At 51.0% G+C, this 103844-nt stretch overlaps 3 protein-coding genes across 4 annotated transcripts; all 3 read right to left on the reverse strand.

The window, feature by feature from the left end:
* Positions 1–3021: 3021 nt before the first annotated feature.
* Positions 3022–17540, reverse strand: RBM38 (RNA binding motif protein 38). The gene is made up of 4 exons (XM_026015063.2): positions 17162–17540; positions 16313–16436; positions 15757–15811; positions 3022–4628 (listed from the first exon to the last, which is right to left on the reverse strand). The coding sequence occupies exons 1-4, from the start codon at positions 17396–17398 to the stop codon at positions 4325–4327; spliced, it is 720 nt and encodes a 239-aa protein (XP_025870848.1). The 5' UTR covers positions 17399–17540; the 3' UTR covers positions 3022–4324.
* Positions 17541–28356: 10816 nt separating this feature from the next.
* RAE1 (ribonucleic acid export 1) lies at positions 28357–49117 on the reverse strand. The gene is made up of 12 exons (XM_026015061.2): positions 48353–49117; positions 45991–46087; positions 45368–45472; positions 43252–43344; positions 39386–39472; positions 38329–38415; positions 38133–38204; positions 36875–36982; positions 33760–33866; positions 33603–33678; positions 32851–33045; positions 28357–29499 (listed from the first exon to the last, which is right to left on the reverse strand). Exons 2-12 carry the CDS (start codon positions 46078–46080, stop codon positions 29413–29415), a joined length of 1107 nt encoding a protein of 368 aa, XP_025870846.1. The 5' UTR covers positions 46081–46087; positions 48353–49117; the 3' UTR covers positions 28357–29412.
* Positions 49118–54986: 5869 nt separating this feature from the next.
* Positions 54987–68170, reverse strand: SPO11 (SPO11 initiator of meiotic double strand breaks). 2 transcript variants are annotated; one of them, XM_026014979.2, is made up of 13 exons: positions 67934–68170; positions 65619–65732; positions 64264–64352; positions 63793–63859; positions 63462–63570; positions 62935–63021; positions 62215–62251; positions 61780–61889; positions 60317–60416; positions 59962–59999; positions 58764–58840; positions 56154–56265; positions 54987–55614 (listed from the first exon to the last, which is right to left on the reverse strand). In XM_026014979.2, exons 1-13 carry the CDS (start codon positions 68062–68064, stop codon positions 55495–55497), a joined length of 1191 nt encoding a protein of 396 aa, XP_025870764.2. In that variant the 5' UTR covers positions 68065–68170; the 3' UTR covers positions 54987–55494. The 2 variants fall into 2 exon arrangements, with proteins under 2 accessions (XP_025870764.2, XP_025870765.2); XM_026014980.2 differs by lacking the exon at positions 65619–65732 and having other exon boundaries at positions 67934–68133.
* Between the last annotated feature and the right edge of the window lie 35674 nt (positions 68171–103844).

A 103844-nucleotide genomic window follows, 5' to 3' on the forward strand; every position in this document is an offset into this window, starting at 1 on the left:
GCCTGTGTACACGTGCACGGGGGCCTGTTCCTGTAAATACAGGTGTGAGTGTCCGTGTGTAGCATAGAGATGCAGGGGTGAGTGTGTGACTTGTGTGGTGCATCTGTGTGTGTGCATCTCTGAGCATGTATGTGTCTGTATGTGTCTGTGTGGGGATTGGGGAGAAAAGGAGAAAGTGTGAGTGTGTGTGTGTGTGTACACCTGGCCCTCTGGGTGCCTGGTCCTCTAGCACCCGGGATGACTGCACAGGTGCAGCTGAGGAAGGAGCTGGGGCCCCCTGGGCCCCGTACACTGCCTGCTAGGGACACAGGCCAAGAAGGGACAAGGGGTGCCACCCCTGCAGGACGGTCACTGCGCGTCCTCGGAGAGGCAGAGGCGGGTGGAGGCAGCCGCGCTCTCCCTGGCGGCCTGGGTGGGGCCGGGGTCCCTCACCCTCGGGGCAGCCCCCCTCCAGGGCAACGCGGATGTTCCGAATGTTCCCTGCGAGGGTAACGGAGACCATCCGTGAAGAGCTCCCAGCGCGGTGCCCGGCCCGGGGCAGCCCCCTGAGGTCGGCGGCTGTGCCCATCGTCATTATTTACGGTCCCTGCGGTCCCCGCCACCCCGGCTCAGCCGCGGCCCCCCTGCCCTCCCCTTGGAGCCGGTGACTTTGGAAACTCTTCTGTGTGCCACCCCCTGGAGTCCTCGGGCCTGGGACCCAGGCGGGTGTTTTCAAGGCCCCAAGGCCTGTCCCCGAGGCTGCCACACGTCGATAGCGACAGGAAGTGGGCTGGCAGCGTGTGGCCCCGCAGATAACCCTGGCAGCGCCCGCAGCCCCTGCCCAGCCCCCAAGCCCTTATCAGCCACAGCAAATGTGTCCCCGAGCTGGGAGCCCCACGCTGACCTCCCTGACCCCTGGCCGGTGCGGGCAGGGGGGCGGGGGGGGATGACGGGGACAGAGCCAGGTCCCTGGTGAGAAAAGCCACCCTGCCTGGCCAGCCTCACCTGACCTGACCCTGGGAGCCCCGACTCCTCCTGGGCAGAGGCCAGGGGTTCTGAACCACAGAAAAGAGGGAATCAGTAGACCTCAAAGTGGAAGAGGCCTGAGGAGGTCACTGGGGGGTCCCAGGGAGGCCCCCTCCCCGCCCCAGTGAGACCCCATCTCACTCCCCGGCCCAGAGCCAACCACAGGCAGTGACGGCCGCCGGGTTCCAGGGTCGGGCTCACCACGCTTCCTTCTGCCCCATTCCAGCAGACACCGCTGTGACGTTCTCCGTGCCTCCCTCTGTCCCCTGGCCCAGCCTCTCTGGGCTCAGGTCGGCCCCACCACACACTCTACCCGGAATGGGTGGTCCTGAAGCCCCTGCCACAAATCTCTGACACCCACTCATCGCCGCCTGAATCAGATTCAGAACGCTGGCAGGCTCCAGGGTCCCCGAACTCAGACTTTTGGGCTGAGAGCTGAAGGAGGGACTCAGCTGGTGGAGGCTAGAGGACTCCGTAGCACGTGCAAAGGGCCTGTGGTGAGCTGGGACTGGTGATTCCAGCCGACAAGGAGGAGGTGAGCGTGGGTCCCAGTCCACAGTGATGGCACTGGCTGTTCCTTCAAGGCCCACGGGGAGCCACAGGGGGCTCTGAGCTGACAGGCGTGATCTCTCTTAGGCCGAACAGAATCCTTCTGTCTGCGCGTGGAGCACGGACTGCAGGACGAGGACAGCAGCCGGGCAGGGGCCATAGCCAGGGGCAGGAGAGAAGAGGCGGTGCCTGGCAAGGGGTGGGGGGCAGGTTCCGCATAGGCTTAGCCGGCAGAAACTTCCAGGCCCAGCAGCGGGTCAGATGTGAAGGTGAGGGAGAGAACGGAGGTGAGAGCAACTCGAATCTCTGGCTCAGCCAGTGAGGGAGGTGACACCTGGGGTTGGCGACGGAAGGACAAGGGGACAGATGGCATGGGAGGAGGCCCAGCTCTGCTCTGCAGGGTCGACTGTCTCCTGCCACTTTCTCTAGCCACACTGGCCTCCTTGTTCCGTGCACCCTACCCCAGGGCCTTTGCACTTGCTGCTGTCGGCCCACAACTGTCATTCTCCATCCCCCGTGATACCTGCTTCATAGGGCCCATCAGTCTCCGAGATCACCCCATACACATTTGTCACGGTCCCCTGCTACACCGTAAGCCCCAGTGGGCAGCATCGTGTCTGTTAGGACTTTCCCCAGTGCTCTGCTTCTCTACCAGTCCGTGTTTCTTGGAGTGAACGTATCTCCAGCCTTAACACCTCCTCTGTGAGTCCCCAGTGATTTCTCCAGTACGTCGTGTCTCCAACCAAGTTCTGCGAAACACCGGGACTATCCCCGGGCTGGACCCTCAGCCCTAGACCATGATCGCCCTTCCTGGGACCTTGCACCCTGCCTCAGTACCCCTCGGGCAGCTACCCAGGTTCTTGTAAACACCCTCCCTTCTCTTGGGGAACTGCCCCTCATCCCATGGGATTCTGGGGAGCCGCCCATCACACAACACCCACCCCTGCCCCCAGCCGCCACTCCCAGGACACCGAGTTGGTCAGTCCTCCTCTGGACATGCAGCAGGGTTGCAGGTGAGCAGCACCCAGGGTAGAGGGTGGGGGGGCGTCCAGTCCTCCCCTGGACGTGCAGCGGGTGAGCAGCACCCGGGGTGGGTTGGGAGGTGTCCAGTCCACCCCCCGACATGCAGCGGGGCCACAGGTGAGCAGCACCCGGGGCGGGGGTGGGGGTGTGTCCAGTCCTCCCCCAGATGTGCAGCGCCCGGGGTCGGGGGAGCATCCATCCCCTGCCAGCTTCAGCGATGAGGTGGGTGGTGATGAGGGCCCCGTCTGTCCCTTCCCTCTGGAGGCCCTTAGGCCCATGCGGGGCGGGGGCAGGGGGGGCTCAAGGAACTGATCGAATCCCCCCACCCCCAAGCTGTGACACCAGGTGTGACCTTGCCCCAGAGCAACACCCCCGTGATCACCGTGGCAGAGGGCGGGGACAGTGTTAAAGGCTCCCACTTGGAGAGAAAAACCAGAGACCAACTTTTTCTTTAAAGAAAACAAGTTTTATTTTTATAATCAGAACGTTCTAATAAAAATATTATTATAATATTAGCTACCTTTAACTTCTGGGCCTTGACTCTGTACCAGGCGTGCCGCGAAGTGCTTGCCCACGTCAGTCAGCCCCTGAGACCCCCCACTTCCCTGAGGTAGGTCCAAAGGAATACCCCCAGTGCCCCCACTCTGCGGCCCGCCCCTCCCGAATCCCTCTGCCAGTCTGGCCCTTGGCTCGCTCCCCTCCTCCGCTGAGCGGGGCCCCCCGATGGCCCCCGGAACATCTCACCTCCACCCAGGACTGAGCCCCCAGGGGAGGGGGGGGGTGTCTCAGCTCAGCCCCACCGCCCAGGCTGGTATACAGCAGGGGACACCACACGGGGGCAGGGCAGGTGCGGCTGTGTGGTTCTGCACTCGGGGACCCCGTCGCTGGCCAGGATGCTGCCTTCCGGCCCCTCAGCCGGCACCACCTCGGGCCCGGCTCCCCCTGCCCTTTGTGAACAAGGCGGGGACCAAGCTCTGAGACGACTTGCTGTCGCCTGCAGACGCCCGCCCCCCAGCTGGCAGAGGCTTTATCCCACGGAAACACTGTCACCGGGTTCCTCGGGCGGAGCCATCGACAAAGGTGTCTCTCCGAGTCAAAAATAGGTTCTGGATTCTTGGTGGTGGGAGTTCCGGTTGAAAAAATAGACTAGACATTCTGAAATCATCTTAGTAGCAAAACAACGACGGTAAGAAAAAGAGTTGCAGCTTTGACAGGAAAGGACGTCGCCAGCGGCCCTGCTGTGCCCGGGAGCCCCGGGCGGGGTGGGGTGCGGGCTGCGGTCTAGAAGATGCGGATTCCGGAGGCAGGTGCCCCCCGACACCTCCCACGGCGGCGGCTCGTGGATGCACCTGCGGCGCACGGCCTGCCCCCCGTGGTGCTCTCGGGCGGCCCCGGGCTAAGGCATCTCTGAGCAGGACGCGGTGTCTCCGCAGCCCAGCGGGCAGCCAGTCTGTGGAGGGTGAGAGGGCCCGGCCGGGTGCTGGGGGGACAGGCCTGGGGGCGCGGGGGGAGCGGGGACGGGCGAGAGGTGCAGGAAGAAGGCTGGCGGTGTGCGCGAGGTCTGGGTTGCATCTTCGAAGACCTTCCAGGCGTTCTTCCTCCCTAAGGCCGCCCTGGAGACACGGCGGGGCCTGGATTTATAAAGAAGCGGTCTCCAGTCCGTCCGGGGTCCCGCGGGGTCCCCGGAGACACACGTGGGGCCGCGCAGCCCGCAGCTGGCCAGCCGCCCGGCCGGCGTGTGGGTCCCTCACTGCATCCTGTCGGGCTGCAGCTGCGGAGGCTGGTACTGCACGAAGGCGGTGCCCGCGGGGGCCGCGGCCGACAGCGCCTGGGGCAGGGCGGCCGGGTAGCCGTAGCCCACGAAGCCGGCGGCTGTGGCGGGCGAGGCGGCGTAGGGGTACTGGTCAAAGGCGGCCGGCGGGTACTGGGCGTAGGCCGGGCTGGCCGGCGTGTACTCGATGTAGGGCGAGGACAGCGACGGGACCGGGGCAGCCGGGATCACCACACTGGGCTGGACGATGGCTTGCGGATAGATGTAGTGGGGGGTCAGCCTGTGGGCCAAACACAGAGGGTCAGGTGGCAGAGCTGGGGACAGCGGGCTCCGGCGGGGAGTGAGGGAGCGGAGTGAGGCTCCGTTCCCCTGCCCGGTCTATTCCTCATCTGTAAAATGCGGACAGCAACAACACACCAGATGTGCTCCTACCCCAGGGCCTTTGCACTGGCTGTTCCCACTGCCTGCCACCCACTTTCCCCGGCTGTCCAGAGCTCCCCTTCTCAAAAAGCCCTTCCCAGGCACCCCCAGCCCAACCCGACGCTCCACACTCCCGCCATCCCCCACAGGGTCAGCTATGTGATTTTGATGGGGCCCAGGTTTAAAAAGGACTTCTGATTTTCAGATGGTGTCAGCAAACAAGTCCGGCACGGGCTTCTGAGCATGGGTCCGTGGGACCCCACCCCTCCATGTCCCCGATTGACTCCCCAGTGTCTGCCACCTGCCAGGCGACACCCGCAGGATGTGCGGCCTAGCACGCCTTGCCCCGCACCCGGGAGCCTCACCGGGTCATTGACAGCAGGGCCCAGCCCAGGGCACGGCGAACATGGCTGAGTGAGCACCACGTGAGGGCGACGCACCAAGGGCGTCGACGAAGACAAAGAGGATGGGAGGGACCCTAGAAGCAAGGCCCAGGCAGCCCTGGGCCCCAAACACCCTCAACACACTGAGTGGTGGGACCTGCGGTCAGGCTGCCCCTCGGGTCCTCGTCCTGTCTCACAACAGACGGGGCTCAGGGGCTCGGGGGCTCCCAAGGCCACACAGCATCCCACACAGGGGACCTCTGAACCCGTGCACACCAGCCTTCCAGGCAGGGACGGGGTCCCACGTGTCGCCAGTGGGGAGAGGCTCAGGAAGGCAGGATCGGCGCGGCGCGGGCCTGCTGTGCCAACCAGCGCTGGGCGTCCCTGGGCGGGTGGCAGGGCCTCCCTGGGCGTCCCGGCCTGTCAGGTCCCAGCAGCCTCATCGGGCGGGATGGACCGGCTGTCGGCATCGGCCTCTCCTCACCCGCACGAGGGGCACAGGACAGGGGCAACAGGGAACCCCAACTCCTCCTCCCGGCACCTATCAGCCCCCACCCCCGGCAGGAGGAGCAGTTTTGAAAGACCAGGCTCCCGCCATTCCCTCCCACTCGACACTCAGCAGGGGTGGACCCTGGGGCGGCCTTGGGAGCAGGTGGACAGGAGGCAGGCGCCCCCCTTGCCCTCGCTCCGGCACCAAGTACGGAGCGGGCCATGGCAGCGTCCACGGGACCGGCGACCAAGCAGAGAAAGCCGAGCGTCCCCCCAGGGGACCGAGCAACACCCCACGTCCCTCCAGGGCCCGGCGCACACGGTGGTGGAGGCGACCAGGCGGCCTGCGCTCGGCCCACGCCTCCGCCCTCCACGTCGTCGGGAGAGCGAACCAGCAGCGGAACAGACGTGCTGCCTCTGCAAAACCTCGACGTGCGTGCTCCATGTGCCACCGTGGACGCTAAAACCGCCGGATGTGTATCTGCGACCACGTGAGGAGACGGAGGCTGACCCGGATGAAACCCCTGCTTTTACAGGTCCGAGAGGTGATGGAACGTTCTTGGCCCCATGTTCCGGGCGCTCAGGGGGATCTGGAGGCCGCCGGAGGGTGCTGCAGGGCCCTGCGGCTGCTACCGGGCGCACCGCTTCCCGGGCATAAGCAGGAATAGGGGCCGTGAAGCAGAAGGCACCCCCCACAGCGGGACAGACCCACCAACGGGGTGTGCCCAGGCCGCGACGAGCAGGGCCGCTGCCGCACGCCAGTGCGGTGAACCAGGCCGCACGCACTACAAACCCGAGGCAAGAGTGGTTTGTCAACCGCCAGGGGCTCCGCGAGGGGGCCAGGACGGAGAACAAGGGCCATCGGGGCTTCTCCTGGGGAGACGACAAGGCCCGGAGGAAGACGTGCCAGCGTCCACCCGCGTCTGCGAGCGCGCCTTGTGCCTGGAGGTGGTGGATGTTCGGGGACCATCCTTCCCCCCAAGGGCAGATCCAGAGGAACGAATCCTGCACCCGTGAGCCCCCCAGCGAGGCCAGAGCGCCCACAGGGCCTGGTGTGGGCAGGGCCGCAGCCCCGGGGCCCTGGGGGGAGGGAGGGGCAGGCCGGGGCACACCCACTCGACCCTGTCACCCTCACCACTGCCCTTTGCCCTCCTAGGTGGGGCAGCAACACCCCTGCTGACCACAGGCTGTGCCCCCCCCCCACACCCCACCCTCTGCTGTGCTTGTCAGGAGGCCTGGGGGACGGACACACCAATCATCCGACCCATGAACCAGAGGAGACCCATGAACCAGAGGTGAGACTGCAGGGAGTGGTCAGGGAAGGCCTCTCGGAGGAGGGAGCATCTGCAAGGAGCCCGGAAGACAAGACGGAGCTGGCTGCGGGGAACAGCATTCCCAGAAGGGGAAGAGCATGGAAGAGGCAGGTGCGTGCACTGCAGGAGCAGGCCAAGGTGCCTGCCTGTCCTCTGAGGCAGGCCTGTCCCGCCCCAGCAGCACGCACCCTGCATGCTCACGGCCCCCCTACCTGGGTCTGTACGTGCCACTGCCTCCCTGGAGCCCCCACCCCCAGGCGTCCTCCTGACCCCACCTGAGGCCGGCCCACGCCCCTGTCAGGAAAAGAGCAGAACGGAGCCACGACGGAGCGGATCTTGGTACAGCGCCCGCCAGGACGCCCCCGGCATCGTCAGGGCCCCTGCTTGGCTCCTGGAGCCTCATGAACATTCCTGAGTTTGAGGCCACGGAAGCCTAAAGCCCAGAACTTCTCCAAACATGGGCAGGGACACCCCTGCCGGAGACACCCCCAAGCGTTTGCTAAAAATGTGTCTCCCCTGCAGACGGAGGAGTCAGAGTCAGATGGCATCTGGGCATCTGCAGTTGGCGGCACCTGGGGACTCTGATGCCCACCCTCACGCCAGCAGCGCTGCCCAGACCCACGCCTCACGCCGCCACCCACTCCGAAGGACCAGGTCTCTGGCCACATGACCCCAAGGTCAGCCGGGGGGGCCGTGGTCACACGATGCAGACCTCTGTCCCGGCCAGCACAGGGACACTGCCACGTGGTGTGAGCAAATACTGTTTAGGTCGGGGAGGGAGGGAGCCCCTGTTGGCGGACGCACCAGGACAGTGCACATTGGCATCTGTTCACCCCCTTCCCTGGAGGGCTCTGCCCCCACCGCCCCTGCCCTCTGCATAAAGCCCAAGATAACTTAGATTTCACGCCACGAGAGGTGCCGTGTTACCCCATTTCGCAGAGATGGAAGCTGAGGCTCAGAGAGGCCCGGGTGACGTGCACGATCACACGCCGGGGAGTGGCAAAGCTGCCTGGGCCCTGTGCCCCCAGGGACGGGCTGCTGGCTGGAGCCTCGGGGGCCAGCCCAGGTCTCCGGGAGGCCACCCAGAGGGCAGAGCGGCGCCCGTCCTCAACCTGGCAGCCCCCAGTGCCTCTCCCCTGGAGAGAGGAGCTCAGCATCTCCAGAGACTGGGCCCAAGACAGGTGCGTGCGCCCAGACCGGGGTCCAAAGGAAAAGGAGGATTGGCAGGTCCTGCCACACAGCGAGGCCGGGACAGGTGAGTGGGGGGAGGAAGCCACAAGCCCCCCAGGAGGGGACAGGCCCTCAGCTCTGTGCGCTGGGAGGCCGGGGACGTCCACCCCAAGAGCGGGCTCCTCTCCGCCTGGGCAAGTGTGGCCCCTCCAGGACACCAGGCCATGCCTGGAACATTCCTGGTTGTCGCTTTCGTGACCAGATGCCCTGGCCCGGGTGGAGACGGAGGGGCGGAGCTGCAGGGGTGCAGGTGAGCTGCACACAGCCCACGGGGAACCCTCCGAGCTCCCGGTGGCCCCTCCCCAGGCCCGCACACGAGGTCCTGGCCACCGGGCACCCGGGGGGACAGGGCAGGAGTGTCCAGCCAGCTCCTCGCTGCCCAGAAAACTCGGGGTGCTGCCAGTCTCCACACGCCTCATCTTCAGGCCCCTGGAAAGGGCCCGGGCCTCATGACACCCTGTGCTGACCAAGGCTGGCCTGCCGGCCCTGCCCACACTCCCTCCGCCAGGCGCTCCTCACTCCCACCCTGGCCCCCCGAGTCTCCCCACCATCTCTCCAGGTCAAGCCTCCACCCACAACACATCATAGCAGGTCCACTGTCCCCACCTCTGTCCCCATCTGGTGGCCAGAGGATCATCTTAAGAGCATGAAGGAGAGCAGGTCCCCCCCAGGACCAAGCTGTTCGCCCCACGGCTTCCCACAGCACCAGGCCTCAACTTCCCCCAATTATTCTCACTCAGTGTCCTCACTCCCGCCACCTCCGGCTCCCTTCTGTTCCCCAGACTCAACGAGCGCCTCTACCCCAGGACCTTTGCACCTGCTATTCTCTCTCCTTGTTTGCTTCTTCCCACTTCCCTCAAACCTCACCTTCTCAGAGGCCTTCCCTGACCAAACCCCAGGCCAACACCAGCACACCCCATGCACCACCAGCTCTACTGCCTTCTTACGACCTGAAATCTGGTTATTTACTGTCTTGTTCTGCTGTTTCCTCCATGAAAACATAAGCCCTATGAGGAAAGGGACTGGGTCCCAAGCACTTAGCACATCACCTGTCGAGTGCAGGGGGCCCCTCCTGGTACTGCTGGCACCCAGGTGGCAAAGGAGCCTCCCCCAGGATTGCCGACCGTCTCCTGGGCCCTCCGAAGGCAACAGAGGCAGCCCTGCCTGGCACAGCCGGGGGACTCTGGGGAGGCGAGACCTGTCGGCTCAGTTCACGGCTGGCCTTGGGGCTTGCTCTGTGCCTGGCGGCCTCAGCTCTGCCTCTGTGGGTGGGATCCCCCCAAGGGGCTGCCCTGAGGATTTAAGGCTCTGCGTGCCCCAGAGCCGTCCAGGGGCCTGAGGGAGGGTGAGGACCAGCCCCTAGGAGAGCAGCTGGGAGCCCTGGAGCGACAACCGCACTGGCCGGGGGGACAGTCAGGCCCAGGGTCAGAAGCTAAAGGTCAGGTCACCAACGCCCACCAGGGCCACTCCTGCCCCGTGCGACCTGGGGTCTCGGGGCCTCACTCCCATCCCCCGGGGGCCGTGATGTCCGCTGGCGCCTGCAGCACCCCAATTAAAGACGCTGCTGACTTGGCCCCCAGGAGGCCCTGGGGTAGAGGCGAGAACCCTGAGTCTGAGGCCTGGTGTCTGGCCTGTTTCCCCCTCTGCAAGCCGAGGCTGCACTGAGCCCGACAGAGCGGCCCTGGGTCCCCGGAGCCCCCACAGAAGGCAGGGGTCTCAGGGCTCCGAGCAGCAGGGGCCGGGAAGGCCCGGGCACACGGGGTCAGCACCCGACCGCAGCCAAGGGCAGCAGCAGCAGGGACAACGGCCGGGGACAACGGCCACACGCCACACACTCAGAGCAAGACTCGGGAGGGAATCGCCAGGGCCCCGGAGGGACCCGTTTCTGAACACAAAGCCACCCCCAAAAATAAAAGCAAGAAAGGCAAATGAGCCCGTTTCACTTTTTCTGCCGTCTGGAGGTTTTCGCCCGCCGTGCTGGACGCGCAGGCAGCGCTGGGGGCGCGGGGAGGGGCCCCGAGAGGCCGCCAGCGCAGGCAGGAAACCGGGCCGTGTGGGAACCCCCACAGGGGACGCGAATGCTTCCCGGGGCCACCAGACAGCAGGCCCATGTGGGGGCGGTGGGCGCAGGACAGCGCCAGGCCCTGGCTCGCATCCCCACCCAACTTGTCCTAACCTGAAATCCTCCCGTTCCCCCAAACCTTCAGCCTCACCTGCCCCCCTTCCCCAAGGCCGAGCCACCCCTCCATGTGCTCAGCCCGGAGCTCTGAAAGCTTCCCGGCTCCTCTTCCACACATTCTTTAAAATGTACTCGGAATCCTGCAGCTGCTCACCCTGGCGTCGGAGCCAGCAGCACCACGGCCTTGCATGGGGACTGCGGGGGGGCTGCGGGGGACCTGCCTAGGAGGGCGCTTTCAGGACACAAGGGACCCAGCCCTCCTCCGCTCAGGGGCCCCCTCAGGCCCGCAGCCCTCAGAACAATCTAAAGGCACCCCTGGGCCCCCACTGCCCACTTCCTCCCGCTGCTCACGCTGGTGCTGCAGCCCAGTCGCCGCCCCCGCCTGCTGCCACCTGGTCCCCCTGCACACACCCCTCTGCTACAGGCCCCTCCGCACCCCCAACCTGGCTCTGCTCCCCGTCATCCCCACAGCACCCTCGGCCCTGCGACGGAGCATCTGCTGACCACACTGGCTGAATGCACCCCCGGCCTCCTCCTCCCACCACGTGGGGGTGGGGCATGAAGGCAGAGACCCCCACAACCCTCCAGGGCCCTCATCACGTCCATACGGACAACAGGGAAGCTGGGGCTCCCTGAGAAGTCACGGCAACGAGGCATCGCACACGCCGGTTGTGAAGAAGGCCCCCCAGGAAGCCCTCCTCCCCCCAGGGGGGCACACCCATGGGGGGGCTCAGACACCCCTCGGCCTCCTCTGTCTGTGCTCAGGCCCCGTGCCTCGGCCCGAGCCTGCTGGTCGGGGCTCTCCGGGCCTCAGCAGAAGGCCCTTCCTGCCAGGGCAGTGGGTCGGAGCGAGGGCTCATCCTCCAGGAGCCCCAGAGCCGCCCCGAGGGGCTGGTTTCTGTTCCAGCCACGGGGCAAACAACAGGTGCGCGCGGGCCGCCCCCGGGGGAGGGCCACACGCCAGCCCACGCCTCGCTCCAGTGGCTGCCAAACAGGAAGCTACAGTGTGGGGAGCAGGGCCACCCCAGGCACCCTGAAAGTAAAAACAAGCCAGGTGACGCCACAGCAGGCACCAGCTTCCTCCCAGCCCCCACGGCCTCCGGCTCTGACCTCACTTCCTGCCGCACCCCCAAGATGCTGACACCCCCCCAGCCTCTCCCACTCCCTCCCCACCCAACCCTTTATTTCCTCCTGATTATGAAATAATGGTACAAGCCCCAGAAGTCGCAAGGACGGCGCTGGGAGGTCCCGTGTACCTCCTGCACTGTCCCCCGGGTGGTGACATCACCCCGCGCGTTACCAAAACCAGGAACCCGATGCTGGCACGCCGTTAGCTAGGCTGCGGGCCCTGGGCAGGTGTTTTCTTGGTGTGTCCTGGTGTCAGCCCAGGACACTCTATCACATGTGCAGACGGCCCGCCCACCACGACACGCACCACACAGAACCGCTCCCCGACGGGGAACCGCCCCCGGCCAGCCACCCCAGCCCGCAACACTGGGCACCGCCTCGGGACCCTCGTGGGGCACAGAAGAGTTTTTAATAGTCTGACGTCCCCGCTGGAAAGGGAGCACCCACAGGTGGGGAACCGACTCTGTGTCTCTCTTACATAAAGCATCCTGGACACGCCTCCTGGCGTACAACACACCCAACATGAGGAGTGAATGAATGAATAAATGAATGACCCTTTACTCACACTGGTACCTTCCCGTCACTCCCCAGCCCCTCTCCTATCCCAGTAACCCAGGGATGGGCCCAGACCCCTGCCTCAGCGTGCACATATCCGTGGCCCCGTGATGGCAAGGGCAGTCACAAGGGGCACAGGGGTCCCAGAAAGTCAGGGCATGTGCCGCCCCCAAGAGGATTCCGGGGCAGTGGTCTGTCCTGGGGCGCCTGGCTCCGATTTGTTCGGAGCTGGCCAGGGGGAGGCAGCTGTTCACCGCCACCCCCCCCCCACTCCGACGTCGTGTGAGCTCGGGCCGGTTCCTCACCCAGCGCCGTCACAGGCCTTGTCAGGGCGCTGCGGGAGACGGTCACTGACAAACCCTGAGTCGTCCTGGGAAGGCCAGGCCCCAACCGGCTCTGCCCACGGGGGCCGCTCAGTGCTCAAGGCCGCCCTGTGTGGCTGCAGCATCCTGGTCCCCACCCCGCAGACGGGGAGATGAGCCCAGGCAGGCCCCGGGATCCTTGCTCCAGCACCCAGCGACGCTGCTATCTGGGACCCGGGGCCCGGCCGCATGCCTGGCACAGAGCGGGGCTTGTGGTCAACTGGCACGAAGGTCTCAGCAAGGCCCCCTTAAGAACGGGGGTGGGGGCTGTGCCCAGAGAAGCAGCTGGCCCTTCAAAAATAACCCAAGGAGAGGCTCCAAGTACAGCCAGGCCCAGGACAAACCTCAGATCCTGGCAGGCCTCGGGCCCAGGCCTGGACACACAGCCTCTGACACCAGGAGGTCCCTTCCAGGCCAGACCCAAGCTCTGCCTACACATGCGCCCTCTCCCAACAGCCCGGAACCTGCCTACCTGCAGGCTGCGGACGGTCCCACCGGGGCAGCTGAGACGTTCGCTGGACGGCCTATATGGAGGCCGGAGTCCTGTCATTAAATCCCTTGTCACCTGCCAAGGAAGGACCCTGCAAGCCTCAGGCCTTGGACCCCCCACGTATAATTCCGTGACACAGAGCCCACGGCAGGTCCCAAAAGACCCCGACCCACTTGGAAAAACCGAGGGCAGGGGCATCCCAGCAAGAGGCCTAACGTGTAAAACGTCTCGGGCGAACCTTCCGCACCGATGTGTCCGGCCCAGCGGGCGAGGCCTCGGCCATGGCCCTGCCCCAAAGTGGGGCCGTGGACTCTTTGGAGCCACCCAAGGCAGGGGATGGGAGCCAGGAAGGCTGTGGGGAAGTCCAGGCGGGCAGGAGAGGGGTTAACGGGCGCCAGCTCCCACCGTGCCCCCGGGTCCCACGGCGCCCTGGCCAGCGACAGGCCTGCCCCGCCACCAGCCCGCAGCGCACCACGCCGACTGCTGAGTCAGGCCGGCCGCGCTCCCGCCCGATTGTTCTTGTTCCGCAAAGACAAAAGACAAAAGGGACGCTGACGGCCCAACTCTCCCAGCTGAGGGGCGCTGCGGGGAGGACAGCTGACCCCGGGCCGCCCGGCCCCAACCCCCGGGCCAGCACCCCCGGGGCCCCACCCGCCACCCTGCGGCCCAGAGCAAGGCCTGGTGGGAGGCGGCGTGACCCGGAGAGGCTTCGGTCCGCTGGCCGCTGGCAACGAGGAGCTGGACGGTCCCTCTGACCCCTTGTGCCCGTTGGGTCCCCGCCCCTTGGCAACCAGCAAACAGAACTGGCCGCCTCCTCATTGTCACGGGTATCCGGTGCCAGCCAGAGATCTAGTTACAAAACACCGTCACCTGAAGTCGGGAAGACGCCGCGGCAAAAGCCGGGTTGACCCCCGCCCCAACCTCACGTGGGTGGCACTGGGGGTGCCATGAGGGCAAGGCCGGGGCACCCTTCCTACCCGCCCACCCCAGAGAGCGGCGGTGCAGTGTGGCCTCGGAGCCAGCCAGCCCGGTTTCAGATCGCGCCACTCAGGGCGCCCTGGCGGTCTGCGAACCTGTCTCAGCTTCCTCATCTACGGAGTGAGGAGCACGTCAGTCCTGACCTCAGAAGGCTGCTGTGAGGACAGGAGGAAAGGGGAGCAGGGGCACGGAGCCCCACGCTCGCACCATGGAAAGCGCTTGGTTTCGGTCGGGGGAACAACAGCCGAGGCACCTGGAGGCTCCAGAAGAGGCCGCTGGCCGAACAGGCCCAGAGGGAACCGGGATTTGAACCCAGGTCTGCAGGCTCCAGAGGCCGCGTCCTGACAGTTACTGGAGCCTTAGAGACAGGCTCAGAGGACCAGTGAAGACCTAGAACTTGGGAGGGGAAGGCACTGCTGCATTTGAAGCAACAAGAGCTGCAGGTGCTCCAGGCCTGTGCCCCAGCTCTGCGGGGCCAGCACCCGCCCCACCCCACCCCAGGCGCCGGGGATGGACCTGGGGAACAGAGCCAAGGCTACAGAAAATGAGGAACGCCCTCCCCCTGTGACCTAAACTCCAAAGAGGAAGGACCTAGGGTGATGGCAGGTGTCCCCAAATAGCTTCCAAGACGGCTCCAGACACTGATGAAGCTGATCCCGGGGCCAGAAGGAAACCCAGAACCACCTGCTCCCAGCCGCCCCCGGGCTCCGTCTCCGGAGAACAGACCAAGCAAGAGCTGAGCTCCCACACACGCCAATCCACGCCAAGGCCACCACGCAGACACAGATGCTGCCTGTCTGGGCCAGCACCCCCAAATCAGAGGCATGCAGCAACTCCCCGGCCATCTGTCTGACCCGCTCCGTGTCCCCACCCACCCCAGCCCAGCTCCCACCCCTGCCAGCGAGCCAGGTTGCTCCTCTTTCCAGGGCAGACACACACTCACACAACTTGAAGCACACGACCTAGAGCCTGGGATGTGGTCTCTGACAGCTCAAGTGCTAGTGTCCTAACAGCGACCACCTGTTTTATAACTGCCCTCATCACTCCCCCCCTCCCAGCCCCCAACAATCAACCTGCTCCCGGCACTGGGGCACACAGCCGACATCAATCATGGTGCCGGGAAGTCACACCGCATGGCAGGCTCCTTTGTGCCCCTGAAGTGTGTGTGTCTTTCCACGAGCAGCTGCCAAGACTTATTAGAAGTTTAAAAAAAAAAAAAAAAAAAAAAACAGCGAAGGGAGGATGGGATGAGCACGCCTGACAAAAGGCCCACAGGCCCGGCCACTCAGGCTGGACAGCTGGCCCCGGTGCGGTCTCACCTGCTGCAGCTCTCATAAACACCAGACCCTGGATGGCAGTGACCTGCCGCCACCATCTGTCACCCACCAGAGCGGGTCACCAGGCACCCTGACAAGAGCCCAGCCGCCGGTTCCACGGAATGTGGGGCACACTCCCAGAGCTCATGTGCCCCCAGTAGGCCCATCCTAAGCGCTCCACCCACACAACTCCCAGATGCCATCACCACCCCCGTTTCCCAGGGAAGAACACTGAGGCACACACGGAACCGTGCCACCACGTAAGCTACCAGAGGTCACACAACTCATCAAAGGGAAGCCAGGATCTGAGACCAGGCTGTCAGGCTGTCAGGAGTGGAGAAGTGCCCCCCGCCCTCCCAACCCCTAGAACGCAATCACATTTCTGGAAGATCAGAGAAAGTGATGGTTCTCAGACACGGGAAGGTGGATTCGAACATGACAACCAAAGCTGTGGGGCTGGCGGTCCTGGGGTGAGACTCCCTGGGACCAAGGGGCGCCTGTGGCCTGCCCCGGCTGTCCTGCCACCCCTCCTCCAGCCCTGCCCCCAGCAGCCACATCCACTCACCCATAAGTCCGCTGGATCAAGGTGGGGTGCAGCTGCTGCACGCCGATGGCAAAGCCTAAAACCAGACACCAGTTAGAGGCTCGGCCTCACCAGGGGAGCAGAAACACACAGCCCTACCCATCCACCCCCCCACCCCCCAACAAAAGTTGGAGATAGATAACGGGCTTCCCCTACACTCCCAGGCCACCCTCCTCCCACCCACCGGAAAGCTCCCTGCCGAAGCCAGCCCAGGGAGAGCCCAGGGGGCAGGGCAGCAGCACCCTCTGGGTGTGGGTCCTCATCTCCAGCCCCGAGGACCAACTTCCTCCTTCCCTCGGGGACACCCAATGCGCCGTCCTCCCCTTGCCCCACTGGAACATGTGCCCAGACGCAGGGGTCCAGCTCCCAAGCTAGAGGATGACGGCCCTGTGACGGCTCTGCGAGCACATGATAGCTGACAGCCACTCCTGGGGCCGGGCCGGGGCGGGGTAGGGGGGGGCCTCTTCCACGGCACAGATACCAGCACTGAATATAGCAATCGAGGCGAGCCAGGGAAGGAGATCACGGGCTCTCTCACCCGTCTGGAGGCTCCTCGGCTTGGCGCCCAGATACGCCAGGTTCACATTGGCCTTGCGGCCGTCGATGTTGGGGTTCGGGTCTTTGCAAGCTCTCTCAGCCGCCGCCCGGTCGGCCATGGTCACCTGCATGAGCACAGGGGCATCAGGGCTTTCCCTTAGGCGCTGGGAGGAGCACAGGGCTGCCGGCTCTGGCTAGGGGCGCCCACTTCCCCCTTCCCCCTTCCCCCTCCAGGTGGTGGGGGGCCCTCCCCCTCCCACTAAGGTGCCCCTGGTGAATCTCTGCTCCCTCCGAGCTCCCGCGCTGGGAAACCTGCCTTCAAGGACAGAGCTCCCCGGGGGACACAGGGCACCCTCCCCCCTCCCCCTCCCTCTCCCCCGGGGGGGGGAGGGGCAGCCCTCCTGCCTGCCTGTGGGGGGGGGCTGGGGGGCACTGCTTAGAAGGGAAACAGGACACAAGTCTCCAAGTCGTCTCCGACTGGAGCTGATGTTTATTGGGGCCCTGAGCGGGACTCCCAGGACGCCGTGAGGGAGGGGGTGCCCGCGGCCTCCAGGGCGCCCCGGGGGGAGCCTGAGCTCGCGCCTGCTTGTTGCTCCAGGAAGTCCTGGCAGCGGCCGACCGTCCCCAAAACCTCCCCGCAAACTCCCAAGTGCTAATTGGCCGCAGCGGCTCCGCCTCTGAAGCCGGGAGCGGGGTGGGGTGGGGGCAGGGCGGCGGGCGGCGGGCGGCGGAGCGCGCACCTCGGCGCGGAGCCCGGGCGGGGGCGGCAGGTGCGGGGCGCGCGGGGCGGGGGGGGGGCGCGGGGCGGGGCGGGGCGGGGGGCGCGCGGGGCGGGGCGGGGGCCACTTACGAAGCCGTAGCCGCGGGACTTGCCCGTCTGGCGGTCGGTGATGACCACGGCCTCCTCGATGTCCCCGAAGCCCTCGAAGTACTTCCTGAGCGAGGCGTCGGTGGTGTGGTAGGGCAGGCCGCCCACGAAGATCTTGGTGAACGTGGTGTCCTTCTGCGAGCCGTGCATGGCGCCGGGGGCGGCCGGGGGCCGCGGGAAGCCCGCGCTCGGGGCGCACGGCGCGGGCTGCAGCAGCATGGGGGGGCCCCACCGCCTACGGCCCCGGGCCGCGCGGCGCCGCGCTCATGGGCGGGGCGGGCAGCGAGCAGGGCAGCGGCGGCGCCGCTCCGGCCCCCGGGCCCGTCCGCTCGCGGGGCCGCTCCCGCCTGCGCCCTGGATGCGCTGCGCTGCGCTCCGGCCGGCGCTGCGGACACTCTGCGCCGCGCCGCCCGCCCCCGGGCTTTGTAGGCGGCCCCGCCCCCCGCCGCCGCGCCCCGCCCCCGCCGCCGCTCGCCCCGCCCCGGGCGCGCAGGGGCCGCCGGGAATCGTAGTCCGGGCCGGGCCCAGGGAGCCCGCCGCGGGGGGGGGGGGGGCGGGGGCTGCCCCGTGCGCGCCCCCCGGAGTCCAGCCCCGCCCTCGTGGCGCGCACAGCCTGGTGCACGAGAGGGGAGCGGTGACCGGCATCAGGTGTCCCGAGCCAGCGCTTGCCACGGGGCACGCAGGCTACGGCAACCATCGCGTATAACAGGTGAGATGACCCTGGATTCATCTACAAGTGACATTCACTCGCCGAAAGCCTCCCAGGGCCCCTCGTGCGGCAGGCACGGCAGGATGGGGCCGCCCGATGCCCGGCACCGACACCCTCGCTCCGCGGACAAGGCAGCGTCGAGCCCACAGTGCACAACCGGGAGGGATGCAAGCCAGGGACCTGCCATCCGGGAGGGTCCCCGGAGGAGGCGGCTCTGGCCCCTGCAGCCCGGCCCGGCCGTCTGCGCGGAGGTGGACGACCCTGCCGCGCGGCAGCCCGGCCCCTCTGTCCCGTCCCCAGCCGCGGAAGCGGCCCATGCCGGGGCCTCCGTGAGCTCCACACCAGGCAGGACCCGCCACGGAACTTGTTCCAAGTCTTTAGAAATTTCATAGCAAACCCAGCGTGGGGCCCTTCTGAGCTCGGGGCCCCAGCACCTGCGCTCTCCGCTGGGGGGTGGGGGGGTCCCACCTCCACGCGGTGCAGAGCGTGGCTCTGGGCGCCCCAAACTCTCCGCACGTCCGTCCGGGCACAGCTGTGCACCCACTTGTACGGTGGAGACCCGCGGCGCTAAGTGGGGTCCCTTCGGGCCGACTCTGTGACCCTTGAGCCTCCTCTGGGGCCGAGGGATACAGGCCGGGGCCTGCGGGACTGGGGGTGGCGCGGCGGGGAGGCGAACCACGTCCCCTAGTCTTTCGGGCGGTTACCGGCACCTGCTGAGTCCAGGCCCTGGGCCCCTGGGCCCTCCTCGCCCGCCTTCTGCCCGCCCCGTCCCATCTAACTCCTGCCTCGGCCCTGCGGCTCCTGCTCCTCCCACACCCCAGGCACAGTCCTGCCTCCTCCAGGGCCTGGGCCTCATTCTGGGGCTCTTCATCCTGCCTTCTCACCCCCTTCGCTGTACTTCTTTCCCGAAGCCCTGGTTGCCTGCACCTGCCTGTACGGCCTCCCTCTTCTGCTCGGAGGGACCTTGGACGTCTTGCTCGAGCGGCAAGGCCTGGGAGGCAGGGGGCCCTCGGCAAGTGTTTGCTGAGTGAATGCACGATGGAACGGGGGTGAGGCAAGCTCTGCACGGGGTTTTCCAGAGCGCCCCCTGGAAACTTTTAGGTGAGGCCCAGACTTCTTTCCGAGAGGCCAGGGAGGGCGCCAGCAGCCGGCCGCGTGATCTGGGGCGCGCTGAGCGCCTTCGCCGGCCTCAACCTCCCCTGGCGCGGCGGACGGGGCCTCTCAGAGGCCACCCAGCCTCGGCCGGACAGACCCGGGCGGGGCGGGCGGCGCCTTGGCCCCGCGGCGCCCTCCGCCGAGACTCTCCGCCTACAAGTCCCAGAGCCGCCCGCGCCCGGCCCCGCCCCCCGCCCCGGCCCCGCCCCCGCGCCCCGGGCCCCTCCCGGCGAAAGCCCCGCGCGGCAGGAGCGCCGGCCTGGAGCGCGGCTGCACGCGGGGCGGCGGCGGCTGCGGAGCACGTGCTGGCGCCGCGGGGTCCGGGGCTCCCCAGCCGGGGGGGGCCGCCCGGGGCGGGAACACGGGCTCGGGCGGGGCGGGGCGGCCGCGTGCACCTCGCGCCCCTGCCCGGCCCGGGCCCGCGTGCGCCCGAGCGCGCTGGTGCCTGGAGTGCGTGGGGCGGGAGGGGGCCTCACCGGTTCAGCCTGCGGCCCCTAGTAGGGTCCTGCATTCCCCACCTCTCCTCGCGCCAGGTGGCCCCACGGGCCCCCGCTTCGCCTTGGGAATCAGCCCTTCCCCCAGCACATCCTTAATGGCCCATCAGGTGTCAGGCCAGGGCTCCAGGCCTCAGGACAGGGCGGGCAGGAAACAAGCAGACACCCCCCCCACCACCACCACCACCTCCAGGGCTTACATTTCATTTCCGGGGAGTGGAGAGACCATGAATGAATAGAATGGTGAATAGTAGGTGTAGGTTTAGGTTTAGGTAGGTTTTTCTAGTCCAGGGGTGGAAGGGGGACACCGAAGAGGAGCAGACAGTGATACCTGTTCTCGAGAGTCAGGGAAGGCCTGTGGGATTGGTGACAGCCAGGGCCCCTGGAGGACAGGGGACGGCAGAGAGAAGGGAATGCAAAGGCTCAGAACACTTTTTGAGTGTTGGGCACACACACCGCCAATGATGATGAAGTTCCTTTGTTTGGAGCTGGGTCCTTGACTAGGTGACTTACACAGATTAGATGATTTAAGCTCAAAATAATCATTATCATCAGTGGGTACTACTAGCCCAGTTTTAAGAGGGAGGGCGGCGAGGCTCAGAGTGGCTTCCCCAAGGCCACGGAGGGCAGCAAATGGTGGCCAGTCCACTGTCCCATTTATTCTTCGCACAGCCTTTAATGGAAGACTTGTCTGCTCTGGTTGAAGGCTGCGCAGGTGGGACCTCAGAGATGTCAAGCGAAGCGAGAGAGAATGAAACAGAAGTCGGGGAAGGACCAGACTCAGGACCCTACTCTGCAAATGCCAGCCCTTGTCTGAGAGCATGCCTGGGTGAGGGCCCTTGTTGTGGTCGAATTGTGTCCCCCCCAAAATGAGTTCACATCCTAATCTCTGGTCCCCATGAATGTGACCTTACTTGGATGTAGGGGCTTCTTTAATAATCTAATCAATTTAAGAGAAAGTCATATTGGATTAGTATGGGGCCTAACACCATGACTGTTGTCCTCACAAGAAGCCCACGTGAAGATGCACACACCAGTGACAACAGAGCAGAGGCTGGAGAGATACACGGGCCAGAGAGCACCGGCTGCAGAGTACAGCCCCACAGACGCCCTGACTTTGCACTCGTGGCCTCTAGGGCTGCGTTGGGGCAGCCCCACGAGACTCCGGCGCTGGAGGGACAGGCAGGGCAGAGCCCGAGCTGATGGAATCCCACAGCCTGTCACTCTTGGGATGGGGAAGCGCCGTCAGGGCCATAGGGGGAGGGGTGGGCCCCCCAGTGTCCTCCCAGGACTCAGGCTTGGGAGGCAGCTCTGCTCCCCGCCTTCCTGCTCAGCTGGGGAAGGTGGGGATCCAAGGGTGCCAGGCGCGAGGAAAACACTCAGGAGAGGTGTGCGGAGGGGGGCACGGAGCACAGCCAGAAGGCGGGGAGCGGGGGGCACGCGGAGGGATCCCCAAAGCCTGCACGGAGGCCCGAGTGACTTGGGGTTTCTGTGGATTCAGGCCGGGGGTGCATTCACCTCAAAGCCAGGCTGCAAGGTGGAAGCGTGCGGGCACCCTGCTGCCACCTCGGCCCCAACTGGAGGCTTGGGGGACCCCAAAATAAAACATCAACATGACAAACAAAAGAGGAAGCGAGGGGGACCTCCGCTGGCCAGCGACTTTCACACATCCCTTAAGCCCGATTGGCCTGTTTCGGGGGGCCCCCCTCGACAGGTGGTGAAAGCCACTTTCTTTGCAGGCTGTGGGGGGCCAGGCGGGGAGAGAGAGGGCAGGCCAAACCCAGACAGCCCTACGTTCGTGTCCTGCACACATCACACGTCTGCTGGTGACAACCACGTCCCCAGGCCTCAGTCTCTTCAGCTCTAAAATGGGTGTAATGGTAGCAGCTTCGTCACAGGGGCCCATGGGAAGCTGCAGGAGGAAAACACAGAAAGTGCTGAGGTCATCCTCACACTGAGTGGGAACTCAGTAAATGCAGACTCCTGCAATTTTCGTTTTTTTTCCAGCACGCCTCGGCTCCAGCCTACACAGCAGCCTGGGGCCAGGTGGGGAGGTGGGGCCGCGCCAGCCCCTCCCACGCAGGCTCCTTCAGGCCTTCCCAATGCCTGGGGGCCGCAGTCCCAAATCCCGCTGTTGGAGATGGCCTCCGGCCCCCAGCCAGCTAGAAAGGCCCAGCCTGCCCCTGCAGGCCGAGTCCCCTCTCGGGGGCCCTGGGCAGTCTGCAGAGGCCTAAGGCCCCTCCTCCGAAGATGGTGTCAAACAGCGAAGTGGCTAGAGATGCAAAGGAAAATAATCACATTAAAATGCAGCTATTAGGGACGCCTGGGTGGCTCAGCGGTTGAGCATCTCCTTTGGCTCAGGGAGTGATCCTGGAGTCCTGGGATCGAGTCCCCCATTGGGCTCCCTGCAAGGAGCCTGCTTCTCCCTTTGCCTGTGTCTCTGCCTCGCTCTCTGTGTCTCTCATGAATAAACAAATAAAATCTTTTAAAAAAAATAAATAATAAAATGCAGCTATTAAAATATTTTTTAAAAAAACCATAAGCGTGTGAGATAGGAAGGCGTGTGCTCTTTTGCTGATGCATTAAGCCGCAAGAGCCGATGGTGGCTGTGAGGAGGCTGCGGTCGTGGAAGGGCCACGAGCGAGATGTCCTCGAGCACACGCCTCCCGTGGCAGAGCTGCTGGGTTTCGGGGGTTGGGGTCACCACACCCGCTCCCGGGGGTCACCTGGGTCAGTCCGACCCCAGGAAGAAGAATTTTTTTTTTTTTTTTTTTTTGCCATCGAGTTCACAGAGCTTGAATTCTGGCCCTGGGCTGGGTGGACCTGGGGGCCCCCTCCTACAGCTGCTCTAACAAGTTACCCACATTTTATGGCTTAAAGCAACATGGATTTACTCTCTCGTTCTCCTTACTCTGGAGGTCAGAGCCCAAAGGGGGTCTCACCGGATAGAGTCAAGGTGTTGGCAGGGCTGGCTCCTTCTGGAGGCTCTGGGGGGCAATCCGAGCCCTGCCCCGTCTCAGCTTCTGGAGGCTGCTGGGTTCGTGGCTTGGGGCCCCTGCCCCCAACTTCAGGGCCAGCTGCCCGGGGTCTGTCTCAGGCCACACCACCCGGACGCTCTCTCCCTCTGCCTCCTGCTTCCCCTGCTAAGTGGAAGGTGATCTCCCTGTCTCAAGGTCCGGAGCCTTACTCACCTCTGCGACGACCCTTTGCCACGTGGGCAGCACGGAGAGCAGTGGCCCCCTTTGGAGCTAACGGTGGGGTTTCCTCAGTGGACATCCCAGGGCAGGGCACCGCCTCGGTGAACCTTAGAAAGGTGGCCAGTGCTGATCTGAAAACGTGGATCCACTCCCCGGCGATTCCCCTGCTGAAGGCCGCACGCTTTCTGGCACTGCACAGGTTAGCGGGTGTGCCGGGAAGCCCCTTGGCCCGGCGTGCGTGAGGCTTCAAGAACTCCGTGACAGCCAAGGCCAGGCAGAGGCCGAGCCTGTCTGTGCCATGGGAGTGAGGGTGCCGGCCTGGTCCCCAGGGAGCCCAGGAGTGTGCTGGTGAAAGTGCCTGCAGGTACGGCGTGGACCCGGGGTCCGTGTTAGGGTGGGGGACACCATGTCACACAGTTGAGAAGCGAATGGCTACCTGGGAACACTGTCCTGGTCAGCTTGGGCTGCTGTGAAGACCACATGCTGCGGGGGTTAAAGACAGAAATTACTTCCTCACAGGTCAGAAGTCAAGATGAAGGTATTGGCAGGGTTGGTTTTTTATGAGGCCCCTGTCCTTGGCTTGCAGGTGACTGTCTCCTCCCGGTGTCCTCACGTGGTCTTTCCTGTGTGTCTGTGTCCTGATCTCTTCTTAGAAGCCATAGTGATGACCTCACTGAATTTAATCACCCCTGTACCGACCCCAACTCCCAGCGTGGTCACACTCTGATGCATTGGGGGTTGGGACTCACCACAGGAATTTTGGCGGAGGGGACACAATCCAGTCCATACTGTATACCTACCTCGCTTTTGCAGGCAACTCAGAATTGTGCTTGGGGCCTCCCATGCTGGTCAAGGGGCCCCTCCTGCAAAGTCCCCCGAGGCGGCCAAGGACTGGGGTCATGTTGCACGAGGTCCCACATGAGATGGAGACCTCCGGCATCATGGGACATGCCTTGAACCTAAAGACAGTGGGGAACACGTGCCTCAAATAATTCCCTCACTAAAACTCAGCATCTACTGCACTTTTGCTTTAAAGGTCAAGCCCAGTGTTGGAAAGATCCAGAATGGAAATGATGGCCTACCTGGAGCTGGAGGAGGCCCAAGGTCAGGAAGGGTGGGGCTCAGCCCTGCTGAGGAAGGCCCCGGGGTGCAGAGAGTCCCAGCCAGCCCCTTCAGGCCTTGGGGTGATGGTGACACTGCCCACCCCGCTACCAGGGGCCGAAGGGCCCCAAGTTTCCGACCTGTCCTGCAGGAAGCAGCATTGCCAGTGCCTGGATGACCCGAAGGGCAGTGTGGGTTTGGCACGCGGGGTGCTGGTGGCTGAGCTGCTTCTCAGCACTTCCATCCGCCCCCCTCCTCACCCCCCACCCCAGGGGGAAACTCCAAGGATAAGCTCGCCTGCCAGCTCTCTTTAGGGGCTGACTCACGTTTTAAGCAAGTAAGCAACAGGCTTTTATTTGCTTTGGAAACAGCCCTCACCTTAGTAGTTCTCTGAATATTGATGCAAAATTCACGACAGACTTAGTTACAATAGGCTCTAAGATGAGTTGCTCGGCGTCTACGGGCCTTATGGTGACCTCATGCCTGTTGTGATAAAAACCCAAAAACAAAAACAAAAAGAAAAACCACCTCTCAAAACTACAGCCACATGGTTCTCCTGCCTCCTCCCACCTGGTGCTCGAGCTCTAGGCCATCAGGGTCCCTGCACATGCCTCAGGGTGCAGGGTGTCCCGCCGCTGAGCGGTGCAACGCTGGCCGCCTCTGGGCCTCGACCCGGCCTCCATCAAGGGAACAGGATGCTCACGCTGAAACCGCCTCCTCCACCCTGCAGCCAGGATGGATTTCCCACCGACTAGCACGCGTAGGTCTAGAGCGTTCAGAGTTACTAAGATTAGTCTCAAGGCGGGCCTGTTGGCCACCAGCACCCATCTGGGATGGAGATTTGCATTTCCTACTCTTTCCTCCCCAAAGCAGGGCAGAGATAATGCCAGAGGGTGAGTGGGCACTCAGAGTTGCCCACACCACGGGCAACAAAACTTCAATGTCCCATAAGGACACTGCGGGGTGGGGGTGGGGGTGGGGGTGGGGGGAGGATTAAATTTTAAGTAGAAAAATCGGGAACCTGACCTCTGAAAAATGATTTGACTTCAGTATTTCCTAAGGAGGCCATCAATCCTCGTAAAGATAAAAGTGTATGATGTCAGAGGATATTCCTCCAGCAGGATGAATAATCCCGACTACCTTACAAGCTTAGTAACACCACCAGGTGGAGAGCCCGCACTCCTTTGAACAAGCGCAAATCCACGGAGTAGCACCTAGAACACGTCCCGGGCCTGGCACTGGGGGCGCGGGCGCCATCTGCTGGCGGCCTGGAAACTGCCTCAGGGCTCCGGGAAGCCTCCTACAGACCCCCAGGGGCTGGGGACAGCCCAGTATGGGGACATTTTGGCCACTTCCCACGGATGTCATCCCACCTGGAAGTAGCACTAGGAGCTAGAACAGCATCCTGTTGCCTTGACGGAGGCCGGGTCGAGGCCCAGAGGTGGCCAGCGTTGCACCACTCAGCGGCGGGACACCCTGCACCCTGAGGCATGTGCAGGGACCCTGATGGCCTAGAGCTCGAGCAGCAGGTGGGAGGAGGCAGGAGAACCATGTGGCTGTAGTTTTGAGAGGTGGTTTTTGTTTTTGAGTTTTTATCACAACAGGTGTGAGGTCACCACCAGGCCATAGAGCTAGCACTTACTATGGGCCAGCCACGGAAGCACTCTGCAGGCTTTAACTCTGAATACTCCCACCAATCCTTTGGGAATGCTGGTTGTGTGTGTGTGTGTGTGTGTGTTTGTGTTAAGATTTTATTTATTTATTCATGAGAGACACAGGCAGAGGGAGAAGCAGGCTCCCTGCAGGGAGCCCAATGTGGGACTCGATCCCAGGACCCTGGGATCATGCCCTGAGCCAAAGGCAGACAGACACTCAACTGCTGAGCATCCCAGGCGTCCCGGGAATGCTGTTTTTAATGTCTCCCGTTACACAGATGAGGTCCCTGGGGCTGAGAAGTACCAATCACATGCTCAAGGCCCCAGAGCAGGGATTCGGAGGCAGGCAGTCCATGTTCTTAAGTGCGTACGATGTTGGGACGCCTGGGTGGCTCGGCGGTTGAGTGCCTGCCTTCGGTCCAGGGCGTGATCCTGGGGTTCTGGGATCGAGTCCCACATCGGGATCCCCGCAGGGAGCCTGCTTCTCCCTCTGCCTGTGTCTCTGGCTCTCTCTCTCTCTCATGAATAAATAAATAAAATCTTAAAACAAATAAAGTACGTTCAATGTGATGCGGGTATTTCAAACGTCCTGTAATAGTCAGTATCCCTCTCTCATTTGGGGGCAGATGCAAGGGAACACTTATGACTGGTACTCATGGCAGCGCTACTTGTCCTCGATTACGTAGGAGGTAACGGAGAAAAATCCCAGTCCAGGACGTGATTAACATTGATGACATGGATACGTGTAGACACATACACACACGCACACATCATGGTAGCACGATTACTCCGTGTGAGGCAGTGCAGTACAGAAGACACATTTTAATGCAGTCTTGCAATTCCATTACAAAAACACAAGCAGCAACAACCCATGGTCATGTCACAACCATCGAAGGGACTGTGATATAATCTGGAAAATGCCAACTTCTGTGTTCCTGACGCGTTTGGCTCATTTCTCACGGAGCACCGCCTTCAAGGGAAAATCACATTTTGGTTGAATGAAAAAAACTGACTTCCCAAGTGACTCCAAAAATGGCTGGGAGGTTCCTGTATGTGAACATACGGGATAAGGTCCCGTTTGCAGAATTTTCCGGGGAGGTATTTTGTCCCTCGAAGATGCCAATTAGGTGGTACAGTTTTAACTTCTGCTGTTTTATTTAGGAGCTTGTTTCTATGGCCTCATTTTCAGTGTGTTAATGTTTACGGTTACTTTCTAACTTTGGACAAAAGAGTTTTCCATATATGCAATTTCCTCCCTTAAATTTACGGCAGTGGCTCATTTTGTGAGGCAACCATGCTTTTTAAAAAGTTGATCGATTAAAAAAAGAAGTCGATCAATTTAAAGAAAAATAAGGAAATCACGGTCGAAATGGAGACCAGATGCATGTGTTTGGGAAGCTGCATGCAGCAAGCCCTGTAACACACGACCAAGTGTCTGAGAAGCTGGTCACTCGCCAGACTCCTGCTCCTCGGGAAGGGCAAGGACGTACGTGACATGCCGGCCGCTCGCCCTGTGCTACTACATCCCACCCACGGCACCTCGCGGCCAGGCCCTCGCTCGGATTAGGTGAGAAGGGCTCAGTAGGCCCCGCCGACCGCAGAGGGCTCTGGGAAAGCTCGCAGGTGCGTACACCAAGCACCGTGGGGTCTGCCCAAACGTGGCAGGAGCAGAGCTGTGCCTTCCTGCATATGCTCCCCCCTGCACAGTCCTGCCTTGACCCCTGACTCCTTTCACGCGAGTTCTCGCCGCCGGGCCACGTCCACGGTCACTACCGACTGTGCTGTCACAGGCACGGCGGGGCAGAGGCCTAGCGAAACCAGTTGGGAGACATCACGTGAAAGCAACTTGCCGACTTTAAGACCTGGGTGGTAGTGTTCACCGGGAAGCTCTTCCAACTCCCCTACACGTTTGGGAATTCTCACGACAAAATATCAGAAAACGTAAGCGGACAAGACCACCTGCCTTCTCCATGAGGCTTACAGGCCCCCTTTCCATGCAAGCAGGACCTCTACCTCTGGTTCTAACTGGGTGCAAATCTCCGGTGGCACAGAGGCTTGTCGTTTATCCAAGCTATCCGGATTACGTCTGTAGCTTTCTGAACTAGGAGATGCCAGCAGCATACGGTATGGGCACCTGCAGGGGTGATGCACCTGCAGAGTCTTTGAGGGGCTCCTCAAAGACTCCAGATCCCTTTAGGAAACATGTAAACAGGTATCTTAAGGAGTTCAGTGATTTTTAACAAGTATTTCCCAGCTCATCACTAGCAAACCCATCGCAGGTTTTCATGCTCTGGGTTCTGGGCGAGTGAGAAATGAGCCCCGGCCCCCCGTTCCAGGGGCTCCCTTGCTCCTGGTTTCCGGGACCCCAACCTGGGTAACTTTGGAAAATGGACTTTGGCAAGTATTTTGAATTAGCCAATGACACAAACTACCTATCCCCTTCGTAATGTGGAGAGGCCCAGTCTTGGGAAAGAACACTCTATAAAGCTCTTGGTTTAGACTCCTTTCAAGGTCACTGGCAACCACTGTCAATCACCAGCTCGTAAAGAGAATTTACAAAACTATGGCTAAACCGATGCTCATGAATCTTGCCTACCTAACCGACAAAGTCAGCCACTGGGATAATCAAATTTGACTCTCAGCACAGCAGTCCTACTTGCTCTATCTTCCCACACGCACAGGGCTGACTCATGAAAAGTGAGGTGTAAATAATTAACTTGAAAATTCACACTTTTTTTTCCCCAGTGCACCTGCCTTTCTCTCTCAAAAAGTACATTTTTTCATGCAAACAGATAGAGCTGAAGAGTTAACAGGTCTGATGTTACTTCTGCTCTACCAAAGAATTTAAACCACTGAGTGCAGGCAATCTCTTCCAGTAGAAAATTTTATTTTCATTGCTTTTCATGAGTAGGCAAACACAACTTACAGCATTATCAAAGCCAGATTTCCAAACTCAGCAAGTTAGTTTATACACCAGCCCCAAACAGTAATGTATAAAGCAGCATTTGGGATCACAGGGTAAAAACACAATAAGAGCCTCAAAAGTCCAATGTTAAACTGAATTTCATTTCAGATACTTACCAGTGAAGAATTTTGATGAAAAAATTTTTTAAATTACCAGTACTGGGGCAGGAGTTAAGAGCACCTCTCATGCGGGGATGCTCAGGTCCTAACTTGCCAGCCACACATCACCCACCTGGGCTTGCCTACAAAGGCCTGCCCTTGAGCACACGGGACAGGCCCCGTTCCAGCCACCAGGATCTGCCCCGCAGAGCCAAAAACCACTGGGGATGTTAAAGACAGATGAAGGAAGCAAGAGAAACACACATTCAGACTCTGCCTGCCTGTGCGTGAAGCTGCAGCTAGACACTCCACGCAGTAGAAGGAATCACAGCTCAGGATTCCTTCTCTGCTAAGGGGCAAGACTGCTGCATTTCTAAGGGGGGGCTCAAAACACAAATGACAACCTGTGACACTGCTCAACAGGATGACAACTTCAGAGCTTATGAGGCAGGCCAGGGGAGAGACACACAAAGGGAGCTTAGTAGGGAATCTTCAAAATATTTTATTACAAAATACAGTACAGCGTTCATAGAATGTTGCCCAATGCTCTCTAACACGTACGTGGCTGAATGAAGCACTGCAGATACCTGGCAGTCGCCCACAGGAATCTAACTTCTATATGATTTCAGTCCCTGTGGAGTTACAGAAGCAACCTGTAACGGGCAGTGGAATGGAGAGACGGACAGTCACTGTGGCCGTCTGGGCTCCTGACTGCTGGTCAAGACGTCGTTTTCTCCAGGGCTTGAAATCCATGTCCAGGGCTGACAACCTACCAACACTGGGACCCAGATCCGTACAAAGACGAGGCAGAGAGAAAACGTGGAGAGAAAACTCTGGACAACCCAGAAGTCTCTGGCCACTACTTCTTATTCCTGGGTTTTAGCTCTTCAGCTGCATTACGCAGGAAAATGTAGTTTTTCTTTTGGGGATTATAAAACTCATGTCCCTGAGGGGGGAAAAAAACACAACAATCTTATCATCAAAGAACAAAACTGAGCATTTTGTGGGCACTTTGTATATGCCAAGTCCTACGCTATGTGCATGAAACAGAAGGTCTCCAGGGGAACAAAACAGGTTTAGGGAGAGAAAGAAAAGTCAATTTTTTTTTTTTTTTTAGAAAGTCAAATGTTAAGTTTAAACTTTGGTTTTAAGAGGAAAGGTTAAGGAGGACTTAGTGCAAATCGGCCTTTGGTGTTCCACTAGGAGGGATGATCTTTTACATATTTTTCAGTGCTAAGACTGTTACCCACTGCCACTTCAAGGCCACGGTGGCCGCCCACAGGAGCAAGGCCGCCAGCGAGGGCAGCGGAGCAGTGGCCCAGACTTGAGGGACACATCTGCCCTAGGACTTCCCAGGGATGATGACAAGGTCCAGGATGAGCCGCCCCACACAGACCCAGAGAGAAATGGAAGTCCATGTGGTGGTCAGTGTCTGCTCTCATGGTGAGGAGAGGGGAGCTGTGCAACTCTAGGAGGCCTGAAAATTAAGGACCATGAAGGGGACTGTGGCCTCTGAACATTATCCCCCAGGGAAAAGAACAGCAGCCACGGAAGTTATTAGTGGCATTAATGGTGAGAGGACAGGAGTGGGGTGACAGGCAAGGTAGAGGAGTGGGCACCTCAGGTGGTCAAAAGACCTGGAACAGGGAGAGGGGAACGGCCGCTGGCTGCACTCTGCCTCCTGTACCACAGCCGTGGGTCTGCTCATCCTTTGACAGATATGCCGAGACAGTTCTAGAAGTTTAGCTCTATGGAGACCATAAGTTCTCATCATAATATACAAAATGCAGCTCTTCTGGGCAGTCACATTTGGGCAGCAAGCTCACGATATTCACCTTATGTGATCACGATTTCATCCCAGACATAACAGTCTTTAAGAACAGTGTGAAATTCCCAAAGCAACTCTTTTTAAGTTAAAAAGATTGTAATTTAAGGGGCACTTGGATGGCTCAGTGGGTTAAGCATCTGCCTTCAGCTCACTCAGGTCATGATCTCAGGGTCCTGGGATCGAGCCTCCAGTGGGCTCCCTGCTCAGTGTGTGTGTGGGGGGGTGGGGGTGGGGGAGTCCTGCTTCTATCTGCCCCCCTCCCTTGCTCATGCTCTCTCTCTCTCATGCACTATCTCAAATAAACAAAATATTAAAAAAAAAAGATTATAACTTGAACTCCTACTGTAAGCTGACATTAATTGTTCAGGTGAACTCACCTGGAATAGCATTCACAGCAGTGAGCATTCTCACTTCTTTCATTTACTACTTATTTTTCAATGCTTACAACATAGTGCAGCCTGAGTGTGACACAGAGGCAGGTGTAGCCCGAGGCAACTGCTGGAGGAGCATGTGGACAAGGGGAGGCTGGTGGAGAAACCAAGGCCCCAGGCCACAACCTGGCTCCAGCACCAGCCAGGCAAAACCGGAAAAGTGCACACTTTGCAAAACTGAGTGCGTGGCTTCCACAGGTACACATGCCACAGGATAAACACGTGGCATACCTGTACCAGAGACTGCTCAGCAGCAGCAGAAAGGAATGGACGAGGGACACATTCAACACCGGGGGTGAACCCCAGGATCCTTACTCAAGTGAAGAAGCCAGGCAAAAAAAAGAGTACGTAGTGTAGGACTTTTTTTTACATAAAATTCTAGAAAATGCAAGCTCATCTATAATGACAAAAAACAGATTAATGACTGTGTGGGGAGAGGATCAGAGCAACACACACGGAAACTTCTGGGGGAGATAAAAATGTTATCTTAAAACAAGGTTATCTTGACTGTGGTGATGGTTTCACAGGTATATGCAGATGTCAAAACCGCACAACTGCTGCATTTCCAGGATACCTCAGTAAAGCTGCTTCAAAAAAACACAGCGTGGCTGCCCGACCCAAATCAGCACACACACGGAGAGCAGGCCCAGGTGCAGAGGCCGGGAGGCCTCAGAACTACCAGCCCAACAGGCAAGGGTGCTGCAGGTAAGGCCATCAGAGATTGGGGACTGCCACGCTCTTCTGAGAAAGAGAGGATCGAAGGTGACACCAAGACCTCTGCCCCAAGTGAACGGACAGTGATTGCCTCAAAGGAGGGACCCAGGAGAGGCAGCGAGCCTGCAGGACAAAGGACGCATGCGTGGGAGTCAGCAGGGCTTTCATCTCATAAGTTAAGGTGCTCCGGGCACACCGTGCATTCATCCTGTCGGGACTGGGCCACTGGAAGAGAAGCAGGGCGAGCTCAGGTACCAAATTAGAGACTGAAGGGTCACTGGTTTGCCCTGGGAGAAGCCTAAGGAGAAGGAGTCAGGCTAGAGCTGAGGTGAAGGGTGGCACCCAGGATGCAGCCAAAGGAGCAGGAGCTAGTGGGTGCGAACCCTACCGATGCATTCATCAGTGGAGGAAAACAAGGCTTCCCAGCTGGCTTTGGCACGGTCGAAGGCCTGAGCGTGTGCTTACAGACGGAGAGCAAGGAGCTGGTGGGCAGGGAGAGAAGGCGCTCGCAGAAGAGAACAGAGGGGCGTGAGGGTGTCTTGGGCATGTCTGGGCTGGGAGGCAAGAAGAAGGAGACAGGCCAGGGCAGGTGAAAGGGGAAGTGATTGCCTGGTCAAAGCCTTTCCGGGTGAAGCCAGGGGCCTCCCCAGTCAGGAACATGGGCAGCAACGACAGAGCAGGGAAAGTCTGGAAGGCTGCTGTGGAGGGGGGTTCAGGGGGGGGGTGGTGGCATGAGAAAAACAAACAATCCAGAAGAACCAGCAGCAACAGCTGAGAAGCAAACACACGGGCTGGCCAAGAGACATGACCACTGGCCAGCAGCCTAGAGCCCCAGGCCCCAAGTCTGCTCTCCTTACCGCCACGCTGGGACACCTCAACAACACAGCCAGAACCCGGTAAGCCAACTCCCCTCCCCAGACAATAAACAAACAAAAAAGCAATGCCTCCAGCGAAAGCCCCATGCCCTGGCACTGCCGCCCCTCCGGTAGCCCTGTCATGCCCCCTCACTCTCTGGCAACCGCCCCTGAAGGACTTACACCCTCCCTGAGTGGCATCCTCTAGGTCACTTCTGCTTCTGTGCTCACAATGACCAGACCTTCCCCCAAGAACAGGTTCCAAGGGAAAGGCTCCAGGGATATGATGTCACTGAGTCCCCACACCTTGTGAGGAAGGCTGGCTATTTCCCTGTGAAGTGACGTGATGGTGACCTGCCAGGGTCACCAGCAAGTCCAGAGAAGAGTCACAAGTCAAGCCCAGGCCTTCTGATACCCAGGGCCTGGCACTGCTGCCTTGGCACACCCACAGCAGGCCTGGTAATTCTCACCTTGGACCAGTCGTAGCTGGAAGCATAGGCAAATATGTTTCCATTGTGATTGAAGCAGCAAGCTGATATGGGTTGATCTAACTGTTCTGAAGTTTTTAGTTTTGTTCTGGCATCTTTGTCCCAAAAGCTGAATCTACCGTCAGATCCCACAGTTGCAAGGGTGCCATGGACAGGATGGAACGCGATCCCATTTACCTGCAAGGATTAACAACGCACAATGAGGGGTGGTGGATGAGGGAGGAGACATCAGGTATCTACCAATACATGCCTCCTGCTTCATCAGGAAACAACACGTACGCACAGTAAATTCATGAGAGCTGACTGCCCCCAGACTGGAGACAGTAGCCTCGCTTCCAGAATCAACTGCCCACCCAGAACTGAACTGCGTCTCGTTATGAACACAAGTCAGCAGAAGTTAACAAGTATGCAGCCAGTGACGGCAAGGAGGGGACATCAGGAAAGGGCCTTTTTCCAGCAATCAGCAATTTCTCAGTTTTAGCTAAGTGTATGAACTGTCTGGCAGCACTCAGGAGGTGGAAGGCCTCTGAGATAGCCCTAAGTTTGCCCTTAGCAGCAGCAGTCAACGTGTCACAAAAACAGACAAGGGGGACCCAGAGCAGAATCCAGTGATCTCTGCCCATGAACATGCACAACAACACGGATGACCTTTCCCGGCCCTGTAATGAGTCAGCCACCCACCTCCAAGTCTAGTTTCTAGAGGCGTTCTCAAGATTAAAGTTTCTTTAACCTACCGCGTAGATGTCCTGAGGAGCTGAGGTATTGGTTCCGTTCGAGCGGTGACATTTGAAGGTAAAGTTATCTTTGGCACTGAAACGCAAAGGCTCAACTAAGTTTCCCTTTCTGAAACAGTCTCAAGTGAAAATGTGCAAGCGAATCAAGCCCACTTACGGATTGGGAGGGTTGATGTAGTGAATAGCCACCCTTCCCTCGATGCTTCCCAGGGCAAAACCAGTCGGCTTGTTCTGTTTGTCTTTAAAAATTGCCACACATCGATGCTGCAGTTTGAAAGAAAAAAAAAAAAACTGTTATTATGATGCAAAATACAAGATTTCATAACTAAGTGAAGGTAAATAATGTCCACCTCGTTTCTGGGTTTCAGAAGAACCAGAAATATACATAGTAAATTATTTCTAGTCCTCCAGTAGACATAATTTTCTGCCTTTTGAGAAACTACTTTTATTCAGCCACACGACTTTATGAACACACTGTAGACCATGTGCTGGTGTCTGGTGCTGCTCCTCCTCTGCCACTGGAAGGGCCTGCCATCACTCCAGCAGCACATGCACCCCTCTGGGTCCCATCAGTTCTTATTCTGGTGCTGGCCCCATCACTTTGATCCACAGTCCTACACTAACCAGGCGGGCACCCTGCAGCAAATCACCCAACGTTTCTGTGCCTCTGCTTCTCCAAATGGAGAAGGGAAATAGCATCTGCCCAAATATCACAAGGTCACGTGGGACAGTGGACATGGCCAGCACTTTCTAAACTGTGACCATACCATGCAGGAGCAACACACTGCACTTGATCTAACACAGGGTCTGGAGACCCAAAGGAGGGTCTCCTGGATTCCACAAAGATCCCACAAAAGAGCCTATGACCCAGCCTCCAGGTGCAGAGGAGCAGAGGTCAGGGCCTGGGTCCTCACTTCCTTCTTCCAGTCATGACAATCTCATCTACCCCAGAGAACCGCCAACCCTACCAAACTGTTGTTTTATATTCCGTGAGTTCAGAAGGCATGGGGGCAGGACTTGAGCCTGGGGGCGAAGCCACAGAAAATGAAGATAAAGAGCAATCTGTTATTATGACACTTACTACAGCACACAAATTTCCCAAGTAAATGGAAAAGTATATACTAGTTCTAGTTCTGTACCATTTGCCTTTTCTTGAACAACAAGCCCATTACTTTTGTGAGTGGAAAAAAGTTACTGAAAAGAGGCAAAAGTCTGTAAGTCAGCAGGAATGATGACTGTGCCTCCCCTGCTCAGCACAGAGACCGGGAACTGCACACCTCTGGGGGGCACCATTTACAAGAATACAACCACACAGTGGCCCTATGCAAAGGCTGATGGCATGCCCCAGCAAATGAAAGGCCAAGGTGCCTGGCACAGGAGGCAGGAAATGAAGCCAGTCAGACTAGGTTTTGTCAAGGAGTTCAAGATTTATCCAAAAGGAAATGAGTCAGAGCTGGGTTTTTAAGCAGAAGTGTACAAAGTCAGATGTGCTGTTTTAAGAAAGAGCCCCTGACCCATGATCAAAGGACTGGATCAAAGGAGAGCCAAGATCTAAGCTCTTACGGTCACACAAGGAGATTTGGATTAGATGTATGGGAGGGAAGGAGTGAAAAGAATAGATTCCAAAACACCTGCAGGATAGAAGGGAGCCTGGAGATCAGTGAGAGGAGAAAAGGGGAGCAGACTGAGGATGACTTCTAGATTTCCAGCTTAGACAAGGGCAGGTGGAGGTCCCATCTCACGAGATGCAGAGCACAGAGGGAGGCGGTGGGTGAGGGTGATAGGCAGGAGCCTATCATTTAAGATCATTTGTTCACTCAGCAAACATCTGTAGAAGACCTGGCTCTAGAAGCTGGGGATGAGACAGCAACAAACAAAGAGAAATCTCTGCTCTGAGTTGACATTCTAGTGGGCAACATAAGACAAAAATGCATAAAACACATACACATACATCTCTTAAGACACACACACACACACACACACACACACACACACACACACTTTTGGGGAAAACAGGCATGGAAAAGCCTGAATAGAGGTGACATCTAAAGATGTGCAGAAAGTGGTCCCGGGTTTGGTGTGAGATATTGTTGGGCTGAGACGCTGGGAGATAGGCAAAGGAGCTATCAGATTGTGGTGTCCCTGTAGGGATCCCAGAGGCAAGGCTGGTTGGGGATCTGAGTCCCCAGCCCACAAAGTATACCTAAGTGACAGTGAAGACAGAGATGAGGGTTGTTTTAGTAGAGAAGGCAGTGGCCTAGAGGAGAGGCCTGGGGAACCCCAACATGCAGTAAGATTGAGCAGGGAAGACGAAGTAGCATGTGGAGAAGCCGGGGGGCAACGGCCGGGGTATGTAAGAACATGTAAGAACAGCAGTGAATGCTGCTCTGAGATGAGGACTGGTCAGCATCCACTGCAATTATGGATAAGGAAGCCGTCGGTGGCCAAGCCAAAACCAGTTTCAGTGGAGTAATGTGGGTAGAAGTGTCAACGGAGTTGGGTGAGAAATGAGTGGGAGGTAAGGAAACCAAGAAAGCTCATGTGAGATGCTTAACAGCAAAGGAAAAGGGGTCCAGGTGGTGCCAGAGGACATGGGGCAAAAGAGATTGTTTTGTCTCCTAGGATGAATGAGACAGGAACACATGTCAGTACTAGTCATGCCAAAAGAGGGTGTGAGTGTCCAGACACTCCCGGAGGAGGAGTTCCATGGAGTCCCACCACAGAAGCCGCCTCCACAGAGCATAGGCCTCACCTAACTGGCAGGAGAAAGGCAGAGGAAGGTGTGGACACATTCCCTAGAAAGAGGACAAGAAGTTCCCCACCACTGGTTTCTATGTTCTCTGACCAGGAGCTGATCTGATCTGCTGAGACAAAGGTTAGAAGAGGAAAGCCTAGGAGTTATGAGAGTGAAGAAAATCTATGAGTCTGTGGTGAGTGGGAACCTGAAGGGAAAAACCTGGTGCTGTGTGGGCCTGGTGAAGGCAGAGCTGAGGACGGGCGCCAGGACCCCAGATGGAGCCCAACCACGGAGGCACGCAATTGTATGTGGAAGTGTCCAGCTATCCAGCGGCACATTTAGAAAGGACAGAGAAGTCAGGCTCCTCCAGGGATGGACAGTATCTTCCCATAAAATATGTGTGCTTGTATCCTTAAATTTATCCCCTTGAAAATACTTTTAGGCATTTCAAAGTACAACTATATTCCACACATGGGGACTGAATGGCATGTGACACATGCGAGGTACATGCTTCCTAATCTGACTGGGGACTCACCTGATGTTTCAGTGGAGACTCTATCCTCCTGAATTCAGAAGGTTGATTCTCTAATTGGTAGACAATCAGTCCTCTCTCTGCAGTTGCCACCACGGCCATAGGGTAGATCTAGGGAATGAAGGGAAGCAGAAACACGCTTAACATGAAGGAATGTGGTTTTGTATACCAAAATACTGGATCCATGTTTTTAGACTCACGAAAATAAGTCTGAATTTTTTAAAGTTTAGAAATCCAATGATAACCACTATATGTTTCATGAAAATCTAGAGAAAAAATTATTTGAAAGTAGAACATCCATTTTTAAAACACCGGTTTTTCAAAACTATAGGATTATTTTAAAAATATACTGAAAAAGAAGACATGAAATCACTTCCAACACCCTTTCAAATGCTAACAGCTGTTATTATCATGCTATGTTTTCCTCTGGGGTTTCTCTGAGCATTATGCATGCATATGTATGATGTATGTTCCCATATAATTCAGGGGCAGCCCAGGTGGCTCAGAGGTTTAGCACCACCTTCAGCTCAGGGCGTGATCCTGGAGTCTCAGGATCGAGTCCCATGTCAGGCTCCCTGCATGGAGCCTGCTTCTCCCTGTGTCTCTGCCTCTCTCTCTTTTCTCTCATGAATAAATAGAATCTTTAAAAAATGAGAATAATAATAATTTATATCCTTCACTCAAGGTGTGTATTCCAAGAATACTAGCAGTTACTGTCCAAAATGCCCAGAAATGAACCTACCACCGGGTTCATTTAACCTCACTGGTCTTGTTAGCTCATCAGGCCACATCAAAGCTTTCATCACATTATACACAACAAAGACCATCCATGTCTTTATTTTTCTCATAATAAATTCCTAAAAGTGGAATTACTAACTGTTAGCACAAAACTTCAAGACTTTTAGCCAAATGGACAGAGAAAGTCCTTCAGTTTCTCTTCTACTCACAGACAGCCCCCAAAGATCTAGTACCACACCACAAAGTTATTGCCCACTTTCCTATAGCCTCCAAATAAATGACATATAGCGATGGCATGTGGCTGCCTGCACATGTTCAAATGACAAACTTGACAACCACTATTTAATAATCTGGAGACAAATGCAGCATAGAAATCTGATTTAAGATGACTGAAGCAAACCTCTGTGTGTTTATTACTAAAGTTAGAGGAGTTTTTAAATTACCCTCTAATTGCAAGATGTCAGAAGGTAAGAAATTTGTTATTTCTCTTAAAAGGATATATGTTAAGTTAGAAATTCCTCACCACGTCGGCACAGTAACATCTTTCAGGGAGCTGCAAAACCATCATAGGATTTGATGATCGTGTATCCCAAAACTAAAAACAACAACAACAACAACAAAAAGCTAGTAAGTGACCATTCAGAGCTATAGTCTAAACAGTGTAAGAATAAATGTCATTCCTGGTCAGGCCGTATAGTCCCTTCACTGGTATACCATACCTTCAAAGTCTTATCCCAACTCCCGGTCATCACACAGCTGTAGTTTGGTGCTTTGATCCAATGTATGGTTTTAACAGGAGCATCATGCTTACAAGAAGATAAAATCAAAACAGATCAAGAGAAATTTAACTATGTGCTCAGTTCTGGAAACTCAAAGAGAAAGCACCAATTTAAAAATTGAGGTCATACCAAACACCAAAGGATATCCAAGCCCTTCCCAATGACGATAACATTCAATTTAACCTAAGAACATATACCTATTTTCCATCCTGACAAACATTAATTTTATTTTACCCATAATGAGAGTAAAAATAAGCCCCTCCTTAGGAAGTTATTCAAAAATAATTAGTAGAGAACTCTACCAGTTTTTTTTTTTTTATTTACTAAGGAGATACAAAGGAAGAGATCAAAGAGATGATTCTGGCACACAGTCACATACTGTGAGCAGGCAATGCCTTTCTGAAAGTCGGTTCAGAAAGTGCCTTTCTGACCAATGCCTTCTCAACCAGGTCAGACCCTCTGGTTCTTGGTTCTCTGAGCTTCGTTACTTCTCCCCTAGCGGTCCTCACATGCCTGCTGTTCCTGAACAGAGTGAAAGCCCCACGGGCATAGGAAGTGTCGCTTTTACCACGGTTGTGTCTCTACCCTACTGGCAGTGCCTAGCATATAACAGGCATTCACTAAATACTCAACTGAATGAACAAGTGTCTACAACAAGCAGTTGGTAAAAGGCAAGCCACACATGGGTGTCAGAATGTCAAACACATGACCGTTGAGGCCCACTTGTAACATCTTTTATAGGTTTTAACATCACAAACTCCTTAGGATGCCCATTCTTATCTATGCACACAAGGAAGATCCATGACAGACCAACTGTGGAATGCCAGTAGGAATGAGAATGGTTATTACCCTGGTGTTACTTTGATGCTAAAGTGGCTTCTGAAATACTCAAGTCTAACTGAGTTGGTAGAGTCAACTACATTTTTTCTATACTACGGAATTAGAATTTGAAAATCACAACCCCAGGACCAGCTTTTCTGTACAGAGTGTTTATTACCTGTGCAATCTGTATTGCTTGATTACTATTGAGGTCCCACATTTTGGCAGTTTTATCACATGATGCTGTAAATACTTTGCTCCCATCCTAAAAGAAAATAGAGAAAATTGGCTATTCTAAAAAACAAGTTGATCATATTGAGGCAGGTTTTGTTTTGCAATTTTTATTTTTCTAATTATTTACAGGCTAGTGTATTATAAACTCTCCCATCATATATACAACACATTTTGAGCTCTTTTATTACGGATTTATTTTTCTTTTTCTTTTCTTTTTTTTTTTTTTTTTACGGATTTATTTTTCTAAGAGATATCATATCAACAGGATTTAAAAATATTCAAATAACTCATGAAGTTATACAGGAAAATGAAGTCTCCTGCTCCGGACCTGCTCCTTTCTCATGGACCACTGAGTACCTTCTAGGAATAGTCTGCAAATCCTGCATCTATATGTAGTACCAGGCATACTAACACATTAATTTCTTGTTCTGGTTCATTTCAAGCCTTCACAAAAGTTGCAAGAATAAAACAATGAACAACCATCAACCTTTACCTAGAATCATCCATGGTAACTGATATGTGACATTTAGTGCATCATTTTCTCTGCATACGCACATATGCATCTATAATCATTACACATTTGTTCAGCTATATATCTAAGCATTCTGAAGTGCACACCATAAAACTACACTAATTTTCAATAATCACTGGCCCTATGAAAACTATAGGACAGCTTAACAAATTAGCAATCACTGTGTAGTGATTTTAAAAATATTCAAATATAGAACTCATAAATTAGATCAAATATAAAGAAGCACGAGACAATTTTCAGAAAAAGAAAATATTAAATGGAAAGTGTAGACCAGTTGTTAGGGTGATTTATTTAGTGAATATTTTAGTCTTTATAGGTCTCTGCTGCAACTCCTTGTCACAATGGATTGAAAACAGCCATACACATTATGTAAATGAATGAGTGTAGCTGTGTGCCAATAAAACTTTATTTATAAAAATAGGCAATGGGCCATACTCTGCTGACCAGATTAACTCATCTCTGGTTCCAAAGCTCAAAGATTTACTGCCATCCTTCTCCAGCAAAAATCTCTTCCTATGAAAAGTCACTATTTCTCTAACTGAAAGAAAAGATAAAACCTGCTTCTTTATCAGTGAAGTTATAAGGAAAACTCCATAAATCCTTAGAAGTGACCAATGTATGCAGTGGGCTACCCTGAGACTGAGTGACACACTGGCCTCCCAGAATCTCACTATAAAATGCACATCCTACCAGCTGTAACCAGCACTATGGAGCAGCAGCACGCCAGATCCCAGTGGGCAAAGAGATATGGAGCCTAATCTACCAAAAGGCCAGGGCCGAGAAAGAGTATTTGCAAGTGCTCTCCACCCTGCTATGGCCACACAGCAAACCATGTCCTTACAGGGCTGAAGAATTCATCTTCACCAGGTTTAGTTTATGCCTCAAAGGGAACCCTGGCCCCTTCTCGCTTCTATGCTATTAAATGTGTGGCTTCCTCTCCCGAACACTCTTCCCACCTCCCACATTAGTCCATTAGTCTATTTCCCTTCCTGTAAGCCTCTGATGGGAGGCTGTCAAGCACATGGGCCCTGGAGCCAGGAAAGTCTGGGTCTGGGCCCAGACTCAGCCATTCACTATGTTCCCTCAGGAAAGTCTGTCAACTAACCCCAAGATAGTTACTTTACTTAGATGTAGTCTAGCTGCCACCAAGTTCTACTATCTGCAATTCTAGATGTCCTAAGAGACCAGGAGTTTCATGGCTACTTCGCTTTCCACTCTATCCCCATACTAGCAAAGCCTGATAATTATTTATCTGTTGTAATTATTATTACTTTCATTTTACAAATGAGGAAACAAACAGATTAAGTAACCTGCCAAAGTCAAAATGCTGAAGAGGTAGAGCCCAAATTTGAACGTAGGCCCGAGCTGGATGACAATATGCTCAAAAAGTTGAGGGCACCTGGTTCATTTCTCTTTTAAGATTCAGCTCAACTCGTCTCTTCAGTGTGGCATTCATTGCACCCCGCCTAAAATTTATAGTTGCTTTCTGTGTCCCCTACAACCCAGCACCAGGACATCCTTCCCCTCTCAGGACTTGGCTCACTATGTTAGAACTCTTCATTGCTGCGTTCGATTCCTCCACTAGATGATGCACAACTTGGAAAAAGGAAATAGGCTGTCTTCGTTTTTATAAAATAGGCTGTCTTTGTTTTTATAAATGCCAACAGCCACTCAGTAACATCTGGGCAACAGAATTCCTGTATCAATTAATTCCACTTCTCACCCTACTTTATAAGAAACTCATTCTGATCCGTTACCCAATCCTTAAAAAAGACAGGCAAAATAAATCAGAAATATCTTCAACCTACTCAAGTTGCTACTTTTCCACATGTAAATTAAAAATAAGTTGTGAGGGCAGCCTGGGTGGCCCAGCGGTTTAGCACTGCCTTCAGCCCAGGGCATGTTCCTGGAGACCCGGGATCGAATCCCACGTCCGGCTCCCGGTGCATGGAGCCTGCTTCTCCCTCTGCGTGTGTCTCTGCCCCTCTCTCTCTCTGTGTCTCTCATGAATAAATAAATAAAATCTTAAAAAAAAATAAGTTGTGAAACAAAACAAAACAAAGTTGTGGGCAGCCCAGGTGGCTCGGTGGTTGAGTGCCGCATTCAGCCCAGGGCCTGATCCTGGAGACCCGGGATCGAATCCCACGTTAGGCTCCCTGCGTGGAGCCTGCTTCCCCGTCTCTCTCTGTGTCTCTCATGAATAAATAAATAAAATCTTTTATAAATAAATAAATAAATAAATAAATAAAATAAAATAAAAATAAGTTGTATCTGCAATACATGCATCCCTTTTCAAACTGTTTTCAGATATATTATTAGCCTCATAATAACCCATTCAGATATGTCAAGAAAACATTTTTCAGATGACAAAAATGCTCAGAGAAACCTATCACAGCTAATGTGAAAATGGGAGCAACTCTGACTCCTAAACCATCTCAAAATATTTATAAATAGAATCATTTTTTAGTTACAAATTAAGATCACATAAATGTACAGTGTAATTTAAAAATGACAACATAAAAGAAGAGTAGTTTGGCAATTTGTAAAAAGTCCCTTCGTTAAATTCTCTCCAGTCAACCACAAAAGCTCAGAGCCAAATACACTTGGAACATATCTGCTTATATTACTGATACTCAGGATTTGGGAGGAAAAAGAGAATTCCAAAAACCCAAAAGATTTCAAATGTCTAAGGATAGAAAAGGATTCTTTTTTTCTCTAGGATTTATTTTCTGGGATACTAAATTTCTTTTTTTTTTTTTTTTTTTTAAAGATTTTATTTTATTTAATCATGAGAGATACATAGCAGGAGAGAGAGAGGCAGAGACACAGGCAGAGGGAGAAGCAGGCTCCATGCAGGGAGCCCGATGTGGGACTCGATCCCGGATCTTCAGGATCACGCCCTGGGCTGTAGGCGGCGCTAAACCTCTGCGCCACCGGGGCTGCCCTGGGATACTAAATTTCTAATTTTAAGATGAAATTCATGGTATGAATTTCAAGGTAGGAAGGGCTTCCAGAAATTGTTTGCTTAAGGTAATATGTCAATAAAATAACGGAACTTTTTATGCAAGAAAAACTTTCAAATAAACTAAAGTTAATGGTCAATGACTACATTAGGAACATCAATCAATGATTATATTGACAGAAACTTAGAATTCCAACAATGTATATGTGTACATGGTTTCTGTGGTTCAAGTTATATAAAAGTAGAAATATATAAATACTCTGGATAACACATGATCTCACGTAGCAGAAAATATGAAAAATAAGATGAAACTTACATCACTCCAGCAGACATCTAACACAGGCCCCGTGTGCATCTGCTGGGCTTTTGGAATAGTCTGTCCACTATCCTGAACTTCCCAGCAGCGAACCTACAGTAATGTGACAAATTAATGCAAACACAGCAACTCATGACATATTACATGCATTGAATACCCAGTAACTAATGGAGTACAACTTAAATATACACGAACTTCTCCTATCAACCTAATTCTCTAACTTTAAGAATAAAGCAGTCAAGGGCTCCTGGGCAGCTCAGTTGGTTACGTAGCCTCATGGTTTCAGCTCAGGTCGTGATCTTAGGGTCATGGGATCCAGCCCCGGGTTGGGCTCTATGTTCATCTTGGAGTTGGCTTGAGACTCTCTCTCTCCCTCTGCATCTACCACTTGTGTTCCCTCTCCAAAATACATAAATAAATCTCAAAAAAAAAAAAAAAAAGTATACTCAAGTCGCTATGTTCCTATCCCTAAGCCATCAAAACATACATATTCTTTTGCTTACACCTAAAACTGCAGATAAATTTTTTATCAATTTATGAGATTTATTTTTTAAAGTAGAATGTCATCCATTACCATTCAGAGAATCAAGACCAAAGGGGAAACTTAGCTTTCGTCTCTGAATACTGTTTTTACATCATTTTTTCCCTAATTATAAATGTAATGCATTTTACTTAGAGACTTTGTAAATATGACAAGAAAAACACACCACCTAATCCCACCACAGACAACGTTAATGGTTTGTTGTGCCTTCACTGTTCCCAGGCACACATACTTTCTTCAAAAAGCTAGATTATAGAATACCTTCACTCTTTTAACTGAAATATTTCTTCTTTGCATTAACTACCATTAAACATTCTTCTAACATTTTTTAGCAGTTAATCATGTGAAGTCGTTCCAGAAACTACATGTAAAAAACAAACCTGCTCAACCATGACTGCCTTCCTCCCCCTACTGTTCTTTTCTCAACCCTCCAATGCCCCTGTAAAAAAACCTTTTCCAAAACTTCTAATGTGGTATTCCAGCACACAAACATACCATAATGTATATTATTAGATATTACAATTTTCAAAACTTCCACTAGCATGAAAACTTTGAAAAATGAGGCAATATCAGGTAGTAGCTAGGAGTATAGGTTCTGGGTCCTACTGGGTGGGTCAGCATCCAGGCTTTGCCACTCCCTTAGATGTGGGACCTGGGCCAGTTATTCTACTTCCCTAAGCTTCACACCCTGCATCGGAAGGTGGAGAGGACAGTACATTCACAGCACTTTAGCTACTGAGAGGCTAATTCAGTTATGCAGGTTAAGTACATGACTTGAGATCCTCGAGCCCCAAAGTGGAACCACTGAGGTGCAGAGTTTAAACTTAAGGACTTCTGATAACTACTACCCATTAGCCAGCCTTCAGAAGAGCTGTACCAATTTACATATCTACCAGCAATCCATGTAAGGTCTCAGCTTTTCTTTGCTGGAACCAAATGTCATTCTTTGAAACTTTTCATTTTGTTAATACTGATAGAGTCCATCATGTAAGTTTGAAATGATCTGCTTATGACAGTGGCTGAATGGTTCAAGTTCACACTACTGGGCCACCTGTGCTCCTTTAGTGAGGTGCCTCTTCACATCCTTTGCTTATTTTTCTAGCAGAGTTTTAATCTTTTGTGCGCTAGGACTTCATCTTTCTTTTTGTACACAATAGGTTAAGTGTAATGTCTATGCAGGATCTGTGCTACACCTGAAGTTGAAAAAAGTTTAACATTTGCCTTAAGAACATTTTCAGGATACTTAGAAGTTCATGTCTACCAGCATAGATAACAGTCATTTTCAATGACGCTATATTTGATTTGGAAATCCATGTCAAGTTACTGAACTACAGGAGGAATTTTTGAGTGATGTATATGATTACGCTTTTTTTAGCAAATATCACTGTAATAGCAGTGTAACAACTGACTCAGAAGGGTCATACCCTCTTACTGGGTTCTTTAAAAAGGCCATGAACAAGCTTTACCTCTGCTTCACTCACTTGGCAAAGAATGGAGTCAAATGGAAAGCTAACCTTAGGCTTAGCTAGAAGACAAAGATAAGACTTCTAGAACACACACGTAAGGAGCACTTACATCATTAGCCCATGATCCTGCAATAAGAAAGTTCCCAGGCAAGGTTGGTGGGCTAAAAGATAGACAACCAATGCTGTCATCGGGAGAGGATGTTACTTCAATATCCTAGGGAGGAAAACCTATGTTACAATGTATGCATCATCAATTTCACTCAAAATTGTCTTCTTTCTCAATGAACACTCATGGTGGACTTTCCCTGTGCTAAGAACTAAGTGAACTGGGCCTCTCTTGCTTTGATCCAAAAAATGAGTGATAAAGAAGCTAGTGGAAGGGCTAGCTCTGTGGGGACCTGAAGCAGCACTCTCAAATGCCCACAATGATGTTTCCTACCTGACAGCCCACTGGTTCACTCTCGCCCCAAGTTCTCGATCAGTCACTGCCTGCCCCCCACCCCGATGGAGATTCTAATTCAAAGGTTGTGGGCTGGGCCCTGGGAACCTACAATTTTAATAAGGACCTCGGTGACTTAAGTATGAAGAAAGTCTGGGAGCACAGGACACTAGTGCAGGGGACACAGTTTCTGTGCTTTTGCCCCAAAGAAAGCTCCCAAGCTATCTGGGTATGTCTAACTATGAGAAACCCTGGCATGTAATTTACGAGTCCCGTGAAACTTCATGTAGTACCTTCATAGGGTTGTGGTTATCTGTGCTTGTGCTGCCAAACATGCTGGTCCCACTAGTTCCAAAACCCGAGGTTGTTCCAAACAGACTCATTTTGGCCCTAAAAAATAATGGAAAATATTAAGGACAGGTCCTTTAGTAAGTGGTATCACTGAGAGCTAATGTAAAGCTAATTAAGTCACAAACGGGTAATAAGAGTCTAAAAATGACTTGATGCCAGGTTTCTTTCTTCTAAAGAGATCGAAATAAGCAACAAGCAAGCACTTTTTAAAAATAAACTTTATACTTTAGTTTTTTGATTTATAGAAAATTGTAAAGACAGAGTTCCCATATACCCCACATCCAGCTTCCTTATTTCCCTCTTACATCTGTCACGGTTAATAAACCGATACATTGGGCATTGGGCAGCCCCGGTGGCTCAGTGGTTTGGCGCCGCCTTCAGTCCAGGATGTGATCCTGGAGACCTGGGATCGAGTCCCACGTCGGGTTCCTTGCATGGAGCCTGCTTCTCCCTCTACCTTTCTCTCTCTGTGTCTCTCGTGAATAAATAAATAAAATATTAAAAAAATAAATAAACTGATACATTATAGTAAAGTTCTTTTCAGTCACCAGCTAGAAAATAAATTCACCCATTTCTTACATAGTCTCAGACACTGAGCTTATTTAGCGCCGGGAATACGACAGTAAACTGGCAGAACGCCCCATTCTTCCAGGTCAGCACTCAGAGCTTACTTTCTTCTTATCAATTTCTACACTCTTGTTTAGGTCAACATCTCTGCATGAAGCTACTAAGAAAAGCAACCAGTCCTGGCAAAGATTCAGCAATTTCTCTGTAGGGTTTTTTTTTTAAAAAAAATAACCCACTTTGGTCTAATTGAGTACCAAAAGGTCTGCTACCATGTTCGGGACAACAGAGAATGGGGAAATCGCTAGGGATTCTGGAAAGGCGTTTGGGATTCCCAACTTCATGAAGAAAATGAGTGCAGATGTTCTGGTCACAGCAACAGCTCCGAGCACATTAATATCCCAGAAAGCAACTTTGCGAGAGGAAGGGTGCATGCAACCGACCGGTGCCTCCGATGCTGGGGGTGCACGTGCAACACCAGTCGCCTGCATGACCGGGGAGAGGAATAACCAGGCTTCTGCAGTCAGAGTCTAGGAGCTAGCTATGTGGCTCTGGGGTGGCTACTGAGCCTCGATTCTCTCATCCACGAAAACAGAGTCACTAACACCCATTTCTCAGAATCACGGAAAGCAAGTGAGGTTGCACACGTGATGCCTGAAAATTCATCCTTCCCTTCCTTCCCCCTCTTCAGGTATCAAATCGGAAGAGAACATTTGTGCCGTTTGGGATGAACCGAGGGAGGGAGTACGGGTCACTCAGGTATCAGCCTCCGTGGACCACGCGTTGTACAGAACACGAGGAGCACGAGGAGCCCTCGAGGAGCTCAGGGCACACAGGTGCACCCGGAACCACCCTCCAGGTCTGCGCCGCTCGCTGCCTTCCAGCCTCCCGGGCTCTGGGGGCACCCGGTCGGCCTGTGACCACAGCAAGCCCAGCCCTGCCCTGCAGGATTCCTACTACCTGTTCCTTCAGCCTGGGAGGACTCGCCCTCCCGCAAGCCTCCAGCTGCCTCAGCCTGAATGTTCAGATCCTGAGACCTTTGCGGGGTGTGGGATGGGGGGGGGGGGGGGCAATGGAAATGTTTTGTTTTCATGCACTGTCCTGATGTTCCCACAACTGCCTTCAGCTTCCCAAACTTATCAAAAGGTCCGCTTTAAGAGGGCGATCGATAGCAGGGAAGCCGCACATCAGTGAAGCCGTGTGACCTACCTTGTCCAAGAGGGTCAGCCCCTCAGAGGCTCCCCTGCCTTCCTGCTTTAACATACCCGACCTCGCACGAAACCGCCCCCGCCTTCTTCGTGGCACCGTCACGGCCCGGTGCTGCGAGCCCCCGACCTCCTCCCAGCTCGGAGAACAGGACGGGGCCGGGGGCCGGGCCGGCGGCTGGCAGTAGGACACTCGCTTAGGGGCGGGCTGACCAGGGACGCCTGGTTTCGGAGAGACGCGCGACGGGGCCGAGGGGGCGACGCCCCTCCGCAGCAGGCCCGGGCCGGCGTCTCCGAGGAGCCGGGGGCTGGGCTCCATCAGCGGCGTGCTAAGGGCGGGCGGAGGCGACAGGCGCTGCCACCGGCCGGACCCTCCGGGTGCCTCGGTTTCCCCCAGAGGGCGACGGGGTCAGACCCGAGGGGACCCCAGGCCCGTCCCGCGGGCCAGCAATGCGGCTCGCCGCCCCGCGCACCCCGCCGGGGCCCGGCCTCGGAGGCGCCGTGGCGGCGGGGAGGGAGGCAGCGCGGGGCCTACCTGAGAGTCACGCCACGGCCGGGCGCCGGCGGCGGGCAGCGGGAGAGGCTCGGGAGCCTGCGGGCCCGCGAGGCCGCGGAGGAGGCGAGGGCGAGAGCCGGACCACCCCCACGCCGGGGCAGGAAACGGCCCCAATTACCGCGGAGCCACTGCGCAGGCGCCCCGGAGCCACTTCCGGTGCCGCCCGGAAGGCAGGGGAGGAAGGGAAAGGCTTCCCCCGCCCACGAGGCGACGGCACATGCGTAGAAGCGCCTTTGACGCCGAGAGGGAGTCCCCTTGCCAGCAAGTTGCGGATTGGTCGAAAGTTGGTGGGTCCGCCTCCGAGTTGCCAAGCGGCCGTTTTCGGTGATTTCGCGGCCGCCGCTGATGGAGGAGCGTTAACATTTTCTCTAGAAAATTAAAAGTCGGACCCCTGAGCGGCTCAGCGGTTTAGCGCCTGCCTTCAGCCCGGGGCGTGATCCTGGAGACCCGGGATCGAGTCCCACGTCGGGCTCCCTGCATGGAGTCCGCTTCTCCCTCTGCCTGTGTCTCTGCCTCTCTCTGTGTCTCTCTCTCGAATAAATAAATAAATAAAATCTTAAAAAAAAGAAATTAAAAGTCCAGCAGATTTCTGATTCCCGCCAACTCACGTCCAAAGCCATCCTCGAAGAAGCCGCCGGATCGCTGCCTCGGTGGGCGATGAGCCCGGGCCCTCTGGGCCTCGGTTTCCCTCCGTAAAACTGTCCCGAGGACGCCTGACTTCCGGGGAAGTTCTTAGTTAGGAGCAAGTGAAGCGACCTGAAAGAGAGTCAGGTTCCCCAAGAATGTGAGGGGGCGGTTACGACACCCACGTGCACTCGTGCCAACGCCCAAATATCTCAGCTGGTTGCTGGATTTCTCAAGGGGAAAAAAAGAGGCAGGATCCGCCGAGGCGGTGGGGCAGACACTGAATCTCCCCTCCACTGCCCCCGTGGTTGCTCTGCGTGCGAACAGCGGCCTGGAAATCTGCAGGGAGCTCTCAGACCCGCAGCAGCACCCCCCCCCCCCCCCCCCCCCCCCCCCCCCGCCCCGCGCTTCCAGCAAGTCCCAGCTGAGCACCAAGAATCTAGACCAGGTATTTGGAATCACTGGGGGAGCTTTCTGTCAAGGCCCGCTGCCTGGGCCTCACGGAAATTTCTGATTGAGTTGGTCTGCGGTGGCACAGAGGGAATTTAATGGTCTTTGCAAGCTCCCTGAGTGATTTTAAGATGCAGGCGGGATTGAGAGCCCCTCGTGTAGATCGTGACAGTCCTAAGTAGCTCTCTCGAACCCTGGACGTTGGTCTGTAATTTCCAGAGCAGCCCTAAAAAGCAGGTGCTGTGATCTCCGTTTTATAGACAGTGAGGCGGAGAGAGAGAACATACTTGTCCGACATCACACAGCTGTTAAGCAGCAGAGCCCGAGAGGTCTGCCGGGTACCTAACTCTAGCAGCATTATCTCGGAATCATCTGACAAGTACTCCCTCCTCAGCGACACCTTCCCCCATTCTTTCCCAAGTGGATCATCTCCTACCATCTTTCTAACCTCTCAGAGCCCCCTCAGTGCTTATCATATCCTGTCTCATAAAACAGTCCAAGTATTTGCCTTGTCCAGCTTCCTAGGTTTTAAACATTGTGCCTTACTCCAGTGCACATCCTTGCAGCACCAAGCACAGGGTCCTATGCATATATGCTGTGAAATCAATATTTGTTGAATATTTTCTGTGCCTGAGAAATATTCCAGAAACCTCTATTAGGATACAGATTCTCATATAATACTGGCCATTCAGCATACTCTAAAAACTCTTTCTAATGTCTAGGGATGTACAACCATCCAGCTCCTTTTGCATATACCATACTGGGAAGAATAGCAGCAGCACGCACACCCAAATGTAACAATAACTGACATTCTTTGACTTTTTCTGAACTCAATACTTTACTCAAAACACTTTACGTGAATTATCTCATTTAATCCTCACAATGACACTATGGGAGTACTATTATTATTATTCCCATCTTACAGTTGACAAAACCAAGGCCAGGTTGTAACCTATCCCACTCATAGAGGCAGTGAGTAGAAGAGGAATTGGAAGGGAGGCCAGGGTGGCTCAGTGGTTGAGCGTCTGCCTTTGGCTCAGGGTATGATCCTTGGGTCCTGGGATCGAGTTCTGCATCGGGCTCCCTGCATGGAGCCTGCTTCTCCCTGTGCCAGTGTCTCTGCCTCTCTCTGTGTGCCTCTCTCATGAATAAATATTTTTTTTTTTGTAAAAGGAAGGGGAATTGGGATGCAAGCATCCTGCCCCGAAAATCAGACTCCACACCTCCACATTAGCTGACTGCAGAAGTCACCTGACTTCTTCCTCTAGAAACAAAAAGGGGGGTCAAAACAACCTCTATGCACAAGTGTAATTATTGAGCCACAAAATATAAGCAAAAAATTATCAAAAATAAATAATTAAAATTAAATTTCGGTTATGGCAATCATTAGCATCGCCAAACACTTCCGCATTTTAAGATTTTTATTTATTCATGAGAGACACAAGAGGGGCTCCAGGATCCGGGACTCCAGGATCATGCCCTGGGCCGAAGGCAGGCGCTAAACAGCTGAGCCACCCAGAGATCCCCACTTCCGCATGTTTTACCCAAGGCAATATTTATATTCCATTTCTAGATGAATAGAAACGAAATATGCTTCTGGTTTAGTACTGATTCCTTTTCATTTAAAGTGATCTTTAATTTTGAAATTTTAATTAAAAAGTTCTAATATGTAAAGGTTTTATAAAGAGCTTGGTTACCAAGAAACATACACAAAGTGCAGCTTTACAAGAAATTTGGGGCATCCAAAGCTGATGCAGAATGGACTTTTATCAAAAACTAGTATTCAATCTCACACAGAAACCCTCATGGTTCTACTCAGATTCTTTTTGCTATGTCTCAGACTCTTCTACCCCACGTCTTAATGAGTTGAAAATATATTTTTATTTTTATTATTTTTTTGAAAAAATATTTTTTAAAGATTTTATTTATTCATTTGACAGAGAGAGCACGTACACAAGTGAGGCAGGGGAAAGAGGGAGAGAAGCAGACTCTCCACTGGGCAGGAGCCCCACCACAGGGCTTGATTCCAGGACCCTGGGATCATGACCTGAGCCAAAGGCAGATGCTCAAACAAATGAGCTATCCAGGTGCCCCAACTTGAAAATATTTTATTTTTTTAAAGATTTTATTTATTTATGAGAAGCACAGAGAGCAAGAGAGCGAGAGAGAGGCAGAGTCACAGGCAGAGGGAGAAGCAGGCTCCATGCAGGGATCCCGATGTGGGACTCAATCCCGGGACCCCAGGATCACGACCCAGGCCAAAGGCAGACACTCCATCGCTGAGCCACCCGGACGCCCCAAAAATATTTTTTTAAATATTTTATTTATTTATTCATAGACACACAGAGAGAGGCAGAGACACAGGCAGAGTCGGAGAGGGAGAAGCAGGCTCCATACAGGGAGCCTGACGTGGGACTCGATCCCAGTCTCCAGGATCACACCCCAGGCTGCAGGCGGCGCCAAACCGCTGCGCCACCGGGGCTGCCCCCAAAAAATATTTTAAAGAAATATCCACCCAGGGGCACCCAGGTGGCTCAGTTGGTTAAGCCACCATGACTCCTGATTTCAGCTCAGGTTGTAACCTGGGAATCCTGAAATCAAGCCTCACGTCGGGTCTGCGCTGAGCAGGGAGTCTGCTTCAGGATTCTCTCCCTCCCTCTGCACCATCCCTGCTCTCTCTCCAAAAAATCAGTAAATCTTAAAAAAAAAAAAAAAAAAAGAAAGAAAGAAAGAAAGAAAGAAAGGAAAAGAAGTAATTCCCCCAAATAGTGGGAGTTAAGAGAACAGAGCTCCTGCCAGCAGAGGGCGCCCTTGGCTTGTGTTTACTGGAATGTCTCCTTGGGATATAGACTTTTAAGGGTGAACCCAAGTCCAAAAAGAAGTAATGTTTCTCAATACTTTGCTACAAAAACACTCTGCTGCAAATATGTTTTAGTGCACATGTAAATGTGGTTTAGCTCTGACAGTCTCTGTTCTTGGCATCTTTTAGCACCAATAAACAGGTACCATCAAACAGTTCAACCGAGATGCTCTAATTAAAGGAAGTCAGAGATAAAATCCTGGAGTGTTTTTGCCTATTTTGTAGAAATTGCAGTATGGGGATCCCTGGGTGGTGCAGCGGTTTAGCACCTGCCTTTGGCCCAGGGCGCGATCCTGGAGACCCGGGATCGAATCCCACGTCAGGCTCCCGGTGCATGGAGCCTGCTTCTCCCTCTGCCTGTGTCTCCGCCTCTCTCTCTCTCTGTGTATCTCTGATGAATAAATAAATAAAATCTTTAAAAAAAAAAAGAAAAAGAAATTGCAGTATGTTTTTTTTCCTCTATGAAATCATGACTTCTCAAATCACTTAGTACCATCAGTGATGACAGGTAAATTTCCCAGAAACCTGGGGATATTACAAGAGCTTTTATGAGGGTGATTATGAGCTCTTAAGAGTAAGATTCTCTGAACATCTTGTTGCACCAGTTTTTATTCACTTTCATTAGAAACTAATTCCAATAAAATGTTTTTTAATTAAAATTATGAAAATATTAAAAATAAACACAGTAGATGAGGTAGAGGGGATATCTGTTGTCAGTTGCCATGTTAAATAATTATCTATTTTACAGTAATCCTTTTTAGAAACAAGTCTTGAGAATTAGAATTCTAGATGGTTCCCAAATAGCTACAAATATTAGGTTTTCATCTGTGTCAAAGATAACTAGCAAAGCCAAACCACAGTGCATTTTGCTCTCATCTCGTTTTCTTTTCCCAAGTAAACGAAAATTATTAAGTCAATTTCCAATCATAAACTTGAAATGAATGTAATTATCTAAACTAAATGTTTCTGCGAGCCCCTTTCAAATTTATTTTCAAAAAATTTTATATTTATTTTCAAATTTTAATGACTACTGTAGATTTTTCATTGCTTCTCATTTTGACAGTATGTCCTAATCCAATCTTGCAGCTTGACTTTGTATTTCTAGGTTGGTGATGTTCTCCTTCACAGAACCTGTCAACATTCAAGTGATATTAGATGTAAAGGATGGTAGGAATTCAAAGAAACACTTATGATTTATAAATTATAAATTTATAAAAATGTTTTGGGCAGCCCGGTTGGCTCAGCAGTTTAGCGCCGCCTTCGGCCCGGGGCGTGATCCTAGAGATCAGGGATCGAGTCCCATGTCGGGCTCCCTGCATGGAGCCTGCTTCTGGCTATGCCTGTGTCTCTGCCTCTCTCTCTCTCTCTGTGTGTGTGTGTGTGTGTGGCTCTCATGAATAAATAAAATCTTTTAAAAAAATAAAAATGTTTTTACAAAGTTAGGATAGTCTCACAAGTCAATTTGATAGTCTCACAGAATATTCTCAAAATGAAATCTGGTTCTGACATGACCAAGGAAAATAACCTAATTGTTGGCATTACAGCCTTGAAATCAGGAGGACCTGATTTGACCCCGAGCCAACAATATGAACTGCAGACCTTTTCAGAGCACTTCATATGTACTAAGTGCCGTGGTCAAAAGCACAAGCCGTGGATGGAGCCAGACTGTGGGTTTAAATCCCAGCTCCACTGCTTAGTGGTTATGTGACCCTGGGAAAAGTTCCTTAGCATCTCTGTGCCTTTGCTGTCTTATCTTACTAACGCGGGGAGGATAAGGAAAGTACCTAGCTCACAGAGTTTCTGTGAAGATGAAGTCAATGTTCAAAGCACTCAGAAAAATACCTGGCACATAATAGGTGCTATACAGGTATTTTATTTTCTTATTATATTACCTCATTTAATATTTACTAGAGCCCCTTAAGTAGGGCTGGCTTCACAGGTGTGCAGTCACGCCAGGCCCCAAGCTAAGAAGAGCCCCTGTGCATGTTTTAATTCTCGCTATTGTCTTGATGTTCTTAGTAACTTCTGAAAGAGGACCCTATGCTTCCTTTTGCACTGGGCCCCACGTATCCAGTAGCTGGTCCTGCTCCTGAGGTCAACAGTGTGAGGTGTCCTTCCTCTGCCATGTTCCGGCGATGTGGCTTTGGACAAGCAACATCCCCCCTGATCTCACCTATAACCCACGGATGTGATGACAGACCTGACAGGGCTCTTGGGAGAGTTAAAATAATGTGTAAGAAGTAACTGGCTTAAGTACCTTCTCAGAAACAGGACTCACTACTATTAAGATCTGTCTTGATAAAATAACTCACCACATTTCTATTCTCCTATAAATACATATTCTTGCTTACCATTACAAGTAACTTCAATGCAGTTAGATGTTTGCTGAAAGTACAGAATAAAGTAATAAAACTCATCTCTGGAAAAATTCAGATAGGGTCAGAAGGGTAGAAAATGGAATCTTTACTATTACAGAAAGGCCTTATTAAAATTCGAGGTTTCTCTAAGTTTTGAACTTAGAGTATGGTAGGAATACCATAGGTACAAGTCTTGAACCTGTACTAGAGGGGAGGTCAGGGGATTTGATTTTGGGTGAGGACAGATAAAACCCTGGGGAAATTTTCATATAAATTCCTAATAATAACAAGCATACTCAGAAACAAAATTAAGTGCTTCAGACTGTAATAACCCAAATATTTATTCATAATAAATTTTACTACTTTCACAAGTGATAAAGGGGGTACGACCCTTACACCATGAAGGCAAAACACAAAAGCACAACTAAAAAGGAAATGCTAGACACTGTAATTCATTTGCAGCCTCTCAAATTTAGATTATTAGTTTTGATACTAAAAAGATGCTTTATGGTTTAACATTAGTTGCATTATAGAAATTAAAATATTCCTGCAGACTTTGATGGCATGTATATTTTTTCAAATAAAGTGGTAAAGCCAAAGTAACATACACTCTTTTATAATTTACTTTAGAACATAGGATACAACTCAGTCTCTACAGAGATGGATAAAACAAAGTCTTCTAAAGAAAGCTGTTTTGACAAAAAGATCACTAATGGAAAATTATTTTATCTCTATAGAATCAGGAATATATGTTCTTCCCACAACAGTATTTACTACTGAAAACTAATGAAAAATCTCTTGCAAATCAAAAGATATATTCTGATATATTTTTATATCCACCCTCCAAATTTTAATTTGTTAGGTAGGTACACTCTGGAGAGATAATCTGATGATAGGAAGGTCAAAGCTTGAATTTCTGCCTTCATTTTAGAGTCTGCCATTATTTCCATCTGTCAATAAAAGCAAAGTACACTTGTGACAGAGTCCTGTGCTACCGCTCTGTTGACTCAAACTAGTAAATCTAGACTTATTTCACTCACCCAAATCATGGACAATAGCCTTCAGGTCAACCAGAACTTTCCAGAGCTGTTACAGCAAAAAATGTCAGAATACCACCCAGTTTGGATCTTTGATAACTAGGAATGATCTGGGGTCTTTATGTAATTTCTTTCTCTTCTTTCCTCCCCCCTAAACTGTGCTACAGCCATAGACAATGAGCATAGAACTATGATGAGGATAATAATAGGTCAGCTCCATTCATCTGATCTTATCTATTAGCATTCATAATTCAGTGTTTCAACAGTCATTTATTGCCAAACAACACTCACTTTAGTTGAGTTATATAAAATTTCAAGAATATCTTCAAAACATTATGTGAATAGCCACCATGAAAGTTAAAAGCAATAAAACATACAATACTTGAATTTTAGAAAGAAACATACTTCTTAAAAAAAAAGAAATAAATAAATAAAGAAAAAAAGAAACATACTTCTTTTCTCCAAAATGGTTGGCAAGTAACATAAGGTCTTTTTAGGACACTGTCAAGTTTCATTTGGTCCCGTTTTGTCAGTGGAATTAAAGTATCTCTAGGTATATTTAACCTGGAAAAAAAAGTATATTTAAAAAAATCAGCAAAAACAAAGTGCTCCTATAACTTGAAGGGCCTGTATTTATTTGTATTTATTATACTATTTCAAGAAATGCAGAAGTAACAGATGGATCCATCATTTAAATCCAGAATTTGGGGGATCTGGCATGTCCTAGACCGGCAAGTATTCAAGTTCACAGTGGACGTCTGTCCTAAATTGTTGTTTTCCTTCACATCACACCCACAGGACAATGGCAAGAACACAGACATTGGTTATAAAAACAAATGCCAAAAAAAACAAAAACAAAAACAAATGCCAGGTGCCTGGGTGGCTCAGTCAATTGAGTGGCTGCCTTCAGCTCAGGTCATGGTCTCAGGGTCCTGGGATCAAGGCCTGGGTCCAGGCTCCTTGCTCAGTGGGAAGTCTGCTTCTTACTCTGCCTCTACACCTCCTCCCACTCAGACTCTTGCACTCACTGTGTTGAATGAATAAATAAAATTTTTTGAAAATAAAAAATTTTAAAAATGCCAACAGCACTAACATCAAGTACGTGGACACCAACGTGGCTCCCAGAGCACTACAGCCTTGAAGCAGTGAGCTAATTAATATACATGGCCAGCAGCAGGATTCACTGTGAGGTCTCAGGTTGTACTGGGCACTTCATTCCTTGTAATTCACTCAAAATTTTATGGGCTAAGGAAGTTAGTCTCTAACTTATTTTCATTAATATGCACACATACACACACCCCCTATCTAATTTTAAATTTTAAAAAAAAGTGGATTGTAATTTTTTTTCTTGGTGTGTATTTTAAAAACAGAACACAAGATTTTTTCCTATTTATGGAATAGGCTACTTTTTGAAGTCACAAATCCTGGATTTCCCAGGAGAGCTCCAGTTTCAAATAGTCTTTTTCAATTCCTCACAATTATGATCATTTGCCAGTGGCAGCTACCAGATAGGGTGACAATTTGACTAAAAAGGGTGGGGGCGCAGAGGATTTCCCCTGAAATCGTGTTTGGGTAGCTACCACACTTTAAGAATTTTTCATTGTCCATTTCTTTGGAAAGGCTCTGAGGGCACTGATGGAATTAATGAGATGCAGCTAGAGTTTCTCCAAGCCCTCCTCCTTAATAATTATGAGATCATTTACCTGAGCTTGTGTTAGGAAAGCTCTTCATACAAACAGGTCACCCCCAAGAGATTTTGGCCATGACACACACACCAAATAGAACAAAAGTTTAACTCACTAGAGTGTAAATGTTCAAAAATCAACAACTGAATGTTTTCTCTTATGCCCTCATTTTGTCAGAAGTGGCAATCACCCAAAACCTGTTCGTGTTCCAAATGTAGGAAATAAGTCCCAGGTACTGAGGTTTGCTCACTGCTTAAAGATATCCAATAAACACGTTTAAGTGCATTCACACCAGCCATTTAAAACAATAGAATATTTTAAAATAGCACACTAGCAGAGATGAATAAAAGTGATGATGTCCTGTGCTGAGGGACAGGTGGGCTCTTACTCTCCAAGGAAAACAAAATAATTAACCTATCCAGAGGGCAGTCAAAATCTTAAAAATGTGCATACCCTTTGACCCAGCAATTCTGAGAATTCAGCCTTCAGGACTGTGGGACTAATTAAAGATGCAGGCAAAGATTTGGTTACAGAAGGGCCCATCAAAGCACTATTTATCAGAGATTTGGAAACCACCCAAATGTCGGACTCTGAGGCACTAGCTGAACAAACACTGGTACATCTAGAATTGGAACTCAGTATTAGAAGACACTAAAAGGAGGTCATGGAACTGTATTTATTGATATGGAAAAGTGATTTCATTGTGTTGTGTGAGAAAAGCAGATTACAGAATAATGAAGTATGATCCCATTTTTGTGAAAGTTATGGCTATACATAGAGTAATAACTATAAGAGCAATGCTGTTGATTGGTAGGTGATATTTATCTTGTTAATGGTATTTTTTCTATAATTAACACATAGAACTTGCCAAATTTAGATTTCCAAAATTTAAGTCACCTTAAAATGAGATTTTTTTTTAAGGAACTTAAAAATTTAAGTCTATGGTAAAGCTGATTCATATGGCAAATGATGTTGTCAATGATGACCATTTAACTAGATTCAATGTCTTACACTTTTTGAGTGTAAAAATATTACAAAACCTTAAAAAAATTAAAGACTAAAATTAAAGAATAAAAATATTACAAAATCTTTTAACCAAAAGGTAGAACAAAAAATATCCTCTAGCTGAAAATTCAGCTAGCCAAATTCATTTATTTTTTATTTTTTGCCAAATTCATTTAAATATTTTCCTAATTGAAACAGAAACATCAATGAATTTAATTTAATTCATGATTCTATAATCTTGAGTCATAGTAACAATATAAGTAAAACACATTAAGACCTTCCCCGTGGTGACTTTTTCAGCTTACTGTTACATATGATGATGAGTCATCATTTTAAAACTCCTAGTTTTACTAAAACCAAAATTAATCTAACCGTTTAATATCAGAAGGGAGGAGACCAAGCCATCTGATAGCTGGAACTGTGAGATTATGAGCTTCAAAAGACATTGCCTAAAATAAAGAGCAAAAGTACATTAGGTGAAGCTAAACTGCAGAAAACTAGCATATCTGTTTTTACAGATACACTTTTTACTTATTAAGAAGCATAAATGGGCAGCCCGGGTGGCTCAGTGGTTTAGCACCACCTTCGGCCCAGGGTGTGATCCTGGAGACCCAGGATCAAGTCCCACGTTGGTCTCCCTGCATGGAGCTGCCTTCTCCCTCTGCCTGTGTCTCTGCCCCCCGCCCAAGAATAAATGAATATAATCTTAAAAAAAAAAGAAGCATAAATACTAAAGACTGCATACTCCCTGAACCCACAGAACTAAGTGAATCACCAAGACTTTTGCTAACCTGGCTTTCAGGAAGGTTTTAAAACTGCTCTAGTATTTCCACATTGATTTTATATAAAGTAAAACTACAAATGAACCTCTCTGACCTACCTTTATTGTTGTTTGTGATTCTGTATTTTAACATCTTGCTTCGTCATCTGTTTTGTCTAAACATGTATGTCATATAAACATATATGTCAGGAACACTCAAGGTGTATACCAGTGGTTCCCAAACTTTATCATTTATCAGAATCACTTGGGGTCCAAGCCTAGAGATTCCAATTCAGGAGACCTGGATGGAGACTGAGATGTGCATTTCTAGCAAGTGCCCTGGTAATGCCAATACTGCTTGTCTGGCATTTGAGGCCAGAACCATTGATGTACGGTAGTTCAGACACTCTAGTGGTGAAATTTGGTGATGTTTTTATTTTTCCTTACAGTGGGAGGAAAAGGAATTGGCAACGTCAGAATTCAAGGTTATATATAACTTTCAGGGTTTATTTGGCAATCAGACCTGTTACCCCAAGGTCCCACAGTTAGTGCAGCAAGGTGGGAGAGTGGAGAATAACAGTGCCTCTTGTCCACAACTAATCCCACTCTGTCATCCGTGGTCACACTGGTCATGCTGGAAGCTGGAGTCACAGCCTCTGAAGCAGATTGGCCCTAGATTTGGAGAGTAGCTCCCCAGAACACTCTGGGGGTCCTCAGCTAACTATGGGCCGTGAAGTGAATGCAGCAATCGCTCTGATGAATATAAACTATCTCAATAGTGGAAAAGGAAAAATACTTTTCTGTACTTACCACAGATCCATACTTATAGATGCACATGATTTCTATGCCTGTGAAAAGAAAGTCACCCATACAGTTAGTCTCCTTGTACATTACAGGTCAGGGCATGGGCACTCTCACATTTTATCTAATATCTGCAACTTTTATTTTCATAGATGCTACCAATAAAAAATTTATGGTTCAGTTTAGTGCAGCAAAAATAGCAATAAATTACCTTGAATGATTACAGTCATTAATTTTAATCTAATAATCATCTTCTTTTAAAATAATTTATGAAAGTGTTCTAAGAGTAGAAAAGCACAACTACAAATATGATAAACAGGATTTAGGTAGGATGACTGCTTCAAATAATCCAACCACAAATCACCATGTGGATCGGCATCAACAAGAGCGAAAACAGGAATATGAAATGTATCCCACAACTTCTTGACTAAAAGTCTTGTGTTCAGGTCAGGTACTCCTTTTCCCTAAAAGCAAGATTGAAAGAAATTATGCATTTTAATTCTAGCAGAATGAAACTCACAAAACCTTTCCCTTATCTTCTTAATAATTTAGAAGTTAGAAAAGTTAGGTCACCTTCAATTTCAGATGGAAGACCAGCATGGACTGTGAAAAATGTACAGTCTACACAACAGAGTGAAAAAGCCTGCATATTTGTAACTGTGACCCAACTATCCCAGTCCTGGGAAATAATTCTAAGGAAACGTTTCAGCAAAAATGGAAATTATAAAAATCTGACATACACGAAGATGTTCACTGCAGTCTTACTTAAAACGACAAAGGCTATGGTTAGTGGCCCAAGTATCTACCAACAGGGACGTGGAGGCAGCATCGCACACATCGTTTGGCCCTAGGCCAGCAGGTCTCCTTGATTGCTCCAATGTTACCAACTCTCCTATACAACTAACCCTGTAGTGGGAAGCTTACTACACTTTGCTCAAGAACCTGTAGCTGCCTGGGTGGCATCTCAATGTATGCTTCTGCGTTCTCTGCCCTTCTTGGTGCATATATATGTGAATGTATATATGTATAAAAAAGCAGGCTTCCTTTGATGGAATTCATGCAATTCTCTGATCTGCAAACCTGCGGAGGCAGAACATAAAGCAGCCCTTGTACGTTCAACCCACCCAGAGCTCCAGTGTTACCATATTATGTTTGAGACAAGCAGCCATGGGGGAATGGCACGTAGGTGACTCTGAGAGCCCGTGTAAACTCACTGTGGGATTAGAAAATGACTGGGGGACCCTGGGGGCTCAGTGGGTTAAGCATCTGCCTTGGGCTCAGGTCAGGATCTCAGGGTCCTGGGATCAAGCCCCATGTTGGGCTCTCTGCTTAGTGGGGAGTCTGACTCTCCCTCTACCTCTGCCCCTTCTCTTGCTCATGCAAGCTCTAATAAATACAATCTTTAAAAAAAAAAAAGAAAAAGAAAAAAATCACTGGTATTTAAGAGTGGGGACCACCACCTTGATTTTAGTCAGACTTGAGGATGTTTATTTTTTTTGTAATTTTATTTATTTATTCATGAAAGACACACACAGAGAGAGAAAGAGGCAGAGACACAGGCAGAGGGAGAAGCAGGCTCCCTGCAGGAAGCCAGATGTAGGACTCCATCCTGGGACTCCAGGATCATGCCCTGAGCCAACCAGGGATCCCCAGATTTGAGGATCTTTAAATAAATGCCTTGGAAATTCTTACTCGATCACCCCAAAGGATGCACCACATTGATAACAGAATGTCGTGTAAGCTGTACAGATAATGGCATAAACCCCTCTTGCCAATCACTGAAGTAGTATGTTAGTCTTGGAACTGTAGTAAAGGGAGATAATATACCGTAACCATGATGCATGGGGACATTCTGTTGCAAAAGTTGTCATCTAGGAGTCGCTGAAATGTTGCATCTTTTTCCACAATTAATAGAAATTTTGCATCTGTAATTAAATCTGTGACGTTAAGGCTGATAATTTGAAGCCAAGAATATTTCTGTTTAATCACCAACTAAATAGCGGTGCCACATAAATCAATTCTAAAGCAGCTATAAATATAGTATATTCCTTTTTACCTTCAAATATATAGGTATGTATTTACATATTTAGATACCCATCTTTCCTACTAGAGAGGGAGCCCCTAAAGCAGGAACCATGTGTGTTCATCTTGACCACTATAGGGTCTAGCTTGACAGTTACACATTATGAAGGTTTGGTTTATCAAAATAATGAACAAATGAAAATTCTACAAGCTTAAATAGTTTTCCCATTCAAAGGATACTTCGAATTCCTTGAATATTAGATGGCACAGCAACAGCCTAAATGAACAAGAGTTTTTATTTTAAATAAAAGTATAACCACATTTGAGAAATATGTCACAAAAATCCTATGTTTTCATTTTCCTCTGAATATACTAGTCATCAGAGATTTATTCCTCAGTAAGGAAATGCTAGGAAACAGATTTACTCCTCAATAAAAAGACAGATGCGCCACCCTAACTACATCCTAACGGGTGAGAATCTCTCAGAAACTTTGTGGATCTGTGGCTTAGGTGGCAGGAAGTGGTAAATTAAAGCCCTCCTATCCTAGAGCACACAGGTGTCGTCTTGCTCGTTTCCAAACTGCTGTGCAGGTTAGTGCTGTGGGCTTTCCAGGTGCCAAAGCCCAGAAATAGTTCAGAATTAAACAGATCAATTTCAGAACCAGAAAACTGCAAAAAGATTACATAATTATGCTAAAATAGACAAGCTACATGCGACCTGAAAACAGTACATTTTTCAAAGGAAAGAGTATCTTTGTGTATTTCAATATGACATTGAACAATCGGTGTATTTTAAAACTGTGGATTGAAAGACCCCCTAAAGCATATGCTTATTCACCCTTCAGTTTTATTTGAAAATCTTAAGGTTGAAACTACGTAAGAAAGCAGGAAATAAAATACACTTCAAGAACAAAGGATCTGAAAGAGAGTAAAAACATCTGAAAACATTAAAATGCTTACTGTTGCACCACAGGTACAGTGTACTCTGGTGCCATCTTCTTCGATGTACCTTAAATTGCCAGCAATTAAACCTTTTGATGTAGATAACTGAAAAAATAATAGCCATATTTGAACACTTCACTAATGTTTTTAAGTTTATTAAAGTAATCTCTACACCTAATGTGGGGCTCAAACTCACACCCCAAGAGCAAGAGTTCATGCTCCACCAACTGAGCCAGCCAGGTGCCCCCCACTAACATATTCTATACAGCTGAGCCAATCCTCGTGTTCACCTACCAGATTACGTATATTTTAGCTCAGGTTGGAATTTAAGAAGTAAAGGAGAAAATATGTAAGGGTATTTAGGGATAAAAAATATTTAATAATTCAGCCTTTTGGTCCATTCATCCAAGGGTATATATACTAAAAGCAGATTATTTAAATTCATGAGAAAAATGTAGTATCAACTAATACAAAAACATGGCACAGATTACCTGTATTTTTCTGTTATGATTTTACACAAATCTTTTGTATTAAATGCTACTTACTATATGTAGACTCATCCTCGGCACTTTTAACATACAAGAAATGTCATTGATAATATTGTCCACGACAGTCTGGTTACCGAAGAGTTGGCTGTCAGTATAATATATGTCTCTATGAAAATTAAATATTTTTAATTAGCCATATTCTCTTTGACTATGACAAGTATTGGAGTATTATTTGTAGGAAGCTTTGTTGAATGAAATACAACATATAAAGAAAGTAACTTATTACCCATAGTCTAGTCTTAGGTACCGTTTTAAAACATAATGGGAGTTAACCTAAACAACTCTCACATTGTGTCTTAAAGAGTAATTTACCACAACAAGAATTTACCTTTTGGTTGCATAAGTGTTGCTCTGTACTAGTTTATAAATCTTGGACAGTATTTTAAGAATTAGGGCTGGAAAATAAGATGCGATAAAAGTTACTCAGCATTTCACTCATTAATTCAAAACACCCACTATCAAGGATTTCAACTGCCCCCAGTTACTTTCCATAAGATTAAAAAAAATATCTTTCCAAGATAGAAGTACTGAGTACAGAATAATAATTTCCTGAAGGATCAGATAAAATTAATTGCTTTCTGAACAGCAAAACCGAAAGAATACTTTTCCACTGAATCATGTACCTTTAAAATTTGCTTCCATTGTTATTGACAATGCAAAATTTTGTAACTTTATTTCAGGTGTAAGGGGAGTCTATTATTAAAGAACAACTAGAAATCATTCAACTAGGAACAACTAGACCCAGAAGGTAACCAAACTTACTTATTTTACTACTAAAAGCTAAGAAAGATTAATTTACCAAATTTTTTAACTGATTTTAGTGAATCACTTTTGATTTTTCTTGTGGTACAGTGAGTTACCATCTGAAGACCCACAGAATCTTCAAACCTGTCATTTTGTTGAAAGGCAAAATAAAAAAGAATTAACTTCTGAACACCAAACAATATGCATGTAATATCCTCTTCTGCACATCATCAAAATCCATATTACTTCTCAACAGAAGCACTGAAGCTTTAGGACAACTTCATTTATAATCTTAGATAACTCCAGGTGGTAATTAATTGGCTTTGTGACATATAGAGGCACTAAAAGTGTTTAAAATAAGTGTATATGTGTGTATTTAGTGTATAATGTGTGATTTAGTGTATGTAAACTATTTTAGGCATTTCACGATTTTGTTAGCATTTTGCTCATTTTAATATACTCATTTTGCTCAATTAACAAGTTTTGCAATGTTGCATTTCTGATTTACCTCCAAAATTACATTAAATGAAATAACAATTTGCATTAGGTTGTTAAACTGAACTGCCAAGCCTGTCCTAAAGGTGGCAGAAGGCACCAGGCAAATAGGCCAGATATTAGCTGCCTCAGGGCTTCATGAAATCCATCTTGGAAAATGATGCAAAATATGATTCAAAAGTTTACAGTTTGTACTAATTATACTGACCATAAAAGAATAGTGACTAAAGAGACTCAAAATTACTTTTATTCTGCTTCTGCAACTCTTATTGAGAACTACTGTAGTGTTTTTCATTATTTTGGTTCTACAGGCTGAGCATATGAAATACACAAACTATAGGAACAGGTCGGAAGACTTTGACAAAGCTGTTTGCAGATTTTCCCTCCTGGACACATGACTTAGCAAAGGCACAAATCTTCCAGGAGAGAGAGCCTTTGAAATGTGCTGTGTTCTGGATACATTTATTTTCATTCATTTATTTTCATTTTATTTTACACATTTATTATCAGGATTGGTTGTAGCTTTCCTGAGCCAAGTGGGTTGCTTTTGTAGTTTCTGCAGAATTCCGCTGGTCGTATTTCCCCCCTTTGAGTGCTAGGAAGCTTAGATCCCAGTTTGGAGGCTATTTTTAGCAGAACCCTAAGACTTTATCATATACATTTTTAATTCTAAACTCTTTTGGCCCTTTCATTTGTTGTTCCTAACATTGTTTTTTTCCCTTTGCCTTATCTTCACACCCACTTCTAGTTTATATGACCTGCCTATGAGATATGTATTTTGTAAACTTCCTTAAATCCTTCTAGGCAGGGTAAAAGCAGTAAAAAGAATGAAATCAGACTAGAACTCTAACTCGAATAAATTCAAATAATGACATAGATACTCTATTTAAAAATTTAAAAATGCAAAGTGCCCACTTTATATTTTCCCAGCTTGATCTGTTGCCTATTGTGAACGCAGGTGCTTCATTCCTTGCCACGCTTGTGATTATGTCTTGGATAACACTTTCTATAGATGCAAGAACCTCAGAACTGAAACAATAAACACACTGTGATTCAGTCTTAATTCTGGATTAGGCCTTTGCAAAATGTAACATTTTCCCAGATCAATACAGATACCTTTTTGTTTCATTGGTTGTTTTTTAAGAATAGGTAATTCGCGTCCATACTGATCCCTCCCACTAAATTTTGACATCAGCGTTGCACTGAAAGAACTGTATTCATAGTAGTTTCTTGCAGAGAAATTTCATTTGCTTGTAATTTTGCTTCTCAATTACCAACTGAAGTAATATCTCCCTTTTAGACAATATTAATAACTAGACAATGATTTATATATTCCAATCTCTTCATATTAACCTACTTAAATTCAAACTTGTTGGCTCGAAATACTACTGATAAATGTTTTAATTAAAAATGATGTAATACTGGCTTTGAATTTAATTTCTTTCCCAAAAATGCAATGCAAGAATATTCCAAAATAAATACTTCTTATTGTAGCACATCACCCTGATTGATCTCATGCCTTAAATCCGCCGTTTTGAATTTTAGTGATACAAAGAGAAAAAAAAAAAGTTTTAATCACTACCATGGAAAGACTTGGCAACCATCTCACCACTTTACAGCAAAATAAGAAGACTTAGCCCAGTTTTCTGTGAGCTGACTTTTAATTTCACAAGCCATCAGCTTCAAAAAATGCTGCTCAGTTATAAATACCATTAGTGTATTGCCTAAGAAGGGAAATCAAATTAAATCTAGAAAATGCATAAAAATGCAGAACGTTCTAATTTCCCCCAGAAACTTCACAGAGCTTGCTTTGAACATGCACCTCGTCAGAAAGCAAATTTTAAAACGATCAGTATTTTCTAACAGAGAAAAACTGACTCCAAGATCTCATTCATTTTTCCAGTCTGGGGAGGGGAAAAAAAAAACTTGCAAGGTGATAGTGTGACCAACTAGAAAATAACAATTAGATTCGTTCGCATCTGAAGCCGAAACCAGGGCCTTCCACTCCATCCCCCTCAGGAATTCTTCCTCAAAGCAAATACTTTTATAAAAATTGGTTTGCTTGTAGGTTTTCCACTATTTTGGGGGGGGGAGGGGGACTGTTGTTTGGTTTTGTTTTTGGTAGTTGGCTTAGTCTTCTTAAAAATAAGACAGCAAGCTGTTTAGGCTGAAATACTTTGCTGATCGGGACGCATGGGTGGCTCAGCGGTTGAGCGTCTGCCTTGGGCCCAGGTCAAGATCCCGGAGTCTCGGGATCGAGTCCGGCGTTGGGCTCCCTGCGTGGAGTCTGCTTCTTCCTCCACCCGTGTCTCTGCTTCTGTCTCTCTCATGAATAAATAAATAAAATCTTTAACAACAACAACAAAAGAACTCTTTTAATTTCAAAGTAGTGGGACGTGTGGGTAGCTCCGCGGTTGAGCATCTGCCTTCGGCCCAGGTCATGATCCCGGGAGAACCCCAGATCGAGTCCCGCGTCGGGCTCCCTGCGTGGCGCCTGCTTCTCCCTCTGCCTGTGTGTGTGTGTCTCTCTCTCATGAATAAATAAAATCTTTAACCAAAAAAGAAAAAATAAGAAAACCTTGGCTGATCAACCAGAAAAGCGGATCGGGGGGGAGGGGGGGAAGAACCAGCATTTTAAGTAAAAATGGCGAAAAACACGAACATGTTCCCCGCGGCCGCAGCACCTGCCGCCGCCAGCCGCCACCGACTTTCACATTTTTTTAAATAAACCACTTCAAACGTGTGTAGACGCTGTCCTGTTCCAGGTCCGTCGTCGTCTCACCGCGACCGCGTCCTTGCTCACCTCGAGGTCTCTCCACAAGCCTCCCTCTTTCTCTCCTCACACACACTCCTCAGAGCTTTTAAGTTAAAACTATCCAAAAAAAAAATTTTTTTTTTTAAATTGTGTTTTAAAACAAACACAAAGCCAGAGCGCGCCCCACACTCCCTGACCTCCGAGAACCTGAGGGAACCTGCGAGCGGGGCCGGGGGGGTGGGGGGGGGTGGGGGGGTGGAGCTTCTGGAACCTTCTAGGCGGGGAACATTCCAGAAGACGCCGGGAGTCGGGGGCGGGGCCTGTCCGCCGGGAAGGGAGGGGCCAGCTGAGGAAGGCCCGGCCTGCGGTTCGGAGCGGCCCGGAGACCCGGGCCTCGCGCCCCGCCCCCACCGGGACCCCGCGCCCTCTACCTCCCGAGCATGCGCGCAGCCCCGGAGCCCCGGGGCCCTTCTACCTCGAGGCCTGAGGCGTCCCCCCGCCCGAGGGCTCCCCACCGCCTCTCCTCAGGGCGGCCAGCAGGGAAGCCCTGTGCTGGTCCAGAACCGCGAAGAACGAGGCCTCAGGCCCCATGGGCGCAAAGGCCATGACGGCCGACGGCGAGGGAAACCTCCGAGGGCAGCGGCTCCAGCACCGGCGCCCACGATGGCAGGGCTGCCGCCTGCACCACACCACCCTCTCCACGGGCACCACTGCCTCTGCGCATGCGCACACCTTGCCCCTCAGGCATGCGCATGACGCCTATCTGCAGTGAGGGGAGTGCGCAGGCGCACCTGGGGGCGGGGCAAAGTGATGGGCCAGTGGGGACCCGCAGGGCGTGTTTGGATGTTGGACCCGGTTTTCCTTGAAATGGGCTTATGAGGTTGGTTGGTTGATTGATTAGTTGGTTGGTTAGTTGGTTGGTTGGTTAGTTGGTTGGTTAGTTGGTTGGTTGGTTAGTTAGTTGATTGGTTGGTTAGTTAGTTGATTGGTTGGTTAGTTGGTTGGTTAGTTAGTTGATTGGTTGGTTAGTTGGTTGGTTGGTTAGTTGGTTGGTTGGTTAGTTGGTCGGTTGGTTAGTTGGTTAGTTGGTCGGTTGGTTAGTTGGTTGGTTGGTTAATTAGTTGGTTAGTTGGTTACTAAGGGGTAGTTTTTAGGGAAAATAGTACTAGCGGTTTTTCATGAAAATAAATCATTCTGGTGATCCGCCTCCGTGCCAGATGCAGCACTAGGCCCTGGGTTCGGCTGTGGTCAAAGCAAATAAAATTCCTGCCCTTTTTGATACATTTACAGTAGCCGCTCTTAATCCTCATAACGATCCCAGGAGGTTCCTGATGCGGTTGTGGTGATTTTGCGGGAGAGGAGGAGCGTGAGGTGCATGCACAGCTCAGTCAGGCTGGGGTAGCATCCCAGCTGGATGGCCTGGAAGGGTTGCCAGATTAAAAAATTAAAATACAGGACACTCAGTGAAGTTTCAATTTCAGATAAACGACAAATACTCTATTATTATTTATTTTTATTTATTTATTAGAGACACCAAGACACAGGCAGAGGGAGAAGCAGGCTCCATGCAGGGAGCCCAATGCGGGACTCGATCCCGGGTCTCCAGGATAATGCCCTGGGCCGAAGGGAGTGCTAAACCGCTGGGCCACTGGGGCTGCCCTTTTAATTTTTTTTAAAGGATGACTAGGTCCCATGCAATCGTTGAGACATTCATTCTCTTACCGAAAAATGGTTTTGTTGTTTGTCTGAAATTAGAATGTAACTGGACATCCAGTATTTCATTCAGCAATCCTGACATTGGATCACATCCTTACCTGGGGTGGGGGCAGATTTGGTGAGCTGCACCCCCATATGCACACTTGGAGAAGAACCTAGGAATTCTGAAGCACCAGAGAAGGACTCTTGCCTCTGGGGGACAGTGTCCGTGAGAGAGAGGACAATGGGGAGAGACTATAAAGCCTGTTAGGTCCAGGGCCTGTGGTGGCCTATGGGGATCTATGGGAGTCTGGTCCTACAGGGATGGCAGCCCAAGGGCTATGCCCCAGAAGAGCCACCTGACATCAGGCCCACTCCAGAGAACTATTTTGTTCCCTTGCATCCTGGTTATCTGATAGTTTTGAAAGGAAAACTGTGCACTTCACTTTTTTTTTTTTTTAAGATTTTATTTATTTGTTTATTTATTCATGAGAGACAGAGGCAGAGACATAGGCAGAGGGAGAAGCAGTTCCCTGCGGGGAGCCTGATGCGGGACTCGATCCCAGGACCCCGGGAACACAACCTGAGCCAAAAGCAGATGCTCAACCACTGAGCCATCCAGGTGCCCCAAGAATTCTTATCCCCATTTCACAGATGAAGAAACTGAGGCTTAGAAAAGTTGAGCAATTTGTGCAAGATTGCACTCTGGAAGGTGAGAGAGCAGAGAGGTAAATCTTGACTTGGCAGTTGAGCTGCTGGGGTTAGGAGGCACCACTGCGGGGCTGGCTCGGGAAGGTGCAGTAATCTTGCAGCCACTTCTCTAGCGGTGGGATTACCCCTGGAGTCTGAGTTTTCTCCAGGTTTCGGTGAGGGTGGTGCCACAGGTGGGCTCTCCTTTATCATCCTCAACAAGGAAGAAACAACAGACCTTTGAAGGGACAGGGGCAGTCAGTGATATCACCTGGGTGCTTGTCTGCTGGGAGGTGCCTCTCCTGGGACTAGAACCGTCTGTGTGGGTGTCTCTGCATCTCTCTCTTTCCCTCTCCCTTGGACAGGCCGTTCTGTATCATATAGTGAAACGCTCTGCGCCAGGAGCCAGCGGCCTCACTAGATCTGACATGAAATGAAAAGTCCTGAGCTGGGCAGGGGCACAGGGAGGGGATCAAAACAGAGCAGGGAACAACCCATAATAAACCTGGCATTCCTGCAGCGAGAAACCACAGGGGCAGACTTGAAAGGCCTCGCTGTGTTCCCACTGCGGCAGACCAAAGCGGGAGGCGTTAGCCGTCCTCCCAGGCAGCTGTAGTTCTGCCTCCAGGTACCAGGCTGCACTCAGGTAACTTGCAGGCTCTGCGTGCGCCACCTCCACATCAAAGTCAGCCAGCCTAGCCCCAGGCCCGGGGAGGAAGCCAGAAAAACAGATTCCGCCCCTAGCAGCAGATTGCAAATGAAACTGGCAAGTGCCACTTTGCAGGGTAGTCTCGCTCTTGGGTTCTTTCTCCTGCTGGCCGGCTGTGCTGCTCTCGGGGACAGAGAAGGGGCACAAAGCCGTGCTCTAAGCCGCTCTTGGGAAAATGAAAAGCTTTTCCCCAAACCCCGCCAGTGGGCCTTTCCTCAGAACCCAACCTGACTTCCAGAAACTTGTCTGAGAGCCAGAGCCCACATGCGGACTGGCAAGGAGCGTTATTTAAATCAGGCACAATTATCGTAGGGGAGGATGGGGAGGCCCTGCCAGCAAACCAGACAGGAGGGGATGCCATACTTGTTACATTTAAGCAAGGTGGTTTCTTAGCAAATGTAAGTGGATTTCAACATATAGATTCTTGGGGAAAAAAGTAAATGCTATAATAATTTCATTTCTTGGAGCTTTAAGGGGTGTTCTCTTTTTTTATATGTGTGGGGCTTTTTAGGTTTTTAAAACATTGTAAGAGGGATATATGCTTTTTTTTTTTTTTAAGATTTTATTTATTTATTAATGAGAGAGAGGGGTAGAGACACAGGCAGAGGGAGAAGCAGGCTCCATGCAGGGAGCCCGACGTGGGACTCAATCCTGGGTCTCCAGGATCAGGCCCTGGGCTGAAGGCGGCACCAAACCGCTGAGCCACCCGGGCTGCCCAATATATGCTTTTTTAAAAAAAAGATTTTATTTATTTATTCATGAGAGACACACAGAGAGGCAGAGACACAGGCAGAGGGAAAAGCAGGCTCCCCGTGGGGAGCCTGATCTGGAACTCGATTCCGGGACCCCGGGATCACAATCTAAGCCAAAGGTAGACACTCAACCACTGAGCCACCCAGGTGCTCCTAAAACTTTGTAAGAATGATATATGTTTTTCATAAAATATTTACATAATTCAGAAGATACAAAGTAAGAGTGAAAGAACCCCCCTCCCCCCATGCAGCCACTCACTGCCCCACCTTCATGTGTCCTACTCTGGACTCTCCCATCCTCTGGACCCTGGGAATTACTCCTTCCTGACCCCAGGGCCTTTGCACTTGCTCATCCTTTAGTTTTGGAATGTTTTGTCCTTTTTGTCTTCTACTCCCTGTCATCCCTCCACCAAATCCAGCTTTGCTAATTCTCCTGTATCCTTCAGATCTCTGTCTGGACATTTCCCTGGACCACCCCCAAGTCTTGACCCCTGTGTTCTCCCTGTCTCGACATGCCTGCATTTCTTTACCCTGTCAGCCCCAGGGGCTGAGCTCATCCAGTACCCCACAGTTCCTCTGTGCCTGCCACACAGAAGGCACTCAGCAGTGTTTGTTGAATGAATGAATGACCCCTTGTGGGATTATGTCTACTATCTACTTGTAGTATTTCACCTAAGACATCTTTCTGTGCATGCCCAAATAAGTATAATTTTTTATATGAATAAGATGCTACTCTACATTCTTCTGGGATTGCTGCCACTGGTCATAATCAAAACCGCAGTTTGCTGATGGTCAGACACTGAGCCAAACGCTCCACACACAAAATCTCATTTACTCCTTCCCACTGTGTGAGGGAGAAAGTTGAGGCTTGAAGAAGTATAAAGAAAACTTCTGGGGGCGCCTGGGTGACATAGTGGTTGAGCATCTGACTTAAGCCCAGGGCATGATCCTGGAGACCTGGGATCGAGTCCTGCATTGGGCTCCCTGCATGGAGCCTGCTTCTCCCTCTGCTTGTGGCTCTGCCTCTCTCTGTGTGTGTCTCTCATGAATAAATAAATAAAATCTTTAAAAAAGAAAATAAAATTTCTGGGTTTCTTAGAGATGCATATGACAAAGCTGAGCTGTCAGCCACTATCCAATGTCACCTCAAAGTCAAGGTAATTTAGCACTGGTGAATTATTTTGCCCATTTTTCATAGCCAGTGGTTATATAACAGGATATGTGATGTGAAGCAGATCAATTAATAGAAGACAAATCAACTTTTAATAATATCAGCAAAATATTTTGTGAGCATTTGTGGGTCATCTTACTGATGCAGGGCATGGTGGTTGTTTTGAGGGAGAGAGTGCTGTAAAATATATACACCACCGCCAACCCAACACCAGCTTCCATGACTGTCAACTTGCAGCCAAACTTTTTCACCTACATCCACCCCCTTTCCAAACCTCCTTCCAGATTATTTGGGAGCAAGTTCCATGTGTCATATGATTTCATCTTAAGTATGTGAACGGGTAGGGCAGCCCGGGTGGCTCAGCAGTTTAGCAGCACCTTCAGCCCGGGGTGTGATCCTGGAGACCTGGGATCGAGTCCTACATCAGGCTCCCTGCATGGAGCCTCTTCTCCCTCTGCCTGTGTCTCTGCCTCTCTCTCTCTCTCTCTGTGTGTGTGTCTCTCTCAGAATAAATAAATAAAATCTTAAAAAAAAAAAGTATCTAAACAGGTATCTTTAAAAAATAAGGACTCTTTAAAAGATAACCATAATCCCATTTTCAGAACCAATCTTCTATTCACAATCATCCTTTAATATTCCCCCAATATTCTATCACTGCTCAGTGATCTTCATTATTCCATGAATTGTTTTTATAGTTTCTTCTATTCAAAGTGCAGATAAGATCCATCCATTCAATCAGCTGTCGGCTGATATGTCTCTTAAATTCCTTTATTCTATAGGTTCCGCTCTTTTCCTTCTTTACCATTTATTTGTTGAAGATAACAAGTCATTTGTCCTGGAGTGTTTCGTGCAATTAATAGTTTGTGGATTGCACCCCTGTGGTGTCATTTAACATGTTTTTCTGTCCCTGGTATTTCCTGTAAATTGGAGGTTAGATTTAGGGGCCTGACTGGTCCTGCTTGAATCTTCCTTCCTTCCTCCCTTCCTGCCTCCCTTCCTTCCTTCAGCAAAAAATATATCATAGGTAGTTTGAAATATGTAATATTGGGATCCCTGGGTGGTGCAGCGGTTTGGTGCCTGCCTTTGGCCCAGGGCGCGATCCTGGAGACCCGGGATCGAGTCCCACGTCGGGCTCCCGGTGCATGAAGCCTGCTTCTCCCTCTGCCTGTGTCTCTGCCAGTCTCTCTCTCTCTGTGACTATCATAACTAAATAAAAATTAAAAAAAAAAAGAAAGAAATATGTAAGATTTCCATTATAACCTTCCAGGACCTCTGTGGCTAGGGCTTCCAGGTTGATAAGCTCAGAGCCAGCTTGAGCCTCCCAATTAGCAGAAGGAGAAACTCACCCCAGGAGGGGAAGTCACACTCAGCAAAATCCCTGCCGAGTTCTGAATCCCTTCCAGGAAGACCAACTCAGAGAAGGAAGTTCACAATTTCCCTCCACTGCATGGAACTGTCCTACAGATTTGCAGGGAAGTTTTCTCCACCTGGCTGCCTCTTGGCTGGCTAACACACAGAGTCTTCTTGCCACAGCCCAGCCTGACTCATCCTCTCGGCTTTTCATTTCTTCCTCACACCCCAACCGGGCTGCTAATCACTCCCCTCCACCCACCCCGTGTGTCGGAATTGCTGAAGCCCTGGCCTGGAGACACCCTTACCACAACTGTTTTCCAGCCCTGCTCCAACATCTAGTCTCTGCTTTATTCGAAAAATCAGTTGACACTAAATGTCGACTTGCTTTGATTTAAGAGACTTTAAAATTTTTTAAGTAGTTCTCATCCTTCCTCTCTGCCACTTCTTTTTCTTCTTTTATTGTTTGTCTTCCTTTCTAAAGGCTTCTTGGCAACTGGTTTTGAAGGAAAGAGACCTTTGATGAGAGACCAGAAGGCATATTTGGTGCCCAAAGCCAAGGTGATGAAACTCTCCTAAGGTGATTTCCCCTTCAGTTCCTTTCTTTATGTGCACAGGCTCACACCAGAAGGGTTTCTGGATTTACATATTGATGTGAATCATCTGGCACACAGAGACAAGCGCCTGCCTGGTGCCCAGGGCTCTTCCTGGCACCAAGATTCAACGAAGAGCAAGATCAGAGTGCCAGGCCCACATTGCTAGTACTTTGGTGGGGGAGACAGATTATAAAGGGGAAAAGCCAGATACACAACATAATTTCAATAATGTTGTGTTGCTGGGAACACAGATCCCGATGTTAGGACAGGGAAAGCTGAACACGAAGTGAAGTGAACAGAGAAAACTTGAAAAATGAAGAAGGGCTAGGCTCAGGTGGAGGGAAGAGTACGTGCAAAGGCCCTGAGGAGAAATGGGAATCGAGAGCCGACCAGTGTTGGTGGAGGGTGTGAAGGACAGGAAGGTGGTGGAGACGAGGTGGGCAAGGGTCAGACCATTGGAGGCCTCCAAGCCAGCAGGACAAATTGGGACGTTGCTATAAGGCAGCAATTCCAACTGGGGCAATTTTGCTTCCCCAGGATATTGGGCAATGTTGGGAGATATTTTTGACTGTCAGACTTACGGGAGGTCAGGGTTAGGGGGGAGGATGTACCAGCATGTAATAGGATGAGGGCAGGATGCTGTTAAATATCCTGCAGTGCACAGGGCAGCCCCCACAGCAGAGAATGAGCCAATTCCAAATGCTAATAGTGCCATGGCTGAGAAAGCCTGGTCCAAAGGCAGGGGGAGGTCATCAGAGGGTTCAGAGTGAGGGAATGACACAAGCTGGGTTAGGAACGGAGAACGGAGCATAGGGAGTGAGGGTGGAGGCAGTGAGCCCATGCAGGTGACCAGGGTGCTCCTGGCCCAGGGTGCTGTCCTCCAAGGAGAGAAGGCACAGGTCTGGAGATGCATTTTATCCAGGTAAGCCATGGTCATACATGTTTGGAAATCCAGGATAGTCCACCAAGGCCGCAGTCTAGCACAAATCCCAGAGCAAGGCGAGATGGGTTCAAACCCTGGCTTTGCCACTTGCTAGCTGTGCGATCTGGGGTAAGATTCTGCGATCTCTCTGTGCCTCAGTTTCTTCGTTTCTAAAATAAGGAGAATAGTGGTACCCACCTCACAGGGTCAGTGGGGAGAGTTGATTCATTAATGTGTGTACATGAGTGTGTATGTGCCTGGCACATGGCGGGTACTTGGCCAGCACGACCTGTTTGTAGAGCACGTCCCTCGGGGTGTCACCACGCATATCTACAAATTAAAGGCCCTGCATAAAAATCTTACCCAACCTGTTTAACCTACATTTGCCAAACTTACTTTTTCATGACTTTTCCTCATTGACACTCAAAAAAACCAGAGATCCTTAGAACACGTTTTAACAACAGCTATCCTGAGATACAATTCACCGATCGCAAGATTCGCCCTTTTAAAGTTCACAGTTCCGAGGGCGTTCACAGAGCTGTGTAACCACCACCACTACCCACTTTCAGGACATATTTGTGTCCCTCCTCCCCCCACAAAGAACCCCCTGTACCTATTAGTCATTTCTCGTTCTTCCTTCCTAGAGTCCTGGCAAACTTCTGACTTCATTAATTTGCCTATTCTGGAAATTCATATAAATGCAGTCGGACAACATGAGGCCTTTTGTGACTGCTTCTTTCAATCAGCATGTTTTCGGGGGTTTATCCATGTGTATCTGGGCTTCGTTCCGTTTTATGGCCAAGTAAATATCCCACTGTGTGGAAAGAACACTGTTTTGTTTACCCATTCATTAGCGGATGGGCACTTGGGCTGTTTCCACTTTTATGAATAATGCTGCTATGAACGTTCCCATACAAGTTTTTGTGTAGCCATGTGTTTTTGTGGCTCTTGGGTCCAGAGCTCGGAGTGAAACAGCTGGGCCAGGTGGTAGGTGTGCGTTCAGCATTTTGCAGAAGAGGGCTTTCTTTGAGACTCATTGAAGCCCTCATTGTGTCCCCTCTGCCATCCCCCTCACGTCCCCGCCTCCTCCCCTCTCCACCGTCCAGGGTGCAGGTCAGAACTTTGCTGCTTCGCAGCTGTGTGATCTTGAGCACGTAAGGTGCACCTCCCCAGCCTCGATTTTCTCATCTGTAGAGTGGGTGGCTCAGTGGTTGAGCATCTACCTTTGGCTCAGGTTGTGATCCCGGGGTCCTGGGATCGAATACCGCAGGGGACTTCCTGCAGGGAGCCTGCTTCTCCCTCTGCCTACGTCTCTGCCTCTCTCTCTCTCTCTCTCATGAATAAATAAATGAAATCTTAAAACACACACACACACACACACACACTAAAGGAGGTGGTTTATGGAAAGTGCTTGCTCCAGTGTCTGGCAGTCCATCAACTGAAGCTGGTAGCGTCTATGAATCCGTATTGTGAGATCTTACTGATGTAAACACTATATCTTGGTAGAGGGGTGGATGTGATTGCAAACCTCTAAAGGATTCCTGGGCTTGTCTCTGGGCGGGACATGGGACATGCACGTCCTCACCTCTGCTAGAGTTTGCCAAATGAATCTCTGAAGTGACCACCTCGAGGGACCCTCCCACAGAAGGGCCCATCACACCCATCCTTGTCCATCTGTGACAACCCTGCCTTTCTGAGGGTGTGAAATGGTGTCACTTTATGGTTTGGACTTGGGTGCCTGCCATTTCACCTGTACTATCTCACGCCTACAGACGCCCTTTGAGGTAGGTCGTTAGTATCCTCCCGTGTTGCAGATAAAGAAACCAGCTTTGAGAGGTGAAGGGCTGGCCTGTAAGTCTGGAACTCAGGCGGTCTGGCTCCGATGCCTGGGCTCTCTGCCTCGGTTTTACTATGCCTCCTGTGGAGCCCAGGGCTGGCAGCTAAACACAAGAAAGACCTCACGGTGACTATTTAAGACCATTAAGAAAATCTAAAAAACATGTTCATCCTTCCATTCAACAAATATTTATTGAGCATCTACTCTGTGCCAGGCTCTGCAAACAAAATAAAGTCCCTGTCCCAGGGCTCGCAGTCCAACGGGGGAGGGAGAGCAAATAAATCTGTGATGTCACGTGAGCTCTGTGAAGAAAAACAAAGTGGGGTTAAGGGGCTGGGGAGCGAGAGGGGTGATGTTTCTGCTGGGAGGTCAAGGCAGTCTCCTCAAGAGGTGCCATCAGTACGGAAACACGAGGTGAGTGATGAGCCACACGGGCACTCGCCAGAAGAGCTCTTTCAGAGGAGGGGACAGCACATACAGGCATCGAGGGAGAGTACAGAGGGGATGTTGGAGGAACAGAGAAGCTGCAGAATCCTCAAGCCTCCCCCGCCCCCAGATTCCCATCCTCAGCTTATTCATCCAAACTGGAATCTAGGTGCTGCTGGGCAGGGACTTTGCATCAGTAATTAAAGCCCCAAGCTGGCTGACCTTCAGGTGCAGAGGTGAGCCAGTGCACCTGACCTAATCAGGTGAGCTCTCTGGGCGCAGAAAGTGAGTTCTGGGGGGCTGGAGGCAGGCGGAAAAGTCAGAGGGGCTGGACGCTGAGAGGATTTGATGTGCTGTTGTTGGTTGGGAGCCACAGGACATGCTGACCCCTGGGAGCTGAGAGCTGCCCCGGGCAGAAAGCCACCAAGGAAATGGAACTACAGTCCTGCAACCACGAGGAATGGAATCCTGCCGATTATAAGAATGAGCGTGGGAGAGAACCCTCGGCTCCTGGAGGGAGCACAGCTGGCTAACACCTTGATTTCAGCCTGAGCAGAGAACCAGCTCTGCCGAGATGTACTTCCAACCTACGTGACCGTGACTGTGAGCTAACGGAAAGGTGTTGTTTCAAGGTGGTAAATGTGGGTCATTCGTTATATGGCATAGAAAGTAGATGTAGAGGTGGTGTAGCTAGAACAGAGGGTGCAAATGGGAGAAGAGGTGGTGAAGCCCAAGAGGTGACAGGCCAGATCCCGCAGGGCTTTGCATGTGTGCCGAGGACACGGGAAAGCACCACAGTTGTGTAACTCTCAGACCTCCTCACCGTCTGTTCACAGACTTGCCTTCTCTCACTTTCCATCCTGCCCAGTGTTCATTCCGTCACCACACCCTACTTCCTTATGCCTACCTACTGATGGGTGTTTGTGAATCCACTGGAGCACTGTTAAGTGTGATGACAGGACACCACACAAATTACTTAACCCTCACATCCAGGGCCTTCAGGAGTAGTTGGATCCAGGAGCTCAAGTATTACCTTCAGAAATCTGCCTTTCCTTCCCTCCGCTTGGCTTTCTTCTGCCTTGCTCTCATCCTCAAGCAGGCTCTCCCCCATGTGGCAGCTGAAACGGTCACGGGTAGTTGTGAGTCACATCCTATCTTCTTAACAATCCAATCAGAGAGGGCCCCCCCTCCACCTTTCTACATGGCTCCCCTAAAAATCCTGGGATGACCTGGAATGGCCCAGCTTGGGTCATGTGACCACCAGAGAACTGCGACTGGTTCTTCTTCCCAAAGCGTGGGGGAAGGAAAAATGCAGTAGGGAGGCCTCAGCCACGGACCTGTTCCTGGATTTGGGGCTCAGGGGATGGGGAGTAAGGGGGCTTCTGGCCTACCTTCAAGCCCCCTGGGCTGAGAAAGAGGAGGGTTGGTCCCTTGGGGTCTTTAAGGGGGTCACCAGGAGGCTGTGAACAGCAAAAAAGGGAAGAGATGCTGGTGGGGCAAAGCCAGCAGATCTACTAGTGCCAGCTCTGCCCACGTCTCTGGGAGCTGTGGGTGCTGTGGGTGCCGTGGGAGCCATGGGAGCTGTGGGCAATACAGCTTCTGCATGGAGATTCCAGAGCCATACCCTGGGTTCCCCTCCAATTGTGGGGCCCCCTCTTTTCCCCCTCGTTATCTCTGCATCCTATTAGATCTTGGCACAGGCAGCGGGAGTTGTGGAAACACCACACAACCCTGCCTTTGCCCTGGTTGTTTACTGGAGAAATAAATAGGGAAAGAAATTCAGCAGAACAGATGCTTGGAGCCATGGAGCAACCCTGGGAGGCTCGTGCAACAGAGTCATCTTCATAAACAGATGCCGAGAGGAGCAGCTTGGAAAGTCTGTCCAAGCCCCAAACAAACGATGACCTGTAGCCAAGTGTGAGGCCGGCTGGAAGGTCCCAGCCAGAGGGGGGAGCCCTGGGATGGGGGTGGTCCAGCAGGATGCCCTAGCCTGTGGCGTGTGTGTGTGTGTGTGTGTGTGTGTGTGTGTGTGTGTGAGGTGGGGGTGGCACCAACGGCTGCATCTTCTCCTTGTTACTTTTCTAAATGCAGTGTTGGACACAGGTCTGGGAGGACAGGTGTGCTGGTTGGTTTGAAGACCCTCCTCTCCCCAGACACCATTGTGCTTGGCCTTACAGTGGCCTACAAGGGTGTGATGGGTCCCCTCTCCCCCTCTAACTCCATTCTGCTGCTGGAGCTCCTCCAGCCTCAAGGGCCTCCCTGCTGTTCCTGAAGTACACCAGTACGCTCCTGCCTCAGGACCCTTGCACCTGCAGTCCCCCCCACCAGCATCACTATCCCACGCATTATCCTGTGGCTGCTCCCTCACTCTCTTTAAGCTCCTACCCCCTTAAGACATACGACTTTGGCCCAGTCATGCTGCAGTTAGCAACCCTAAACTCTGCATATCCAATGTCACGGCCTGGGCGCTCTGATGGTCCCTCCCTCGGAGGCCCAGGCTGATCCAGGCTCCCCCACTTGCATTTTCACGGGCACAGTGGCGTGAGAAGGGACAATGATACATCACGCAGTGGCTCTGCGCTGCCACTCAGAACTGGCACCTGTCACATTTCATTGGCCAAAGCGAGTCACAAGGGTCCAAAAGAAGAACCAAGACACTTGGGGAGCAGCTCAGCGTTACCCCTCCCCGTAAGCACCCGCGTCTGTGAAGCTCGCCCGGCGGGGTGCTCCGCTGCTCCGCTCCCTACCTGACGTGTGCTGCACCTAGCTGTTCATTTCTTGCCTTCTCCCCCTAAAATCTAAGCCCCGTGAGGGCGGGGTTTGTCCGGTTTTGTTCACTGCCACACTGCAGCGCTGAGAACCCTGCCTGCTACACAGCAGGCCCTCAAGCAACACTGGGTCAAGTGGGTCACTGGTGGGAGGAATAGTCCCCGGCTGAGGATGCTTACTGGGGGTTGGGCGCTGCGCCCAGGGCTGTTGGTGCGTGGACTCAGCTCAGCCGCAGCTCAGCCCCTGAGAGATGGAGGTCTGTCATGACCCCCATTTTCCATATGTGGCAACTGAGGCTCAGTGGGGGTCAGGACACTTGCAGGTGCTGCACAGCGAGGTAGTGGGCAGAGCCCGACCTCCCAGAGGCCCCACTGGGCCCAGCCCTGTACGACCAGGGTGCAGGGATGGCAGCCCGTCCAGGGTTCGTGGGGACGGGGCCCAGGGTCGTGGGCGGAGGGTGGCATCACGATGGCCTCATCATTCGTTGCCCTTCGGACACTGTGCGTGGGGAGGCACAGCTTATGTCACGCTGAGCAGAGAGGGAAACTGAGGTAGGGCTAGGTCTTTGCAGGGCACTGTTGTCTCAAGGGGAGCTGGGCCTGGAGACCTCCCCACATGGCTGTGCCGCCCCCAGCACCCCAGCTGGCCCAGCTGCCCTCACCCCACTTCTCATTGCCTTGCTGCCTGGCAGGGACTGCTCCGTTTTTCCAGCCCAGGAAAGCAGAGAGCTTGTAACGTTGTCTTCCCACAATGCTTGTCCTGCTGCCCGTGCGTGTCCCTGGCTCCCTTTGGGCTCTGCTTCCCCCTCCCCAGCTTTGCTGCCGCAACCCCACGGCTGAGGTGCAGAGCCTTCCCCCTTCACATGCTGGGATGAATCCTCCACTTACTAACCCTGTGACCATGAGCCTCGCTTTGCCCATCTGTAAAGTGGGAGCGACCACCACACCCACCAGAGAGGGTCGTGAGGATAACAGGCCTCGACACTGTAACGTGTTCAACACGTAGGAGCAATCCTTGCCTCTAAGACCTCTCTGGGCACCCGGTGTCTGTTCTAAAACGTGCAGCGTCCGTAAAAATCGGCACAGAGGTTGCCTCATTGTTCGGAAAAGCCAGCAAGTTGCAAACACTCAAAAATATTCTCCAATACTCGATGGGCTCCACCGTCCAGATACCCAGGGGAAGCCGTTGAGGCTGATAATGGGAACTAGCGCTACCCGGGGACATTTCAGGCGAAAAGCCACTTGTGTCACATAATCCCACTTGAGTAGATTATATGTTCGCCTTCCGTATTGTACATTCCTGAAATGTTTGAGTTGTTTTTTAAGGTAGGGATTATTTCATAATCAGGAAAAAGGGAAACAGGCATGAACCTCCCAGAGTGGAAGTCACTGAGGATCTTGGTATATCCGCGACTTTGTCTCCCTCCTTCCCTGTCTCGGCTTCAGAGAGCCCCAGGGATCTCAAGGTACAAATCCTCATTCCTGCTGCTTCCTGCTTTTTTTTTTTTTTTTTTCAAGATTGTATCTATTTGACAGAGAGCGAGCACAGCAGGGGCAGCAGCAGGCAGAGGGAGAGGGAGAAGCAAGTTCCCCGCTGAGCTGGGGGTCCGATGCAGGACTCGATCCCAGGATCCTGAGATCATGACCTGAGCTGAAGGTAGCAGCCCAACTGACTCCAGGGCCTCTGCCCACCTGTTCTTAATCCTGTTATGTGTCATGGTCCTCAGTGGCCTGAGGAGAGTTGGCCCCTGTCCCCGCTGTGGACAAGCAGCCATAAGGCCACATCCTTCCTACTGCACATGCTGCTTCCCCTAACTACCTAGAAAACCACACCCAGGGGCACCTGGGTGGCTCAATGGTTGAGCATCTGCTTTCAGCCCAGGGCGTGATCCCGGGGTCCTGGGATCAAGTCCCGCATCGGGCTCCCCTCTAGGAGCCTGCTTCTCCCTCTGCCTGTGTCTCTGCCTCTCTCTGTGTGTCTCTCATGAATAAATAAATAAAATCTTAAAAAAAAAAAAAAAGAAAGAAAGAAAATCACACCCACATGCTTTGGCCCTGTTATTAGTTCTATGTGTAGAGGTGGTGCTGGCAGCTGGACAACCCCTTGAACTCAATTATCCCAATGCCACTTGGCACCTGCGCATGGCCCTGCCACTCAGGCTTGTTGGCCAGTGCCAGCTCTTCTGTTGAGCAAGCAGGTTTCACTAAGAAACACTGCCAGTAAGTCAGAGCTTCTCAGCTCATTAGCATGTTGTCCAGACAAGGTAGATTCTGGAAAGAAAAGAGCAAGGAGGCAGGCGGAGGAGAGCCGTCACCAGATCTGTGGTTGGAGAGCCTCTCAGGACTGTCCCACAGCCACAAGCCTTCCAGTGTCCAAGCGCTTCCATTTCTGCTGCATTTGTGATGAGGAGTTCGTTTGGCAACTCTTTCAAAAGATTCGTTCAAGGCCTGGCAGTCATGACCAGAAACGAGAACATCGCCCTGAGAGCAGCTCGGCTTCCCGGCGGTAGACACACAGTTCACTATGGTTTTTGTGGCTCAGAATGTGTGCTCTGTGGCCAGAATTCCTGGGCTCTCACCCAACTTCTCCCAGTTATTAGCTGTGTGACCTTGGACAAATGATCTATCCCTTTGGGCCTCAGTTTCTCTACCTTTAAGACGAGGATGATCAGGTGCCTATGCCATAGGCTGTTTGAAGGATTAAGTGAGGTGATACACATGAAGGGTTTAGCACAGGTCCTGGCACATAGTAAGTACTCTGTAAATACCTACCACTACTATTTATTTATTTATTTATTTATTTATTTATTTATTTATTTATTTATTTATTTATTTATTCATGAGAGACAGAGAGAGAGAGAGAGAAAAGCAGAGACACAGGCAGAAGGAGAAGCAGGCCCCATGCAGGGAGCCCGATGTGGGACTTGATCCCAGGTCTCCAGGACCATGCCCTGGGCTGAAGGTGGCGCTAAACCGCTGAGCCACCCGGGCTGCCCCTCTACCACTACTTTTTAAAAAAGATTTTACTTATTTATTTGAGAGAGAGAGAGAGATGGAGAGAGAGAGCATGAATGGGGAGAGGGAGAGGGAGAATCAGACTCTCCACTGAGCAGGGAGCCCGATGGGGGTTCCATCCTGGGAACCCGAGACTGTAACCTGAGCTGAGCTCGGACGCTTAACCCACTGAGCCACCCAGGCGCCCCACTACCACTACTTTCTTTATTAATATTATTATCATCGTCTTTTGATTGTGATGAAAATGTAGGTCAGTGTAAACACATGCTCAGACTCTAGTCTGGGTTATGCCCCGTCCTGGCCGATGAGACCCAAGGGCCTCCATACCATCAGTTTATGGGACAGGCTTCCTGCTCCAATAAAGAGAGGCAGGAGCAAAGGCCATTTTCTAGGTAGTTAGGAGAAGCAGCATGGGAGGTAGGGAGGACATGGCCTCATGGCTGCTTGTCCACAGTGGGGACAAGAGGCCGACTCCCCTCAGCCCCAACCGTGATTAAGAACAGGTGGGCTTCTTTAGGGAAAAAAAAAAAAAAAAAAGGCAGCCCGGGTGACTCAGTGATTTAGTGCTGCCTTCAGTCCAGGGCGTGATCCTAGAAACCGGGGATTGAGTCCCTCATCAGGCTCCCTACATGGACCCTGCTTCTCCCTTTGCCTGTGTCTCTGCCTCTCTCTCTCTCTCTCTCTCTCTCTCTCTCTCTCTGTGTCTCTCATGAATAAATAAATAAATAAATCTTAAAAAAAAAAAAAAAGGAACAGGTGGGCTGAGGACCAGCCTGCAGGAGGGGACCTTAGTGATGTCCTTATAACAAGATCACAGTCAGATCCCCAAGACCCATTTACTCTTTTTTATTCAGCAGTAAATCGGGAGTCCCCCAAAACAACAGGCATGAAAATTTGTGCTTTAAGATCTCTCAGGCTCTCTGAAGGATATTGTCACATCTGTGTGTGATGCCTGGAGCTCCAGCAGCATCCTGTGACCATGAGGGGACGGGCTTGGTCTGAAGTAGATGGGGTCGAGCATGATGACTCTGGATCCTTGAACAGTTCCCAGGGACACTACTGGTCCCAAGTGGAGCTACCTACCAGTGGCCATCACATTCTGGGAGGAAATTTACTTTCTTATTGTTTTTTGTTGTTGTTGTGTTGTTTTGGGGGGTTGGGGGAGAAAGCGAGAGAGAATCTCCGGCAGGCTCCACATCCAGTGCAGAGCCCAACACAGGGCTCAATCTCATGACCCTGAGACCATGATCTGAGCCAAAATCACGAGTTAGATGCCCAACTGACTGAGCCACCCAGGTGTCCCTACTTTCTTATTGTTTGATCTCCTTTTAATTGACCCTCCTGTGACCTGTCAGACCTTACCCCAGGCCCTGTGCCACAGATCCAATGCAACAATTAAGGGAGGTAGCGGTGTTTGTAAAGCACTTAGCCCAGCGCCTAGTCCTGAAGTGTTTGGCCAGCGTCAGCCCAGGGTGGCTGGAACGTAAGAGCTCTTCAACATTGCGCCTGTGACGGAGTTCGTGGTAAATGAGAGCACTTACGGAGCGCGGACTACATGCAAAGCTCGGGTCTGTGCTCCGTGTGCACTGTTGCACTGAGTCCTCCTAAAGGGCGTTTGAGGTGGTGTTGATTATCTTCATCTCACAGATCAGGGCCACTGAGGCACAGAGAGGTTAAGGAACTTACCCCCAAGCCCCCAGCAAGAACAGAGTGAAGCTGGGACTGGGGCCCGGGCCTGTCTCCCAAACTCCAGTGTGTATCCACCGTGGGAGACAGCTTCTCCTGGGACAGGAGCCCTGCTCTTTCCTGTCCCCGGTGGAAGCACCTCTTAAGGATCAACACACCAGAGTGACACTGGCCTCGATTCCTGGGGTCCCAGCTCAGGACCTCCACTCACGATGCTCCTCCTCCCTGTGTCTGCGTGGTCCTGAGGTGCTCCCCAGAGACACAGGAAGAGCCAAAAACCCTTTGGCTCAGCTGCCTCGCTGAAAGAGTTAGAATGTTCTTGTGAAGATGGATTTCTTTTGGGGGTGGCCAAGCAAGCCACGTACTCAGTGCTAGAGGCAGAGGACAAACACAATGTGTCATCGGGACGTGGCTATGGCAGCTGACGCTTGTCCTTCCATCCCCAGGGCTGGGTGTGCGAAGACGGGCCGTTCTTTGCATGCCAAATCCAACCTCACCGGGGGAGTTTTAGGAATAACGTTGGCCTTCCCTCCCACGTCTCTGTCATTTCCTGTCTTCTCCTGAGGTGACGCACGGTGTTGGCTTGCAGACTTCAGCCACTGGGTCTCGGTGTCCTTTCACCTCCTCGGGCCGTTCAGGGAGAACAAGGTGCTGATCTGGGGAGGGGGCCCTGGTGGTCTGCTCTGATCCCATAACGCCACCTGCTGAAGGCGATTCCACAGACTGAGTGGGAAACTGCAGCAGAAACTGCTTCTGTTTGCTAGTAACTTCCATCTCTGGCTCCCTGTGGATTTCCTCGACTGACCTCATCCAGGCTTCCACACAGCCGGTTCCCTAGGGAGCGCCAGAACTGGACACTGATGCATCACCACCGAGCTCCCTGGGGACTTCAGTGGACGGAGAGAAGCCGGGAGGCCATCAGCCAAGGCCGCAGCTGTCATTGTGGATGACAGTCCTGCAGGACGCTGCTCGTGTGCCTTCGGACTCAGTGCCGGAGATAATTGCACACAGATCTGTTTTCTTTTCTTTCTTATCTGGTTATCTGCAACTCGAAGATACCCACCCTCTTTTGTGGGATTTTCAACCAGGGAAGCTGTCCATTTTGTCGGGTGCTTGTAAATCCCTGTCTTGATGAGCTTCTTGCTGTGTCCAGCGGCTGCAACCGGGGCAGGGACTGCATCTCCATTTTTGACGTCATCGACCATTCCATCCGGGGGGTCTAGCTTCTTCTGTGCCAGCCACAGATGGATGGCATCATATGTTAGGTTGTGCTCACCTCCCCACCACTCACTCAAGAGTAGGTGAAATACAGGATTCGAGAGGCACCCTTCCCAGGTCCACTAGGCAGGCTGGTGAGGTGCAGGTGGACGACCTCTGCTGGAGGCTGGTCCCTGCCTTCAACTGGGCCTTAGGCTCTGGAAGCCCAAGCAAGCAGGTGTGCTCCGAGGCTCCCCCACAAACCCCCGCCCCCTCCCCCAGCCCAACCCCACAACCACCTCTCCTGCTTGCCATCCCAAAACCCCTACCATTACTCTCACTGCTGTGTGCTGGCACTTAATTTCACCAAAGTGTGACAGAGCCACAAATATATTCCCTTTGGAACTTTTCTCACTGCCCCTCTCTTTCTGAAAAGTCCACACTTTGAAACAAACCATAAGTGATTCCCCTTTCGGCTCCTGTTTTTCCCTCGTCCTTGGGGCTGCTGTGTTTTCCTTCATACCGCCGTTTGGCATTAGATTACATCTGGTTCCGTATCTGACTCTCGGTCTGCTGTGGTTTCCTTCTACTGCAGTGGAAGCATCGGAACAGAGGCCTTGCTCGGCCTTGCTCCGTTCCTGGTGTCTGGAATAGTACCCTTGGCATTGCAGGAACCCCACCAGTACTTGATGATCAACGGCGTGAATCCATTCTCTAAATATGAAGGAGTGAAAATCCTGTGGGGTGTGGAGGGTGCTGAGGTCAAATGCTGCAAGTTATGGATGGCTGGACGAGATGCTGTGCTGTGCGTGTGTTGCACACCCATTACATGCTGAACTGGGGAGCATGCAGTGAGCTGGCTCTACCGTCCAACTGTCCGGGTTCAATTCTGCCCCCAGCACTGCTACATCTGTGTCCTTGGGCCAGTTGCTCAGGCTCCCTGGTATCAATTTCCTCATCTGTAAATCCCCCTCATCTGGGGAAATGTCAGTACCCATCTCCCTGGGACGTTGTCCGGATTAAATAAAGTGAGGTCTGTAGCATACATAGAAAGGTGCTCTATGCAGGGTATAGGCTCAGCCAAGGCAGCCGTTGCTAAGCCTTACAGGAGCCTTACTGAGTAGGAACCACTAGGATCCCCATTTAGCAGACTGGGAAACTAAGCAAGCCTGTCAGCAGACAGAGCCAAACAAGGCCCACCCTGCCTTCAGCGAGTTTGCAATTTAGTGGGCACGAAGAAAACAACTACACCAAAAACTCAGCTCTGCTTTACATTGCACTTGAAAAAAAAAAGTCAAATGCAGACAATGTGCCTCAGATCTCGTTCCTTACAGAAGGACTGTCCAAAGCCCACACTCAGGTCACAGCACTGCACTCTATGGCTTCTAGAATGCCCTGGACTGACTTCTGTGTCACTCCAAGAGAATCCCCAGTTATGCAAAGACATGGACCAGAACACGTTGAATATTTCACACAAATAGCAGGTTTACAGAGCACAAATAGTGCTCTGTGAATGGAAGAGGCTTCATATTAGACCTCACAACCCAGCAGCATCCCCGGGGACGGCTTCGGCTAAGGGTGCTGCGCCAGTTCATTCACAGGCTACACTTGGTGATGCGGTTTCCTAGTGACCTCTAGCTAAGTCTACTCAGTGACCGTGTTCCATTTCCGCTGTAAGGGAGCTGAACCTGGGGACGAGAAGACACAGCAGAGCTCTACGTGACTCTTATTCCCTAAGCTCAGATGAAATGCTCCTTGCAAGACAAAGCTGCTTGCTACAGCCTCATCGAAGAGAAGCTCCGTGCCCTGCACAGCAAGCTGAAACCTGCCTTAGACTATAAGGGGTAGTCATTACCTGGTCCTGGCCTTTGAATCTTGCCGATGGTGGTATTTATATTCTTAAAATGTGGCTGAGCAGACAGGATTTCTTTGGGGTGGGCCTTGTTTGAAGAGTTAAGTCATCAGCCAACAGTGTCTCCAAATGACTCCGTGGAGACTGCCAGGGAGATGGCTCAAGGCCACCAAAGGCTATGGGCATCAAGGGGCCACATCCTGGGAAAAGGCTAGCAGTGGCAATCAACGTTGATGAGTACTTCCTACAAACTGTGCACAACTTATATATAAGATTCCTCGTGAGAAGGAATTCTTATCCTCGTTTTATAGAAAAGCAAACCGAGGCTCAGAGAGGTTAAGTAATCTGCCTAGGTCACACAGCAGGGACACTGGATATCTGAAGTCTGGGTTGTCTTGAGTCCAAATTCCATCCTCTCATCCTTGATTGGCTCACAATTCTTCCTCTTAGAAAAACAGGAAAGAAAAACGGCCTCAGGAGAAGAGGGAGAAGACGGTGAGGGGACAGGAGAATCGGAGGAAGAAAGGGGTGCAGGTGTCAGGGAGGGAGGTTGGATGGCCTTGATGCTTGGCACAGGCTTCCCAGGGGAGCCCAAGCCTGTTGGGCAGGAGTGTCAGCTTGCAGCCAGCCAGCTGCGGAACTCCAAGAAGAAATCAAGGAGGTGTGGCCTCAAGAAGCCTCTTCAAAAGCAACTCTGCGTGTTCTGCCTCTGGTGTTAGCAGGACACTTCAGGTTGCAAGTGACAGAAAACCTAATCAAACTGGCTTAACAGAAAAACAGAAAGATAAATATTGGCTCCCTCACTTAAAAGTGCAGAGTAGACGATTTCAGGTGCGGCTGGGTCCAGGTGCTCTAACAGCGCTGCTCTCTGTTGTGTCCCCCCTTTTCAGGCAGGCACTCTCCCAGGAAGATGGTGGCCAGTAGCTCCAGGCTTGTGTCCAATGCTCGCAGCAACTCCAGTGGGAAGAAGTGCCTCTCCCACAATAGTTCCTTCCAACAGAAAGGCTGGGACGGGGTGGCACTAACTCCAACGTTGCCTGAGTCATGTGTCCATCCCTGAACCAATCACTTTGGCCACAGGGGGATGTGACACTCTGATTGGCTCACCCACATACAGCCAGCGCCAGCCCCACCAGAGCTCCCTGGACTCAGAGGAGGGTGTGTCTCCGATGAAATTTTCAGAAAAAAAAGAAAAAAAAAGTGTTAAGCATACTGAGGAGAGAAGACAAAAACATCATCTCTACACCCAGCATGGGGTGGGAACTCACAGGCCCAAGATGGAGAGTCACGTGCTCTCCTGCCAAAGCCAGCCCCCAGGTGCCCCAAGCTTTTTCCTATTATAGAAAAATCTCCGATAGGTTCCACTCTTTGCCATTCCTGTTCTCAGCCACCGCAGGTGCAGTAACTCTGCCATTACCCCCAGCTGCTCACCTGCTTGCAGGCTCTCACAAACCAAAAGGCAGGAAGCTCCCCCTCAGGAGCTGCTCAGGTGTTACCTGCCCAACCCACCTGTACACACCTTCAACAGTATTTTCTCCTCTGTTTATATATTTTTTTAAAATTTTTATTTATTTATGATAGTCACAGAGAGAGAGAGAGGCAGAGACACAGGCGGAGGAAGAAGCAGGCTCCATGCACTGGGAGCCTGATGTGGGATTCGATCCGGGGTCTCCAGGATCGCGCCCTGGGCCAAAGGCAGGCGCCAAACCGCTGCGCCACCCAGGGATCCCTTCTCCTCTGTTTATAAAGGAATATGTGACTGTGTGGAAAAATACAAAACAAACAAACAAACAAACAAAATTACCTATAATCTCACACTCAGAGGAAGCCCTCCATATTACATTCCAACGTGTTTCCTATGTACTATGAATATTTTTTCCTATAATTAAGGTCATTTTACATATCTAAGTGTGCGTGGTGCTCCTGCATGTTAGTAGTGGCACCATTTCCCTGCCCCATTAAAAGTCTTCATAAGGACGTTGGTGGCCAAGGCTGAGTCTTGTGCCGCCCGTCATGGCCAGGAGGTATGGGTTCAGGGATTGGCAGCCCCACCAGGGCTGTGCAGGGCCAGTTGAGGAAAAGCAGAGATCCCTGCTGGGAGGAGTGGTCGTTCTGCTTCGTGCAGATGAAAGGATAGAGGTTGATACTGTGTGGGGAAGTTGGAGCTGGTGTGCTGAGTTGAGACGATGCTGATTACGACCTGAGCAATGGGGTGGCACACGCCACCCACACGGGGTTGGCAGGGAGCTCCCTCAGCAGCTGAGCTCCGCTTTGGGGAAGTGAAGACCGCAGGGTCATCTTCATTGAAGGCAGTTTCAGTACACCTACGCCACGGAAGCAAAATTGCAAGATTTATTACTTACAGATCCCAGGACCAAGGGAGTGCAGTGTCCTGGGATGAGAGCCCTCTTCCATCCCAGGCTCGAGCACGTAGTATTACTTAGAAGGTAGTTGGGGTGGAGGTCACTAACTTCACGAACTACTTCACTAAGTAGTTATTTTGAAAGAGGCCCTGGAAAAAGCAAAGCAGGGACTTAGGGCAAAATCCTCAACTCAGTACCTTGCCTAAATGTCCAGACTCGGTGTGAGCAGGGTTGTCATACTGTAAAATACCAGGGCAGCAACTCTGAGAAACAAAAGTTGTTTTCATCGTAGGTACGTAGGATTCAATCCTTCATGCCTCCTGCCAGCCTTCAACCTGGGTAGAGGATGCACTGTCCACTCAGCCTTTCTGACTACTTGCCCCTGCCGCCTTGATTCCTGGCCTTCTCTGAGGCTGGGTCCTGTGTGTCCCCCATCAGGGATCCTCTATGTTTGCTGACTGAGGGCAATTTTACCTTCCTCTCCCCTCTTATGGCAACATCATATATGGCTTTGGCCTGTCTTGACTTAGGGTTATCTGGACCACATGTCCACCTTCCCCCTTAAGGCTGGACCCTATGCAGTGGTTACTTAATGAGCATCTATCCGGGGGAGACAGTGGAGAGCAAACAGACATGGTCCTGTCCTTGTGAAGCTTACAGTCTAGATGGGTGGGCAGACATTATCACACAGAGGATTAATGGGAAAAGTGTTTCTGGACTTTGAGGGCATGTTTAGTGGGGTGGGGAGGGATTTTATTTCCTCTGGGTAACCAGAGAAGAGTTCATGCAGGACGTGACAGCTGAGCTGAGGTCTGAGGAAGAGTTACCTGGCCCAAGAGGCAGAGAAGAGAGCTCCAGGGGGAAAGGAGCATGTGCAAATGGCTTGGGGAAAGCATGATGACCTCAGAAGGTGGGTGAGGCTGGAGAGCTGGGGAAGGTGGCGAGTGGGGAAGGGGAGCTGGAGAGGACCATGGGCAAAGGCATGCAGGAGCCTGAGAGCCCGGTGAGAATTTCCATCCTTTTTCTAAGAACAGGAATGAGGTAGGGATTGGAATGATCGGAATTACATAGTATCAATAACATATCGTAGTATATCAATAGGTATTGCACTGAATTAGTGGAGTATCAGTGTATCGATGGAGTATTATATGTACCAGTATCGTAGTTTATCAATAGAGTATTGCACTGTGTCAGTGGAATATCCTAGTGTATTTATAGAGTATTATGTGTATCAATGAGGTACCATAGTGTTTCGGTAGAGTATTGTGTTTTATCAATGGAGTTTCATTTCTATCAATAGAGTATTATGTGTATCAGTGGAATATCACAGTGTATCAATAGAATATGGCAGTATAAGAGTGCCCGATCTTTGGTAGCCTACTCAGGAAGTGACATCCCACATCACAGGCCAGGCCCTACTCACAGGGGAGGGATTCCACAAAGACATGAATACCAGAAGCTGGGGGTCACGGGGGCATCGGAGAGCCTTCCGTCCACACCCCAGCACTGAAGATTTAGGGCAGGCAGAAGGATGAGCTCCTTGGCTACATATTTCTAATCTTGGGAAAGGAGACGTGCACAGCCCTGTAGAGGAGGACGTCTTTTTTTTTTTTTTTTTTTTTGTAGAGGAGGACGTCTTAACACAGAAAAGGTTTTCGTGTGTCCTGTGGCTTCCAGCGGCTGGCCCCTAGGCCGCAGGATGCGACAACCCCTCAAGCCTTCCTCAGTCCTGCAACCCCAAGAGAACATCTGTTGGCTCATTCCCCAGCAAGGGGACCTGTGCTGAAGTCCCCACAATGGAGGGGTCCTTCCTCCCAATTGCCAAGTGAAATGCAAAGAATTCCCTAAGTCTGCATCAGAAGAACATTGGTTTTCTTCACATGAAAGTTTCTATCTGGCTTTACTCTTGTCGGATGGATTTTCTTCTTTCTTGTTTCACATGCTCTTTGGAGTCACAAGATTAAAACGTAGGTTTTATCATCAGTTACCTCATCGATAGACATTGGTCTGAATAATTATAGGAATACTCTTTAACATACAGCTTCAAAGGAAGTCCGAATTGTTTCCTTCTTATTTTGGAAACTTTCAGATACAGAGAAGCAGAAAAAATTGTACAGTGAACACCGATATCCCCATTTCACTAAACTCACGTCTTCTCATATCCATCTCTCCTTCCCTCTGGCCACCAATCATTCCATCTGCTTTTTGGCGATCCTTTCAAAGTGAGTTGGAGATATTAGTATAAGGAAGTCCAGTCTAAAAAGGTATTCCATGAAGTTTTCTACAAATGCTGAAATTCAGTGGATTGAGGTTTTATAGGATGAGGGTGGGCAGCCCTGTTATTCACTCCTTTACATTTTTGAGAAATGTGTTGTCGCCATCTTCTAGGGCAAAGCCTATCTCTTCCCCCACTAACCCAAAGAACGCATCCCCCTGATTTTTGATCCAGGAGTCTGAGTGACTTTGCAATGTTAAAAGTGTATTCACTCATTCACTCACTCATTCATTCATTTAAAATACCGGTTGAGGTCCTCCCTTCAGGTGTCCCTCCTGTTGAAGTCCAAGCAGGCATTTCAGGACTGGAACAGTTGAACAGTGTGCTGCATATGGAAGAGGCTCATCAAACATTTGTGGGACGGTGCAGTGAATCTCTCAAGAGCTTGTCAGCAATGACGTTCTCAGACGTTGGTGCTTTATTTACTGTGTTGTGTTGTGATGGTTTCAAGGCATCATGAGCTGAAATTTCAGCTTTTACGTTTATTTATTTATTTATTTTTAAAGGTTTTATTTATTTATTCATGAGAGACACCGAGAGAGAAAGAGAGAGAGAGAGAGAGAGAGGCAGAGACACAGGCAGAGGGAAAGCAGTCTCCATGCAGGGAGCCCGACGTGGGACCCGATCCCGGGGCTCCAGGATCACGCCCTGGGCCGAAGGCAGCACTAAACTGCTAAGCCACCCAGGCTGCCCTGCTTTTACATTTTATAAAAACAGTAGCTTGTAGAAAAAAAAAAAAAGATGTACACATTTCAAAAGTATAAATTCCACCCACTGCTTGTGATGTGTGTGATTTGGCATAAATTATTTTCAGGATCTTGACTCTAGAAAGGGGGAGAATGGGCTAGCCACAGTTTGTTCAGAGACGAAATAAAATGAGTGTAATGCTGAGCGCCCAGCATCTGCTCGTGGAAAGCCCTCAATTACACTGGCTCACGTGATGCTCATGCACAGAGGGCTGTGAGCCATCTCAGGCACGCGGATGGCTGAGAGCGAAGGTGTGTCCCAGGGACATGGGAAGGAGAGGAGGATTTGACCTCCCCGTCTCCTGTACCCCCCTCTGCTCTTTCCTCTCCCACCTTCAAGTGGCTGCATTCCAAGGTGGGGGTGGCGGGGATGGAGACCTTGCCTGCCAAGCTCTCAGGGCCATCTCCCTGCTCTGAGGCCCCAGTAGTCCTCTCTGGGTGGCCAGGGTGCACTGACTCAGGGCACCACCGGGTCCTGCTCCTTGCTCGCCTGCACCTACGTCTGGATAGCAAAACCTCTCCCAGCCACGCTCCCGGATCACCTACGTCAAAGTCACACTCGGTGCACCCAGGTTCCTTCTGCAAAGTGCGGGACAGCCCTTTCCAGGTCACTGCAGTGGAATTTGACCCCCAGAGACTGGCTCAGCCCTTTTCCAGAGTTAGGCGATTCCATGGTTTGTTCCCACCCGCCTCTCAGGAGCTCAATCTCTGTCCTCCCCTGAGGAGAGCAATTATAGCCGTTTTCATTTCCATGTACCTTTACTACTATATTGTTATTTCTAGGTTACACAAGCCATATAGTCTCATTTTTTAAATGTTGAAACATGAGTGAATCCCTTTCCCCAGAAATGAGCAGTTTCTGAAAAATTCTTTAGGATTTTTTGGGGTATATCCTGACTGCTTTTTAAACAAACATGGGCAACACTATGTGTATTTTAGCCACTTTTTTTTTCTTTTACCTTTAGGCACATCTTTTTTTTTTTTTTTTTAAATTTATGATAGTCACACAGAGAGAGAGAGAGAGAGAGAGAGAGAGAGGCAGAGACACAGGCAGAGGGAGAAGCAGGCTCCATGCACCGGGAGCCCGACGTGGGACTCGATCCCCGGTCTCCAGGATCGCGCCCTGGGCCAAAGGCAGGCGCCAAACCGCTGCGCCACCCAGGGATCCCCCTTTAGGCACATCTTAGACATCATTCCAAATCAAGTCCTTCTTTCTTTATTTATTTTTTATTTTAAAAAATATTTTATTTATTTATTCATCAGAGACACACAGAGAGAGGCAGAGACATAGAGGGAGAGGCAGGCTCCTTGTGGGGAGCCTGATGCGGGACTGGATCCCGGGACCCCAGGATCACGCCCCCTCATGCTGAAGGCAGACACTCAACTGCTGAGCCCCCCAGGAGTCCCAAGCCCTTTTTCCACCTCTGCAAAGAATCTGTTGTAGGGATGATCTGTAATATATCATTCCCACCGCTACAGGTAGGTGTTGAGTGGTTTCTAAGTTTTTGCTATTACAAACACTGCTGCAATGAACAGCCTTATGCCCGTATTGGAAGGTACTGGAGGAGTCATAAAATTGAAAGTTAGAATTCAAACTAGAAAAGCAGAATCAGTGGGTCAGTGAATATCATGGTAGGAATCAAGCACTTTAATAGGACTGAGGCATTGCTTAATGCTTACTGTTATTAATTAATTTAATCCTTACAGTGATCTGTGCAATCTTAGCCCCGTTTACAGCTGTAGAAACGGAGTCACAGACAGGTGAAGTAATTGAGATCACAGCTGGTGAGTAGCATGTTTTAAATTTTGGCCCATATTCTATCATTGACCCCCAGAAGGATCATATCCAAGTCTTCTCCTGCCAACTGACCCTCTTTTCCTACTCTCCAACATAAGCAGGTCACGGAGGACCGGAGCCCACACTTATGGAGCGCTTCCAAAATGCCTTATGCATCATCCCCTTGGAATCATCACAACCCCATCACTTCACTATTGGGGAAATCAAGGCACAGAGGCCAAATGGTTGTTGCTTTAGATCACCTAGCTCGCATACAAGAGGAATTGGGATTATGACATCTGTTTAATTTTTAAATGAAAGAAAATTCACATGAAAATCTTAGGAAGTCCATGGCTCCTGGCCCCTCAGGTGATCCTTCTCCCCAGTTGTTCCTTGACTACATTGGTAGTAGGTTTGGTGTCACTGGTGGATGGCAGTGGCAGTGCCCTTGGAGGTCTACAGGGACGGCTAGGGATGATTTGGGGACAAAGCTGGGCAGGCTTCCATCCACGAAAGGGCAAGACTCTTCCTGGGCAAGGCTGTGATGGTCCTTAGCGGCCAAGAGTCCCTGTAAAGGCGAAGAAGCAAGCCAGGAGGGCGTTTGCACTTCCAGGTAACAAGCAGGTGAGCCCCTCTGGGAGTTCCTGGCACTCCTGGGGCAGCCACCTGTGTGCCCCTCCCCATTCTCTGTGGCTGTCGCCTGCCCGGGACACTGTCAGAACTCACCCAGTCTCCTCCGTGGCCCTGCAAACATTCCCCTCCAGGTGAGGCCTATTGTCACTCACACCTTAGTGGCAATTGCTTTACTCAGCTAATTAGATCAGCACCTTGCCTCCTAGATGCCCAAACTTCCCCTGAGGCCTTATCAGGAAAGAGACAGACTTCTTTCTCAGGGAAGCTAGCCCAAGGCCGAGTGGGGACAAAGCTACTTTCAGGAACTGCAGGAGGAACAGAGGGGGCTGGGGAGGAGCGGGGGGGGGGGGGGGGGGGGATCTTCCCAGACACTTAGAAGGGGTTGGTGCAGGCGGGAGGAAGGTGCCAGACCTGGGCATTGCTGGGAGGCATGGGAGGAAGATGTGGGGTCCCAGGTAACCGGCCAAGCCCTCCGGTGATAAGGTCACTGCCTTCACCACAGCAGGAAAGCCGAAGACTGCCCCTGCTAGGAGGTGACTCCATCCCAGGGGGATGGGTCCTGGACACCCTGCTTCTCTGTCTTGCCTTTGACTCTGTCCTCATCCACTCCCTACCCCCTCCCTTTGCTCCCTTGGAGTGAAGACAGCAAACTCTGGGGATGGGGGTGTCCTAAGAAGTGGCCCGGGATCCCCTATTTGCACATTAATCTCCAAACTGCTCAGCACGGCCGACCTAGGGTGGTGGCTCTCTCTGCCTTGTGCCCTCGCTGGTGTCCCCACCCATTCCCACCCCGCAGCACCCCTGAGCCTGTGCTTTCTGCTCCCAACCTCCACATGAGCTGTTCCTTCTTCCTGGCATGCCTCTGCCCTGAGGATCAGGTAAGGTCACCCCTCCCTGCAGCATTGGTTCCCTGTCTCCTCCACTCGCCTTGGCGGAAGAGCAGCTGCTGGCCCTGGGTCCCTAGTATGAATTTGTAAAGGAAGCCCCTGTACCATGATTATGTGAGATGCTAACTTTAGGGGAAGCGGGGCGAGGGGTGTACTGGAGCCCTCTGTGCTGTTCTGGCAATTTTGCTGCAAGTCTAAAATTACTTCCAAAACAAAAAGTTAACAAGAAAAGGGGCCCATTCATCCTGATGGTCCTAGTGGACTTGATTTCAGGCCCCACAGATCCTGCAGGGCGAGATCTCCTTATCCTGTGGGTCAAGGCCTGTCCTTTGTCTATCTACCAGCCCCATGAGGCTCCACTAATACAAAGCAAAGCCACTCAAAATACACACATATTGGGATGCGGGGTGGCTCAGTCGGTTAAGTGTCTGCCTTCGGCTCAGATGGTGATCCCAGGGTCCTGAGATCGAGTCCTGCATGGGGTTCCCTGCTCTGCAAGGAGTCTGCTTCTCCTTCTGCCCCTCACTCTGCTCGTGTTCTTTCTCCTTCAAATAAATAAATAAATAAGACCTTTTTAAAAAGTACACATATTGATGCTCCGATACCCCTGCGTTTGGCTTCTCAGAACTTGAACGCAGTCAGATTGACCCCTTAGCCCCAAATTGAAACCACCTTGCTAAAAGCCTCTGCATTAGGTCGAGTCCCCGTGAAGTAGCTGTTGATTCATGTGCGCGTGATTTGCTAAGGATGTGTGCCCGGGGGCAGCCAGACAAGAGAGGGAAGAAGCCAAACTTGGGGGTGGTTTTGGGCACAATGCCCGGCTGGGCCCGAGCCCACAGTCTCATGGAAGGTTCTGGAGTGTGAAGGACACTCAGAACCTAGAGGCTGCTAGCATGTCAACAACCAGGTGCTTCTTGGTTCCTGTACCTGCAGGCAGAGGGGCCACCGCAGCCCAGGCCACGTCCTCTGAGGAGGAGGGCAGGTGCAGGGGCGTCGGGGTGTTGGAGAGGTGAGCACAGCACAGGAGGGGGATCCCAGGCAGCCTGGACACATGTGGAGGACTGGCAGGGAGCGGGGGTGCACGTAAAGTGGGGGACGACCAGACCATGCTGGGGCTGCAAGCATGAGCTGGAGTCCCCGAGGGTGGACTGGAGCCGGTCCCCTCTTGTTCTCTCTGACTTGGTGCCAGGGGGTCCTACAGCAGCCAGAATGTCCCAAAGCTGAACACAGCCTGGCCCAGGAGCTGAAGGAGGAAGCAGGGGAGAGGAGGAGGGCCAGGGGCAGGCCTGGTGTTATGGAGGTGAGCCAGGAGGTGAGTGGCGGTGAGCCAGAGAGGCTGAGCCCCACGGTGCCCTCCGGGTCTCACACGAGGATCTCTCCCGCTGCCCCCTCTTAGGGGTTGAATTGTGTCCCTGCCGAAGAGATGTTGAAGCTCTGACCTTCTGGATGTTTGAGTGTGACCTCATTTGGAAGTAGGGTCAATGCAGACGTGCTTCGTTGAGGTCATAAGATGAAGTCATATCAGAGTAGGGTGTCCCGCTCTAGCTCAGTGACCTTAAAAGGAGGACATTCAGACCCAGGCATGTAGATGGCTGGTGTGACAGTGGAGACAGATTGGAGGCGGGGGGAGGCAGCTGTAAGGCAGGGAAGGCCTGAGGCCACTGGAAATGGGAAGGGGGAAGAAGGTTCCTCCCCTAAAGGCTTTTTTTGGGGATCACAGCCCTGCCCACACCTTGATTTAGCCTTCCTGCCCCAGCACTGTGAGAGAATAGAGCCGTGTCCTGGTAAGCCATCTAAGCTTTTGGTATTTTGCTACAGTAGCCCCAGGAAACAAATGCAACCCCCCCCCCCGTACACCCCACAGAGAAAGGGGTTCCATGGCTCAGCCTGGCCACATCAGGACATCAGAGCAAGCCCAGCCTCTCAGATGAACGTCACCCCCACCAGGAGCACAGCTGAGCCAGGCCTTGCCCAGTTCCATCCTGGTGGAACCACAGCAGGACAAAGCAGAGTGTCGGGTCACTGGGCATCTCTGCCCAGCTCTCAGCTGCCCATTCGCTCCGTGAGGACAAGCTTGCCATCTGGCTCCTTCTCTTCAGTTGCCCCAGGCCTAGAAAGTCCCCAGCACATGGCAGGGCTTTTTGCACGGGGAGAGAGAAGTGACCATCCCGGGTTGGCATCACAGCCTCGATGAGCAGGAGTGGGGCCCTCCTCTACCGAGACCCTCACTGATCAGCAGATTAACATCTCAAAGAAAACCCAGATTTTTGTTCCTTGCTCCTGTGGGCCAGACAGCCCCAAACCCTGGCTTACCCGTTTCCTCCAAGTGTTAATTTATCAGGACAATAATAATCTTTGGGATGATTGACGGCTTGGAGGGATTACCAGCCTATAGCGGAGAAGCTGATAGGCATTTATTACCTACTTAACCATTTAAATCAAACAAAAAAGAAAAGCCGCGTTGTACAAAAGGTGATGAATGTTTCTGTTAAAACTCCCTATTAAAATGATTCATTAACATGACAAAGAATTGCCTGGTCTCGGGGCGCCAGGGAGGAGGTTGGAAGATCCCACCAGACCAGCGCTCTTGGGAGGGCTTCAAGAATTCGGGGATTTGCTTCTTTCTGCTGGGGGCGGGGGTGGGGACACATCTGCACAGGTTCCAGCCCGGCCACTTTGTGGGATTTGAGTTTTTTTTAAGAACCCTGACTCGAGTTCACCTCTGATGGGGAGGCTGCCAACTGCGTCGCGAGGGTGTAGCCACCGAAGAATCCCAGCAGTTTCCCCAAAGTCTTCTTCTCCTTGAGTCCTTTCCAAACAGCTAAGGGGCCCGGTAAGAATGTCGCGATTATGCTGCCTGGTGAGGCTCTGAGGTCGCTCGGCAGCCAACCCAAGAAGAGTGGACGCTAGGCCTTTGATGAGTGGAAATGCGGGAGGCCCGGTGCCCGGGGTGTGATGGGCAGCTGGGGCAGGGAAGGGGCCCCATGGTCTCCTCCTGCCACACTCCTGCGTGACCGACCGAGGAAGGGACTTCTCTCTGAGCCTCAGGTCTCATCCCTGGACCTCGCTCCCTGGGCTTTTTGTGTGGTTTAAATGAGAATCAGAGCAAACGTCCCGGGTCAGTTCCTGAGTGGAGCTTAGCTCAGCACCTGGCATAAAGCAAAGGTGCAGAGTCACCTTGGGGCTCCCTTCAGGTGGCATCCCAGGTCTCCCACCTCCCCAGGCCCCACGGCGCCTGTGTTCTCCAGGTCAAGCCATGCCCCGTAAGGTCACCAGCTGGCTACTGTCTTCTAAAGCCACAGGGACTGCCTCGTCTTCCTCCTGTACCCTCGCCGCAGCCAGCCCGAGCGGTAGGCACTGCCCTTGGCTCCATTCTCCAGGTGAGGAAGATTGACGCCCAGCAAGGGTTAAGTGACTCAAGATCACGTGGCCACTCAGTGATGAGTGCTCAAATTGAACCTAATCTGTCTGAATCTTTGTCTTTGGTATTTACAAATGTGTCTTGCCAGCTGGGAGAGGCAGGAAATGGGCGAATGTTTCTTAAGGAATCACGTACCAGAATCTTTCATGCCCTTTATCTCATTGAATCACCATGGCAGCACTTCAAAGTAGGCATTTTATTAGTCTTGATTTATAGGTGCTTGCTCATAGAGCGTTAGTCCTTCGGTACAAGGAGTGACTTTGGGGAGGCAGGCGGCTTGGGAGGCAAATCATGTTCGGGTTCAGCTTCATTGTGGAGCTGTGTGACCCAGGATCAGTTGCTTGACCTCTCTGTGCCTTGGCTTCTCCCTCAGTAGTCCTGGCACCCGCCTCCTAGGGCGGTTTGAGGCCAGTGACTTTATGTCTCCACAAAGCACTCATGGTCAGGGCTCAGTACTCGTTTCCTGTGATTATTTGGCCCCAGTGGGATAGGGTCTGGCAACGCTGGTCCCCTTGTCACTGCTCAGGGTTGCAATGATCAACAGGGTTTCCACCCCTGGAAACCATCCATGCCGATTTGACCACACTGAGAACTACTGCCAACAACACACCTCCTTTTTTCTCTTTTATTTGAAGATGAAGTTCATATTTCTACTATCTGTTATAGGTGTGTCTGAGAAGGGGGAAAAAAAACCGTAATTTAAAAGCCTGGAATTCGAAACCCGCAAACCTTTGAAGCTACAGCCAGCTGAAAAAATTGCAGTCAACTGTAGTCACTCATGTTTATCAGGGGGAGAAAAAAAGTTCACTCCAAACAAAAGCGCTTACCAGGGAGAGGGAAAATATGAGAAGTATTTGGTCAAACGCTTCATTTGCTCCAGACCCTGCTTCTGAGCAGCTTAACCAGCAAGGCATTTCACCCACTGGGGGCTCGGCCGCTCCCCCCAACCCCAGGAAGTTAGTAAGTTGAAAATAATTAAGGTTGCTAAGTGATTTCACGCCTGTGAAACCACTAGAAAGGAATCCTGTCATTGTTTAATTAAAAAAATGAAGAAAGAAGAGAGAAGGAAGAAGGAAGGAAGCAAGAAGGAGGGAAGGAAGGAACGAGAAGCAAAGAGGAAGGAGAGGAGGGGGAGGGGAGGAAGGAGAGCGGGTGATACTCTCAGGGGATGGGGCTCTTCTGGGGGCTGGGTAGGAACAACTCTTATCACAGAATGAGCTCATTTCCTGCTCAGCGGGGAAAGTGGTTCCTGCCATGGCCCTCCCCCTGTTGCCCCCACCCCTAAATCGTGCCTCTTTCCTGCAACCAGGGCAGAACAAAGGGATTTTGAAGTTCTCTTGGCATCACATGCCAGCTTCTGAAGACTGGAAGGATCCCAGCTAGAACACCCCGCAGAAGTTCTGGACTCAGACTGGCTCCAGGGTTTCCCAGTTGTGCGGCCTGGGGAAAGGTCCCTGGCTTTGGCCTCACTGTGATTTTACTTACGTGCAAAACAGGATCAGTAATAGAATGCTCCTGCCTACCTATTTGGACCAAACCCTCTGGAACTGCTGTTTTTGTAAGTCAAAAATGGCCAGATATCAGCAATTCCAGATGGTTGAGCCTGAATCGGTTAAAAGGGAAGAGTGCAAGGGTGTTTTGAAAATGGGTACATGTACTAATGCAAGAGGTGAGCTCATCCTATAAGTAGTCGCTGAATGTCTGGGACGTGCAAGCACTAGGCTAGGTCGGCACATAATGTGGGCATCATTTAATCCTTGCAACAACCCCAAGGTTGGATACAGCTGATCTTCACTTTGTGGATAAGTAAACTGAGGCTTATATGCCCAAAATCATGTACCCTGAGACATTCACCTAGGATGGGTAGCAGCCAGGATTTGAACCCAGGCAGTCTGGCTTTAGAACCCAAGCTCTTCACCATTCATCAACCATCAATTATTTTAAATCAATCTGTTCATTCATTCAAGAAATACTTATTGGGATTTTTTTCAATGGGCCAGGCACTCTTCTAGGCATGAGGAATATAGTGATAAGGAAGGTAAAGTTGCCAATCCCATGGGGAGAGAAAGATAACACATAGCAGATGAGTAAAAAATATAGATAATGGTAGTAGCATGAAGCTAAGAGGTGGTTGGGGGAGGGGGGCTGTGATATAATGGAAGATACATATTTGGCCTTCATCCCCAGTTCCTAGCAATAGAGATCCTAAAACCTTTGTGATTTCCTGAGCAATAGGGTGATAGGAGCATCTTTTGTTATAATATTTGGTCTTTGGCTCTGGTTCATAATACAGTGCTCCCAAATCCTTTGGAATTTAATGAGTGATAGGAACATCTTTTGTTCTAATGAGGCTACTCTCGACAGATCCCTAAATAGCTTCATGATGGGGGCTGGTCACCAGAAAGATCAAATCTTGATTAGAAACTTGGAACATTTAGCTCCAACCCCCAATCTGAGTGGAGGAGAGAGGGGTGGGAGATTGAGTTAATAAATTAAAATTGGTCATATGTATGTGATGAAATCCCCATACAAAACCCTAAATGATGGTGTCAGGGAGCTTCTTGGGTTGCTGAACACATCCACCATAATGTTGGGGGCATTATGTACCCCAATTCCACAAGAACAGAAGCTCTTGGGCTTGGGATGCTTCCAGCCCTACTTACCTCTTCATCTGGTTGATCATTTGCATTCTTTGTAATATCCCTTATAATATAGCAGTAAATATAAGTAGTATTTCCTTGAGTTCTGTGAGTAATTATAGCAAATTATTAAACCTGAGGAGGGGTGTCATGCCCCCCCCCTCCAGTTTATAGCTGGTCAGTCAGAAGTATGGGAGGCCCAGGACTTGCAATTGGCACCTGATGTTGGCACAGTCCTATGGGACCGAGCCCTTGTCCTGTGGGGTCTATGTTAACTCTAGGTAATATCAGAATTGAATTGAACTGCAGGACATCCAACCAGTGTCCAGAGAATTGGAGTATTGGTTGGGGTAGAAAGAAACACACATTTAGAGAAGAAGGAGATCACAGTTGGTGTCAGAAGTGGGATTTGTCCACCTCACCCTGTTTCATGAGAACATGTGATTTGAAAAGAGAGTAGTGGAAGCCTGAGGATGATGGCCACGCAGTCACCCATCAAACAGAGCAGCTTCTGTACTGTAATCAGTTGCTAAAGGTAAAAGCAACAGAATTCAGAGTTGGATCCAACTTTTGGAGAGTTGGGTCATAGGATACGTAAGGAAAGGCAAACTAACAAGAAAAAAGCAAAATATGTAATCCCTTGGTTATTGTTATGTGTAATAGGCAAAATGAGGTTAAAAGAGAATACTGGTGTGTATCTTTTTTTTTTTTTTAAGATTTTATTTATTTATTTATGAGAGACCAGAGAGAGACACAGGCAGAGGGAGAAGCAGGTCCTTGCAGGGAGCCCGATGTGAGACTCGATCCTGGGACTCCAGGATCACGCCCTGGGCTCAAGGCAGGCGCTAAACCACTGAGCCACCCAGGGATCCCGCTGGTGTGTATCTTGATGCTGGACAAAGCTCAGATTTCAGGCAGTCAGAGGTTGACCTCTAGCTTCAAAGGCACCCATAGAGGGAAAAATAGTGGAGGAATAACA

Source organism: Vulpes vulpes, chromosome 14, assembly GCF_048418805.1.
Source record: "Vulpes vulpes isolate BD-2025 chromosome 14, VulVul3, whole genome shotgun sequence".
Lineage (NCBI taxonomy): Eukaryota > Metazoa > Chordata > Mammalia > Carnivora > Canidae > Vulpes > Vulpes vulpes.

Coding starts and splice junctions, on each gene's coding strand:
- RAE1 (XM_026015061.2), bottom strand. CDS start 46,080: ATGAGTCTGTTTGGAACAACCTCGGGTTTTGGAACTAGTGGGACCAGC. Junction 36,983..38,132: donor GATGTTACTGTGCCGACGTG/GTGAGGAATTTC, acceptor TTCATTCCCTAG/ATCTACCCTATGGCCGTGGT. Junction 33,679..33,759: donor TACATCAACCCTCCCAATCC/GTAAGTGGGCTT, acceptor TTTGCGTTTCAG/TGCCAAAGATAACTTTACCT.
- RBM38 (XM_026015063.2), bottom strand. CDS start 17,398: ATGCTGCTGCAGCCCGCGCCGTGCGCCCCGAGCGCGGGCTTCCCGCGG. Junction 16,437..17,161: donor AGTCCCGCGGCTACGGCTTC/GTAAGTGGCCCC, acceptor GTGCTCATGCAG/GTGACCATGGCCGACCGGGC. Junction 4,629..15,756: donor TTGATCCAGCGGACTTATGG/GTGAGTGGATGT, acceptor TTTGGCCCACAG/GCTGACCCCCCACTACATCT.
- SPO11 (XM_026014979.2), bottom strand. CDS start 68,064: ATGGCCTTTGCGCCCATGGGGCCTGAGGCCTCGTTCTTCGCGGTTCTG. Junction 62,252..62,934: donor ACTGTACCTGTGGTGCAACA/GTAAGCATTTTA, acceptor TTGTTCATTTAG/GCTGTTGCTGTGCCATCTAA. Junction 55,615..56,153: donor AACCATTTTGGAGAAAAGAA/GTATGTTTCTTT, acceptor TTTTATTGACAG/ATGGAAATAATGGCAGACTC.